The sequence below is a fragment of the Colossoma macropomum genome, unplaced genomic scaffold (genome assembly GCF_904425465.1).
Source record: "Colossoma macropomum unplaced genomic scaffold, Colossoma_macropomum, whole genome shotgun sequence".
In the NCBI taxonomy this organism is placed as follows: Eukaryota; Metazoa; Chordata; class Actinopteri; order Characiformes; family Serrasalmidae; genus Colossoma; species Colossoma macropomum.
In genome coordinates, this window is record NW_023495565.1 from 1,554,175 (window position 1) to 1,698,353 (window position 144,179).

Consider the following 144,179-nt stretch of genomic DNA (forward strand, 5'->3'; position numbering starts at 1 on the left):
AATTTAAAGGATTCAGTTCTGACAACAAATCAAAAAGCAGCTTTTGGCTACAAAAACATTTCAGTTCTGATGAGTTTAGAAACATCAAGTTTAGTGGAAAGGACAACACTACACAAAGGAACATATGTCATCCAAACTGTCCTCATTTGTTTTCAAATGAAATAAACACAATGGCATTATTATCAGCTGCCAAATACGCCTCCTAAAAAGTGTTGAAACTTCCGCGGTGAAGGTGCAGCCATTAACTGACGAGCTAACGAAGTCTCATGAAACAGGTATAGTTCTCTATTTTCTTCTTACTTTGTTGTTTTAAAATAAAATGGTGGATTTTTATTAAAAGTAAAAGCTATTGCATATGTCTTATTGCAAGAGCCTGTCTAGCTATTTTACTTCCCTGCAAACATGCCCATGTGGGTCCAGTGTGGGGCCACTGTGGGCTGAAAATTGAGCTCACTGTGGGCTGCCCGTTGTGTCTTGAAACCGGGGACACATGCAGGGCCCCACATTAGGGCCCGTATATTGGCGGCCCACACTAAGCCCTCATATGGCGCCGCAAGTGTTGGGCCCTAACATGGGGGCCCTGCAAATGCCCCTGGTTTCACAACAGATTAGAACCCTGCTACGGGCAGCCCATGCTTGCCTCCATAGGGGCCCTAAAATGGGGGCCCCCACATGCCCCTGATTTCACAACAGATTGGGGCCCCACTTCGGGAAGCCCACATTATGACCTAGTGCTGGGGGCCTGTATGCTGTCTGCACTATACACCAAGTTTACTGGCCCACACAGAGCTCTGACCTCAACCCCATCAAACACCTTTGGCATGAACTAAACAGAGATTGCAAGGCAGGCTCATCCAACATCAGTGTCAACATAAGTTTTTACCTTTAGCAATTTTTAAATTATATTTCACTATTTTATTTACAGTGTTTTACACTGAAATTATATTTATACACCAACATTGAAGACACACTTAGAATTAATTTCACAGCAACATTCAAATGACTTTAATATACCAACATTGAGGACAGACCTTAATGTCATAGTAAAGTTGAAATAATGTTGACATAGCAAAATTGAAGACAGGCTGACAACCTGTCATAATAACATTAAAATTATGTTGATATTTTGGATTATCTGTGAGCTAGATACTATGTACTGCTCATTCAAATCCATTAAGTGCCCACCATGGGCTAAATGATGTAGGCCTAATGTGGAGTGATGTGGACAGTTGTCTTGTGTCAGGTTGTCTGTGGGCTAGCCCAGGAGTGTACTGCTCACCCAAATCCAATAAGTGCCCACAGTGGGTTAATTGATCTGAGCCCAGTGTGGAGTGACCCACAGTGGGCCTGTGTCAGGTTATCTGTGGGCTAGCCCAGTGGTGTACCGCCCCAAACAGAAACGCTTCAGGGCCCACCGTGGGCTGACTCAGCAGATTACAGGGTTATCTTTTGGTAAGCTCTAGCCCACACAGCCCTCAGATAGCCCTCATCAGGTCCACACCGGCATGTTTGCAGGGTTTAGTTAACATAGGTATAAACCCATAGCCTACAGTTTACTCCTTTAAAAAAATGTGTCATAGTTTTGGAGCTAAACAGCAGATGCAGGAAATCTAGTCTGATAAAGTTTCCCTTTAAACAACAATTCTGTCTCTCAGATTGGTTTTTACTTTCTGTTTTTAAGACTTTATGGCCTAAACAGTAATCTGATCAGACTGCAAGTGGCAGGGTATGAAACTCTTTTGTCTTGAGTCACAGACAAAACCAGGGATGCGAGAAGTGGGGTGCTGGGGGTAAGGAAGACGATATTGCCACAAATAGAGAAAGTCTCCATTGAATTATAAGCCAGTTCCAAGCCCCAAAGCAGCATTATATTGTTTTTAAACTTAAAAAAATGTAATACTGAACTTTTTTATCAACTGTTATATCTCCCGCTCTGTGTGTATTCAGTGTTAAACCTCACTGTGTGACTGTGGGCACATTCCCGAATTAGAGGGACTGTCGTATATGTTGTTGTTGTTGTTGTATGTGGGTTAGTAATAGTGTCTAGATTTGTCAGTGTCTAGATTAGTGTAGCTGTGACTGAGGAAGGTGGGTCACAGTGTCTACCTTCCTCGGATGTCATGTCTTCCTGCATTACACCCTCCCCATATTCCGTGGGCTGGGCATTTCACTGCCTCTGTTGAAGTGCCTGTTCAAAAGAAAAGAGCATTTTCCTGTACACCCAATGTTTTCCATGTCTTATTCTGCACCGACGCTACAGTATATGTCATCTCTTGCCTGAATGACACTATCTGATATAAATTACCAAAAACATAAATGAATAAAAAAAATAAAAATAATAAAAAAGCAGATCATTTTGCATGATGTCGTTGTTCACGTGACATATAAGCTGCTTAAAATGTCACCCCCACCCCCCAACTTAAAAAATCTTCCCATGTCCCTGGACAAAATAACGAGCCATTAGAGACAGCGTCACTCAACAGAATTTAAAAAGTGTTGTGCTGTAATAATCAGATCATTGTTTGATGTAACTGTAAAAAACTGAAGTTGGAGCGTCTGGAATTTGGAGATACATTTGTCCCCCAATCTCACCTTAAAAATGATTCTTAATCATCAGAGATTTTTCTTTTGTCAGTTCATCACAGAACCCAGCCTGGCTCTGCTCTCTCTGATTCTGTAAGAAGTAATTACTATGATTCCAGAGTAATATAAAGCAGTAAAGAAAATCAAAGTGGGATAAATAGATGTTGTTGCTAATGAACAACGGTAGAAATGTACTATAGAACTATCAGTAAATTTTTAGTTTGAAGGCTGTGAATGTAATGTTTAGTGCTCTAGCAGTTGGCACCTATTAATGTAAGCTAACATTCAAGGAGGTAATGGGCAGTAAGGCTATGCCTAAAAATTGCGTTATTAATAGTAATGTACCTGTAATTTTGACTCAATCAAGTAATCTGTGTTTTTTACAGGCCAAACTAAAATATAGACTTAACTAAACACTGACAAACTATGCATAGCCTTTCAGGGATTCTAAACTATTTTATTGGAAACAGATAAACTAGGAAGCGTTATTTAATCATCTAACCATGCAGTGCATGTAGTTTAATGCAGATCTGTTGTCTTGCACAGTACACAGAAAGATGTGTAATTGTGAACTAGTAGAGCATACTAAGGTCTTTGGATTAATGTAATATCATGTTTGGCTTTAGTTTTGATTATACAGATTATGCAGTGGGTAGCGCTGTTGTCTCACAGCAAGAAGGGCTTGGGTTTGATTCCCTGGCCGGGCAACCATGGTCCTTTCTGTATGGAGATGGCATGCATCCCATGAGCATTATACCAAGGAATACCGTCTGGTCATTTAAAAAACTGTATTCATAATATTATTCATAAGGGAACAAAGAAATTGACATGAAAGAAAGCCAATGTTTTTGTGTCAGTGTGCGTTTAATTATGTAAGTACATGGTTAATAAAAGCCAATTTAAAAATGGTTAAAAAGCAAATTAAAATATTGTTAATTCTAACTATATATTAACAATATGGCACTTCCTGGTGAATATGAAGGGTCCCAAACAGCCACCACACTAATTTCACTGGCTTAAAAGTGACAGAACTGTCAAATGGAGGGGAAATTGCAAGATTTACTTTTGCAGATATGCCAAAATGAACACAGTCTTTATGAGAAAATTATTGAAAATAGTGGCCAGATATACTGTATATTTGGTCTCACCTCTGATACAATGATAAAAGCAGCCAGTGTTCAAAAAGCAGTCATAAACAAAACCAAGTTACCAGTGGTGAACAGTAACGAAGTAAATTCGTTACTGTACTTAAGTAGTTTTTTTGTGTATCTGTACTTTACTGAAGTATTTCCATTTTGGGCAACTTTTTACTTTCACTCCACTACATTCCAAAGTCAAATATTTTACTTTTTACTCCACAACATTATGTGAAATGCCGCTCCTTTTGGCTTATGTGTGCATAAAAACGTAACAGTTTTCAAAGTCAAAATGAAAGAAGCGCAAAGTAAGCACATCAATCAGGGTACAGCGCAAACTTTGTTTTGAGCTTGTTTTGACCTGTTGGACATACCGACCCAGTGCAAGCATACGGTTGTACGAAGGCATTTTAGGGCCACTGTTCATAAAAATAAAAATAGTAGACTTTGAGAATAAAGTCGTAATATTTAGAGAAAAAAGTCTTATATTAGTATAATTAGTTATTATACTAATAACAGTCTGGTGCTGAAGTGCCAGGAGAGACAGGGAGACTGAATATTTCTTTATGGGTGAAATCGATATGAAAGTTTAACTCCACCAACTCCTCACCGCCCCTCACTTTAACACAAGGAGGTGCTGCCTTCCCTTTGCAAAACCTTTGGCCACAATAATGCGACCTTTCCTTGTATTAATGACACTTTAATGTCGTAATTCTATGACTTTTTTCTCGAAATATTACGCCTTTATTCTTGAAGTGTACTATTTTTATTTTTATTAACAGTGGCCCTAAAACGCCGTCATACGGTTCAACGTCAGTGCAGCAGTGTAAAATTTTGGGAATGCCTATTCCTACATAAATGATGGAACTAACCTAACTTTGTGTAAATAGACCACAATATAGAAATATGTACACATATGCAGTTGTTTACTGGCATGTTTTCTTTTTTTTTCTGAATTTATACAAACACTATTTCATGTTATAGTAAATTCATTTGGGCTAGTTTATGTTTATGAACAGAGACCTATAGATGCAATATAGTAAAGGAAAACATATTTGTGAACCTGTGTTTAAAACAAGTTTTTGTTAATCTTAAACTTGTAACTAAGTTGCAAATAAATCTTAAACCGAAACTTTGCTTGTTTGCAAAAAGTTATTTCATAGCCACTTGGTTCTACCTAATCTACCTAAATAATATATTTTAGTACTTTTACTTTTGATACTTAAGTACATTTGAAGGCAAATACTTTTGTACTTTTACTTTTACCTTGGGTATGTCTACTTTAACTCAAGTACATGATTTGTGCACTTCATCCACAACTGGTGGCTACTTTTGGCTACCTTTTGAAAAGTAGTGCACTACTTTTTAGCTACTTTCAAAGTGCGATTGTCAGAATGTTTGTGAACCTCCACTTGACACACCAAACAAGCCCAACTGAAAGTGTGAACAAGACACTACACTTAATCATGTGCCAGAAAGAAACATACAATTGAAAAGCTGCAAATATACAAAAGGATCACGAGAAAGTGTAACCAACAATCAAACTTACACAACCAAAGGTGTGATATCCAACAAACATTCAGACTAAAGGCAAAGTTGATCATTCCAGGTTTTTCCTAACAAAAATCAACAAAAATAACCGTACACAAGGCAAACAACATTGTGCAAAGAACTGTCAACAGTTGAAATAAAACTGCTCCAATTTAAACATTTCAGCAAGATATGCTTAAACATGACAGTCCTCTGTAAAACTTCAGAAACACTTTAGCCTCAAAATTCTCATCAGTGACCCTGGGTCTGTTTGGGGTGAGAATCAGGCCTGAATAATCTCTCCACTGCTGCAGAGCTGTTGTGGCTCCACAGCAGAACTAGACTTATAGGTAAAATAAAATAATCCTCCTTTGCTGTAAAATCGCTATAACACACAGTTCTAACACAGTTTTCACAAGAAATGGTCTTAAACGCTGGAATTAACGCATAACTGCTAATTCACCAACCTTTAACGCTGAAGACTGACACACAGACTGCTGGTCACACAGCAATGCAGACAACGAAATGACAAAGAGAGAGATTTAAGACGAACATCGATAATTTGGAGATGGGCAAACTTATTTGCAGTTATAAGCACTCAGCTGGTTTCCTGATATGTTTAATTTGCAACAACTCGCGAAGATGAGGTCGCTTCTCGTCCGAATTGTCCCATTCCACCTTAAATGGCACAGCTGTACAATCTGGCGCCTCAGGCACCATTTAAGGTGGAACGAGAAGCTGGAGAATGAGAAGCGACTTCAGCCTTGTAAAAAGTCGAACATTGAGAGACATTTTACAAGAAACTCACAGAGAAGTTTCCTGAGATGTGAGAAAAGCGGCTATAGATGAGCTAAAGCTTAAAACAGAGCAAAGTAAGTCTGCGTTTGTGTTTGTTATATTTTTAGCCTGTACTATCAGCACATACTGAGATATACTTACAGCCAAGATGGTAAAACGGACATAAAATGTCATGCCTCCCAAGGTGGTTTCATTTTTGCTGAAAGGAAAAAAATGGCTCTTCTTAACATTTCGGTTGCCAACCCCTGAGCTAAGCTTACTATGGTAAGGAGTGATCAGCTCGTGACCGTTTGCTCGAGCTGTCCGCGGCTCAGTCAGGATTGCACAGTCGCCACCAACGGCCGCGTTCTATGGTTCAGATTTTGCACGGATTGCCTGAAGCCTGTAGCAAAATTGTAGCGAAAATCTTTGCTATAGCTACAGAAAAATTTGTAGGTGCTACAGCTATTAGCTACAATTCATAAAACTGTAGCAGCTACAGCTATTAGCTACAAAAATTGTAGCTAACTACAAAAATTGTAGCTAACTACAAAAAGTAGCATGCTACTTAGCTACTCCCCCATCCCTGGATACAGCCATGTGGCAGTCAGACATTTCATACATAGCAATATTAAAGGCAATTTCTGTTAAAGCTACCATAGCATTTTCCAATGTTATATAAGTGGCAAGCTAACAGTTTAACCCATTAAATGGCCAGGCTCCACCAGTGGGACCAAAGTTTTATTACACACTTCCATAATCTAACAATAACTTATTCAGTTTGCATTAAACAGGCACACACGTACACTTAAGATGAGAGACAGCTGAGAACACTGACTAAGAGCTAAGAACAAGAAACAGGTGTGGGCTGAACACATGGCAGAACAGGGGAGGAGCCAAAAACAAAAGCACATGTACTAGAAAACAAAGTCATGTCAGATGTAAGCAAACAATGACGGGGAAAACACGGCCAAAACAGAAAGACAAGAATAAGGCACGACAGGACATTACAGAAACCCCCCCGTCAAACACGCAGCTCCCGAGGCATGGAACCAAACTAACCAAGGGAACCGGCAAGGAGAGGGGGCGGAAGGATACAAGACAGACAATCAGACTAAGCACCAACAAGGATACCAAGAGGAGACTGAACTGGGGAACGAACACGAGACTAGACAGGGTGCATAGAAGAACCCACAGGATTCTGAACAGCTGACTGCATGTGAGACAGGACAGCAGACAAGACAGGAGACTGAGCAAAGGACTGGACAGGAGATGAAACAGGACAGAACTAGAGAAGAAACTGGAAACTGAACAGAAGACTGAATAAATGAAGAGGTTGGAGATTGAACATGATATAAGATGTGAGACAGGGCAAGAGACAAGACAGGAGGCAGGACACAAGATGGGACTAGGGGCTGGACAGGAGACAGAACATGAGACCAGACAGATGTGGTGAGACTGGACTGGAGAGGAGAATACAGGACTGGAGACTGGACAGGGGAACAGACAGTGAGCTGGACAAAAGACTGTGTAGAATGCTGTAAAAAAGACCAGACACAAGGCTGAACAAAAGATTGCATGGGAGACAAAATTAACAGACAGGGACAGACAAGGTTACTGGGGTAGGGATTGAGACATTGACAGGAACGGGTACAAAAAGACCAGAGCCGAAAACAGGAACTGTGATTGTGATCGGTATGGACACACACACTAACAGGGACTGAAACAAAACTAGGGATTACGGTCCGGGGCAGAGAAACTGGGCCAGCCCAGGGCACAGAACCAGGAGTGGCTCTGGGAGCTGGAGCTGTTCTGGGGACACAGACTAATGAGTTAGAAGAATCGAGACCACAGACAGGTCAGGAGACTTGGAGGCCACTGGCAGGACAGGAGACTCGGAGGCCAGCTGGTCAGGGAACTCTGAAGCTGCACCGACGTCCTCGGGTGCGGGCTGGGCCTTGCCGACGTCCACTGAGGCAGGCTGGGCCTGCTGGCTTAGCAGAGGCCTCAGAAGAAGTGTTCTGTATGACGCCTGAGAAGACCTTGCTTGCAGACATTTAAAAATCCGGTAACACTTTACTGTAGGGTGCTGTTCATAAGGCTACATGACACCTATATAAGGTTGTCATTACAAATGATATAACTCTACATAACTGTTTATGAATGCTTCTTACAACAGGCGTCATCTGTCATAAAGGCTACTTTAGCAGACTTTGATCAAAATTGGCAAATGTAACCTTTATAGCGAGTGACGCTTATTGGAGCAAGCATTTATAAACAGTTACGTAGGGTTATGTCAGTTGTAATGACAACCTTATGTAAGTGTCATGTAGCCTTATGAACAGTACCCTACAGTAAAGTGTTACCAAAAATCCCTTCACAGTACTTGCTCTTTTCTCAAGCACAATATTTGCCCAATCTAGAGCCTTGCCTCTGAGAAACGTCCTTAAAAACAAAACTTACACAATGTCTGGTGGGGTAGGACATTGTAAATATTGAAGGTAAAGTCTGCACTGCCTAATAAATCCTTCACAAGTGCCATCTTCACCATCATACTCACTAGGGGTATTAATCAATAAAGAAAAGAGAAGAGATTTCCCTGACTGGAGAGCAGGGAGTACTTATAGTATTTTACATCTCTCTCTCGGGAGAGAAGAACAGTCACTGCATCCTTGCTTGGCATGGCATTCTGTAATGTTGGCTAAGCAAGAGATGATGCTGGATGCAAGTGTGAGTTGGTTTATATATATATATATATATATATATGTACACACACAGTGGTGTGAAAAAGTGTTTGCCCCCTTCCTGATCTCTTATTCTTTTGCATGTTTGTCACACTTAAATGTTTCAGATCACCAAACAAATTTACATATTAGACAAAGATAACACAAGTAAACACAAAATGCAGTTTATAAATGAAGGTCTTTATCATTAAGGGAAAAAGAAATCCAAACCTACAAGGCCCTGTGTGAAAAAGTGATTGCCCCCTAAACCTACTAGCTGGTTGGGCCACCCTTAGCAGCAACAACTGCAATCAAGCGTTTGCGATAACTGGCAATGAGTCTGTGGAGGAATTTTGGCCCACTCATCTTTGCAGAATTGTTGTAATTCAGCCACATTGGAGGGTTTCCGAGCATGAACCACCTTCTTAAGGTCATGCCACAGCATCTCGATGGGATTCAGGTCAGGACTTTCACTAGGCCACTCCAAAGTCTTAATTTTGTTTTTCTTAAGCCATTCAGAGGTGGACTTGCTGGTGTGTTTTGGATCATTGTCCTGCTGCAGAACTCAAGTGCGCTTCAGCTTGAGGTTATGAACAGATGGCCAGACATTCTCCTTCAGGATTTTTTTGGTAGACAGCAGAATTCATGGTTCCATTTACCACAGCAAGTCTTCCAGGTCCTGAAGCAGCAAAACAGCTCCAGACCATCACACTACCACTACCATATTTTACTGTTGGTATGATGTTTCTTTTCTGAAATGCTGTATTACTTCTACGCCAGATGTAATGGGACATACACCTTCCAAAAAGTTCAAATTTTGTCTCGTCAGTCCACAGAGTATTCTCCCAAAAGTCTTGGGGATCATCAAGATGTTTTCTGGCAAAACTGAGACGAGCCTTTATGTTCTTTTTGCTCAGCAGTGGTTTTTGTCTTGGAACTCTGCCATGCAGGCCATTTTTGCCCAGTCTCTTTCTTATGGTGGAATCATGAACACTGGCATTAATTGAGGCAAGTGAGGCCTGCAGTTCTTTGGATGTCGTTGTGGGGTCTTTTGTGACCTCTTGGATGAGTTGTCGCTGCACTCTTGGGGTAATTTTGGTCGGCCGGCCACTCCTGGGAAGGTTCACCACTGTTCCAGGTTTTTGCCATTTGTGAATAATGGCTCTCACTGTGGTTCGCTGGAGTCCCAAAGCTTTAGAAATGGCTTTATAACCTTTTCCAGACTGATAGATCTCAATTACTTTGTTTCTCATTTGTTCCTGAATTTCTTTGGATCGCAGCATGATGTCTTGCTTTTGAGGATCTTTTGGTCTACTTCACTTTGTCAGGCAGGTCCTATTTAAGTGATTTCTTGATTGAGAACAGGTGTGGCAGTAATCAGGCCTGGGTGTTTCTAGGGAAATTGAACTCAACTTTCCAAAGATGTGATAAACCACAGGTAATTTCTGTTTTAATGCAATCACTTTTTCACACAGGGCCCTGTAGGTTTGGATTTCTTTTTCCCTTAATGATAAAGACCTTCATTTATAAACTGCATTTTGTGTTTACTTGTGTTATCTTTGTCTCATATTTACATTTGTTTGGTCATCTGAAACATTTAAGTGTGACTAACATGCAAAAGAATAAGAAATCAGGAAGGGGGCAAACACTTTTTCACACCACTACAACACTGGCAGGGGCGGAGCCAAGAACAAGAAACAGGTGTGAGCACATGGCAGAACAGGGGAGGAGATAACACAACAACAAAAGCACATGAACTAGAAAACAAAGGCACATGTCAGATGTAAATAAAAGCACATGACATAGGAAAACAAGGAAATCGAAACAGAGAAACAAACAAGGAAAGAGAGAAAGACAAAAACAAGGCACAACAGGACATTACATTCTGACAATGAGACATCCTAGAATGGAGCTGATTTCCTAAGCAGTGCCCTAAGTGCTAAATTAAGGAGCTTTATCAGAAAGAAAAGTTCATGAAATGACTGTAATGTACAATAACAGGCTAAAAGCTATCGTGCTTCAGCAGTTCATGGTTACTTGGCAACAATAGCATACTCTAAATGAACTGCATTTCTTGGTAGAAGAATTGTTTATTGCAACTATTAGCCCATTGATCATAACTTAAATAGTTTATTACATACTTTATCATATATCTGCATTATATAAGAGCAATAAGCAATTTGAGGTTGTTTGTTACAGTGATTTTACCATGGGTTAGGGGTACTCCAGTTCAAATCAGGAAATGCTATAAAAAAAAAGCTACATGCCTGTTAGGGCAATAATTAAGAAGTTTAACTTCTGGAGCTGTAGCGAACCTGTTTGGAACAGGACACATGTTTATATTACCCCCAAGCACAATTAGGAGCATGGGTAGAGGGGCAAAAATTTCTCCAAGTATCATGGCTTGAGATTTGTAGAAATTGGTGGCATTTTGGGGTCACCAAGTCTACAAAACTACAATTAAACACCACCTTCATTCCTAGAAACTGTTTGAAAGGCATACTAGACGAAAGCTTTGTCTTTCATTTAACAATGTAAACACTTGGAGTTCGTTAGATGCTTCTGGAACTTTGACTGAAACATTTGCTTTTTGGCAACAAACACTTACAGTGGATTTGGCATAAAAATAAACATGGTTATAGGGAAAATAACCTGGGAGATGTTCAAGTCAAGTCTTTGTCATTTCAGCTATATACAAGTACACAGTGAAACGAAACAACATTTCTCCAGGACCATGGTGCAATACAGGAACAAAAGTGCAAAACAATACAATATACAGAGTGCAGACAATACAGTACAGTAAATAAATATGAAAAACCTACAAGAAATGCAAAACAGAACACAGACAGTACACGGTACTGAGAGTATGTGTATATATGCAAAGGAGGATGTAACATACTATGACATATTAGCAGATTAGCAGATAGCCTAGCATGTATGAGCATAGCAGTCACTGAGGTAGCAACCAGAACAGCAATGGAATACAGTATTTGGTTGATACAGTATTCTAGCAGCTAATATTGTTAAAGTAAAATGTGCTAAAATGCAAGTAGTCAGATCTACAGTTATTTCAAATGAAATATTTCAGTGAAATGCAGTAATTATATTTAAATACAGTGTTCCAGACGTAATTTGGAACTGCAAGCAGTGGGGAATGAGTTAGTCTCATATTGTTATGTGTATGTGTGTGTGGGTCCTTGTGGGTGTCCTTCAGTTCAGTCCGTGAGTGTTGAGGAATCTGATGGCTTGTGGAAAGAAACTGTTGCACAGTCTGGCTGTGAGAGCCCTAATGCTACAGTACCTTCTTCCAGATGGCAGAAGAGAGAACAATTCATGTGAGGTGTGTGTGGGGTCAGTTACAATGCTAGTGGCTTTTCGGATGCAGCATGTTGTGTAAATGTCCGTGATGGAGGGAAGAGAGACCCCGTTGATCTTTTCAGCTGTCCTCACTATTCGCTGGAGGGTCTTATGGTTGGAGGCAGTGCAATTCTCAAACCAGGCAGTAATATAGCTGCTCAGGATGCTCTCTGTAGTACCTCTGTGGATGGTGGGTGGGAGATGAGCTTTCCTTAACTTCCGCAGGAAATAGAGACGCTGCTGGGCTTTCTGCTGAGGTTCTCTGCTAGGTAAACACTGAGGAACTTGGTGCTCCCAACGATTTCCGCAGGGGAGTTGTTGATGGTGAGCGGAGAGTGGTCACTCTGTGCTCTCCTGGAGTCAACAACCATCTCCTTTGTTTTATCCACATTTCGATATAGGTTGTTGACTTCGCACCAGTCTGTCAGTCGCCGCACCTCCTCTCTGTATGCTGACTCATCGTTCTTGCTGATGAGACCAACCACAGTAGTGTCATCAGTAAACTTTATGATGTGGTTAGAGCTGTGAACTGCCGCACAGTCCTGAGTCAGCAAAGTGAACAACAGTGGACTGAACTGTGCTCAGTATGATGGTGTTAGTGATGCTGCTCCCAATCTGGACTGACTGAGGTCTCTCAGTAAGAAAGTCCAGGATCCAGTTGGAGAGATTCTAACATAAGTATCCTTTTTCTCAAAATGAGTGTGGGGCCGGAAGAAGAGTGGTGGCTATGGCGTCCTCTGTAGAGTGGTTGGAGCGATATGCGAACTGCAGAGGGTCCAGTGAAGAAGGCAGCTGGGTCTTGATATGCCTCATTACGAGCCTCTCAAAGGACTTCATGATGATGGGTGTGAGTGCAGTGGGACAATAGTCATTGGGGCAAGACACTGGAGATTTCTTCGGCAAGGGGACAATGGTGGTGGCCTTAAAGCATGCTGGAACAATGGCACTGCTTAGCAAGATGTTGAAGATGTCCACAAGAACTTCAGCTAGCTGGTCTGCACATTCCCTGAGTGCTCTGGTCCAGCAGCCTTCTGCCGTACCTGGTTGCTAGATGGAGGGGTGGTATCTCTTGCTGCCACGTTATTCTGCACTTCAAACCGTGTGCAGAAGTAATTTAGTGCATCTGGAAGGGAGGCATCACTGTCACAGCAGAAAGATGTTTTCCTGTAGCTGCTGATGGCCTGAATGCCCTGCCACATGAGCAGTGTGTCATCTGTATTTTGGTGTCCATGGATTCTCTGAGCATGTGCACATTTCGCTTCTCTGATAGCTCTGATTGTGACTATTTGGCCCTCTCTGTTCTAAGAATAATGCTGTGTCACCCACTCTAAAGGCTGAGTCATGGGCCTTCAGCAGTCTGCGCACCTCAGCAGTTTATTTTAAATAAAGTCTAGCTGCCTCTGCCAGAAAGCTAAAATCAGGTTGTGGCTGGATCTTTCTTTAGGACAGTGATGAAAAACATACATAAAATCCACACAGAAATGGGTCTGTCACCACAGAATTAAGAATCATAATGGCCCCCTGACCTAAACCCTATTGAAAACCTGTGAGATGAGCAGGATCCTGGAGGATCTGGGGAGATTTTATATTGAGAAGACATCTCAGATTCTTTGCTCTATTCTCTCGTAATGCATTATAAGAGAAGATTCATAGCTGTTATGTTGACAAAGCGAGGTTAAACAAAGTGCTACAAGAAGGGGTGCCAATAATTGTGACGCATAGTCTTTTGTTAAAACAAAATCTGATAAATTCTTGATATGGATTTTAGGTTTCTTAGATAAAAAAAACTCTGGTTAATTTAAATTATGGAGTTGACTGCAGATCAACTTCTATAAGATGACTAGGAAATAGCAAAAGAATGGGAGTATTACTATGCAATAAATATATCCTCATATCTCCAAAATGGTAAATTTACAAGAAAAAGAAAAACCTTGAATGGAATGAGATTTCTTTCTAAGTAATTTTGGATTATTTCTATTGCTCCATTCATCATGGAATTTTAACGCTTTGGAAAGGGCAGCTGATATTTTTAAATCCTGTAATAAAAACCCATATATTTAGTCTAGTTAAGTTTGGTGTAGTATTTAGTTCAGTGTATTTATTGTATAATCTGCACTTGTTACTTGTTAACACTGTCATGTATCTGCACCTTATGTATACTTATGTAATGTGCTTCTGTTCTGTGTTGCATCATGAGGCCTGAAGAATGACATTTTGCTTCAATGTATACAAGTTATGTAGAGGAATAAAGACAACTTATCTTGACATCTAGGATATACTGCAAAAAAGGGGGCTTGGCAATGTGATTAATGTGTTGTGATAGTAACATTCGGGCACTACTTTTGCCAGCTTATCTAATTTTCTGTATGGTACAGTTATGGGGAGGAAACAGCATTCCTTCAGCTGTCCAGTGGAGGCTATATAATCCTACAGAGAACACATCCCTGTTTATCGCTTAGCCTGTGGCTCACAGAACAGGCTTTAACATTGACATCTTGTATGTTATTTTGTTTACGTAAAACTTTTCCCTCTTCCCTCTGAAGAAATCTACAGTTTTCTCTTTGATGAAATCCAAATTTATATAAAGATCTGGTACAATTTTTCTAAAGTATCAATTGCAATTGTCAGTGCAAGTCAAGGCAAGTAGATGAATAATTGTTTCATAGTTCTGATATGCATTTTATAGTGTAATTTGGAAAGTGCAAACTTGAGCAGCACTTTAAACCTATGCTTGCGCTTTCTGTAGAATTATCAAGATTTGTTACGTTGAATTTATGAAGTGTTTATTGTTAGTATTGTGGGTTTATGTGGCATAAACCTAATCACCCAAAATTATTAATTTAATCAGTAGTTAATTTAATTTCATGTTTTATTTAACATGGTTCAATGAACTGATCTATACTATTTGGATTACATTTTGTCTAGGAGAATAATGTGTTGTGATGCACAGTTATGTTGCATTCAGAGCTGTTTCAATGATATGAAGTGTTTCAAGAGTCCAGTCATAATCAGTCTTGCCCCAACCTTGCTTGACATAGCTGACATGTGTGTGACACCTCCCTGCAAAGTGTGGTCGAATTGAGACTCATGACGCATTTAATCTCCCTGTGGCCTGTAATTCAGTCCAGTAACTTTATCCTAGTCTTAAAAATACACACTATTAATATAACTGTTCCTGTGTCGCAGTTTACATAGTTTTACATGCACACCATGTTAAATGAATACTTTAATACCAAAAGGTAAAACATCTGAAACAGATGTTAATTGTTAAAATGAACAAAAAAAAATATATATTCTTCACTTTCTCACAAAGTTCAGAATTATTCAACCGCACAGAGTGTGCACTGTGTCTGCTGGTGTGCAGCAATAAAATAACTTATAATAGTATAGTATATATAATATAACATAATATAATATAATAATAGTTTTATTCTTGAGCACTTCAGTCAGAAAGCGAAAGTGTACAGGCCAGGCCAACAGAGTAACCAGATAAGATTCTGATTAGTCAATTTGGGCTTGGCAAAGTTGTGAACTTTAAGACGATGCCAATTCTGAGGCCAACAGCTTCGCATCTATCCATTACGTGTATTTATTGCTAGTTTAGAATAGTTTGAAGTTTGTAAGTGCTTTTGGATCAGCAGCTCATCAAGGCTTCCCCACAAACACAATTTATTACTGCCAGCTACCAAGCATTTCATCACTCACTGTACTAAATACATGTCATACATTTTGTCTCTGGTGAGTTGTTAAGCCCTGACAAGTAAATCAAACCGTTATACTTCATTTCATTGAAGTACTATTAGTAAGATTGTGTGTGTGTGTGTGTGTGTGTGTGTGTGTGTGTGTTACTAACAGTAGTAACAATAGTACTGTTTCTTGTTTAGTTTTTACATGCTAACTAGAAGCTGCAGACCTGAAGTATAGAATGATAATTGTGATATATTACAGTAATGTTAATAATTCTAAAGATATTTTCAAATATAAAATGCCCAACATTTTATATGATAATATCATGCCCTTGAGTTCTACATGATTTAGAAACTCTAAATAACAGAAAAAAAAACTTGCAAACATCTCAGTCATTAACAATGTACTGGACTAAAATTTTGTTAGCTGTAAAAACAGCTCTTGGCCAAAACATATCTGACACAAATAAAACATGTTCCATACAAGGCTGTATTTCGTGACGCTTGTGTCTAACAGTGTATTAGCATTCAGCGTTTATGAATGAGACAGGCAAAGAGATGAATAATTGCTTAATAGTTCTAATATGCATTTTCTTTGAAAAGTGTTAACTTGGGCAATGGAACACTATTAAGTATTGCTTCATTGAATGTATCTATGGTTTACATGGCATAAACTTAATCACTTAAAATTAATTAATTAATTTAATCAATAATTATTCAAAGCTGTTTCAATGAACTGATCCATACTATAAGGATTACATTTAGTGTCAAAACATGTGTTGTAATGCACAATTTTATGTTGCATTCAAAGCTGTTTCAGTGAACTGAAGTGTTTCAAGATTCCAGTCATAACCAGTTAAGCCCCAACCATGCTTGACATAGCTGACATGTGCATGATACCTTGTAAAGTGTGCTTAAATTCAGACTAATGATGCACTTGACAAACTCCCTGTGGTGTGTAATTCAATCCAGTAACTTCATCCCAGTCTTCAAAAGCACACACTATTAATATAACTGTTCCTGTGTCACAGTTGCACAGTTTTCCATGCACACTATATCAAAAGAAAACTTGAATTCCCCCTACGTAAAACAAGTGAAACAGAATTTATTCTTAAAAGGAAAAAAAAGTTAATTATTCCCTTTCTCCCAAAGTTTTATAAACCATTCAAACTTACAGAGTGTGCACTCTATCTTTCGGTGTGTACCAATCAAATACTACTCCACATTTTTTTTGTAATCATTCAGTGGGAGCTTTAGGTAAAGAAATTTCAGTTTAATAGTTAACAGCAGTGTGAATGATTTATCAATCATATATACAGGTTTGTGATTGGTGTGTAAATTTTGAGTTTTAAAACCTCACTTGCAAACCTAGGAAATATTTAATGTACACAAATATTTTGTTAGAGAAGCGTGCATGCTTATGTATAGACCTTTTGCTCTTAAAAATGCTTAAAAAATGACATTATATGGAAAGTACTGAGTTTTGGCTCCTGAGTGGCGCAACCACCTATGTGTTAGCCCCTCCATCAGGAGATTGTGAGTTAGATCCCCTGTGATGCTACAGCCATTTGTGGCTGGGAGTCCAAGTAAACACAACCGGTCTCACTTTCTCTGGGTGGGTGGGATGCCCTACGTCTCCGCTTATCACTCAGCATGATCACTCAGTTATCTGACATGACAGAACTGACGGTTAGCGTTCTCCTCCAAGCGCGTTCAGCTGTTTAATGACGTTGTGTTGGCTTCACATGACCCAGAGGAAGCTTGTGCTAGCCTGCACCTTTCTAACACTGGTGGTATCATGTGATTGGGAAGACAACTAGTGGGTGGAATTGGCCAAATTGAGGAGTAAATTGAAAAAACGCCAAAACAACAATAACAAAAAAAGTTAATGCAAAAAATCGTCTTAAATTCTTGTTCTTCAACACCATGCTCTATGAAATCCTTGTGTTAAATCAGAATCTGTAGTTTCATCCTTAAGCACTTGGGTCAGAAACATGAAGTGTCCAACAGAGTAACCAGATAAGATTCTGATTAGTCAATCTGGGCTTGGCAAAGTTGTGAACTTTAAGACGATGCCAATTCTGAGGTCAACAGCTTCACACCTTCTATCCATTACGTGTATTTATTGCTAGTTTAGAATAGCTTCAAGTTTGTAAATGCTTTTGGATCAGCAGATCATCAAGGCTTCCCCACAAACACAATTTATTACTGCCAGCTACCAAGCATTTCATCACTCACTGTACTAAATATGTGTCATGCATTTTGTCCCTGGTGAGTTGTTAAGTCCTGACAAGTAAATCAAATAGTTGTACTTCATTTCACTGAAGCACTTTAAGTAAGAGTGTGTGTTACTAACAGTTGTAATAGTACTATTATTTTATATGTAGTATTATTGTTGAGTGCTGTTTCTTGTTTAGTATTAACATGCTAACTATAGAAGCTCCAGACATGCAGTATAGCATAATATTTATGATAAATTACTGTAATGGTAGTAATTCTATATTTCTATAATAATATTTTTAAATATAAAAAGTAATGCCCCAATGTCTTATATGATTATATCATGCCCACTAACTCTACATAATTTGGAAGCTCTGAACACAGAAAAAATAAAATACTGTACACAAAATCAAAGTTATTAATGTATACTGCCCAACGTAACTGACCCAAATAAAACATGTTCCATACAAGGCTGTATTTTGGGACACTTGTTTCCAATAGTGTGCTAGCATTTAGCACTGACGAATAAAGGTCATGAATATGATCTCTCCTGCCAAGGCTGTCACATTCTTGCTGTCAAAGCTACATTTATTTCAGACCCTGTCACTGCTGGCTTTGAAACCAGACTCCTTAAAGACTGACGGTGGACAGCTGCTAGATCAGTTCACTCAATAAGAGTAGATCTACCCTACATAGCAATACCTAAATTTAGCTGGGACATTTAGGCTATCGAGTATCTGATTTAAAGCGTCAGTGTTCAATTACATATCCCTTTACAAACACAGATTTGTGAAAAGTTGTATGTAAATAATATGTATATTAAAAAAAAAACAGTTTTATTCACAGATGTTGAATGTGCCAGGTTTTGTTTTTAGAAAATTGTTAACATCATTCTTTTGGCTAGTTTTGACTACAACTTGGACTATTTCATTTAGTGCCAAATCTGTCAACAAATCTCAAAAACCTCACAAGAATTTGACAGTGCTGATTCCATAGAGTTCAGATATTGTTCACTAAAATTCTACAACGTGAAAGTATAGGCCTTTAAATCTCACCTAATGAGTGGCTGTGGCACAGTGGTGATTTTTGTTGTGGATTAATTTTAAGTATTCTATAGCTCAATGCTATATAAATGAAAAAAAAATGCTCTGCTATGAACATACTGACATATGTAGGCCTATCTTTGTCATGAAGCCAATACTTGTATTTTCCTAGAAATTTTATAGGCACATTCAACATTGATCAATTTATGCAGTACTCTGGTATTACTTTGTAGCATTAAAATCCATGACCATTGGCTGTTTTGTGTCAGTGTCACTGGCAGTTGTTTAAAGTTTGAATGCTGGTTGAAGGGTTGAATGGTTATGTTTGATTGTATACAGACTGTCTATATAGCAAATACTAATAAATCATATCTTTATGCTATCTAAACTTAGGATCATCTTTCCATTAATGCCCAGTCCTTGTCTCTCCACTGGCCCAGTGAGGTGACCTTTCACTCCACCTCAAAATCCATTCCATTATCTCCACTAATGTAACATTTAATAGAATATTTGCAAGGCACACAGAAAAGAGTCTAAAAGACTTAAACAGCTCTTGTATGAGTGGTTTTGCCTTCACAGGACATGGAACTGTAGATATTGAGTAATTCTGTACAACAGGGTCTAGTGGAAAATGCCATAATATAGTTTGGGTATACCTGCAAAATCAGCATCAAATAAATGGATTTTAATAAGTGACCTTCCCTGCCATTCCACGTTTACTCTCCCTCTTGGTGGTCCAGCTGTAGTAAAAGGCAAAACAGAGAAAATAGAGTATTTTTTTTTCTGAATAAATTAATCAGCTTTCTGTCCTAATGCAGTATTCCCTTCTGTAGTTTTACTGCTAATACTGTGCAGGAGGTCTATGATTCTGACAAAATGTTTCTGAAAGCATTTTTGTCAATTTACATTTGTGTCGTTGGAGAAAGTTTTCTCCGAGGTGAACATTACACATAATGCCCTTTCCACATTACTATTGTCGGTGTTTGCCTTGAAAAGTGTCGCCATCAAGTGGCCACAGAAGGAAACGCACAATCACGGGAGGGTTAAAGGTAAAATACTGTGCGTTAGATCTGAATTAAAAAATTCAAAATCAGCCCAGTATCCGATATCTTACACTACTGAGCAAAATATTGAAATAATTTCCCATAGTGCTTAACCTGGTCGGTCCGTGTACCTTTCGTTAATTGGTTTTCCGTTTCTAATCCTGCAATAGGAAAACGGAGAACGACCCATTTTAGCGCCACCCGGAAGTTTTTAACGCTGTTATGGTCAAACCATAGATATATCAAACCGCCATACATGAAACGGAGGAATAAGACAATTTTTACATTATGCTGGTAGATCAGAAGAACGGGGCAACATATGCTGAAATTTCTGTGCATATTGGTGACATGGGTGTCCGGAGAGGATGTTCTGAGGCTAGCATAAGGAGGTTCTGTGCAGATTATGGCTTGAGAAGAAACCGTACATCGGAGAGCAGTTTGGAGCTTGCCGTGGCAAGTGCAATATGCCACGTAAAGTCAGCCAACTAAATTTAATGAAAAAAAATGTAATGCTCTATTTAGCCTATACTTGTGGTTTGGTAGAGAAACTTTCTTCTTTAACCTAAGATAAATGCTGTTAATAATATGGTAGTTTGATAGTATACATGTTGCTAGATGAGACATCAAACTTATTGTTTTCTGAATTCTGCAAAGACTAATAAGTTTTGCTCCTGAATGTTGTTAGACAGGACCTACATATGGCTGTAAAATGTTAACTGGATTCCTGGCATCACAAGGTGTTCATGCAGCTGAACGTCGTGTTGGAAACGTTCTGAGGAATATTCACCTACCTTACCACAGAGAACGCTGTCAGGTGAGATTTTATGGTTTTTAGTTACCGATAGAAATCAACATTCTTGCACAACTGAAACTTTAAACTAGTATTAGTGAGGTGATTGTATATAAGACTTGATACCACGGTAAAGTTAGTTTTGTTTTCGATATTCGTCTTTTCGGCGCTAATAACATTTGATCGGACTACGGTGGTCAGTAAAGACTTAGATATTCATGACAGTCCGACCACAGAGAGTGATGCACACCTGTTCTTTTGCGGTTTTGGTGACATTTAACGTACCGCTACTTTGTGTTAACACCATAGAACTGAGACACGTTTTTCAGTCGGAAGGAAAATCATGCACTTCTGGACCACGCCTACATCCATGCGCACGCGTTTGTTTTCCCCCAAAGCGTTTCAGTGTATTTAAATACATGTTTTAATTGTTCGTGCTAACAATAGACACCGCCAAACAATAGAACGTCAATAGCTCCATAAACACTGTGTCCATGCACATCTGATTAATTGTGTTATTTACTGTAAATTATGGTTAGAAATACACACCACTTTAATTTAGAAAAAGGACTTTGAATAAACCTGTAACTAAAATGTACTTGCCAATACTTGTCCTAACAGTACTGAGCATACCTTACCTGTAAAACTGATATTACCTATATACTGATATAGCTAGTTAGCTTGATGACAGAGGTTCAGTAATTGACAGACATTAGCAGTCTTGAAGGTTTAATAGATCCTTAACCATCTAAAATATTAGTTTAAAAAATGAGTGTAGAAAAGAAAACGTCTTATTTAAGTGGATTAAATTGCAAATCAAAAGTTTAAATCAATCAAACACTATGTGAGTCAGATGTAAGTTTTAAATCTTGTACTTTTTTTCATTTTGAATTTAGATAACATTTTAGACATTGAAAATTTAAGTCAGCAGTGTTTGGTGCAGATAAGTTTCAGTGATGACACACAAACTTTGAATTTTACTTGAGGATGCAATGTAGGTAAAATACTGCTTAGATTCAAAATGCAGCATTCACTGCAATTAATGCAGCTGAAATGTTTTTGAAGGTTAAAATACAAATATTAATATAAAGTAATTATTACAGTACATTCAAAACTCAACAGTTGTGTATGATTGCTGAAACTTACCTGCACCATATACAATTGTTTGTAGTGTTGGGTGTAATACAGCTGAAATGCTACTGAAATTCAAAATTGATAAAAGTTAAAGCAATATATCCAAACTTTAAAGGTTGTGCAGCTGTAAATAATGCAGCTGAAATATTATTGAAATTCAAAATATATAAAAAATTAATAAAAAGTAGTTAAAGCAATTTATCCAAACTTTAAAGGCTGTGCATCATTGCTGACACCTCACTGCACCATACAAAGCTGTTTTAATGTTGTATATAATTTAGCTGAAATATTATTGAAATTCAAAATACATAAAAATTAATAAAAAGTAGTTACAGCAATATGTCCAAAATTTAAAGGTTGTGCATCATTGCTGACACCTCAGTGCACCATACACAGCTGTTTTTAATGTTGTAAATAATGCAGCTGAAATATTATTGAAATTCAAAATACATAAAAATTAATAAAAAGTAGTTACAGCAATATGTCCAAAATTTAAAGGGTGTGCATCATTGCTGACACCTTGGTGCACCATACACAGCTGTTTTTAATGTTGTAAATAATGCAGCTGAAATATTATTAAAATTCAAAATAAATAAAAATTAATAAAAAGTAGTTACAGCAATATGTCAAAAAAATTAAAGGGTGTGCATCATTGCTGACACCTCAGTGCACCATACACAGCTGTTTTTAATGTTGTATATAATTTAGCTGAAATATTATTGAAATTCAAAATACATAAAAATAAAAAGTAGTTACAGCAATATGTCCAAAATTTAAAGGTTGTGCATCATTGCTGACACCTCACTGCACCGTACACAGCTGTTTTTAATGTTGTAAATAATGCAGCTGAAATATTATTGAAATTCAAAATACATAAAAATTAATAAAAAGTAGTAACAGCAATATGTCCAAAATTTAAAGGGTGTGCATCATTGCTGACACCTTGGTGCACCATTCACAGCTGTTTTTAATGTTGTAAATAATGCAGCTGAAATATTATTGAAACTCAAAATAAATAAAAATTAATAAAAAGTAGTCACAGCAATATATTCAAAATCCAAAGGCTGTGCATCATTGCTGACACCTCACTGCACCATACACAGCTGTTTTTAATGTTGTAAATAATGCAGCTGAAATATTATTGAAATTCAAAATAAATAAAAATGAATAAAAAGTAGTCACAGCAATATATCCAAAATCCAAAGGCTGTGCATCATTGCTGACACCTCACTGCACCATACACAGCTGTTTTTAATGTTGTAAATAATGCAGCTGAAATATTATTGAAATTCAAAATAAATAAAAATTAATAAAAAGTAGTCACAGCAATATATCCAAAATATAAAGGCTGTGCATCATTGCTGACACCTCACTGCACCATACACAGCTATTTTTAGTTTTTAATGTTGCATATAATTTAGCTGAAATATTATTGAAATTCAAAATACATAAAAATTAACAAAAAGTAGTTACAGGAATATATCCAAAATCCAAAAGCTGTGAATCATGGCTGAAACTGCACTGCACCATACACAGCTATTTTTAGTGTTGTATGTAAGATGGCCAAAACATTATTGAAGTTCAAAATAAATAAAAATTAATATAAAGTAGTTATTGCATTATATCCAAAATCCAAAGGCTGTGCATCATTGCTGACACTGCACTGCACCATACACAGTAGTTTTTAGTGTTGTTTGTAAGATGGGCAAAATACTATTGTAGTTCAAATTAAATAAAAAAATTAACGTATTTATTGCATTATATCCAAAATCCAAACAGTGTGTATGACTTCTGACACTTCACTGCACTGTACACAATTCTTTGTAGTGCTGTATGTAATGTGACTGGAATATAATTGAAATTCAAAAAATATGAAAAATTATTTATATGAGATATTGCATTAGATCCAAAATCCAAAAAATTGTATGAATGGTGATACCTAGCTGCACCATACACAGTTATTTTTGGTGTTGTATGTAATGTGGCTGAAATATTATTGAAGTTCAAAATAAATAAAAATTTATATAAAGCAGTTATTGCATTACATTCAAAATCCAAAAATTGTGTATGATTGCTGACATCTTGCTGAACCATACACAATGGTTTTAGTGATGTATGTAATATGGTTGAAATGCTATTATTTCAAAATACATAAACATTAATATAAAGTATAAAGCTATTTCAGCTAAATTATATACAACATTAAAAACAGCTGTGTATGGTGCAGTGCAGTGTCAGCAATGATGCACAGCCTTTAAATTTTGGATATATTGCTGTAACTACTATTTATTATTTTTTATGTATTTTAAATTTCAATAATATTTCAGCTGTATTACTTACAACATTATAAACAGCTGTGTATGGTGCACCAAGGTGTCAGCAATGATGCACAGCCTTTGGATTTTGGATATATTGCTGTAACTACTATTTATTATTTTTTATATATTTTGAATTTTAATAATATTTCAGCTGCATTATTTACAACATTACAAACAGTTGTATATGGTGTACCAAGATGTCAGCAATGATGCATAGCCTTTGAATTTTGGATATACTGCTGTGACTACTTTTTATTAATTTTTATTTATTTTGAATTTCAATAATATTTCAGCTGCATTATTTACAACATTAAAACAGCTGTGTATGGTGCAGTGAGGTGTCAGCAATGATGCACAACCTTAGGATTTTGGGTATATTGCTGTAACTACTTTTTATAAATTTTTATGTTTTCAATTTCAATAATATTTCAGCTGCATTATTTACAACATTAAAAACAGCTGTGTATGGTGCATTGAGGTGTCAGCAATGATGCACAGCCTTTGGATTTTGGATATATTGCTGTGACTACTTTTTATTAATTTTTATGTATTTTAAATTTCAATAATATTTCAGGTGTATTACACCCAACACTAAAAACAATTGTGTATGGTGCAGTGAGGTGTCAGCAATCATACACAACTTTTGAATTTTGATTGTACTGCAATAATTACTTTATATTAATATTTGTATTTTAACCTTCAAAAGCATTTCAGCTGTATTAATTGCAGTGAATGCTGCATTTTGAATCTAAGCAGTATTTTAAATGTTCAATGTCTAAAATGTCAAAATTGAAAATGGAAAAAATAACTTAATTCTGACTCACTGAATTTTTGATGGATTTAAAAAAGTTTTGATTTTGTAATTTGATCCACTTAAATAAGACGTTTTCTTTTCTACACTCATTTTTTAAACTAATATAGATGGTTAAGGATCTATTAAACCTTCAAGACTGCTAATGTCTTAGGACAAGTATTGGCAAGTACATTTTAGTTACAGGTTTATTCAAAGTCCTTTTTCTAAATTAAAGTGGTGTGTATTTCTAACCATAATTTAGAGCAAATAACACAATTTATCAGACGTGCATGGACACAGTGTTTATGGCGCTATTGACATTCTATTGTTTGGCGGTGTCTATTGTTAGCACAAACAATTAAAATATGTATTTAAATACACTGAAACGCTTTGGAGGAAAACAGAGGCGTGTGCATGGATGTAGGCGTGGTCCAGAAGTGCATGATTTTTCTTCCGACTGAAAAACGTGTCTCAGTTCTATGGTATTAACACAAAACAGCGGTACGTTAAATGTCACCCAAACTGTAAAAGAACAGGTGTGGATCACTCTCTGTGGTCGGACTGTCATGAATATGTAAGTCTTTACTGACTACCATAGTCCGATCAAATGTTATTAGCGCCGAAAAGACGAATATCGAAAACAAAACTAACTTTACCGTGGTAGACTTGATCGCTGCGTCCCCAGAGTTTTCCTTCACCCTTTTGCCTCCATTTCATCTTATATGTAAGCATTAGTTCTTTCATTGTACTCTCTTTCCTAGGGGGCACGCAATTTGAACCCAACTCCATACATGTTGTAAATAATGCAGCTGAAATATTATTGAAATTCAAAATACATAAAAATTAATAAAAAGTAGTTACAGCAATATGTCCAAAATTTAAAGGGTGTGCATCATTGCTGACACCTTGGTGCACCATACACAGCTGTTTTTAATGTTGTAAATAATGCAGCTGAAATATTATTAAAATTCAAAATAAATAAAAATTAATAAAAAGTAGTTACAGCAATATGTCAAAAAAATTAAAGGGTGTGCATCATTGCTGACACCTCAGTGCATACAGTATATGTTGGCCACAAGATCCATATCGATCAAAATGAGAAGCTGGTCATGTTTGGTGCAGCACATGTAATGCAGGGTTGGAATAGCTACTGAAAAATTTGTAGTTAGCTACTTTGTAGCTACTTTCTCAAAATTTGTAGCTAGGTACAATTTAGCTACTTTTCCAGAAAAAGTAGTGGCTACTTTTTAGTTACTTTTTGAAAAGTAGTGCACTACTTTTTCGCTACTTTCAAAGCGCGATTGTCAGAATGTTTGTGTATCTCCACCTGACACACCAAACAAGCCCAACTGACAGTGTGAACAAGATACTGCATTTAATCATGTGCCAGAAAGAAACATACAAAAAAGCTGCAAATATACAAAAACATCACCAAAAAGTAAGTTTAAGTGTAACCAACAATCAAACTTACACAACCAAAGGCGTGACATCCAACAAAAATTTAGACTAAGTAAAGGCAAAGTCAATCATTCCAGGTTTTTCCTAACAAAAAGCAACAAAAATAACCGAATACAAACCACACAATTTTGTGCAAAGCATTGTCAATTGCTGAAATAAAACTGCTCCAATTTAAACATTTCAGCAAGATCTGTACATACATGAAACTCCTTTGTTAAACTTCAGCAACACTTCAGCCTCAAAATTTTTATCAGTGGCCCTGGCTCTATTAGTAATAGTCTATTATGAAAATGTTTTTTCCACTTTAGCTAAGGCAGGGGTCGGCAACACATGGCTCTTTTACTGCCCTGTTACGGCTGCACAGCAGAACTAGATTTTTAGATAAAATAACAATCAGCTCTGCTGATCGTTCTAACACAGTTTTAACAATAAATGGTCTTAAACGCTGGAGTTTACAGCCCTGGACTGCTAACAGGGCTGTAACTAGGATCAGAATTTTTGTGAGGTCCATTTTGCAGAAATGTTACTTACATCTGATTGTGATTAAAATAACTACCAAATATGAGTATTACAGCAACAATAAGTTTCTCCTTTTGTTTTTTTATTCAATCACTGCTCCTTTTTTACCCATCTATAACTGTTATGCACCTTTTTTCTTTTATTTGTTCCTTCTTTTTCCCTCTGTTCTTCCATAAACTGCTATTAATGTTCCATGAACTTATTTGATTTCAGTTGCCCTGTTTGTTTAATTAATCATTTAACTATTTATTTATGTGTTTATTTTCAGCTAAAATAATACATTAAACCTTCATTAAATCAGGCGATAGTTTCAATTTGATTTCGTTTTATTTATCTCTCTCCCTATCTTTGCTTGTCTCTTTTGTATCTCTGTACTCACTAATTATTGTAAAAGCACACATTAAACAGATGTTATAAAAAGGCTGTCTGTACCAAAGCCCAGCTAGAGGGAAAGGCAGCTACTCATATAGTTAATGAGACAAAGTGTAACGTACCTGTTGATTTCTTAATGTTTGCTACATGATACTATACCTTCAATATGCTGGGTAACAGTGAACTTTCACATTGCTTGTAGTATATTATGAGTAGGTAACACAATCTAACTTTAATTTCACATCTAAGCTCTAATATAGCCTACTATGGAGCCTGTAGCCTAAACTGAGCAGCTACTGGAGCTAGACTAAAGCATGCTGATTTGGCTAGCCACATTACGAACAGTCCAAGTAAAAAAAAATGAAATATAGGTTTTTCATTTTACAATCTTAATGTGTTAATTGTGCTCATAAACTCTCAGCTAACTACATTTTTGCCATAGTGATGTTATGTATTAGCTTATAGCATGTGTGCTGCATACCTGAACATCTCAAGAAGTTAGAAGAAGGTTCTCTGGGCTGTGTAATGTCTCGTACAGAGACAAACAGAACAGGCAGTTCAGTCTATGGCCGAGCCAGAGCTGAGAACCTCTCCCTGCTCGCTGTGTAGTTTCATCACTTTTTGAATCTCATAAAACCCTGAGATACTTCTGAGGAGCTCGGAATCCTGACGCTAGTTACGAACGTCACAGGCGTTGATTACTGAAGTAATTGCGGACAGCAACAATTAATAAGCGGGAAAATAACGCAGAGCTTGTTAGATTTTGATTGGCCATACTTCAGTGACAGCGCTCACAGAGAACAAATCAAATTTCATATTAAAAAAATGAGGCATAATATTCTGTCCCCAGATTTAAGACGAACATCAATAATTTGGAGACGAATGGACTTACTTGCATTTCCGGATACGTTCAGTCTGCAACGAGAAACTGTCAAACACTAAGTCGTGAAGTCAGCTTCTCGTTCGAATTCTCCCGTTCACCTTAAATGGTGCAGCAGTAACGTACATTCTGGTGCCTCATGCAACATTTAAGGTGAAACGGGACAATTCGAACAAGAAACTGGTAAATGAGAATCTGACTTCAGCCTCGGAAAAAGTTGAACGTTTAGAGACATTTTACATTTTAAAGTTTCCTGACTGATGTATGAGAGAAGCAGCTAAAGCTTAAAGCTGAGCACAGTAAGTTGTGCGTTTTCGTTTATATTATGTTTTTAGCTTATACTAGGACATTAGCACACACTGAGAATTATTTACAGCCAAGATGGTAAAACGGATATAAAATGCTTCGGTTGCCGACCCCTGAGCTAAGCCTACTAGTAAGGGGTGATCAGATCAGCGTGTGACCGTCCGCGGCTCAGTCAGGATTGCACAATCGCCACCAGCCCAGTTAACAACGTTCTATGGTTCAGATTTTGCACAGATTGCCTGAAGCTTGTAGCCAAATTTTAGCAAAAATTATCGCTATAGCGACACAAAAATTTGTAGGCGCTACAGCTATTAGCTACATTTCATAAAACTGTAGCGGCTACAGCTATTAGCTACAAACAATTGTAGCTAACTACAAAAAGTAGCGCGCTATTTAGCTACTCCCCCATCCCTGATGTAATGGCACTTGATGGCTACAGTAGCAAAGTAGTTGGATATGCAACCATGGCCATCAAGAATAATCTCACCATATATAATGAGATCTACAGGTTATTATTATTATAAATCATCTTTTGAAAGAAGACATTGTAGAAAAATGCTCACAACCTAATAATAATAATAATAAATATAGCCGCAGGCGGCAATTAGCGGGTCCAAGCACACATAAGCACAAGAAGCTCTCATGCACTTTGAGCCAAATAGGCCTAATCAGGCCTCATGTAGTTTGGGCCTTCGAGGCATAGAGGCTGAAATGAAGTCTGAGTTTATCAAAAGGCCTTCATTTGTCATGAACCATTTTACTTTCAACATATGTTTACATTTCTATGGACAGATCTACAAAGGTCTGTAGAACATGCAAAGGATTATCAACATAGATGTCAAAAATACATGAGTAATGGTAAAATATCTGTCATAGTTGTGTTTGCAAGGGGTTTTGTTTCTCCATGTTTAAGGCTTTGATAATCAGGCTATAATGAGACCCAGTGCACTCATAAGGGGCCCTTTTGGCACAGAGGAGCTCACTGAAAGTGGTTTAGAATTGGTCAAAAGGTCTCCACATGTTATGATAATTGATCAGGGAACTTGATCAAAGCTGTTCACTGAGTTATGTTCAGATTCACCTTTTGACCTTAGTATAATAAGCTGTAATTGTTAAAGGAATAATTCAAAATACTACAGAAGAAGTGAAATATTTGACATAACATGTAACTACAAAGTTATTCAGGTCAGTGAACTGAATCAAATGGCACCATGTGTTTATCTGTAAACTTTGTAATAACACTGTAATAGCATCTTTAATGATTTTTGAGGTTTTTGACAGCTAAGATGCCCTCTAAAGGTCATATCTGGACCAAATTTTGCACACCTTGTCTGAGTCTCAATATGTATAAGTACCCAAACTTTTGAGATGATACAACCAAAGACTGATGAGTTATAGTAAATCAAGCTGGCTATGCCATGGCCGCAGTGATGTATTGATGGAGCAACACCAGGTCGAGTGAAAAAGTCAATATTTTTTTGATAATTATTTACCTAGAGAGGCCACAGAGTATTTCTAGACCAAATTCGAGAAGTTTGGATCAAAACTCAGAGACTAGTTCGAAAAGCATGGTTTTCAAACAGTTAACGATTACAAAAAAACTATGCATTTTTATAATAAACATGCAATGGTAAAATTGTTTGGCATACTGTACTACATAAGATTCATACAGAGCATGGGTCAAAAATAGTAATAATATGTTCATATCATGTAATAATATATGATTTTTTATGAATAGCGCACCCCAGTGGCCAAATCTGTTGAAACTTCACTGGTTGTTAGAAAGGGGCTACATGTAGACACCATTCAAGTTTTGTCATGATTGGTCAATGTTAAGCCTGTCAAAAGCCTGCTGAATGCTGATTGGCTGATGGCGGCCATAAATTTCAATGAATCAAATTATCCTTCAAGATCCACTTATAGTCTTTCTACTAGATGCTACATGCCAAGTTTCAGCTCAATCGGATGCACAGAAGCTGAGAAACAGTTAATTGGCATTTGCCCCGCCCCCTAATGAAAAATGCCCACCAAAATTGATAGGCTACCACAGAATCTGGTCCTAAATGTGCCTGTCAAGTTTCAATGTCTAAGGCAGAAGCATTCTCCACTTATAGAGTTTTAAATGAATTATGAGCTATTTCAGAAGGGTTCATTAGCATATGGCAGCCATATTGTTTACAAAAGTCAACATTTTTTTGATAATTATTGAGGTTCAGACTCTTCTGAATTTTTTGATACCAGACACATGAGGATTGAGGGAAAACCCTAGAAATAGTTCGCAAAAGTAGGTTTTGCATATTATGCAAATTAGCAAAAAATCTAAGTGGGCGGAGCTAAATGGTCCAAATTGCAAAGTTGTTTGGCTTGACCCAAGGAATCAGGCAAAAAAAGAATTTTGTCTCTACACATCAAGGTGTAGAAGTTGTAAGGCAAAACGTGTTTTGATGCTCTATAGCGCCCCCCTTTGGCCAATCGGGGTCATTTTTGTTGCCTGGCGAGATGCACACAAACTACATCTACCCACCAAGTTTGGTGTCTCTAGGCCTTACGGTCTGTTCTCCACAACACGTTTTTCAGGAGAAAAAGAATAATAAATATAGCCGCAAGCGGCAATGAGCGGGTTCAAGCACGCAACAGCAGTACGGGCCCTCCTGCAGGTTTAGCTCATTAGGCCTAAAAAGGCCTCAAGCTTCTGGTTTAGGCCATTAGGCCTAAAAAGGTCTCAAGCTTTTGGTTTCGCCCATTAGGCCTAAAAAGGCCTCAAGCCTTTTATTATATTAGGCCTAAACAGGCCTCAAGCCTTTGTATAGTAAGTTTTTGTATAGTGAAATCTTTGAATGAATAAGTCAAAATAAAAAACAAGCAGTGCAATTTTTGACATAACATGTAATTAGAAAGTTGTTCATCTTAGTGGACTGAGTCACATGGCACCAATTGTTTATATGTGGACCATGTAATAACATTGTAATAGCATTTTATTGATTTTTCAGTGTTTTTGAGTGCTGAAGCACCCCCAAAGGCCAATCTGGACCAAACTTGGCATACTCCATTAGAATCCCAATATCTACAAATCCTCAAAGTTTGAACATGATCTGACCAATGACTGATGAGTTATAGCTAATCAAGCTAACAATGCCACGTATGCAGGAATGTAGTGATTAATCCACATGACCCTGAGTAGAAAAGTCAAAATGTTTTTGATAATTATTTACGTAGAGATGCCAAAGAATTGTTCTAGACCAACTTTGACAAAATTGGATCAAAATCCAGAGACTAGTTCGAAAAGTATGGTTTTCAAACATTTATCAATTACAAAAAAACTATGCAGATTTTTAATAAACATGTATAGGCAAAAATGTTTGTCCCAATGTAGAACAATTGGCTTTAGGCGAAAATTGTAATAGTATTGTAATAACATGTAATAATATGTAAATTTTTGAAATAGCGCCACCCAGTGGTCAAATCTTTTGAAACTCGACTGGTTGTTAGAAACTGGCTATATATAGACACCATTCAAGTTTTGTCATGATTGGTCAATGTTAAGCCTGTCAAATGGCCTGCTGAATGCTTATTGGCCGATGGCGATCACAAATTTTGATATATCCAAATGTCCTTAAAAGCCCAATTGTAGAATGTCGAGAGGATGCTGCATGCCAAGTTTCAGCTTGATAGGGTGTACGACTGCAGAGAAAATGCCCTGTTTTTGTTGCTCCGCCCCCTAATTACATATGCGCACAAAAATTTAATGGCTACCTCAGAATAGGCTACTGACATGGCCTGTCAAGTTTGAAATTTTTTGGCTGAAGGATTCTTGAGTTACAGATTTTTCAATTAATTCTGAATTATTTTGAATTTATCCAGAAGGGTTCATTTGCATATGGCAGCCATGTTGTATAGAAAACTCAAAATGTTTTTGATAATTATTGACCGTGAGGCTCTTCTGAATTTTTTGACACCAAATAGATGAGGATTGGGTAAAAATTGTAGGACTAGTTCGCAAAAGTAGGTTTCGCATATTTTGCAGTATTGCGAAAAATCTAAGTGGGCGGAGCTAAAAAATCAAAATAGCCAAAAGGTTTATTTGGACCCATAGAACCAGGAAAAAAATATGCCTTGTCTGGCAAAAATCTGGTTTAGGAGATATAGACCCAAACGCGTTGGCCTGCGCTGTAGCGCCCCCTTGTGGCCAACTAGGCTAATTCCTTGCGCCTGAGTAGCGGGAGGGACTACTACCTATTGACCAAGTTTGGTGTCTCTAGGACTTACGGTTTGGGCTGTGCGTTCCGTTTCAGGGCAGAAAAATAATAATAATAATAAATATAGCCGCAAGCGGCAATGAGCGGGTTCAAGCACGCAACAGCAGTACGGGCTCTTCTGCAGGTTTAGCCCATTAGGCCTAAAAAGGCCTCAAGCTTCTGGTTTAGGCCATTAGGCCTAAAAAGGCCTCAAGCTGTTGGTTTCGCCCATTAGGCCTAAAAAGGCCTCAAGCCTTTTATTATATTAGGCCTAAACAGGCCTCAAGCCTTTGTATAGTAAGTCTTTGTATAGTGAAATCTTTGAATGAATAAGTTAAAATAAAAAACAAGCAGTGCAATTTTTGACATAACATGTAATTAGAAAGTTGTTCATCTTAGTGGACTGAGTCACATGGCACCAATTGTTTATATGTGGACCATGTAATAACATTGTAATAGCATTTTTATTGATTTTTCAGTGTTTTTGAGTGCTGAAGCACCCCCAAAGGCCAAGCTGGACCAAACTTGGCATACTCCATTAGAATCTCAATATCTACAAGTCCTCAAAGTTTGAACATGATCTGACCAATAACTGATGAGTTATAGCTAATCAAGCTAACAATGCCACGTATGCAGGAATGTAGTGATTAATCCACATGACCCTGAGTAGAAAAGTCAAAATGTTTTTGATAATTATGTACCTAGAGATGCCAAATAATTGTTCTACACCAATTTTGAAAAGATTGGATCAAAATCCAGAGACTAGTTCAAAAAGTAGGGTTTTGAAACATTTATCTATTACAAAAAAACGATACAGATTTGTAATAAACATGTATTGGCAAAATTGTTTGTGCCACTGTAATACAATAGGCTGTAGGTGAAAATTGTAATAATATTGTAATAACATGTAATAATAGGTAATTTTTTGAAATAGCGCCCCCCAGTAGTCAAATCTTTTGAAACTCGACTGGTTGTTAGAAAGTGGCTATATATAGACACCAGTCAAGTTTCGTCATGATTGGTCAATGTTAAGCCTGTCAAATGGCCTGCTGAATGCTTATTGGCCGATGGCGACCACAAATTTTGATATATCCAAACGTCCTTAAACGCACACTTGTAGACTGGCCAGAGGATGCTGGATGCAAAGTTTCAGCTTGATTTGATGTTCAGAGGCAGAGAAAATGCCCTGTTTTTGTTGCTCCGCCCCCTAATTACTTATGCGCACAAAAATCGAATGGCTACCTCAGAATGGGCTACTGACATGGCCTGAGAAGTTTGAAATTTTTTAGCTGAAGAATTCTTGAGTTACAGATTTTTCAATTAATTCTGAATTATTTTGAATTTATCCAGAAGGGTTCATTTGCATATGGCAGCCATGCTGTATGGAAAACTTGAAATGTTTTTGATAATTATTGACCAGGACACTCTTCTGAATTTTTTGACACCAAATGAATGAGGATTGGGCAAAGATTGGAGGACTAGTACACAAAAGTAGGTTTTGCACATTTCGCAGTATTGCGAAAAATCTAAGTGGGCGGAGCTAAATAATCAAAATAGCCAAAAGGTTTATTTGGACCCATAGAATCAGGAAAAAAATATGGCTTGTCTGGCAAAAATCTGGTTTAGGAGATATAGACCCAAACGCGTTGACCTGCGCTATAGTGCCCCCTTGTGGCCGACTGGGCTGGTTTCTTGCGCCTGAGTAGCGGGAGGGACTACTACCTATTGACTAAGTTTGGTGTCTCTAGGACTTACGGTTTGGGCTGTGCGTTCCGTTTCAGGGCAGAAAAATAATAATAATAATAATAATAATAATAAATATAGCCGCGAGCGGCAATGAGCGGGTTCAAGCACGCAACAGCAGTATGGGCCCTTCTGCAGGTTTAGCCCATTAGGCCTAAAAAGGCCTCAAGCTTCTGGTTTAGGCCATTAGGCCTAAAAAGGCCTCAAGCTGTTGGTTTCGCCCATTAGGCCTAAAAAGGCCTCAAGCCTTTTATTATATTAGGCCTAAACAGGCCTCAAGCCTTTGTATAGTAAGTCTTTGTATAGTGAAATCTTTGAATGAATAAGTTAAAATAAAAAACAAGCAGTGCAATTTTTGACATAACATGTAATTAGAAAGTTGTTCATCTTAGTGGACTGAGTCACATGGCACCAATTGTTTATATGTGGACCATGTAATAACATTGTAATAGCATTTTTATTGATTTTTCAGTGTTTTTGAGTGCTGAAGCACCCCCAAAGGCCAAGCTGGACCAAACTTGGCATACTCCATTAGAATCTCAATATCTACAAGTCCTCAAAGTTTGAACATGATCTGACCAATAACTGATGAGTTATAGCTAATCAAGCTAACAATGCCACGTATGCAGGAATGTAGTGATTAATCCACATGACCCTGAGTAGAAAAGTCAAAATGTTTTTGATAATTATGTACCTAGAGATGCCAAATAATTGTTCTACACCAATTTTGAAAAGATTGGATCAAAATCCAGAGACTAGTTCAAAAAGTAGGGTTTTGAAACATTTATCTATTACAAAAAAACGATACAGATTTGTAATAAACATGTATTGGCAAAATTGTTTGTGCCACTGTAATACAATAGGCTGTAGGTGAAAATTGTAATAATATTGTAATAACATGTAATAATAGGTAATTTTTTGAAATAGCGCCCCCCAGTAGTCAAATCTTTTGAAACTCGACTGGTTGTTAGAAAGTGGCTATATATAGACACCAGTCAAGTTTCGTCATGATTGGTCAATGTTAAGCCTGTCAAATGGCCTGCTGAATGCTTATTGGCCGATGGCGATCACAAATTTCAATGTATCCAAATGTCCTTATAGTCGCACTTGTAATCTGGCCCAATGATGCTGCGTGCAAAGTTTGAGCTTGATAGGTTGTACGGCTGCAGAGAAAATGCCCTGTTTTTGTTGCTCCGCCCCCTAATTACTTATGCGCACAAAAATCGAATGGCTACCTCAGAATGGGCTACTGACATGGCCTGTGAAGTTTGAAATTTTTTGACTGAAGGATTCTTGAGTTACAGATTTTTCAATTAATTCTGAATTATTTTGAATTTATCCAGAAGGGTTCATTTGTATATGGCCGCCATGTTGTAAGGAAAACTTAAAATGTTTTTGATAATTATTGACCAGGACACTCTTCTGAATTTTTTGACACCAAACACATCAGGATTGGGCAAAGATTGTAGGACTAGTTCGCAAAAGTAGGTTTCGCACATTTTGCAGTATTGCGAAAAATCGAAGTGGGCGGAGCTAAATAATTAAAACAGCCAAAAGGTTTATTTGGACCCATAGAACCAGAAAAAAAATATGGCTTGTCTGGCAAAAATCTGGTTTAGGAGATATAGACCCAAACGCGTTGACCTGCGCTGTAGCGCCCCCTTGTGGCCGACTGGGCTGATTCCTTGCGCCTGAGTAGCGGGAGGGACTACTACCTATTGACCAAGTTTGGTGTCTCTAGGACTTACGGTTTGGGCTGTGCATTCCGTTTCAGGGCGGAAAAAGAATAATAATAATAAGAAGAAGAAAAATCTTGACAATTTCAATAGGGTTCAATGCATTGCATGCTTGAACCCTAATAATAAGAAAAATCCGCACAATTCCAATAGGGTTCTACGCACTTCGTGCTTGAACCCTAATAAGAAAAATCCTCACAATTCCAATAGGGTTCAATGCATTGCATGCTTGAACCCTAATAAGAAGAAGAATATAGCCGCAAGCGGCAATGAGCGGGTCCAAGCACTCATAAGCCCAAGAAGCTCTCATGCACTTTGAGCCAAAAGGCCTAATAAGGCCTAATGCAGTTTGGGACTTTGAGGCAGAGAGGCTGAAAAAAGGTCTGAGTTCCTCAACAGGCCTTCATTTGTCATGAATTAGGAGCAGGGGGCTTTAAACCTAATGTGTGTTTATATTTCAAGTTACTGATCTACAAAGGTTTGAAGAAATATTTGAGTAATGGTAAAAATTTCTGTCTTTGTTGTGTTTGCAAAGTATTTTGTTTCTCCATGATAAAGGCTTTGATAAGCAGGACATAAACAGACCCAATGGACCCATAAGGGCACTTTAAGCATAAAGGACCTCAGTGAAAGTGGGTCAAAATTGGTCCAAAGGTCTTCAAGTGTTATGAAAATTAATCAGGGACCTTTGTCAAAGATGTTCACTGAGTTTTATTCAGATTGACCTTTTGACCTTGGTATTACAAGCTGTAGTCTTTAAATGAATAATTCAAAATACCAGAGAAGGAGTACAATTTATGACATAACATGTAAATACAAAGTGATTCAGACCAGTGAACTGAATCAAATTTCACCTCTTATTTATCTGTAGACTTTGTAGTATTGTTGTAACAACATTTTTAAAGATGTTAGGTGTTTTTGAGTGCTAAAGCGCCCCCTATTGGCCAATCAGGATCAAATTTTGCAAGCTACATCAGAGTCTCAATTTATAAAAATACTTACAATTTTGAGATGATCGGACCAAGGACTGATGAGCTATAGCAATTAAAGCTAGCAATGCTATGGCTGCAATGATTTAGTGAAGGAGGGAGACCACAATGAGCAAAAAATGGAAAATGTGCTGGATAATTATTTACCTACAGAGGCTACAGAGTATTTCTAGACCAGTTTTGAGAAGTTAGCTTCAAATTCCACGGACTAGTTCAAAGAGTGCTAATTTCAAACAATTAATGATTGAAAAAAAAGTATGCACATTTTTAATAGACTTGTAATGACAAAAGTGTTTGGAGCACTGCACTGCATGAGGTCATCTAAGTTATTTGACCAAAAATGACAATCTGTACAAGATATACTTGATTTTCAGTTATAGCGCCCCCTAGTGGCCAAATGTTTTGAAACTTCGCAGGTTGTTAGAAGGTGGTGAGATAGAGATAGCTGTCAAGTATCATGAGGATTGGCCAATGTTAAGCCTGTCAAATGGCTGCTGAAAGCTTATTGGCCGATGGCAGCCATAAATTTCAATATATCAAAGTGTCCTTAAAGAATCACTTAAAGTCTTACTAGTAGATGGTACTTGCAAAGTTTCAACTTGATTGGATGTACAGATGCTGAGAAACAGCTATTAAGGCACATTAAGCATTTACAGCGCCCCCTAATGACCAATGTGCACAAAAATGGATAGGCTACCTCAGAGTCTCATTAGGAATAAGCCTGTCAAGTTTCAAATTTTTTGGGTGAAGGATTCTTGAGTTACAGATTTTTCAATTAAATAAGAATTATTTTGATTTTTCCAGAAGGATTAATTTGCATATGGCAGCCATTTTGGTGACAAAATTGAAAATGTGCTGGATAATCATTGAGTCTTAGGCTATGCTGAATTTTTTGACACCAAGAACATGAGGATTGGATGAAAACTGTAGGACTAGTTCGCAAAAGTAGTTTTTGCATATTATGCAAATTAGCTCAAAATCTAAGTGGGCGAAGCTTAATGGTCCAAATTACAAAGTTGTTTTGTTGGACCCAACGAATCAGGAAAAAAATATGTCATGTCTGGCAAAAATCTGCAGAAGGAATTATAGAGCCAAACGCGTTGTGTTGCGCAATAGCGCCACCTTTAGGCCGATTGGGCTCATTTCGCGAACCTGAGTAGCGGGAGGGACTACTACCTATTGACCAAGTTTCATGTCTCTAGGACTTACGGTTTGGTCTGGGCGATTCGTTTTATTCGAGAAAAAGAATAATAAGAATAATAATAAGAAGAAGAAGAATAATAAGAAAAACTCTAACAAAAACAATAGGGTCCTACGCACTTGCGTGCTTGGACCCTAATAATAATAATAATAATAAAAACTCTAACAAAAACAATAGGGTCCTACGCACTTGCGTACTTGGACCATAATAATAAAAAAAACTTTAACAAAAACAATAGGGTCCTACGCACTGCGTGCTTGGACCCTAATAAGAAAAACTCTAACAAAAACAATAGGGTCCTACGCACTTGCGTGCTTGGACCCTAATAATAAGAAGAAGAAGAATAATAAGAAAAACTCTAATAAAAACAATAGGGTCCTACGCACTTGCGTGCTTGGACCCTAAAAAAGAAGAAAAATCCGAGCAAAAACAATAGGGTTCTATGCACTGCGTGCTTGAACCCTAATAATAAGAAAAATTCTCACAATTCCAATAGGGTTCAATGCATTGCATGCTTGAACCCTAATAAGAAAAACTCTAACAAAAACAATAGGGTCCTACGCACTTGCGTGCTTGGACCCTAATAATAATAATAAGAAGAAAAACTCTAACAAAAACAATAGATAATCCTAAAAAAGAAGAAGAAGAAGAAAAATCCGAGCAAAAACAATAGGGTTCTACGCACTGCGTGCTTGGACCCTAATAATAAGAAAAATCCGCACAATTCCAATAGGGTTCTACGCACTTCATGCTTGAACCCTAAAAATCTTGACAATTTCAATAGGGTTCAATGCATTGCATGCTTGAACCCTAAAAATCTTGACAATTCCAATAGGGTTCAATGCATTGCATGCTTGAACCCTAATAATAAGAAAAATCTTGACAATTCCAATAGGGTTCTACGCACTTCGTGCTTGAACCCTAATAATAATAAGAAGAAAAATCCGCACAATTCCAATAGGATTCTACGCACTTCGTGCTTGAACCCTAATAATAATAAGAAAAATTCGCACAATTCCAATAGGGTTCAATGCATTGCATGCTTGAACCCTAATAAGAAGAAGAAGAAAAATCCTAGCAAAAGCAATAGGGTCCTACGCACTGCGTGCTTGGACCCTAAAAATCCGAGCAAAAACAATAGGGTCCTACGTGCTGCGTGCTTGGACCCTAATAATAACAAAAACATTTTGGAAATGTTCTTGCTATTTGTTGATATTAAATACCAGGGGTGTCCAATCTTTTCCACAAAAGACCGGTATGGCAGCTGGTTTTCACTCAAAAGAAGCTGGAGCACACCTGATTCCACTTATTTAATCAGTTGGTTTCAGTCTTGAAACTGCTGATCAGTTTTGTTGGAATGAAAACCTGCAGCCACACCGGCCCTCTGCAGATAGGATTGCAACCCCTGTCTTACGTGAAGAAGCTTACCTAGCTGTTACCAGATTTCAAGTTACATTTCTTCAGTTATAATGATCTATTTGTTTTATTTCAAGATAAAGATTTCAGAGTTAAGAAGTTTCTGTAATATGGCACCAGGAGTAGCCCAACCCTGCCTAGTTCAGTATCTTACTGATACTTCAGTATCTACACCTAGCCCAGGCTTGAAAATTAGTAGGTAAATTTAATCAAAGAAAATCATTTGTAAAGTTGGAGTACTCCAGAACAACAATTTAGAATGTTTTTAATGCATATGTGCTGCTGTTGAAGAAGACAACATTGTGCACATTTTAAAAGAAGCTCTCATTAAACTAACAGACCAAGATGTTCTCAACCTCGAGGACAAGTTGGTCAGATACTGCATGTCAAATTTGACATGCCAAGTTAGCAACCTTGGATTAAACAGAGTTGTAAATGCATGGAACGCTCACAGAATACCTGGTACGTTTTGCAAGTTTCATATTGTTGCAAATATTTATGCTCACCATTTTCCTGTAATGCACCTGTTTTCACTGTTTATCATTTTAGACAAAGGGATTCCAAATCTCTTAGCAAAACATGGCTGTATAAGGAAGATTGCAGCAGATCTCTAGCCCCGTGCTGAAGCAGCAGCAGACCTGTACCAAGAAGAGTTGGGGTCATCATTTACCAGGCATTCTGTATTTGGAATGGATCCATTCACTACAGAGGAAGACCGAGTGAGAGCAGAGGAAGCATTTGCAGAGGGGTTTCCAGATATGACTCTGTTGTTTGACATTGCTGTGAACAATAATTACGGACCTTTTCAAGAAGCAGTGATTGGCCTTGTTGATGTTTCTAGGAGATATGCATAAATAGGCCAACTCAAGCACTGGAAAGGACATTTCTTGGTCTTGTTTCTGTTTTAATCAAAAAATAAAGTAGCAACCCCTCTTTCTCCCAAAGCAGTAAAGCAAATAGCACAATATGGATTTCAAAAATTAATTTTATTTGATTCCACTTTTTCAGTTTACTTTTTCACATTCTTTCCACTTCAAGCAGGGGTCATCAATTCCAGTTGAGGTTTGAAGTCTAGCACAATTTGATGATTGTCCTACTCAAGCACATATTACATGTTTTAACCAGCTGTCAGGTGAAATCAGATGAGTTTCAGCAGATAAATTACCAAACTGGGCCAGACTTCAGCCCTCCACAACTGGAACTTTCCCTGAATATGTTTGTCACAATGTTAAAGAAAAAAATAAAAAGTAACCTTAAAACTGCAAGTCAAAATTCTGAATGCTTTTTTCCTTTCAAACATTTTATACACTCTTAAAGAACAAAATGTAACAATGTCTGACCTAAACACCTGGAAAGTCAGTTAAAAACTGTGAACATTTAAGTGCTTTAATTGCAACTAAAGCCTGAGAATCAAGTTGTTTTTTTTTTAAATGAACCATGGACAACAATGGCTTCCATTATATCCAAAACAATTTAGATTTTCAATCCAGAATTTTTTTTTAAACTGAAAAAGCATCGGACAGACCATTCACTTCCTTTATGCTATCTAAGGGACATGCTGCACGACATTTCATGCACTATGAGGAATTCTCTCCCCACCGTTCAACACAGGCTCTACAGCCCAACAGGCTCAGGCAGCATGCAGAATACTTAGGCTCGTCCATAGTTCCTACTGTATACAATGCAAACAAATCCACATTATTTTCAGTAGGAGCTTCATTATTAGACATACCTTAGCACAGGCAAAGAACAGCATCAACTACTTCCCCAAAGTTTCCCAAAAGTATGTACTGATTACTCACTGTCAAATTAAAAATGCACACACTGTTGAAGCAATGTCAAAATCATTTTCATATTTGTATGCTCTTAATGTGTTAGTGTGATCTGTTTCAGATAAATTTAGGTCCTAAATAACTTTAAATAACACAATTATAATACAACACGTACCTCTGCACACAGAGCATGAGAATGCCTCTTTCAGTTTGGTGGCTTGGTCTGCTGTTATAATTGAAGTGGTCCTGGATTTGGAAAGTTAAGTAAGCTCCCTTATTGCAGCTGTTATATCTTGCAGACCTTCAGAGACAAGTACTAGCTCCTCAATTTTACTGAGTACTCCCTGCGGGCATGTTGTGTCATCAGCCCTATGACTAAACACACAAAACTCTAGTTAGTGGGCTCAAGCTTTACCCTTCTTCAGTGGTCAGGATCCCCACAGGACCTCCAAAAACGTATTATTTGGATGGGGGGGTGGTGTCATTCTCAGCGCTACAGTGACACTGACGTGTTGCTGGCATGTTAGTTTGTGTTAGGCTGGTGTGAGTGGATCAGACAAAGCAGTGCTGCTGGAGTTTTTAAAACACTGTCCACTCCATTAAACACTCCTACCAGGTTGGACCACCTTGTAGATGTAAAGTCGAAGACGGTAGCTCATCTGTTGCTGCACAATTTGTGTTGACCATCCTCTAGTCCTCCATCAGTGGTCACAGGACACTGTCAGATGGTTATTTTTGGTTGGTGGACTATTCTCAGTCCAGCAGTGACACTGAGGTGTTTAAAAAATCCAGCAGCACTGCTGTCTCTGATTTACACTCATTATCTATTTTATCAGCTCCACTTACCGCATATGTGTACACTTTATAGTTCTACAATTACAGATTGCAGACCTTTTGTTTCTCTGGTATAAGTGGATCAGACAGAGCAGTGCTGCTAGAGTTTATAAACACCTCAGTGCCACTGCTGGACTGAGAATAGTCCACCAACTAAAAATATCCAGCCAACAGTGTCCTGTGACCACTGATGAAAGACTAAAGGATGACCAACACAAACTGTGCAGCAACAGATGAGCTATCGTCTCTGACTTTACTACAAGGTGGACCGACAAGGTAGGTGGGCAGTCAGTGGACACAGTGTTTAAAACTCCAGCAGCAAAAAGTATGCAGATCAACAGATGGACTCAAAACTGTAATGTTGTAAATATGCACCTATGGTAAACAGACTTCATAAAATGGACAGAATGTAGATATAAGGTTGGTCAACAGAAAACAAATAGAGGCACAGTGAAAAAGGTTTAAATTTTAAATGTTAATTTTGCAGTTAATGAATTTCCTCAAAAGTAATTCTTATTCCCCAGCAGGGTGAACTAAGAGCAATTTCCTTTTAAACTCATGCTTAACAGGAAATTTCTATTAGTTCTGGAGCACAGTGGCACAGTAACTGCTGGTACAGGCTTCACCCGCCCACTTCAACTTTAAACCTTCATCACTCTGCCACTACTTGTTTTCTATTAATCCCACTTATTGGGATGACTGTTTTTATAAGTATAATTAAGGATTATGCAAACTAAGCACTTCCTTGGTGACAGATGCACAACAAAGGAACCCAGCTGCTTCTCCAAAGTTTAAGAGATTAATCTGGGAAACATTCCCATCTTGCCTTGCCATTTCACAGCACCCAGATATCACCCTGACACTGCCAATAAAATAAAATACTAATTTGGTTTTCTACATGTGCAGTTAAACCGCAAGCCAAGTTGTGTAAGGAACCATTCCAGTCAGCCCAGTAAAAAAAAAAAAAGAAAAGAAAAAGCTGTGAAACACCTTTAGTGCATGTTATATCTCTCACTACATTTTTAAATACATTTTTTAAATCAGTTTCTATAAATTCACTATTGTTTCACCTAGAGTTAAAGTACATACATTATATTTAGCGGACAGTAATCGAAGTGTACTTTACCTTAGTTTCCTCTTCTTGCTCTGGTTCAGTTAATTAAGGGTGACTCCATCACAGCAAAAATCTTTCTGGAATTTTGTTTCCAGTAGACAGACCCTAAATTGGAGAAAAGAAAAAATACAACACCTTAGTGTGGTTAGCTATAAACTACCTATCCAATAGGAGGAACAAGATAAAAACTCAAGTGAAAGCATGAAGCACTGGATGCTCTCCCAAGACAGCAATACATGACAAAAGGCCATTTCAGTGACTGTGTGACTGTATTGCTGGTTATCACCTTATGCAGCTGTTTTAATAGCAAATTTCTCCACTAATAAGTAAGAAATTTAATCCAACTACAACACAGAAAATGAGACTGTCAAAGAAACTGAAATGATTTGGTGAGTAACTTTTGACGGTCATAGACAAATGAAGACAGACTTTACCTCTTGTCCCTTCAGTGTCAAGGATTTCATCGCCCTGTGCATCTGTCAGGACAAAGGAGTCTTCACTGCCCAGAGCTTCTCTAACTTTGTCAAGCATTGTTGGAACATTGGCTTCCACCTCTGTAAACTGCAGTATAATGACTCTGGTGGGAATCAACTTTCCCTCTTTCAGATCTGCAAGATGAACAGACCTACAACTACAATTAGAAACAGGTTTAAGTTAGGTTTTTATATTTGTAAAACTAGGTTTTAGATTTTTAAAGTGGAAACCACACTGAAAACAGAAGCATTATGACAACTAGAACAAAGTTTAACTAGATCAAGAGTTTTTGGAAAAACGTAGCTGCTAATAGCTGTAACTGTTAACTTACCATTGAAATGATCTTGCTATTGGTGTTCTTGGGGTGCCCATATATGCTGTTGGCCCAGATGTAGCTGAGGGTTGCTTGAGGTTGTTGGAGATGGTCCTGACTGTTCTACGCTCACCCCATGTACTTCATAACGTCCTCAAAGATGAAGGTCAATGACACTGAATCGCCCACTTTTAGGGAAAAGTGTCAAGCTGTTAATATCCGTGATATACAGAGTGCTGGTGTTGACCTACAACATGATTCAAAGAAGACAGAAAGGGTTTAAAATGAAATCTTTACTAATAGAGTCAAAGTACAACCTCAAAATACAGAGTAAAATATACACTGACCGGCAACATCAAGTACACCTCCTTGTATCTACAATCATTGTCTTCTTTACCAGCTCCACTTATCATATAAAATTCAAAATAGGGAAATGGGGTCAGTCTCTCTATTTTCCCATCGCTGGATTTGAAACGGAAAACCAATTAAGGAAGGGTACACGGACCTAACATAAAGTCGGTTGACAACAAACATACATTTAAACATGTAAACATTTAAACAAACATACAAAATAAATCTTCTTCCATGGTCCGTGTGCCTTCTGTTCATTTGATTTTCATGTTAAAAACCAGTACTGAAAAACGGCAAATGGGTCGAGTCTCGTTTCTGATTCTGGTACAGTCAGAGGAAAAATCAAGAAATAGCTTCTAATCAACTAACAACTTCTAACAAACTAATTAAATACTAAACTAAAATCTAAATAACAAACAACCAGCAACGGAATAAAGTATCGTATTCCAGTGATCCAAATTTACAATTTCCCATCATAAGCGGAAATAAACGTGCAAAGCACAGGTAAGGAAGCTCAGAAATCACAGAAATCAGGCCTGTGGATCTGGTGTATTGGTCGGCTATATTACTTTTTGTATAAGCGTTTGTATATTTGACGTGCACAAATTATATGTGAAAGAATACGGGTGATAGAATGGACACCAGCAGAAAAGGCACATACAGGGCAGCCCTTAGCACTAAAGCTCACCTCTGCTCCCTCCGCTTCATAGCAGCTAACTCCGCGCCAGATCCGCCTGCGTCTCCCAATCGCTCTGTGAATGCGCTCCGGATCTGAACCAGTGCCTCGCTGCGAGACTGTTGAAAAATTTGCGACGGTTTCCAACACTCTACCAGTTTTCGGCCAGGATGGAGCCATTAAAACTGTCTGGTCATATCTCATGTCTTATTAGCTAATACTTATATCAGAGTCACGATTAATGGTCATATTTTTTGATAAGAAGAAAACTTTGTGTTATTTTTCTCTTTCTTTGTATCCTTAGCTAGCTAGCTAGCTTGACGGCTGTATGTTAGCAGCTACGCTAACTAGCTTACCAGTGACACTAATGTTATTAAAGACGTGAAATAAATCTTAACTAAGAAAGTGTCTGGGCAACGTAGCTTTCCCAGCTGGCCACCAACGTCAAAAGACATTGATATCTGTTGAATGTTGGTCGTGACGTCGGATGACCAAAATTAAACATACACACAACGTCTAATTCCAATGTCAAATTGATGTAGAATAATGACGACAGCCGACGTTGATATTTTGTTGGATTTAAGGTGTGATGTTCACTAACCAAGATCCAACATCTTCCAAATGTCACATCCCAATGTCATACTGACGAAGAAAACTGACATGCAGTCGTAAGGTATGGTGACCAAAACCTGATGTCTATTTAATGTCATAACCTTAACGTCAGATTGATGTAACATTCTAACATCATTAGACGTTGATATTTTGTTGGATTTAAGGTGTGATGTTCACTAACCAAGATCCAACATCTTCCAAATGTCACATCCCAATGTCATACTGACGAAAAAAACTGACATGCGGTCGTGAGGTATGGTGACCAAAACCCAACGTCTATTTAACATCATTACCTTAACGCCAGATTGACGTAACATTGTAACATCATTAGACGTTGATATTTTGTTGGTTTTAAGTTGTGATGTAAAGTAACCCAAATCCAACGTCTTCCAAACGTCACATCCCAACGTCAGACTGATGTAGAAAACTGACATGCAGTAGTGAGGTATGGTGACCAAAACCCAACGTCTATTTAACGTCATTACCTTAACGTCAGATTGACGTAACATTCTAACATCATTAGACGTTGATATTTTGTTGGTTTTAAGTTGTGATGTAAAGTAACCAAAATCCAACATCTTCCAAACATCACATCACAACCTCATATTGACGTAGAAAACTGACATGCAGTCGTAAGATATGGTGACCAAAACCCAATGTCTATTTAACATCATAACCTTAATGTCAGATTGACGTAACATTCTAACATCGTTAGATGTTGATATTTTGTTGGTTTTAAGGTGTGATATTCACTAACCAAGATCCAACGTCTTCTAAACGTCACATCCCAACGTCATACCGACGTAGAATACTGACATGTAGTCATGAAGTATGGTAACTAAAACGTCTATTTAACGTCATAATCTTAATGTTAATTTGACGTGATATTCTAACATCATTAGACGTTAATATTTTGTTTGTTTAAAATTGTGGTGTCAGGTAACCAAAATCCAACATCTTTCAAACGTCACATGCCAACTTCATATTGACATAGAATACTGACATGCAGTCATGAGTATGGTGAATTCGACATGATATTCTAACATTATTAGAAGTGGATATTTTGTTGGTTTATAATTGCGGTGTCATGTAACCAAAATCCAACGTCTTCCACATGTCTTATGCCAATGTTGGTTTTAGGCCATGGTGTCAGGGTTTTAACCTTCATGAAACAAAATTCTAACATCAATAGACTATGACATGTTGTTGGCTCTAACTCAGACAGCAGACTGTTCCGGGCCGATTCTAGCTTACATCTGTGAGTGTTTGTTGACTTCCAGATAGATATTAGCCAGATGCTGGACAGCTGTGTATGGTTTTAAGTTACATTTACGTTTAAGGGCCAATTCTAGGGTGAATGTTATGGCCGATCAATGTGGATGAAGGAAGAGGGCCACAGCACAATTAAGTTGCAGCAGATTTGTGCTCAGTTGATTTACACCTCAGTACTTTTGACCTATGTCTGACATGTCATAAGTAGCTCACCCAAATAGCAGACAGTTCTGGGCCAATTCTGGCTTACATACCCAAGTGTGGGTCTTAACTTGTATCTACATTTAAGGGCCAATTCTGACATGAATGTTGTGGCCCAACAATGTGGATGAAGGAAGAGGGTCACACCTTTATGCTGCAGCAGATTGGGTGATTTACACCTCAGTACCTTTGACCCTAGTCTGGCATGTCATAAGTGCAACCAGAGTTCACCTTTTGATGGTTAAGACCCTCTTTTAATGAATTTTCCAGCACAAGTTCACCATTTTCATATGGACAAGCTGGCAGCTAGGTTTGAAAAGAAGGCAAATGGAAGAGTAATAATTGAATAATTTCAAATTATAAGGTTCCAGTATGGAAAATGAAAAGTTATAACTAAATTTCTAACAGTACCATTTTAGCATAACACTTGAAAAGCACAGGGTAGCTAGGTTAATGTAATGGCTATCAGCACAAGGTTTAGCTACATTACCCTGAATTGCTAATTCATCATGGCTAATGTTAACTTATTTCTTAGCTAACATTAGCTAACTACTCTGAGCATTTAAAAGGAATAGCCTGTGCTTTTTGAGTGTTTTGCCATACTGGTACAGCGCTTTAGTTTGCAGTTAGGACATTAGCTCAAAGTTAGCACATTAGCTTGGGTCTAGAGCGTTTACTCTGGGCTAGCACATTGTCTTGTGACAGCAGTTGCAGGTCCTCTCATCTGCACACACATCATCCTTCTGTGTAAGTCAGTAGAACTAGAAAACTGTTTAAAAATGCATGCTGTCATTGTTAAAATGAGGCAATATGTCCTGGTTCATATGAGAGTTCACTGCCAGGAGTGCTTTACATTAGTTCGACCTGTAAGTAGCTTAATTTTGATTATGAGTTCCTTAATGTTTGTTAGAACAAAGACTTTCTTGTTGTTACAGATCTTACAGTTGTGGAGTTCTTGCCTCATTATTCAGTTTCTAAAGTAAAACCCATGCCTTCCAGACAAGCTGTTATTGGAGCTCTGTGACTGCTTACAGTGAAACAACTACCAAAGTGACTGAGCATATTCAGTCTGTAGAGGGATCTGTTGGAAATGCTGATTGTGGTGTTATTTCAGATTACTAAGTAAAGGGATTTGTTGTACAGTTTGACACAAAAACTATGTTATCTGGAAATCAGTTAAATAAGTAAATAATAGTTGAATGCATTTCCTCTTTTCTTAGGCATCAGAAAGTGGACAGATTTTGATTTATCCAGCTTTATATTTGTTTACTGTGGGAAAAAAATCCTGTGAATATAATGACTAATGAATTATTGCAGACAGAATCAGAAAACATAGCTGTTTATCAAATTAAACCGCGAAACAGTGTCTCATACACAGTTGGCTTGATCTCATGTATGCATGTATTTTATGAAGGCACACTGAATGGGTTGACACCTATACTTCAGGGACATACACAAATGTTTTTATTCCACAGACCGCTTAAGTATGATATTTTTAGACATGTTTGCCATCTCTGATTTAAAATAAAATGTCTGTGAAATTACATTTGAACAGTGCTCCAAGGTAGATGTCAGATTTAGCCTGTATTTCAGTGGCCTCTCCACTTTGCTCAAGAACGACCTGTCACAAAGGTGAAGCCTTTGTTCCTTCATTCATTTACTGTTTTATTTATTTAACCAGAATCAACATGGAGTTTTCATTCTAAAATGGCTTTTGACACCTATTGATTATTAAGAAGAAATATTACTAATACTAATCACAGATATTACTAATATTTTGCATGATCTGCAATAAATGAATGTGGCATCCCGCAGGGCCACACCTGGCTGGGGACTAAAGTGGGTAGCCAAATGTGGCCCACACCTTTATATGTACTACAGTATACGGGCCAGATCTGGGCCACATTTATTAGTTCTACTCACTTTACAGTATATGGGCCAGAGTTGGGCTACATCTGTTAGTTGTACTAATTTTATAGTGTGTTGGCCTCATCTGGGCCACATCAATTACTACTTCTTGTTTTACAGTATATGGACCAGATCTGGGCTGAGGACCCAGCCAGAACTGGGCCAAAACAAAACTAAATTTGAAAAAAATTTTGCTAACTGGGAAGTCACAGTGTTAACTAACCAAAACCTAACATCTGCTAAACGTCACAGTGCTAAAGTCCTTCTAATGTGGGATACAGACAACTTTAGACCTTGGTATTTTGTGGGATGTCAGTTGTCGTGTTGGGTAAACAAAATCAGTCTGTCAAAATGTCTCATACCAACTTCATACACATACTGCTGTTCAAAAACTTAAATATATTTATACAAACATAAATATCGTTAAAATATGCCATACCAATAAACTGTGACATTACTGCTCTTTTAATAAATGTATCTAATGTATTTTCCTGCTGCATGACACGCACACAACCTCAGGATACGATTCGGTGACAGCACTACAGAGCGACAGAGTGGCATGATTTGACTGATTGGTCACTCAAAATTCAAGTCACAATAGTTGCAGGTGATTGGGTGAGGAGGAGAAGGGCGGGGCGCCGTTTGAAAAACCGCGGACGAGACTGAAGATTGGAACCGAGAGCGATGGGACAGACACACTGACACACTGATACACACACTGGGTAAGTATTCAGTAATTATAATTTATTTGGGTTCTACAGAAATATGTGCTTTACTAAGGTTTAGTCAAGCTAATAAGTTTAGATCGACTAACCTGAAGGTAGGTTTCTGTTACCAGCTAATGCTAGCGCCAAATTAGCCCGGCAGTGTTAGCTAGCATAACTACCACACTGCACTGAGTCAGTGGAGGTAAACTGAGTTTTTGAGGCTCAGGTGGGTTTGTAGTGTGAAGTCGGACCGTCTGAATGAAGCGCAGACAGGCAGGCGGTGCGGGTTGTTTGTGGCAGTGTAAGCTGAAGCTAGCTAGGTTTCCGTTAGCGGCTAATGCTAGCGCCATATCAGCTTGTCAGTGTGAGCCTAGCCAACATCCTGTATCGGAGCGCTGGAGAGAAAACTGGATTTGTGATGCGGGGTTTGTAGTGTGAAGCTGGTCCATTTGGATGGAGCGCAGCCAGACAGGCAGGCAGGTTGTTTGCGCCGTTTTTAAAAGTCACCGACGTGCCTGCAGCGTCTGACCCGTGTTTTACGGACTGGTTGGAAGCTGCTGTTTATTTCAGAGAGAGAGACCTCCGCTCTTTCTTGAGTAAGTTATTTTGAGAGAGAGAGAGAGAGAGAGAGAGACCTCCGCTCTTTCTTGAGTAAGTTATTTTGAGAGAGAGAGAGAGAGACTCGTTCAGAGAGAGAGACCTCCGCTCTTTCTTGAGTAAGTTATTTTGAGAGAGAGAGAGAGAGAGACTCGTTCAGAGAGAGAGACCTCCGCTCTTTCTTGAGTAAGTTATTTTGAGAGAGAGAGAGACTCGTTCAGAGAGAGACCTCCGCTCTTTCTTGAGTAAGTTATTTTGAGAGCATGTTTGCAAGGCGCGTTTATGTCTCAGGGAAAAGGGTTCGTGTATCTTTTGGTCATTCGATTTTCATCTCAAATCCAGTTTTGAAGAACAGGAAAATGGGTCAGCTGTTGTTTTTGGTTCTGTTATTGTCAGTGGAAAATAAAGAAATAGTTTTGATTGACAGTTTCACAAACGTATCATAAAATAATAATAAAAAAACAGAAGAGGAATAAGGGGTCGTATTTTATGTATTTAATTTTAACATTTTCTATCACTTAAACAATAAATAAATAAAATATATCCTATCAGGAAGAAATCTTAAGTGATCTGGGGAAGAGACTCTACAGAACCCCTGCCATTTAGCAGCGAAATCAAAGAGAAAAAATTAGTCATGCTGCCCAGTAATGATGAGAAAAATGAATACTGTGATGTCACATTGTGAGATGTAAACAGCTCTAGACTTACGAATTAAAGCTGTGAGCTGTCCTGTGTGCAGGTTGTTCTTATAATACTGTGGCAGCTGCCACTGGCTCTGGTTTTGGGAGGGAGCTTTAGAGGCGCGTTATGCAGAGCTGCACAGCGGCTCCGCACCAGTAAAAAGGGACGTTGTCGTGGTTTAATGATGTTAATGTTGTTCTGTTAGTCTAAAATGTATGTATGTGTTATTTGTGTTATTCTGTAGCCTCTCCTGTGTCTCCTTCTTTATCAAGACACCTTCATTACGACAGAAAGCCACTCAGTCCTCCGAGTGCAGCACCGACAACCAGCGCCTTCCTTACATTAAACTAAACACTCACTGAGAGAGGAGACTCTGTGTTGGGCTTTAGGTCCTGTTGTGCTGTTTGTTGTGAAGAATTGTTGTTGTGATTAGTTTGTGAAACTGTAAAACAAAGCTAATTTTTGGTGTTTGCACTGACAATAACAAAACCAAAAACGAGAATTGACCCATTTTCCCATTTTTCAATGCTGGTTTTGAAATGACAATCGAATAACCAAAAGATACACAGACTGAAAAGGTTTCTTTTCTTTTTTTATTTATTTTTATTTTTTTGTAGTAGTAATGGTAATGCAGCCCACTTGTGTGCATTTCTGTGATCTATCCCCCCAGGAGCGCCCCTCACGTGATGTCACGGGCAGGTGGGCTTGAAGTAAAAGCCACAGTAATGTTCCAGAGTGAACAGAACAGCACGAAAAAGATCAATAAGGTCAAGATTAATGAGTGCCTTCATTAGATTCTGATGTCGGTAAGTTTACTCTTACATTAACATTTTATCAGGTCCTTAAAACTTGTGGAAATTAAGCACATGGTTGCTTGAAAGTCAACAACACTCAACTTTCAGTTATGTTGTGCAAGCTGGCAGCACAACAATAACCCCTGCTGAATAAAGACCATTAGAACTATTAGGATTAAAACCTAATGGTTTTTGCCCCCTAATGGGAATTAGCTTAATGTTTACCAATAGAGACCAATATTTTCCAAGTGAAGAATTAGAAATGTATTTGGAATCTGTCACTAGATCACCTGTTAAACCGTTAGGATCCTTTACATTATCAACCCATCAAGAAAAGCCAAAACACATTACAAACCCCCAAGAACCAACAGAAACTCTTAATGGTTTTGATGTTTTGTCATCAGGGACATTATAATCCACATTATAATCCATTATTGCACATTAATTTAAATAATGCTTGGTGTGGAGCAGATTGTGTAGTACTGCTGAAAACGCTGCTGATAGCTACCATTAGCAATAATAGGCATTCAGACTGCAAGTTCAAGTCGGGGATCACAAAACCGCGAGACAGTACTCTATACAAATCATAAAAATCTGTACATTTGTGCATAATTTTAAATGCTCATTAAGTAAACATGTAAAAACAGTATTAATTTAGAATGCGTAACGTCTTTACAAATACTGGTGTATTTTCTCCATTGAGTCATATCGATCAATGAGAGAAGCCATTCTGCAGACATATCAGCCAATGAAAGTTAAGGGGGTGTTCCTGATGTGGGCGTTCTCATTTTATGGAAACGCCTTTCATTGCTGTTCGACACTATTGTTTGGATTAGCTTAGAAGTGAGCGGCGGCACTGACCTCCAAAAGTTGTGATTATCAGTATCAGCTGTATTTGTTTTCATTTGTAACATTACAGATATGGTTACAAGTTGCATGTTCCAAGTTCTTATGCACAGTGGGGTTTCTTATTATCATAAGGCATGAATTCTTGTTCTGTTTGATGGCTATTTAAGCAATAGAACACTCAAGGTTGTGTGTTATTGCATAATAACGTCACGGCTATGATTTGAAATACAATTAGATTATCACAGTCGTGATGTTATTCGCTATAACACACAACATTGACTGTTCTATTGCTTTTATACAACAGTTTCTACAAAATAAACAAAAAAAATAAATCAAAGAGTTTCATACTGAATATGCTTTAATACTGACAATACCTTCTGCCAAAAAGTAGTTCTACAACAAATGAGTTGTTGCTATGCAATGGCAATAATTCCCTAGACCAGGGGTTGGCAACGTGGCTCTTTTACTGCCCTGTTGCAACCCCACAGCAGAATTAGATTTGTAGGTAAAAAAAAATAATACTCATTTGCAGGAAAATAAAGCTCTGCTGATCATTCAACACAGTTTAACAATAAATGGTCTTAAACACTAGAGTTAATGTATAACTGCTAATTCACCCTTTCACTCTGAAGATTGGCGCGCATACTGCTGGTCACCATATCAACACAAACAACCTCACCTAGCTAGTAGCTAACGAAACGGCAGAGAGAGAGATTCAAGACGAACATTGATAATTTGGAGATGAATGGACTTGTTTGCAATTATAAACACTCCAGCTGGTTTCCTGATACGTTTAATCTGTAACAAGAAACTGCCAAACACTAAAGTTGCAAAGCTGAAGTCAGTTTCTAATTAAAATTTTCCCGTTCCACCTTAAATGATGCAGCAGTTACATTCTGGTACCTCAGGCATCATTTAAGGTGGAATATGAAAATTTGAACATGAAGCTGGCGAATGAGAAGCGACTTCAGCCTCATTAAAAAATCAAATATTTAGAGACATTTTTCAAAAACTATTCCTTTTGAGGAAAACTTTCCTGCTAGAGATGTGAGAAAAGCGGCTATAGCTGAGCTAAAGCTTAAAGCAGAGCAAATTAAGCATGTGTTTTCGTTTATATTATATTTTTTAGCCTATACTAGGACATTAGCACATACTGAGACATATTTACAGCCAAGATGGTAAAATTGACAAATTGTTGTGGCTCCCAAGGTGTTTTGATTTTTGTCGAAAGGCCAAATGTTGCATAATTGAGTATATGAAACAAATGAGACTGTCTAATATAGTCTAATACATAACCGGTGTATACTGATAAATCAGTGTAATGAGTCAGTTATTAATCTCAGTGTTACTAAACTGTTTTGAGGGATGATTAAACTGAACAGTCTTCTGAGTAGTTTAAATGTTCACAAGTATTAAGCGATAGTGTTGTACTGGACTTCTGCATGCATTTGGCCATGTTACATATAACATTATTAACTAAAAATCATACAGCTACCCACGTTACTGTCAAATTAGCAATACAATAGATTTTGTTATTAGGATATGGGAAATTTTTGGTGAAAGGGTAGTATGGTTATAGAAGCGATAGTGGACTGAAACAGGCCATGAGAGCCAAAATAATGTTGGGAATTTTGTAGTCATTTTTGCATTCATTTGAATAATTAAATTTTTTCATGAAACATTAACATAAGAATTACATTAACTGCCAACCAGTAAGAGTAAGGAACAGTGTGAAATAAAAATTACTGCAGAGATTTTCTCAGATACTCTAATGTATATGTATTCCAAATGTTTTCTGAATACATTACTTTCTTAAGTATTGTAATGCGGGGGTTCTCAACCTTGTCCACCTCAAGGCCCACCTGTTTATCACTAGAAAGCAGGAAGGCCCAAAAGATAACAAAACTGAACAGATTTGCTTAAAAATGTCATTTTTGGGAAATTTTCAGTACAGTGATATGTGGGGGGCTGCTCTTGCAATATGTGATGTATATCAGTGAACATGAAATATATAAACATATTTATATATTTTAGCTGGTGATATAAATATGTAAATTAGCTGGTAAAGGAGTGACATGCACAGTTGCACAGACATACACAGTCCATCTCTTGCTCAAATGTTAGGCGGTTGCACTCATATATGGAATTGTTAAACTTCAGGAAAAAGATGTCAAGTTATTTTCTTTTGCTTTTGTCATGAAAGTCTAACAAAAGCGAGAGCAAAATGGATGCTAACAGGCTAGCCTGCTACCTAGCATTTCGCCTCATCTATGTATTTGAAAGTAAAAAAAAAACCCTTAAAATAAAGCTTTCAGCAGTTAATGAATCATATTTCAGAAATGACAAGTTTCCCCACAGTTATTTCCCACCCAAGTAGTCTGTTTCACTCGGAAATATGTCACGTTAAGAAAAAAAATGTGTTTTGATTTCCAATTCAACTTTAAGAGCATCTGAGTGTGTAGTTACGAGTACCATCTTAATAGGCTGTTAATAATCCTAATTTTCTGCATTGCATATAAGCAGCCCTAGCTTAGGCTATTTACTTACCTGCACCCTATGTCATGGTCCATTACAATGTAATTGGCTCCTCTGATTGTAGTCTATAATCATCATTAGACAAAGACTGATTAGTTTTTCTTTGTCATTGCAGCTTCTGTCAAAAAGTGGTACAGCAAGGATCAGAACATATTTCCTGTGCCATGGCAGACCACCTTTAACAAGCCCCTGGACAGTTTGGCAGTGGAGGCTACACGTCCAATCCAAAACAGTTAGGAGCACAATATTTGTCCAATTTAACAATGTTTTTTTTTCTGTCTCTTTGAAAAAATGTTGTCTTTAGTTGTCTTACTAAAATAAATAAGCAAATGTTTCATTGGTACTTTTTTGTCAGCTGTCTTATTTTGAGAACAATTATGAATATATGATATAATGAATATAATATGTAAGCATGAATTCATGGTTGAAATTAGGTTGAATTCAAGTTGCTGAAGAACGCTGGGTTTTGATGTCAGTCCGCACAGCTTGAAAAAGACGTGTTTTCGAGGAGTCGTTGCTTTGTGTTTTTGTTGTTGTTATTGTTGTTGTTGGTGTTTGTGTGTGTGTTTAAATATTATTATTAATTTTAAAAGGTGACTTTCAGAAAGACGTTAAGGTGGCCACAGCTAGGATGGGGCAGCCATGGCACAGGTGGTAGAGCGGGTTGTTCACTAATCGCAGGGTTGGCAGTTCAATCCCAGACTCTTCCTGTTGGCAACTGTAGTGCACTTGAGCAAGGCACCCAAATGCTCTGTCTGACGTTGGAGGTTGATGTACAGCCAACGCTGGGTTTTGACGTCAGCCTGATTTTCATTTGCAACCAAAATTCAACCTCTGTCCAATGTCGGGGGTTGACGTCAGCCAACGTTGGGTTTTGGCGTCAGCCCGATTTTCATTTTCAACTAAAATTCAGCGTCGGAGGGTTGACGTCAAGCCAACGTTGGGTTTTGGCGTCAGCCCGATTTTCATTTTCAACCAAAATTCAACCTCTGTCCAACTTCAGGGGTTGACGTCAAGCCAACGTTGGGTTTTGGCGTCAGCCCGATTTTCATTTTCAACTAAAATTCAGCGTCGGAGGGTTGACATCAAGCCAACGTTGGGTTTTGGCGTCAGCCCGATTTTCATTTTCAACCAAAATTCAACCTCTGTCCAACTTCAGGGGTTGACGTCAAGCCAACGTTGGGTTTTGGCGTCAGCCCGATTTTCATTTTCAACTAAAATTCAACATCAGTCCAACGCTGGAGTCCAACGTCTGTCTGATGGCAAATTGACGTCCTGTGCCTGCAGGGTTTATAACGTAAGTTAAATTATCGGATGAATGTGAAATTGACATCTTATTAGCCTTATTACAGCTCACCAAACCACAGAGGGTTAATAATTCACTTTCGGAAAACAAAAAAGACGCTGAATGTTAGGTGCTCAATAAATATTGTAATTTACAGTTTTTGAATTGTTTCTGGTTTTACCTGTTTCGTAACTGTTCTTAACTGACTTTTTGTGTTGTGATTGAAGAGTTAATTTATGCAAGTAAAAGAATAATATTCAGTATTGATACAGATTACATGAAAAATTAATTTTACCTTTATCTGATTGTGTAATGCTTAGCATATTTAAAAATAATAATAATTATAATAATTATTATTATTAATATATATATATATTTCACATTGAAAGGATATCAGACATAAATATTCTTTGTAAAGCATCAAGCTTAAAAATTGTGGTTGCTAAGTAAAGTCCACCCTTTTTCCTGTATAATTAATTAAGATGTAAACAAAGTCATTAGAAGGTTTTGGTGTGAAACGCTTCATTCTGGAGAGTCTTATGACATCAACTCTTCACAGTGGTGGTGGATGGAACCAGATGTCTGAACCTCTAAAAGCTCCCTCACAGAAAGTTATTACACCAAATGTTTACACTCCCTGAGACACTGTTTCACCATAGTTTGGAGTAGATTTCAGGTCTAAAACATTTTTAGATCCATTAGAAGGATATGGCAATATGGTCCCAAAATAACCTTTTCAGGTTTCCCACTATTTTACATCAACATTCCATATAAAGAGGACACATGTAGGTTCACTGGTGGTTTTGGACAGTAAATAAAATGGCTATTTGTAGTATTTGAGTTGTAGTCACAGCCACCCATGGTTCCTGTCACCCCCATTGTAAGGAATATGTTTCAGCAAGAGTAAGTTTCTCTACAATTAATAATTTCATGTCAAACCACCAAAGTTTAATTTTATTTCCCAACTCTTCAATTAGACACTTATTAAGAAATACATTTTATTGGTGAAATAATTTTGTATTTCAGGTTCCCTGCTCTGGTCTTAGAGTACCCCTGCTCTGCATATTTTAGTGTTTTCCTTGACATGCATGATGCAGCTAATGTATTTAACAAGACCTGAGCAATGTAGGTGTGTGGGAGGAGAAAAACACTAAAATATACAGAACGGATAGTCCAGGACTATGGTAAATTTAACACAGAGAAACAAACTATCTAGTTATTTCTACTTATAAATAAAACAAAATAAGCATTATTTAGTTTGTAGTTGAATTAAATACTGTCTAGTGTTAGTATAAATTACTTAATTATGTCATGTTAGGAAAAACAAAAACTGCCGGAGGAGATGTGGATCCACGCCAGCAGGAGTGCGGATGCAGGCCGGAGGAGGAGGTGCAGATCTGGGCCGGAGGTGTACGCCTCCGGTCCGGAACTGATCCAAACGTAAAATGAGGATACGAATTTGGGCCATATGAGTAAAGAAATCACTGAGAACTGGGCCAGTGTTGGCCCAAATCCGCAAACCGGATCTGTACCAGTATTGGCCCCCTGTGCAAAAGGACACAGGGCCAGATCCGTTTTACGGACCTTGGCCGGAGCTTTTGGATGATTTATGCCGGATCCGGGCCAGATCATTTTTGCTATCTGGGCACTTAAAAGTTTCCTTCTTATCAAAAATATGACTATTAATCGTGACTCTGATAGCAGTATTAGCTAATAAGACATGAGATGTGACCAACCAGTTTTAATGGCTCCATCCTGGCCAAAATCTGGTAGACCGTTGGAAACCGTTGCGAATTTTTGAACGGTCTCGCGGCGAGGCTCTGGATCAGATCCGCAGCGCATTCACACAGCGATTGGCCATCCGTAACGTTCCCGGATGTGGAGCAAGCGCGCCCCTGTTCCGCAGAGTGACACAGTCGTTACGCTGACTCCGGTGCAGATGCGTAAATGCAGATAGCATAGTCTGCCGGATTTGCGGAGACGCAGGCGGATCAGGTGCGGAGTCAGCTGCTATGTGGGGACTTACGCTGGATCTTTCTTGCCCTGGTCATTTTTAACCGCGACAGCCTGATTTCTGAGCTCCTGCAACCATGGGTGCACTCTGCACGTTTATTTTTGCTTAATTTAATTTAGTAAAATCAACCCCTTATTCAAACGCTGTTTTGTTTGTTTTTTTATTTATTTTATTATTAGTCTGTGAAACTGTAAAATTAAGCTATTTCTTGTTTTTCGACTGACAATAACAATCAAAAACGAGAACTGGTGTTGGAGAATTGGTGTTCTGATGTTGTTCGAGTCTACCACGTCGGTCCAAAATTTCCCATATGTGTTGGTTTGAGATTTGGTAACTGTGAAGGCCATAGTGTATGAGATCAGTTTCTTACTCACCAAAGTATTCATTGACTCCTTGTGCCTTATTAATGGGAGTGTCATCCTGGAAGGGACCATTCACACCAAGATAAAAATGTTTTATCATAGGTAAAGGTGATCAGTCACAGAAGCTTTGTATTGATATGCATTGACCCAAACCATGCCAGCAAAATGCCCCCTACAGCAACAGAGCCATCAGATTCCCTTCCTGTTGGGGTCAGTCTTTGTATTGAGGGGTTTAAGCACTGCAATCCTACTACGAGATTCCTTTCTATGTAGCCTTGGACTGGACTGTTTTTGCTGACCCAGTTTAATCACATCCTCAGTCACCTGATCAGTTTTTCATATATCTAGTTGCAGATGTCTCTAGTCACTATTCCAATTAAAACACTAACCAGTTGAGCAGTCTTTGTGATTGAAGCCATCTGTACCCTAATAAAGAACACTCTTTCATCTTTCATTTCTTTTGCCATCTTGATCCAAAATCAAGATAAACTGGGCCTGCTAGGCATGCCACAGAGCATGGTAGGATGTTAATTGAGTCATGCAGTACAGCATCTTTATAAGTTCCTCCATTCAGTTTTCCATTAATTTGTCACCAACTCATGTATATTCAGGGATTTGGAGAAATAAAATACACCATGTGTTCAGTATATTCTGCCCTAATGCTACTACTATCAAAAATGCTTTTTTGTCAGTTAAGATCATCAAGTTCATCATACAAACAGAACATGTAAATGGATGGTTCTGAAAAGGAATATTCCAATGTCTTCACATTTCAAATACTCCAATGAATTAATTAATAATGGAATTACAACAATCTTGTTGTGAAGTTTTCCATATAAAAATGCTAACAATACAATGATCTCGCCTTTCTATGCAAACAGAAGCACCCCTTTAATGTGAGACAATTTGTTTAGCTCTATTCAGAATCTTTTTCTTATACTATGTATTTGATACTTCTAAATTAGGCAACAAATGAGCTTCCTGTGGCAAATTTTATGTTTGTAGTGTCAGTAGAAATGCATTTTTCCTTCTCACATCTTGTTTTTACACATTATACATACTCGAATCATCAACAGATTAACACCCCCAGGCCCCCAAGACGTCCTCATTAAGACAGATCCCATGCTGAAGGTGTATCCTCAAGATTTTTTCTGTCAACCATATGGACAATTTTGACTCTCTGTTCTCCACTGGCAGAACATATGTAGGTGTGCGCATGTAAGCATACACATTATTTAATTCCAGAAAAGAAAATGTGGTTCTACATAGTGATATTGGTTGGATACAAAATGTGTTCTATAGTGCAGTGTGGCATTTCTGTTTCTATCTCAGAATTTGTACTTCAAAATGCCATTTTCTATGGCTACACCAAGAGGTTTTCCCTTTAACTATATATTATTCATTATTAGGCCCTGTACATGGTTACTGTTTCACTCAGTTATGTATATTGTAAGTACTTGGCACTTTCAGGAGCTATTCATAACCTTGTCATAGCCTGCCATGCTGGAAAAGCGAAAAATACATACATACATACATACATACATAAAAAAATTATATTTGTATTTTCATCACGTATCATTAGCAACCCCAAAATTCATCGAGTTTATTAGTTAAAACATCAGTTCACTTGTGCAATGGCAGTTTCAACAATGGCTTTGTTTGAAAAGAGGCCTGTAATGACAGTCACAAAATACTCAACTGAATGGTGTCCCATAGTTTGAGTTAGAGAACATTTTATGTGCCAGGTATGCATAGTGTGATGTGAGTTTAAAAAAGATATGAATCTTTTTTTTTAGGGCTTAAAAAGATATGAATTGTCCCCACCCCATATAATCCTTTCTTAAAGATTAGAATTTTTTTGTAAAAGTGCCACTTTCGAGAAATTACTTTTAAATGGTTATTTTTCTTAAGTTGTTGCTCACTTAAATGCCAGCCAGCCAAGAATCCTGCCAGATGGCAATTCAGAGCCTCATCAGAGCACATTACATTGTCACATTACATTGTCAAATTATAAGTGAAACGGGCAATGTCCCTCCCTGTTTTGCTTAGAAAAATAGTTTCCCTTCTTATGTCTCCGCTGAATAAGACTTCACTATATTTCTGTTGGCAACGACTGACCAATACATATGTAAACCCCCTATTTAGGTTATCATATACAAATATTTATATAAAATTTTTACAACACAAATTGCACCATTTTTCGCTGTACAAGAGCAGTTAGAACTCTACATTGAATGAATCACAACTCAACAAACAATGATGTTGCCTAGGCAAAAGAAAATACATAAACAAACAAACAAACAAATAAATAATTCATCAACATAACAAAAGGCTTTTGGCAATTTTGGCAATTTTTCATATCAAAGATAAAGCTTATGTTCAGTATCAATAGCCATGAAAACAAAACTGCTATGGACCACTTTTATTTACAGACAGCTAAAATCTCTGATAGATCCATGCTCCACTTCACAACCTGAATTTGTCTTTTAAAGTGCATGCAATAATACCAGTAAGGAGTCTGACAGAATTGATTGATTGTAATAAATTCACACCCTGATAAAACTAATGCCAATTAATTTAGGATACTGAACAATGAATAAATTATATCATTTAGACTTTTTTTTTTTACCTTTTTCAAAAAAAAGGCGTTCTACCACGATATGAAGAAACCGAATGCTCTCAGTATATTCACTATATTTTAAAATCAGACATTGTTTCAAAACCTGCTTTTGCATACAGCTTTCGTCAACAGAATTCACATTCGCTGTGATAAACAAAGACAAAACAGCTAATAGCCACGGTGAAGACAGAGGACACATTCTACAGTCGCAATGTCCTTTGATAACACCAAAGGCATTTTTTGCACAATATGTTCACTTTACATGTTGGGTTCATACTTAAACATATCAAAGTGCTTACTTGTACTAAAATATCCTGAATTACTGATTTTATACCAAAAGTGGGTCAACGGCATGGAGAAAAGGTCAGTTTGTCTAGATTGATCCCTTTTGCTTTTTGCGCTCCAAAGTCACTCTTGTTGGTAGCTGGTTACTTTCTTAACAATTTCAGAGAGCTTCCCCCAGCCAGTAAGACTGATCCAGCATAGTCACTGTAAAGGTGATCTTGGTTAAATCCAACAGTCAGGGACAGAACAGGCACAATGCATCCACAGACATCAGCACTGTATGGTCACGTCAGCCTGGGTTCGATCATCTGTCGTCCTCCTTGGGAAAGTCAAACGAGGCTAAGCTTCCAAATCCTAGTCGGGCACTCTCTGCGTCAAATGTCTCCAATTCCCGCTCTTGGCGCTCAAATAAATGCTTGATTTTTTCTGTCCGTTCTTTCTGAAGTGAAGCCAGCTCCTCTTCAATCTGCAATTAAAATAAAGTGGATTTTTCAATCACATCTTTTTTTTTTATGAAAATTTTCTTAGCTAGGGGCAAAGCCCACAGTAAGCCCATGTAAATCTAAATCTAAATAAACATATTTCTCATATATACTTTTGAGATTTTAGCGACATATAATGACATGAAAGACAAACCTCTCTTTTAACATAAGCAAGTTTTATATGATTTATTTAACAAACTATTAACATACTAACACTTTCCTTGTTTCTCCCACAGAATACTAAAAAAAAAAATCCTGATGACTTGACCATGTGTTCAGGACAGTTCTCATTGAAACAAATGTCACACTAAAAGAATTAAACTGAGATGGAATGAGATGTGCAGTATTTTTTTTCTATTATATTTTCTACTCTAAATTTTATGTCAACCTGAAATAAAAACCGAGCATTTTTTACCTTTTAGTTCTTGTCCTGGTCATATTTACTTCAATTTGTCACATCAAAAAGACAAAATATCCTCACTGATACCATGTTTAACTCATAATACACAGTCAGGTCCATAAATATTTAGACAGCAATAATTTTTGTAATTTTGCCTGTTTACCACCACAATTGATTTGAAATGAAACAGTCAAGATGTGATTGAAGTGTAGACTTTCAGCTTTAATTCCAGGGGTTTAACAAAAACATTGCATTTACTGTTTAGGAATTACAGCCATTTTTCAGACAGTCTCTTCATTTTCACACGTTCAAAATTAATTGGACAAACAAACAGTTATAAATAGAAGGATTATTTTCAATGCTTGGATGCAAATTCTTTGCGGTCAATGACTGCCTGAAGTCTGTAACCTATTGACATCACCAAATGCTGAGTTTCCTCCCTTGGATGCTTTGCCAGACCTTTACTGCGGCCGTCTTGCTGCTTGTTTGTGGGGCTTTTGCCTTCAGTTTCGTCCTCAGTAAGTGAAAAGCATGCTCAATTGGGCTGAGGTCACTTGACTGACTCTGCCATTTAAGAACATTCCATTTCTTTGCCTTAAGAAGTTTTCTGGGTGCTTTCACACCATGTTTTGGCTCATGATATATCTGTACTGTGAAGCGTTATCTTGTCAGTTTTGCAGCATTTGACTGAATCTGAGCAAAGTATAGCTCTATACACTTTAGAATTCATTCTGTTACTTCTGTCAGCAGTCACATCATCAATAAACACCAGTGACCCAGTTCAATTAGCAGCCATACACGCCCACACCATAATACTGCCTCTACTATGTTTGACAGATGATGTAGTATGCTTTTAACCATGAGTCCTTCCTTTCTTTCTCAATATTCTTCTTTTCCCATCATTCCCACTCTGTCCAAAGAATCTTGTTCCAGAACAGGGCAGGATTTTAGACGTTTCTAGCAAAGTCTAATCTGGTCTTTCTGTTCATGAGTGTTACAAGTGGTGCAATCACGCACTTTAGTTGTCTTCTGTGGTCTTCTAGGCCTTTTGGTGTTGCTGAGCTTGCCAGTGCATTCTTTCTTTTAAAGAATCTTTCAAATTGTTGGTGTAGCCACTCCTAAAGTTTCTGCTATCTCTCTGAAAGGTTTGTTTTGGTTTTTCAATCTAATGATGGCCCCCCTTCACTTGCATCAACACCTCGTTAAACAAATGGGTTGTCCTACAACAGTTTCAGCTTCTGATCTGAGATGTCAGCCAATGTAGTAAGAAATCTTGTTCTTCATTCATAAAACCAGGGTTGTAGGACAGCTGATCCATTTTACTTCATTTTGAACTTGAGTTCTTACCATGCTAAATTGTATACCATCAACCTTGCTGATCACAAGGACAGGACCGATCACAGCCTTACTGATCAAAGAGGCAACAAAAAAAGTTTCTATAGATCATACTTTACATTCACTACTTAAAGTTATAAACTCACAAGAATGCCCCACCACTCTGAATTTATACTCGCAACTGACTGGCTGCTTCAAGAACCATGTACGAAAAAGACGAGGCCTTCATGTTATAAAAAAAAACAGTAGCACACGAAGGCATTAGGTGAGGCCCAAAATGCTGTCACTTAAATCTCCTGTGTGGAGATCCCATGAAGCAGACCCCAACATGTTGAGACACCTCCAGTACAGTGGGCTTTTAGACCCTTTGGGGGAGCCTTTCCAGCAGAGATTTAAGCTAAAGAAATAGCCTCGACTATTCAATGAGACAACTTCTCTGTGGACACCGCCTTCCCCTGGACTTTCTTACCAAAACAGACGAACAGTTGGTCACAATTAGTGTGTCGCCAGGCACGGGTCCTTTCTGCATAAGCAAGGAGCATCTGGAACAGGCAGTTTATGCAAGCGCACCTCTTCTGAATGAAAAGAGGGGAATGAAAAGTCAGTTAAATCATCATGTAGCATGATGCATCTCATGTCAGCAGGGAATTATAGGCATGACACATGAACAGATAAAGCAACTCCTTTTATGGAAATGAGAGCCAAGAGCAAAGCAGTTTTAGGTGAAAGGTGCTTTTTTGTTGGTCGAATCTATAGGTACCAAAGGCGGGACAGATAGAACAGACTGATGACCAAGCTGTGCCCGTGCGCTGCATGCACGTGAATAAAACTTGGAATCTGCAGATCCAGTCTACTGATTCTTTCTGCCAAATTTCTCATATAGTGAAACCAAGGGGAAAGCATATTGGAGCATCCTGGGCCATAGATGGGCCAGGGCATCATGACCCAGAAGAGAGCGGTCATTCTGAATCAAATACCATAAAAGGTAATGCCCTGCATGTTGCAAGGTGAAGAGATTGATGTGCGCACGCCTGAACTGGGCCCAAATCTGCTCCATGACATGTGGGTTAACACACCGCCCCTTGACATTAGATGAGCCCCTCCATTTAGTTGACCTGGGATATGTGCAGCACTCAGAGAGATGGTACCTTGCACCAGCAAGTGAATGCTGACTTGGCAATTGATACAGGCTAATGTAAGAGCATGGCTGGGTTGCCTGTGTGAAGTAGAAAATTGTGCCCTGTTATCCAGTAGGTGATGCTTTAGAGAGAAGCAAAGGGCTTCCAGCTCTAGTACATTTAAGTGTTGCACCTCACGCACTTCCAACCTCCCTTTCGCTATGCAACCCTCACATACTGTGTCTTCTAAAATAAATAAATAAAATAAAATCTTCTGACTCATCCATGACACCACACTGGAACAGCACTGTGCCGTGACCCCAAGGTTGGGGTTGTCGGTCCACCTTCGAGTACACACACTGGCTGATGAACCACCTTTGGAAAGATCTTATGCGAAATAAGCCCAGAGGCACTACTGCTGTTGCTGCTGCCATCAGACCAAGCTGTACCATTACTTTGCAAGCACTGATGGTCCGACTTTGATATATCAGGTGGCCTGTTTCCATAATGCGTTTCTGCCTGGCAACAGAAAGGCATGCACGCAAACAGAATTTAGATTGAGACCCAAGAAACTCATTGTAGACGAGCAACAAGGCAATGCTTTTCCCAATGTATTAAAAACCCCAATGTGCGTAAATGCTTGATCGCTGTTTATGTATGCACTCTGGCCAATTCCTTTAATATACAGGGTAATTCAAAAAGATTCATCCAATTTCAAAATGATTTATTTCACTTGTGAATCATTACAGAACAATGCAGTGAATTGTAAATGGTTTAAGTGAGCATAAAGTTTAATATGTAATTTTACAATTATGACAAATTTTGCAAAGTATGACCCCGTCCAGCTGTACGGACAACATCAGCACCATCATCAAATTCATCCCATACTCGATTTAGCATGTTGGGTGTCACGGTACTCATGGCTCTTTCAATGCGATTTCGGAAATCACCCAGTGTTGTGGAACCAACAACGAACGCTCTGAGCTGTTGGAGGTTCACTGCCGATGAAAATCATGTTGCACAGTTATCACGGATTCACTCTTTTTGAAGTGGAGAACGCAAACCCCTTTCTGCTCAGGGGTCGCCATCTCCTCATAGACTGAAGGAAGCCATCTTGAGACAGAAACTCTATGACTCCCTCTTTCAACGGGTATGTGATTGGTTCCTAGGCATCTCACGGTAGGAAGAATATGGTGCTTTGAAATCGGATTAATCTTTTTGAATCACCCTGTAATATTCATTTCTGTATTTAATATAATACAGTCGTCAAGGTAGCATAGTATGTATGCATACTGTAAAAAAGGCTTAATGCAAGGCCAATCAGAAGATCGCAAAATTCAAAAACTTCTCCCTGAAAAGCAAACCTGAGATACTTTGGGTGACTCCCTACCATGGTAATGTGAAAAAACGCATCCTTCACATTTACAGTGGTGAAATAATCCACTTGTCTGATTGATCTGAAGAGACGACAATGTGTCAGCATTCAAAAGGCAGAACAGCATTTTGCTCTGCATCCTGAGATCTTGGACTGGCCTCAGATGTCCCTCTTTTTTGAGAATTAGAAAGTATCGCTGGTAAACCCTGTCTGCCTTTTTCTGACAGGGGGCATGTCTTCTGCTTTAGATAAGGCTAGAGTTGGTACATTTGTTTGTGTGACACCAGCAAACCCTTGAGGGCTGCTGGTGAACTGCAGGACATAGGCTTTTTGAATGATACGTAGAATCCAGGGAGAAAGGGGAGGGAGCACACAAGCATTTCCACACTTTCCACTTTTGAGATAGGCTTACTCTCATTTCTGAGTTGGTAAAGACTGTATGCTTATTCGGGTGAATTATTGATGCTACTGAATGCTTTGATGCTTCTGCAGCTATTTGCTTGGGACTGACTGAATGGGTTGCATGTTGGTGTACAACAGAAGCAGATTCCTGGACACCATGGCTCTGTCCCAGCCTTATAAGTGGCAAAACTGTACTGTAAACTGTCTGTACTGGTCATGGAGCTGAATGGACAAAGGAATTGCAGGGCACTGTGACATTTTGAAAAGCCTAGTTTTGCCAACATTATGGGAATAATAAAATGTGTGCTTGGTGTGTACATGAGCTTTCCAGCTTTCTCTGGCAAGGGACGCTGTAACACTGATATGGTGTCTGCATAAGCTTTATAAGCTTCAAGTATTCAGAAGCGCTGCCTTCCCTCTTCACTGTGTGTCTCATTTTTGCCCCTGCTCATGCATGCAACATGTTGGGGCTGCAGACAGAAGAGGTAGCAATGGCAACTTCTGCCTCATGTAGGTGGGGGCGACGGCTGCCTCCTCTTTGGCTGCTGGGGGGCTCTCTTGCTCCCTTGTCACACTTAACGAGCAATAGTGGGGTTTAGGTGCGGGTGCTGGATGGCCGGAGGCTAGGGAAAGGAGGATTGAGTGCAGGACCGACAGTCCTTCTGCTGCATCTAGACATTTATGGGTGATGTTTTGTACAACAGGCCCAAACAAGCCAAAGACCATTAAGGGACCACTGTGGAGAAGGTTTTTCTCCCTCTCATTCATTGCATTAGCATAAGCCGTAAGTGTCATTGAGTGATGACTGAAAACCCTATGATCCTGCCTGCATCCGGGCCATGCAGCTAAGCATGTGCAGGGAAAAATCAGTAGCCTTCCACAGCTCTGTGTAAGTTTCTGAGTTGGCTTGACCTTTTAGGTCCTGAAGCAGGCAGGTCTGATATGCTCTGAGCTTAGCTATGTTGTTCAACATGGTTGCTGAAAGCCCAGCTGTTTTATAAGATTTTCAGTTAACGTGGCCGTAAGCCTGCATGCCTTGGTTGAAAGCTGAGGCAGACAGGTACCGAGCTTCAAAGATAACCAGGTAACCAAGATCCAGTTCTGTGTCAGTGGTAGACCATGCCTGAAAGGCTTGGATGGGTGAGAATTTACACCAACGAACTCTGAAGAGGTTTCTCCCATGATTGTCTCAACTCCATGGCGATGTCCGGACAGCAAAGGAGAGGTCTAAGAGGCAAGGGGTTGGTAATAGCCGGTACCCGCTAACATGGATATGGGAACAGATGGAGGATTTAGCCATGCCAGGCCCAGCTTTTCCACCATCCTAGCCAAAATGTCCTTAAGTTCCTTATTGTATTGGTCTTGTATGGTATAACACTCTGCATTCCTATTTCAGCATCCTCTAACTTCTTCATCCTCCTTTCCACTCTCTCACTGACGAGTGGAACTGAACCAACTTAATGTGTCCTTCAGGGAGTCCTTCAAGCTGCATGCCCAAAGGCTGTAGGGGAGGAAAATCGCAGGCCGATTTTCCAACAGTAGGCTCCAGTGGTGCTGTACTGCATGGCCTGGACTGGAGGATTTCATCCTGTCAAAGACTTTTGGCGGAGGGCTGTGGGCAGGAAGCTGGAACAGTAAAATGAGTCGACTAACGTGTTCCAAACCCAAACATTCGACAAATTCCTTGTGCTGATCCACTTTCGGCAAGTGCTTACTATAGGTGGAGCAAGTCTTTGTAAATTTCTCCTCAGCTGACGAAGAGATGTTACCGTGTTCACCTACGACAGAGCTTGCAAGCTAGCGTGTGTGGTGAGTGGCAGAGCTGACCCAGGCCACACGATGCCAGATGAAAATGAGTAAAAATTAGTAAAAACTTAGTAAAAAAAAATAGCATGAATAGTATTCTGTACTACTGGAGAAGCACTGAGTAGAAAAACCTAAAAAGAAATGCTGAATTACAGTAACAGGTGGCAAATAACGCTGTGCAGTGGTACAGTTGAATAAGCAAGAATGCTGTTGTTAGGTAATGCAGGGATTATTAGAGACCTTAAAAGGGGAGGGCCCAACGCCACTGCCATGGGCCAATCCCTGTCTGCCTAAGGCCAAGAAGTCACTTGGGTGGTGGAAAAGTTTAAACTTACTCAGTGGTGCTGCCTGAAGACAGCGTTATAGCATAAGAACTTGAGTTCAAAATTAAGTAAAACTGCATATTGAGAGTTCCCATGAGCAGCTACCAAATGCATATTTAACGCATGGAATCACCTCCAGACCTTCAATCTCCTTAAGTTGTCATGAAATAACAAGGAAACAGGCAATGAAACTGCTTATCAGCCAACTGTCCAATCACTTTTAAGCCTGTGAAAATAGACAGGCTAAATAAAAATGCCTGTAATTCCCAAACAGTTAATGCAATATTTCTGTTAAACCCCTTAAATTAAAACTGAAAGCCTACACTTCAATCACATCTTGACTGCTTCATTGTGGTGGTGTACAGATGCAAAATTACAAAAATTGTGTCACAGTCTAAATACTTATGGCCTGACTATATATCATGGTACAAAAGGAAAATGTATTAGGATTTTCAATACATGTGACAATAAAATACTTCATGAAGTGCAAGGGTATGTGGATTTACTGGGTACTTTTCTCTATATATTGTCTAAAAAATGTCAACTCTATGATAATTGACACGCTTGGTAAGGATGATTAAAAAATGTCATCAGAAAATGCCTTAGGTTACCTAGGTCTCATACTGAAGACGTGAGAAAAAAACCTATTGACTTTTGGTCTGAATTTAGTCCCATGTGTCAAACACGAGGCATGCGGGCCAAGTCAGGCCCCTGGCGCAATCCTATTCGGCCCGCAAAATTATTTTAATTTTCTATTAACATTAGCCCATTTCACCATGAACTGCACTACAGTTCCCAGCATGCACTGCAACCTTTTTTGAGTTACCACGTCACCCTTGCACAAAAGTACTACATGCAATCTTCAATTGTCAACAGAACAGTGGGGAAAGCTCCTATAATGCTTTATGAGATTGGAGAATATAGAGAAAGGAATCAAAGACCACTCATCAATACAGAATTTCTCCAGGTCCTCTAGGGTCCTTTCGTTTGGACTCTCCTTTTTAGCTCACCCCTCAGGGGTTTAAATCAGCGGACTGGGATGGCCCGATCAAAAGCTTAATTCTGTGGTCACTGATCTGGGTGGTATGTTCTGAATCAATGTCTTGCTGAAAGACCCCCCCCCCTTAAATGTTTGTTGCCAAAAAGCTCTGTTTGTCCCATCTGACCATAGAACCTGGATCCAAAAGCATCTAGTAAATTCCAGGCTTTTTTATGTTTACAGTTAGATGAAAGAAAAGGTTTTCTTCTGTCACACCTTCCAAATTGTTTGCTGGCATGAAGTGGCATCTAAATGCTTCTTAGTGACACCAAAATGCACCATCTGCGACTGTCTAAACATCCTTGGAGAATTTTTTGCCTACCAAATCTTCTCACCGTGTTCGTGTTTGGGGGTAAAATATAGGTGTCCACTTCCAAGCTGGTTCTCTATAGCCCTGGTTGTTTTAAACTTCTCAATTATTGCCCTAACAGTGGACATGGGCCTTTTCAGGCATGCAGCTATGTTTTCATAGCCACTGCCTGATTCATTTTCAGGCAGTGGCTATAAATGCATTGCCTGAAAATGAATAGTCAGCGGCAATGGCTTTACTCAGGTGGACTTAAAAATATTTTTTTGATAAAGATCTTTCTCATATTTTCAGGCAGAGTTTGTGATAATTAACCATTAAATTTTTTCATGACCTTGTTTTTGCCCATCTTTACAAAGGGTGGCAATAATTTTGGTGCTGACTGTAACAACATAGTAGCCTTCAAAAGGTAGGACATCTTTTAGCTCAGTTCAAACTCAACAGGAGTAATGCAGTCTTGGTTCATGGAATGGTACAATTAAAAATAGGAAAAAGTGGTGAGTCCCTGGGAAAAAAATATTCAACACCTACCATAAGCAATAAAATGTCATTGCTCCCCCTACCACCCATTGTGGTTATCTAGTGTGCTATACTAACTCACTGCCCTGCACACAGCAGACTTGGGTTCAGATCCCCAGCCAGGCAAGTACACCACACTATACCAGTAAGAGTCCTTGAGCATAACTTCTGACACTATGTTTTCATGGTTAAATGAGAAGGATCTGGCTGCAGACATGCACTGCCAACCTATTAATGACGTCAGTGCACTCTCTGCCACGACAGCTGTTGTTGCCCAACTACGTACTGTTGGGCAACAAGAGTTACACTGAACATATATTAACATTGTCATACCGATAATAAGGTAATTAAATGGAAAAACTGGAAACTTTTAAAATAAAACGATAAGACACGAATGTCCGGTTTATTCACAGAAAAAAAAAAACAAACAGGCTACTGCTGACCCTAATAAAAGCCATGCTGAAGACAATTAGAACCGTTAGGAATAAAACCTGATGGTTTTGCTTCCTAACGGAAATTGGCTTGATGGTTACCATTAGAGTCTTTACGAAAAGAACAAATGTATCTAGACTCAGTCCCAGAACACCTGATTAAATGATTCAAATCCTTTACACTGTGATATCAACCCATCAGGAAAACACAGAATACCATTAGCGGCTATTGAAAACCAGCAAGAACCAACAGACACTTTTAATGGGTTCTACGACTTTTTCAACAGGGAGGTACAAGTAAATGGAATTTTCTGGCTATGTTATGGACGAAAATGGATTAAGTGAAGATACTGCTAAGCAGAAGCAGCGAAAAGGTAACGTGCCGTTGGGCCGCTTCTGCCTTTGTGGCAGAGTGTACATGTGTACGTAACGTCACTGGACAGAGAGTGCATCTCTGCAGCCAGACTCTGTTGATTAGATGTTAGATGAATCTGAACCTACATATTTCAGCACTCAACATAAAACAATCAGCCTCACTTTCTGTTCCAAGTGAGCCCTGCGCAAGGACACCTTCTGCTCCAACTTCTGCACCTCCCGCTCGTGCTGGGCCTCAGTCTGCGCCTTCGTCTTGCTTTGGTAGGCGTCCAGAAGCTCCATCTCTTGCTGCAACTGCCGCTTCAAGGCCTGGCACTCTGCCTCCTGCTCAGCATCCAGACGTAGCTACGAGGTAACCACACAGTGATTATTAAGCACAATACAGTCCTTAGGCTGACAGGATATTAGCATTTTTTACTGCCATCAGTCACTGGTGTAAAACATATTTTTATGCTTTATTTTTTTGGGACCAGAAGACAATTCTGCTGGTTAAATTAAAAATAAAACATTAAGTATAAGTAAAGCATACTTCCAGATTTCCTACAGAAAACCTTAATCAAAAGTTAAGATGGAGACAAATTCGTACTCCACATCGAAAGTCAATGTGAGATTTGTGTTTACAGATAGTGCTGGGGTATAATTAACACCAGTTACATGTGACATGCTTGTGGCCTTTAACCACTACAGCACTACCTCATCTTCGTCAGTATGTAAAGAGCACAAGTCTCTTACCGACTGTGAGGCCATCATTTCATTAATGCTCTGCTCATACTGTTCTGCCAACACTGCAAGTTTTCGGGTCTGCTCTTCTTTCAGAGATTTCAGCAGGGCTTTGTGGTCACTCTTGGGCGAGACCTCAAGCTGATGGTTCCTCAGAGCTTTATACTGCTTATTCTGAACCTTACAAGTATCCTGGAATTGTTTTTTGATCTGCATCTCCAATGCCTGTTTTTGTGGCAAAAACATACAATAAACAACATAAAACATGGAAGTTTAACACAGAAGAAATAATATTTACAACTAGGCACACAAACTCAATTACAGTATGTATTAATGTCAATTTTATTCAAACAAGTGTTGGCCAAATGTATATACACTTTGTGATGTATGTATGATGTATGTCAAACTGTGTTTGTTATCAGTTCTGTTGTCCTTTAGCCCTTCATTATCTCTTTCCGATCACAGAACCACTTTCCACTGGATATTTTTGGTTGACGGAATTAGACTGATCTTAGTACATTAATGAAAAATTCAAATCTTACATCTTAAATATAAAAACAAAATAAAAGAGAAAGAGAGAACATATAATGGACTTCACAAATATGGAGGACAGCTGAATTCCCAATTCACATTATAAGGGAATAGTCTTTGCAAAATGAATCTTTTGGCTTTCTACAGTACAAAATAAGTTCCTAATTTGGTTTTCCCAAAGGTACCCTTACTTTCCAGGCCTTGATCTTTGCCAGGTATCTTTCTCATTTAACCATTTTATGAAGCTGTAACATTTACCTTGAGGTTTCTGGGCTGCTGCCGGCGCTCCAGAGCGTGTTTCCTGTGCAGCTCCCTCTGGCGGCGGTTGTTGTACTCCTCCTGGTTCTCCAGCTCAGTCTGGTGCTGCAGACGGATCAGCTCCATGCGCAACCTCTGCAGGCTCTCCAGCTGCCGACGTTCCAGGTCCTGGGTGGACTCGTCCTGCCGAATCATCAAAGCGTGCTCCATCTCCTTCTGGTTTTTCTTTTTGTTCAGTTCCTGGGACACAAAGGGCAAGGGCAAGGGCTGAATCAACATTTCGAATGATTATGAACAGCCTGTGGGAGAGAATCAGGGTTTCAACTGAAAATAAAAATACTGTCAACATACTGTTTTTTTGTAATTAAAAGTATGCTGCTTTTGCACTGAAAGAGCGGACAGATGACAACAAACAGATTTCTCAACCCTTAAAAGAATCTGTAGCAGGGGTGACAACATGTGGTCCTACATCTGATTTCTTTGGTGATTTTTCGCTCTTTGCACACCAACTAAACCTGGCAATCAGCTGCTGAGTTGAATCAAGTGTGTTTGAGTAAGAAAATCAGCGAACTGTTCTGGACTCCAGCCCTTTAGGACTAGAGTTCACCACCCCGACCCACAGTCATATCACAAACATTTCTATACATTCCTATAAGAATTACAGTAAATTCAGAATATTAGTATTATAAATTTCCACAATACAGTACTACAGTAATAACATAAGGACATGAAAATATTACACAAATTATGAAAGCATTACACAGCACTAATTAAAGAACTTTATAGTATAGTATAAAGTACTGTATGGTATAGTACTATTTACACTATTCCTAATACACTGTTTTTGGTAAATTACGGCGCAGTCACAGAAAATCGGTCAGCAGCAATGGCCGCATATGAAAACATTCCATAAACAATTCAGTTTACCAATTTCTGCCATCATGTCACAGTGCTGGAACAAAGAGGATACTGATTTTCTTGCAGATGGGTATTACTGAAACTGAACGTTCCAAGTCATATAAACTTTGTAGTTCTGCATTGTTCTTACTTTCTTTTGCTAATTTTATTGACATAACTAGACATTGTCACCAGTGGAAACTAAACGTTTACTTGAACTGAACAATGTGTATTTATTGAGTCATTTCAATTTGATTTACATGATCTAACAACAGATGTCACAAAATAGCTTTGCATAATTGCAGGTCCAGCCCCATAATGAGCAAGCAGAGGGTGACAGTGGTAGGAAAAACGCCCGAAGAGCATGAGAAAGATAATGCTGAAAAGAACAAACACTCAGAGAAACTTAACTTAAACTTAACATCTGATCAATAGCAGAAAGCAGAACTATAATAAACAAATGACAACTAAAAAAAAACAAAAAAAACACAAGATTAACAGATGCTTTCGCTTCCAGCAGAAGAGAGACCTGCGTGATAACCAACGACTGACGTTAGAAGTATCTTAAAGAATTCCGGCCACAGACAATATGACTTGCCTCCCTCATTTGCTCCTGCTCTAACTCATGCTTTTTGATGAGGCTTCGTCTCTTTAGAGCACGACAACTCCTCTCGTAGACCACCCTCTGCTGGTTCAGCAGCTGTGCTTCCTCCTCGGCCTGGGAGCGTTGCACCGTCTCCTTGTGGCGGGACAAGCGCTCTTGCTTCTCCTCCTTTGGTGTACTGGAGTCCTCATTCATTTCCTGTAAAAACAGGAGTTCAAGCGAATGCCCGTTCAAGTTCAAGCTTGTTTCTTCTGTGTGTTTCTGAATGAAGCATGGAGCAAATCAACACTGTCATGTCAAAACCTCATAACTATACTTTTTTTGTTGTTGCAAAAAAATACCACCTGCTCTTTACATTCTGTGCACATTTCATGACTGACTGGTCTAAAAATATGTAGTTGATATAATCAGTTTGCTCTGTGAAAAAAAAAAGTGCTGGAACAAGTGGATCAGTCACAGTAGTGCTGCTGGAGTTTTTAAAGGACTCAGAGGCACTGCTGGATTGATAATAGTCCACCAACTAAAAATATCCAGCCAACAGCAACCTGAGCAGCGCCCTGTGGCCACTGATGAAGGACTAAAGAATGACTAACACAAACTGTGCATGAGCTATTGTCTCTGACTTTACATCTACAAGGTAGACTAATAGAATGGATAGTAAGTGAACACAGTGCTGAAAAACTCCAGCAGCACTGCTGTGTCTGATCCACCCCTACCAGCACAACACACACTAACACTCCATCATCACATCAGTGCTACCGCACTGCAGAGAATGATCCACAACCCAAATAATACCTGCTATGTGGGGGACCTGACTATAAAAGAACAGGGTGAAAGGGGGCTAACAAATTTTGCACAGAAACATATGGACTACAGTCTGCAAGCAATTGGTCCTACCTGAACATTGGCTTTTTTTCTTGTGTAATTTGTTCTATTCAACAAAAAATGCTAGTAGAGCTGGGCGATATGGCCAAAAATGTTATCACGATGAACAAAATTCATATCAGTCAATATTAACATGTATCGCAATAAATGTCACATCATTATTTCTTTCAAGTTTGAAGGCTGATTTTTGCTCCTGAGTGGTTAATTGCTGTTTTAAAATATCCTTTGTGGTCAGAACATGACAAACACTTGCCAAACAGTGGAACATTTCACTAATCTGTCTTGGGAAAGTGGGAGTTTCTGGTTAGCTTTCACTAGCTGGAAAAGCACAGCCACATTTTTTGTAATAGTCATAATTTAAGAAAGAAAACAGATTATTTTTAGCTGTCTGGTAACGAGTGCTAGGCTATCCCATTACAAATGCTAAACAAGTGGCCAATAACAGTGCTAAACTGTTTAGTTTCTAAACAACGTCAGCTTAGTACGAACAGCAAACATTAGCTGGCTTGGTAGGTCAGTGATGGATCACACCGTCTTACTGCCATCACTCTTACCACATCCATGTCAGAGTATGTCACAGTATTCAAACACAAGCTAGCAGATGTCTAGATTTCTCTATAGTAGTTTGAGGGGTGAACCGCAATATATCTAACACCAGACAAACAGAGTCCTCCTTTTAAGTACATTTAAACTGAAATCGGTGTTTTTGTGTCTTTGTTGATGTACAGTAACATCAACTTGCTGTGTTGTGCGAGTGACAGAGCGCTGCTTCAAGTTAGCCAGCTGCTAAAAACAGCTAGCCTGGAAAGATAGTGTTCTCCCACTCACCAATGGCACCTCAGTTTACTTTCGTTTAAATTAGGGCTGTAACTTGCATGAACCCACTTCTTTCTTTCACTTTCGTTGCTTGGGAATGTACTAATACTTAATGTGACTTTTTGAGCACTGTAACAGCGCTGTAGTTGTGAGGAGCAGACGTGATTTAACGCTGCTAAAGCTTATTAGGATGTTAGGAAAGAGGTGAGTTCACTTTAAGCCAGATTATGGCCTACAGCCAATGAATACCCAAAAGTCAGTATCTCAGAAAATTAGAATATTATATAAGACCAATTTAAAAAATGATTTTTAATAGGTAAATGTTGGCCTACTGAAAAGTATGTACAGTATATGCACTCAATACTTGGTTGGGGCACTTTCTGCATGAATTACCGCATCAATGCGGCATGGCATGGAGGCGATCAGCCTGTGGCACTGTTGAGGTGTTATGGAAGCCCAGGTTGCTTTGATAGCGGCCTTCAGCTCATCTGCATTGTTGGGTCTGGTGTCTCTCATCTTCCTCTTGACAATACCCCATAGATTCTCTATGGGGTTTAGGTCAGGTGAGTTTGCTGGCCAATCAAGCACAGTGATAGTGTGGTTATTAAACCAGGTTTTGGTACTTTTGGCTGTGTGGGCAGGTGCCAAGTCCTGCTGAAAAATGAAATCCGCATCTCCATAAAGCTTGTCAGCAGAGGGAAGCATGAAGTGCTCTAAAATGTCCTGGTAGACAGCTGCGCTGACTTTGGACTTGATATAACATAGTGGACCAACACCAGCAGATGACATGGCTCCCCAAACCATCACTGATTGTGGAAACTTCACACTAGACCTCAAGCAGCTTGGATTGTGTGCCTCTGCGAAATTTACTTTCATCTGAAAACAGGACTTTGGACCACTGAGCAACAGTCCAGTCCTTTTTCTCCTTGGCCGAGGTAAGACGCTTCTGACATTGTCTCTGGGTCATGAGTGGCTTGACACAAGGAATGTGACAGTTGTAGCCCATGTCCTGAATACGTCTGTGTGTGGTGGCTCTTGAAGCACTGACTCCAGCAGCAGTCCACTCCTTGTGAATCTCCCCCAAATTCTTGAATCGTCTTTTCTTGACAATCCTTTCAAGGCTGTGATTATCCCTGTTGCTTGTGCACTTTTTTCTACCACACTTTTTCCTTCCACTCAACTTTCCATTTATATGCTTGGATACAGCACTCTGTGAACAGCCAGCTTCTTTAGCAATGAACTTTTGTGGCTTACCCTCCTTGTGGAGGGTTACAATGACTGCCTTCTGGACAACTGTTAAGTCAGCAGTCTTCCCCATGATTGTGTAGCCTACTGAACCAGACTGAGGGACCATTTAAAGGCTTAGGAAACCTTTGCAGGTGTTTTGTGTTGATTAGCTGATTAGAGTGTGACACCATGAGTCTACAATATTGAACTTTTTCACAATATTCTAATTTTCTGAGATACTGACTTTTGGGTTTTCATTGGCTGTAGGCAATAATCATCAACATTAAAAGAAATAAACGCTTGAAATAGATCACTCTGTGTGTAATGAATCTATTTAATATACGAGTTTCACTTTTTGAATTGAATTACTGAAATAAATTAACTTTTAGATGATATTCTAATTTATTGAGATGCACCTGTATAACTCCACGTTTCAGACGTTGCTAAAGAATATTTGGCGACTCACCCCTCCCTCTCTAATCATGTCGAAAAACTCAGCAGTGCACCATCTCCTGGCAACAGCAGGGTAGTGTCGCTTTCCTTACAGTAGAAAACGCCACCAAGGCTGTTGCTAGAACGTGGAAGAGTGAGAATGGTCCATATAATCGAAAATTTATCTAACATTTCTTATAGTTCTATCGAGGAAAGTTATACCGCGATAAGTATCGTTATCGTTTTATTGCCCAGCCCTAAATGCTATCCTACCAAATTGTAAAATTATAACAACATACTCACAATGTAGTTAGTTATGCAAGCCAGAGTACTAATGCTAGTTAGCACAGTAATGTTAGATGTGGAATTGTACTTAAGCCAGGTCTACTTCTTATTATCTCAAGGTATGTTAACAAAGTAGTTTGCAGTTTGCTTGGACATATTGTAGGTTACAAAAGTGCCATTTGCACACCTTCGGAATTCTAAAGATTCAATCAGTGTAGACATTGTTACATTTTTTATTTGAACATAGTGTGTAACTGCTTGTGGGGAACAAAATCGCACAGCCACACCAGTACTTTCTGGATCAAGACGTTCACCAGCCTCTTACACTCCTCCCCGCCCCACCATTTGCCTTTAGTGAAGGGGAGGTTTTTTCATAAAAAGTTCAACTGCAGGACTCCTTTAGTGGCTAAGTCGGGTGGACATTACCAAGAACTGTTAAAAACATTGTTTTGAGCAGCTTTAACTACATCTTTAACTACATTTTACACCATACAAGTATATGAAAATGCTGATTTCTACAATGTCAAATTGTTCTTTTCTTTCTCACTTATATGGTGCTAGTTAAATGTTTGTGAAGGTCCCCTTAATATAAGGAAGAGTCATATTAATTTTGCAGAGTACTTGGTTTCTCTTTATATTGTAGCTGATGGTTGCTTAATTTCAGGAAGGACCCAACACACTTTCATTGCCCATGTGTACTGCACCCACCTCTTTCATCCTCTCTCTGCACAACCTGTACTGCTTCTTCTGTGTGTCCAAGAAGGTGGTCAGTTCCTTCTTCTGTTGGACCAAGATTTGTTGCTGGATTCTCTTCTCCTCTGCGGCTGATGCCTTCATCTGCGGTGGGGTATAATGTCTGATTATTCAAAATTGACTTTAATTGGGTTAAGGTTTCACATCATATTACACTGTAGTCATTAGTTGTTACACTGTAAATGAATTGTCAATGCAGAATATACCCTGCATTTTTCAAAATATAAAATAGTTACAGCTAAATAACTAAAAAATGTAATATGAATAGTAGTATTAAACAGTCTTTATATCTATTTTAATGGTACTTTCAGGGCACTAGTTGCCATAGAAGTAGTAGAATTTAATTTGGCTGCCTGAATGTTTGACAAATTGTTATCCATGAGTCAAACCTCATGAACAATGTAACTTTGTGTTGAAGATTGCTAACTCACTGCTCTACCTAAACCAGGACTTTTTCTACCTCCTTCTCCATCTGGATAGTCTGTTTCTTGGCCAGACGCTCCAGTTCAATGTAGGTGTTGTTGGCCTGGGTCTCCACTTCCTTCTGCAGCCGGAGCTTATGCTCATCCATCTCGGCCTTCAGCCTGTTCTCCAAGGCAATCAGCTGCTTCTGGTGCTGCCGCCGCATGCGCTTGTACCCTGACATCTGCTCTCGCCACACAGAGTCCTGCTCATGCTCCTGGATCTCCTCACTGACCTGCAGGACACCACCAAGCAAAACATATAATTTATTTACAAGTACAGCAATGTCAGAAAGTTACATTACTCACATAGTCTATTAGCTTCTATTATTTTGTCTAGTGTGAATAAGCAGTTATTTGCCAACTTACTAGGTGACTGTAGTAATAGGTACAAGGTTAATGTTAACACATCATTTGCTATTAACACATTTATTTACATGTGTAGCAATATCATACAAGTGCAGCAATATCATAAAGTTATATAGAGCCATCGTCTGTTAACTATGCTGCCCATTGTAACTATAGGTGTAGTACTTTTTGGTAGTCTGCAAACTAATAGCACCAAATCATTAATCAGTGGTTGCTGAAATATTCACTTTAAAAATGTATGACTGTAGCAGTCCACATCCAGAACCTGTGCATGGAGTGAAGAATTATTTTTTTTATACGGCCCCAAAAACTGCCATACTTACGTTTCTTGTGTTATGAAACAAAATTTCAAATTCTGTGGCATTTATTTTAAACAAAGCATTTCAAGACTGTAATTAAGTTTCTGGCAAACATTCTTTTAAAAGGGAAGCTTGTGCTTCAGATTGTTATTGTTTGAGCAGTTTCTTCGCAGACTTCTGCAGGTTTGCATCCAAAATCCCAGAACTGGGCACAAGTTTACCCCCATTACTGTAAGAAAAACAACCCCAGACTTTGACTTTGACAATTCCATTTCTGTGCTTTGCAGTACCCCTAGTGCAATCTGGTTGAAAGTCTTCCCCAGGCTTTCTCCACACAAATAAATCTACCATCGGTTTGATGTTGTGCAAAAAGTTTTTCTTTTCTCTGAAACAGATATCATTTTGTTAAACTTTTAATCAAGTAACCTAAAGAACCTCACTAAAGTTCATCAATGGTTAAATGACTATTGTCCAAATACATCTGGGGGCAACTCTATGTTCTACTATGATGGGCAGGAGAATCCAGTATGAAAAGAAATGCTCATTAACTTAAACATTATGGCCATAGCTCATGGTCCAGTATCCTGGCTTCAGTTCCTGAAGTACATGGTCAGTGTGAATTTAAACTGTTTTTAAGGCCAGGAGCAAAAGCATTGTGAAAATATTTGAACAGCATACAGCATGTCAAGCTAATTCATATAGGCATGAGCAACACACACACACAAACACACACACAGTGTAGAGTAAAAGTAATGCCATCTAAACCATGTGAAAGGAAGGTACATAATATACACTTTCCTGTTGTATATCAACACCACTGCTAATGCGATAATGCTGCAAATGCATGAATGCCTCAAATCTTTTCATTACAGAAAAAACTAAGCAACTGCTGACAATAAATCAACCTTACAATATTAATGACAACTATGAAAAACTGAATATTAATGTCTTTTCTCAATGATTACCCATTCTCCAAACAAGCGTAGCCCTGTAAGGCAAAAAAAAATAATTCAACTGACATATACTATACTTCAGTCCGGCAAAGATAAATAAATAAATAAATAAAAGAAAAGAAAAAAGACATTACATCATGCAGGAGGAAAAGAAAAGAAAGGAAAGCCACTCAGTCACAGTGAACAGAGTGGGGGAAAGGGGGTGTAAGAAATATGGCCACACATCTTCAAGATATGTTGATTTACACTGTGAGAGAAGAAAATGAGAGGTAGAGAAAGAGACGAGGTGATGGTGGTGGTGGAGCGGGCGGGAGGGGGTTATTAACAGGATGTGGTTGCCATGGCTACGGACGGGGGGGGGTGAGAGAATGGCCATGACAGGCCTGTATTTCTCATGCAGAAAGGGCGAGAGAGGGAGAAGGAGAAAGAAAAGACAGGACAGGAGAGGGCGAGAGACACAGAGAGAGAAAATGCCCCTACCAAAGATGCCGATGTGATAGTGGCAAAGCGTTGGCGGATGCTGCTCTTGCTCTAGCGGTGGTGAGCCCGGCTAAGGGAAGGAGATGTAGGCCGCGGCTCTGGCCTGGCGTGCCTCTCTCCAGCCTCATCCCTCACGCGAGCATTGCTTTTTCCGCGAGGGGGGTAACGAAAAAAAGCGAGGTGGTTGTGGAGAGAGTGGTGGTGCTAGTGGTGGTAGTAACTTAGTAGTACTGAGGATTGGGAGTTGGAGGGAGAGGTTAGCCTAGCGCCCCGTTGATACTGATGCTAATGCTGCTGATATCATCTCCCGGTTCCCTTCGCAGTTCGCAGCCTGAACGCATCCTCTCTCGCCCCCACCGCGGATCTCGCCTGGTGACGGGACTGGAGCGGCGAGGGCCAGCGGGAAAAGGCGAAAGTCTGGCTTCTATCTCCACAAGCGGCGGTGTTTCCTCAGACGGTATTACTGTTTTTTTTTTTTCTTTCCCCCCATCCGTATTCCGACAAAATCCCGCCTCCTACACTGGGATTCGCTAGTACTGACCAGCCTTCTGCGCCTGGATTGGGTAGTAGTGTCCGGCCTCCTATACTAGGATTGGCAAGCAGTGTCTTGCGTCTGGTACTAGGATTGGCAAGCAGTTCATACTCACTTGCCTGTTAACCAATTCCAGCTCAGGACGCTGGTCATTACTCACCACTCCAAGCGCAGGAGGCAGGGTATTCCCAGCCAATCGTGACGCAGGAGGCAAGATGGCCTAATACCAACCAATCCCAGCGCAGGACGTTGGCCACTGCGGACAACTCACAGTGCGGGAGGCTGGTCAATATTAGCCAATTCTGGTGCGGAAGGCTAGTCACTGGTCGCCAATCCCAGGGTAAGGGGAGGTGTGTGTGTGTGTGTGTGTGTGTGTGTGTGTGTGTGTGTGTGTGTGTGTGTGTGTGTGTGTGTGTGTGTATCCAGTGGGAAAGGGCGAATTATGCAACAACCAGCAGAGGAAGACGTGGTACTGCCGAGGGGGGCGGTGGGGGGCGTTGTTGGGGGGGTTCATTCTGCTGCTCTGAGTCTCTTAAGTCTAAACTTGACATGAGTACAAACATTTAACGTGGAAAGGGGATTTCCGCTGAATTTTTAAAAATGTCTGCATGATTAGAAAATAAGATGCAAACACATACATTTCAAGAACCAGACGTCCTAAGAGTATAATGCCTCTAAAATCTACCTCACCAAAGTTGTTACACCAAATATCCTGGAGCCATTGGTTTATGATCATTTTGAGATTTTTGAATTTGAGAATTTATTTTTTAAAATAATAGGTATATGAAGAGGTATATGCAGAGTGTAGTACTCAAACATATGACAGATTTATCAGTGTTACCATTATCAACTTTACATATAAAAACTCAGAAGACACGTAGGTTTTTGATAATTTGCTACTGTAAATAAAATGTCTATATTTTTGTTGTAGACATCACAACCCCTGGTACCTATTAGTAACACTGTAAAGAAATCTGACATAAGTTTCTCTACAATATACCATTTTACATCAAATCACTTACATCTCAATGACTGAATTATGCAGAAACAAAAATCACCCAGGTTCTGGAAAAAATTTTCTCTTTCTAGCACTCTCTGTGTTTGCTTTTACATTGAACTATCAATAGTTTGCAACTTTCTGTAGCCCAAACGTAAGCAAATGCAAATAATATGGCCTGACCGACCTACTCTGTTCTAGACACCTCTTTTCATGGTTAGGCCAACTAATTTCAGCTTGATCCAAGTATCCTATATTTTGAACATTTTATGTACTTAATGAATTCACATACATTCTCCAGCTTTTATGTGGCAATGCAGTCACTGATGCATACTGACCTGTAGTCTTGCTCCACGTAAGTTTCCAAAATTCAAGCACATGTCTGAGGCTTGCTGTCACCTATGTTTCATCAATTAGCATTTAACTCTGCATGTACTTTTGCTCTTCAGAACACGCTCCATTTTAGCAATGCACAGTGTGGTCACACAAGTGGCATAGGCAGAAATAAATTTTTGAGTAGGCCTGTAAAAAAGTGAGTAGGCTAACTTCTACAATTCCCAAATGCGCCACAATGCCGCAACATCTCCCTACCCATTCCAGTGCTTCTGATCTGTGGTGAAACAAAACAATGACAAGGAAACCGAATATAGGATTCACATAAACACAGCCAACACTTTATTTCACTAACCAACAGCACCCTTCCCTGTAAAACACAGGCACAACATCTGCCCAATGAAGACAACATAATTGTGTTAACTTCCTGAGGTCATGTTTTGCATAGCTTTTTAAATTCGTCTTTAAAAACACCTGCATAAAACATGATATCCATATGTTTCATGTCAAAATACTCCATAATCTTCATCACTACTTTCCAAAACCGCTACGGCAATTTCAGTGACTGTAAACTTTTTGCTTGCCATTCAACATATATCTCAAATGTTGACTGAATATGACTGACTGAAAAATATGAAGGGTTTCGCATGTGATAGATAAGTCCTTAGTAATTTCCTGAGTGACCACTGGCCAGTTTCACACAAAATGTAGACATGGTGATGTTGCATGGATTGAGACAATGCCTCCTCTGTGTGGTCCCCCCGCAGTCTTGTACAGCCCCATAAGCTTATATGCCAGCCTGTTACAGTGGAGCACTACTTTGTACCAATGGTGGGGGGGGCAGCACTCTATACACAACTTCTCCTGACCTCTAAAAGATCTGACATGGGCCCACGCAATGACTGTCCAATTTAGGGGACTGGCCTTTCTTTCTTTTTAGGCTGCAGACCCCATAGAAGCTCCCCTATTGTAAAGTGCCATCTAAGTTTGTGGAGGTTGTAGTTCTTTTTTGTTGCATGCCAGAACTCAGCAGCTGCTTCCTAGCATATGCATGTGCTGAGTCTATGTGGTCCTGCTGATTCTGACAGGGTGTCCAAAAGGCAGTTCAGTGGGGGTCCTGATTTCCCTCCCCAGCATTACTAGGGCTGGGGTGCGAGGTTGAATCTTGGACTGTGGAGCGGCATGCAATAAGAGGTCAGCCCTAAAAAGCTTTTCAATTATTTCATTATTACATCACCACAGGAGATGCCCAGTGGCTTTCTGATGGGTCTATGGTACCTGTGCACTGTATCTTTTCCAAAACCTGTTCTGCAGCATCCTGTGGACTTAGGGGAAGGCCTGGCCACTGCTGTATAGGCGTAGTATGGCCTGTATCAATGTTGTGCTGCACTAGGTGAGTCTGCTCTAGTTCCTCCTCATCAAATGCAAAGCAGTCCTGAAACTCTACCAAGACCTGACACAGCATCTCTTGCTGCTATTCGTCCATTTCACAGGCACTCTTTTGCTACATTTCCCTCATGGCTGCCATTCTGCTCTTCTCTCTGCTTGGTGAAGCCTGGTTCAATGGTACATGGGATGCTGGGTTGTGTTCCAGGGTGGTGACATCTCTTCTGGATGAAGGAACGAGCACTTTGCTGACCACCATATTTCCCCCATGGCTGCCATTCTGCTCTTCTCTCTGCTTGGTGAAGCCTTGTTCATTGGTACATGGGATGCTGGACTGTGTTCCAGGGAGGTGACATCTCTTCTGGGTGAAGGAATGAGCACTTTGCTGACCACCATGTTTGCCAAGTCATGTTGGGGGCTGGAAGCAGCATCTGGTGAGGACGCCATGGAGGACATAGGTTTAACGCCTAATTGTGCTATTGACCGCTGCAGGTCAGCAGTGTGGAAATACCCTGTGTATGGGAAAGGGACATCACACCCACCCAGCATGCCATAGCTCTTCAGGACAGTGTACGCTTTCTCAGGGCCAGGGGAATGGGCTATCAGCTGGTCACCTGTGCTTCACGGTGGTTTGCTGCTTTCTTTCACTGTCTTTGGGAGAGCATATTCTTTTTACAAGCTTTTCAGCATGGTTCTTTGCAGCATCTTCTCGTTGTCTGCCAGCCTTGCCTCCCTCTGCTGCCTGCAAGTTCTCCTGGTGCCACTGCACCCTGCCAGAGCTTTGCATAGGGCATCAGGTAGTTTCATTATCCTCCGTTAAAGCTCAACGAGGCACTCTCTAGGTTCAATTGGCATCCATGATGCAACTGGCACCCAAACATCCAGGCCCAGAATGCATGTCAGCTTGCACCTCAGCTATCCAGACTAAACAGTGCATATTCTTGCCCCTGACTGATTAGTCTGCATTAGCCATCCCTTTCCTTCATGAGCGCTAGCTTATTGGTCACAATGTAGAGATGGATTGCCATGTCTCCAACCTTGAACCCTGCATGTACCATCTCTGGCTGGGCTACCATGACTGTCGACCACATGTCTACCAGTGCAGTGAATCTTCAGTGTTGATGGAAACGTGGCAACAGTCTGATGTGGACATCCGCCCTACCACGGCCACTGTCTGTTTGCTGCCTGTGCTGCTCTGTTTGGCTGGGACAGTATTAATCTGGGACATGTAGGACATGGGTGGCATGTTTCCTGCTGACTTTACCCAAAAGAGAAGTTAAAGATAAGCCTTAGTCAGATGCCTCACTGGCTGTGTGGCAGTGGATATGGCCAAACTTCAGATATGTTCAGTCATCTCCTCCACCCTTGCCGGTTTTGGTGACACACAGCTCTGAGTGCAGGACTGGTAACATCCATGCACCATGCAGCTGCTGACAACATCATTTCTCTCTCCAGTGCCAACTTCAGGGCCTCCGGCATTTTGTGTGGGTGGGCCAGCCATGTGTGGACATGCTGCTCATTTGGATACAGCGCCGTAATGAACTGGTCTTGGGCTAGCTTGCTCTGTACAGGAGTTAAGCCTAAACCCATCTAGCTAAAGTTTTATGTTGTTAGCTAGGGCTCTTCAGGGTCTTCAGTGGTTACACAGCTCAGACCAGAGCATCAGAAGTTTGATGTAGGTGTTTGGATTGCCTTTTAACATGGATTACTTTCACTTCTGATGCAAATTTAGACTTTAATTCTCAAGAAGTGTATCTGCCAATTGTTTTTCGCTAGAGATCAAGCAATGCCAGAAAGAACAAAGTAATGAAGGTTTTGCTTTTTAGTTTTGCCACTTTTTTTGCATAAAAAGCAAAAATGCATTTCATATTATTCATATTAAAGTCATCCTGAAAGCAAAATGAACCTTTTTTACCTTGTAACTTTATGCCCCTAGTCAGATTAAACATTATTCATTAAGTCATATTATTTAAAGGACGTTTTACTGGTCTCTAAAAAGCTAAGTTTAGATTTCCCTACCGTGCACCAGTAGGTGGGAAAAAATAATATTAACCGATAATATCATGATTCACCACCAACCTCCTCTAACCTCACCTATCATAGAGTTAAACATTTAGCTAGCTCAGAGAATCATGTTTCACACAGAAATACACCATAATATGGAACAAAATTGCATTCTAATTTATTCCTCTCTATACTAAGCCTCTTAGCATGCAGGCTGCTGTTATTTGTTTAAGTACTTTTTTTATTTTTTTATCTTCCAGGTTCTTTGTAAAACCCTTGACCTTGGCTCTGTGCAGTACTCTTAGTAATCTCCACAGCAGAACTAGATTTTTAGGTAAAATAACATAATTCTTCTTTGCTGTGAAATAAAACTCTGCTGATTGTTATAACACACAGTTCTAACACAGTTTTAACAATAAATGGTCTTAAACGCTGGAGTTAATGTATAACTGCTAATTCACCAACCTTTAACCCTGAAGGTTGGCATGCAGACTGCTGGTCATAGCAATGTAGAAAAGTCTTGCCTAGCTAGTAGCTAATGAAATGGCAAAGAGAAAGATTTAAGATGAACATCAATAATTTGAAGACGAACGGACTTACTTGCGTTTATAAGCACTCAGTTGGTTTCCTTATTCCTTTAATCTGCAGCCAGAAACTGTCAAACACTAAGTCGCGAAACTGAAGTCTTCTTATCTGGTGGCTTCTCGTTCGAATTTTCCCATTCCACCTTAAATGGCACAGCAGTACATTTTGGGGCCTCAGGGACCATTAAAGGTGGAACGGGACAATTCGAACAAATAGCTGCCAAATAAGAAGCTGACTTCTACCTTGTAAAAAGTCAAACGTTAAGAGACAAGAAACTTAACTTTCGCAGAAAAGTTTTCTGACTGAGGTGCGAGAAAAGCGGCTACAACTGACCTAAAAGTTAAAGCAGAGCAAAGTACATCTGCGTTTTTGTTAATATTATATTTTTAGCTTGTACTAGAACATCAGCACATACTGAGGCATATTTACAGCCATGATGGTAAAACGGACATACAATGTTGTGGCTCCCAAGGTGGTTTAATTTTTGTTAAAAGGACAAAATGGCTCTTCTTAACATTTCGGTTGCCAACCCCTGAGCTAAGCCTACTAGTAAGGGATGATCTGCACGTAATTGTTTGCTCGAACTGTCCGCAGCTCAGTCAGGATTGCATAGTCGCCACTAGCCCAGTTAACGACCATGTTCCGTGGTTCAAATTTTGCATGGATTGTCTGAAGCCAGTAGCGAAACTGTAATGAAAATTGTCGCTATAGCTACACAAAACTTTTTAGGCGCTACAGCTATTAGCTACATTTCATAAAACTGTAGTGGCTACAGCTATTAGCTACAAAAAATTCGTAGTTAGCTACAAAAAGTAGTGCGCTACTTAGCTACTCCCCCAACCCTGCAAATAGCACAGACTCTTTCTCGAAGCTACCGTCTTTTCTCTTGAAGGACAGTTTATGGTTTACAAAAGTGTATTCCAGCTCCAGTCACCCACATTATATGATATGATATATTGCATCCAGAGCTGAAATTTCCCTCTTATGCTCTGACAGGATTGAATTTTCTTCTGTGTTTGGATTATCAAGTTGAATTTTTTCAACCTGGCACTGATTAGCTAGTTTAATTATCAGTTTTCTTTCTCTGATAGCCTAGTTAAAAAAAATTACATTACCGAATAGTTAATTTGGTAATTTACCTTAAGGTCACAATTTGAATGCATTTTACATCTTAAGAAACAATTTTACTAGGAATAATTATTTGCTTAATATTTTGCTAATAATTGTTGAATCAATATGTCATCTTCAGTAATAATCACTGTCTGCTGTCACAGGATGCACACTCACTTCACTTTATTGTGTTGTGAAAGACTCTGGGACTCCCACAAATGGAAAATGACTTGGAACCATGGGCGTTGCTCGGCTAATTTTAGCCCCAAATTTAGTGGGAAATTTAAAATTTAATGGGTTATTTAGCCTCCCTTTCCTAAGTAAATGTACATTACTAGTCCAAATCATCTGTAGTTTATTCTCAGTCACAATGTATAGCAAGGCGCGACCTGGGGGAGGCGCTGCTGCTCTAATACAGCGCTGCCTTTGCTGTACTACTAGAGACTGACTAACGTAACTTTCAGCCAGTCTAGAAACCTCATACATTGTAAGCCAATTATATCAGACCTGGGGAAGAGGCTCTGTTAATGCATTGCAAAGTACTCGGTAACTGAGCTGAAGAAAGGATTTTGGCTAAAAGCTCACTAAAATAAACGTTAGACCTTATTCAAATCTATAATTTACAAAGTGAAACTGTGTGAAATAGAGTGAATACATCATCCACGTATAATATATATTTGTGGCAAATTATGTTTAGTATAGCTGGATATCTCTTTTTATTTTGTTGCTTGTTAACTTTAGTTGACTTTGAGTTTAAGTGAGGTAAAGAAAAGAGGTTAGGCTAACACTAACATTAGCTGACTAGCTGACAAGCCAACTAGTTTAACCTCACTTCACAGTGGCTCTATTTACATGCAAAGATTTTTGTTAATTCAAATGAATACATTCCGATTATAGATTAAAATTAAGGTATTTGTTCACTCTACTTAACAATCTGATAGAAAATATTCATCTTCAAGTAATCTACTTATTGTAGACGTTACCATGACAACAAGCATCACATGAGTCCAGTCAGAGTGAGATGAGCTGCAGTGAGTTACCCGAGTTTTCAGTTGGCGTGCTTGTGTTTTGAATTACTTTAAAATTATGTCAGACTCAGGAAAACATACTTCATATGTACTTATTAAAGACTTGATTGGGGATGTAATCAGATACAGGCATTTACATGGCAATTATTTTTCTACTTAACGGATTATTTACAGGACTACCCACCTTGTTCAAATGGATAGAAATTGTGTTCTGAATGGCCTCAGTAGGACTAGGCTGCATGTAAACATGGCTAGTGAGTGAGAGAGTGTGAACTAACAAGAGCGATAAAAATAACGTTATTGACAGCTCTTTACATTCTTTGTTTTTAGATTCTCTTCAGTATTTGGAAACAATGATACCAGTATTGCCATGCATTGTTGTTTACAGTACTCAATTCCTAAACCTGTAGATGGAAATTAAGAGCCAGCAGCCCTGTTGAAGGGCAGTCCGATGAGAAGACTTTTACCAGTTAAATAAACAAATAAATTAAAAATCAATTGATTGATCATTATTTCTTGTAAATCTTTGTTAAAAAAATATTTTATTACTAAACCCAGAAAAAAAGGCAGAGAAAGAAGCTGAAGGAGACTGACAGGACTAAAGGAGCAGATCTGATGGAGGTTAGTGATCAAGAAAAAAGCATAGGACAGTTATATAAGCTTTCAGTTCAAATTTATACTCAAATTGATTTAACTGAGAAAATACAATATTTGTCACCATGACCATGAAATTCTGTTACCCAGCTTGTTAAACATAACTACAGAGCAAAGTCACACTCTTTCTGACTGAACAAACTGAGACTGAACTGATCTATAATGTGTATGTTTGAATAATATATTAAGGACCTTGCAGCTTATCTAAGAAAGAGAAGATATCTGACATTTTCTAGCTGTTGCTACTCTAAGAGTGCATTATAAACATTTTGGGGTCATTATAAAAATTATTTTTGGAGACCATGCCCCAGACCCCCCCAGTATAGGCTTAGCCCCCCTATCCATAAACCTCTAGTGACACCCCTGCTTGGAACAGTGGTGAACCTTCCCAGAAGCGGCTGGCCTACCAAAATTTCTCCAGAAGTACAGCTAAGGTCAATACATGTGATTTCACGATAAGAAAGACACTGGGCTAAAATGGCATCCATGGTAGGGCTGCAAGGCACAAACCATTGCTGACCAAAAAGAATACAAAGCTCCTCTTGCATTTGCCAAAAAGCATCTAGATGACCCACAAGACTTATGCGATAATATTCTGTGGACTGCTGAGTCAAAGGTGGAACGTTTTGGAAGACATGGGCCCTGTTACATTTGGTGTAAAGCCAACACCGCATTCCACCATAAGCACATCATACCAACAGTCAAACATGGTGGTGGTAGTGTGATGATCTGGGGCTGCTTTGCTTCTGCAGGACAAACCATGAATTCTGCTCTCTATCAGAAAATTCTGAAGGAGAATGGCCGTCCGTCAGTTTGTGACTTAAAGCTCAAGTGCAGTTAATTGATGCAGCAGGACAATGATCCAAAGCACCCAAGCAAGTCCACCTCTGAATGGCTCAAAAATATGAAATGGTCGGGTCCTGACTTAAACAGGCAGTTCATGCTCAAAAACCCTGCAATGTAGCTGAATCAAAAGAATTTTGCAAAAAAAGTGGGCCAGAATTCCTCCACGGTGAAGTAAAAGACTTATCGCAAATGTTTGATTGCGGTTGTTGCTGCCAAGGGTAGCACAACCAGTTATTATGTTTGGGAGGCGATTAGTTTTTCACATGGTTGATATAGGTTTGAAATACATTATTATCCAATAAATGGAATGGTCATTTAAAAGTTGCATTTTGTGTTTATTGTGTTGTCTTTGTCTTATATTAAAATTTGTTGGATGATCTGAAACATTTAAATGTGCCAAATTAGCAAAAATAGAAGAAATCAGGTGAGGGGCAAATACTTTTTCACTGCACTGTACCAATGTCAAATTAACCTCATATAAAATATTTCCTGTTCATATAGTCTGCCAAAATATACGGTTGTTTGGTCTATTGATGGTCACCAACACCATGTATGTTTGGTAGCTGTCATGTTATCTGCAGTAGCCTCCAGGTTAGCCCATACATTGATCTGCCCATGCTTTTTTGCACATGTATACTGTTTCCTTCTTGGCCTTAGAAAAAAATAAAGTGTATGATAAAGTTATTCACTGGGTCTGTCTGTCAACCTCCATGGTAAAAAGTATTAAACTGAAAAAAAATCTTGGTTAGTCTCGCAATTATGAGAAAGGTATATTTACTCTGAAAGGCTGGGGAATTTCCTTAGCTGAGCATTTCCTTTGTGGTGAAGACGTTAAGAGAAAGTTTCTTTGAACTTTTTGCTTGGCAAAGATACAGCTGTCTATACCCTAATCTATGCATACCAGGGTAGCTGATTTAGCAAAATTGGGCTACTGATTACATTTCCAAAGATGCTTATATCATTCAACTGAAATTTAACACTTTGTCAGCATGTGGGAGCTGCTAAAGATTATCTTTTAAAGCTCATCTACGAGCTTCTCTTACTTAATCTCTTGCTCAAATTAGTCATTAGTCAATTGGATACATTATGTCTATTTTTCTCTGATAGAGCTAGTGGCTTGTCAGTGAAAGACACTGTAACTCATGTCTTACAGCAGTGCAATTTTCCACTTGCCCCAAATGTAGACAATCAGCCAAGACATGTTTGATGTTTAAAGTTTACATCTTCAGGTTTGCACTGGAGCTACAAGGCTAATGTAGCTAACAAGTAATTTAAGTTTATACCCTTCCAATTAGCATCAGGCAAATTGCATTCCTAGTTTGTACGATGTTTATTGTGGAAATGGTCAAATGGTTTAAGTACCTTGAAACTTACTTAGATGATAAGCTCAGTTTTATTGAGAACAGACAATATTTCCAAGCAAGCTAATTATAGATTAAATTTTAAGATTTAATTAGGAGACATAAGGGCTTTGGAGTGAGTAAAAACACACTAAAAACCTCCAGTAGTTTAGTTAAAAGTATTGTTGTTTTTAATATTATAGCTTTGTTTGAGAACTGTCATAGATACAAGCAAGCTTGCTAGGACCATTAGAATGGCTGGCAAACTTGTATTTAGGCAGCATAAGAAGCCAGATGACCTGTAAAAGGCTGCTGTACATAGGAACGCTCTTACTGTAGTGCATGACTTTAGGGTGCCCATAACTGAGAAAAATCTTTATAAGAAATCTTTTATTCTCACCACCATTGGCCTCCTTAATCATTTTATTGATGTTTTATGTTTGCATGCTGTTTGTTGAGAATATTTGCACCTATTTTATGTGGCACTATGATAGAGGAAGAACAAAAAATAGTTCTATTTTATTCTATTCTATTCTATTCTATTCAGTTCTAATTCATCACGCACATACCTCAAATGGCGTTGAGTTGTTCTACAATAGACTGCTTAGTCAGTGATTGCTCATTAGAAAATGCTGTTCTGACAGCAGGTAGAATGGTTAATTGTAATTCCAATTCAGAGGAAGAAAAAATCTTTACTTAACTGATTAGACCTGGAATTCCCAAAAACATTTTATCACTAAGATGATTCTTGTAGAGTGAGCATCACACTGAACACTCTCTCTCCCAGCTAAGATTATCCTAACACTAAAATGGTTTTAAGAAACTGAGCCTAGAATGATTTTGTTTTCTCAAAACTAACTTTTTGCAGTATGCCTGACACTAACCTAGTTTAGACACAACTGACTTAATATAATAATGAAACACCATTAAGCAGACATAAGGTATGTTCACTGTTCACTTTGATACCCTCCCCGTAAAAATAAAGAAACAAAACTGGCCACCAAGCAATCCTTTTCATAAATGGCTCTTAGAACCAGAATGAAGGGCTTGATAATCATAGGTCTTATGTCCCATTATTAGCACCAATCTACAGTATTAGCCCTAATCCCTAATCTTTAGGACACAGACTCTGAGACTCTGAGACTCGAGAAATTTTAGAACTGGATAGTCTTAGAACTGGAGTCTTAGTCTTAGGGCTCAGTGAATGACTCATCCACAGCCCCAGCCAAAACATTAGCTCTAGTTGTTGCGTCTTGGGATGGAGGTCCAGGGCGTTGGGCCACAACTTCAACCTCTTAATGTAAAAACATCATCTTCACTGAAAATTTACTTTTCTTCCTTAAAAAGGTGTATAATGTAAGAACAGTGAACTAATACCATATTTCAATGAGAAAATATCAAAAAGAGTAACTTGGGTGAATGAATCTGTACTTGATGTTGAAAACATTTCAAACTGAAAAAGCCTCCAGAACTTCACTCCAGAAGTGTCTGAGTGTTATAGAACAGCCAGAAATGTTATGATGCATTCAGTTATCTTAAAAACAAACAGCTAAGCCTAGATAGGGGGTGCACAATTCCAGTCCTGGAAGGCTTTTGCTCAGTACAGTATGGTGATTTTCCAGCTCGAAACCATCTGATTCAACTGTTATTTGCCAGGTTTATTGGATCTGTTTGTCTAGAGAGTAATTAGACTCAAATCACCATGAAAATCTAGTAATATCTAAGATAGGGGAATTAATATGACCTGCTCTTTCCCTGACGCCGCAGTTTACTTCTTGCCTAACAAGTTCTTGAACAAACCTGGAAAGTACCAGGGTCTGGAGTTGTACCGCTGTTGTTGGTTTCACCTGTGAGTGGCTGAGAAGACACAAGAGTTCCCCTCCATCTACTGCATTTGGCCACTGACCACAGGAACCTCAGACTTAGGTCTTTTATTTTGGTACTGAGAGCATGTTGGCATGAAATGAGGTCTTTTAGTGTAAGTATGGTGCTTCTACCAAAATAGTATGAAAACAGCTTTTTCCATTTAAAATCTAAACATGCTTACTGCTTAACACTTTTTTTGAATGTTTTAGGTAGTGATGTATCTATATGTCATTGCTTTCTGCTTTGCTCCATTTCAGACAAAGGAACACAGATAACTGAAGTACAACCAGAAAACTAGCCTTTAGATATATTTTTTTCTGTAAATACACCGAAACAGTCAATATTCATGTTTCAAACAATAACCCAAGGACATCATAATGTTCAACTGTTTTTATGCTTGCAGTTGTACAAGACCATTTTGAACCCCAAACTGGTAGCAGTTTAATGCCCCAAGGAAGCCTATAAGACTGAATCTTTGTGTCTTACCTTACTTTAGAAGCACATATTTCATGACAAAACTTTGAAAAACAGAAAAAATTGTTACTTTGAACATTGTACTATTCCTTTGAATTATGTAAGACCTCACTCACAATAATACATGTGTGAATTTTAATTCACTCTTACCACTCTGCATTAGTTATAAAAGGCATAAAAAATGGTGCACGTTAAAGAAAAACATTTTTGCTTCCATGTTGAATCATTTCAAAGTCAATCAAAGGTCTGAAAAACAAATATAAAGCAAGATTGCCGTCAACTTCCTTCCAAAGAATTTCTGTGATGACGACCGTTTTAAAGGCTTATCTGCGTCATATTTTGCTAAAATAACTGTGACTTAATGAAAGTCTGATATTGAGAAACATATTTCCTGTTGTTAGACAGCTTCCTGTGGATGAACACACAGAGTGAAGGAGTGAAGGATTTGGATTTCAGAGAATGGAGTTTGAAGGAACTAACTGGCGTTCCTTAGTAAGTCTTTCCACAGTTTAAGCACACTGTAAATGTATTGCATGTTGTCCATTTGTTGTGCCAGTGTATCAATGCAAAGATTCAATGCCAATTAAAGGTTGCCCTGTAACCTTACACTCAAGGCAAAATCCATTTAAGAGCGTTTATTTTACTTAAAATTTTAAAAATGTTCTTAGTTTCCTTTACAAAAATATTACTCACTAAGAATCATCCATGTAAAAGGGTTCTTTAGGGTGGTTCTTCTGTGACATCATTTTTAGAAATCCTTTTTTTTAAGACTGTTCGTTGTATTATTCCATTCAGAGAAAAGGTTACTCATGCTGGACCCTTCAGGAACTACATGGCTGATCGTGGAGGACATAGTACAATAGGGTGAAGAGAGATGCAACAGCATGCTCAGCTATTTGTGCAAATGACTTCCTACACATGTGATCACTCCTACACATATAATTTCAGAGTTATGCAGATATAACACTAAAAGGTAAAAGGTACCTAATAAACTGTCAAATTAGTGCATGTAAATCGTGAATTGCAGTGAACGATTATTGCTTCTGTATCAAATCTGCTGTGCTTTTTGTCATTTTGACAATCAGTGCTAGAAGTTGAATGAGCTGCATTGTACATGAGATTATATAATGAGCTCTGGTGGAAAATCGTATGTGTTAAAACAGGTGAATATATAGTGTACAAATGAAAAATGTGGGCTTGATAACATTTGAGTAACATGCTAATTTTATGACTAGCATATGGGGTAGGACTACAGATGAAAACACAATTGTAGATGTTTTCTGTCAGTGAACTATTTTTGTGTAGTATAATGCAGTCGAAGTAGTGTAAAATGTTTACTGCGAATATTTAGGCGGTGACCAAAATGGGCGGTGGTTTCAGGCAGCTGTAGCATTACACATAGCACATGTGATGTGAAGACAAGAAGAAGAAAAAAAATTCTGGGAAATCTTGTTGCCTCACAAGGCCAGCCACGTCATTTCCTTCAATGACAAATGTGTGGTTTCAAGTCTTTAAAACCTTTTGCCGGGCTGCCGATCATGACTAGTTTCAACCTCTGTGCATGAAGAAATGAATGGTCATGATAGGAACATGCAGGCCCACAGATCACATTCAACATCCAGTAAGTACAACAACTACACAACAGCACATACAGCTAGTGCGCGCACACACACACATACACACACACACACACACACACACACACACACACACACACACACACACACAGTCATGGACACATGGACAATTGAATACTTTTTGATCTAATGAAATTAAGAGCTGTTATGATACCAATGTTTAAAACTTGTCTTGAGTACATAGCATGCACTCTACATCCATAGAAAGCAGGTACTCTGGTACTGACACCAAATGATGACTTCCATTGATTTTACTGTACTTGGCTTACTATAGCCAACAATTCAGCTATTAATATACTAAGGATGTAAGAGGCAATGATCTAAACACCAGAATTAAAAAGACAATCATTTTTGAACTGGTGATACAATAGCAATGCAATTGAAAATGATGCAAAAACTTTATTTTGATAACTTTGCATGTACTCATGAGATGCAGGTGCTCTGGTAGTGATATCAAGTTATGACTTCTATTGACTTTACAGTAATTTGGTTTATTAATGCCAACAATAAAGCTACCAAGAAGATGAGGCAATGAATGCCTTACAACACTTCCATGTTTTGATCTATTTACATGCATGATAAAACATAACAACCGTTTAATCCAATGCATTCTGCTCTTCCCAGTGCTCTTCCTGTTAGGTGTTGCCCTGTTGACCATAATTCACTTGGTGAACACAACAGTTCCATGCACCGAAAACAAATCCAAGATTCTTCAGAAGGGAGTGAAGCTTGCCAGGTTAATGAATAGGACCACTGCAGATATCATAAAGACATATGTAAGTAGTTCATCATCCTGATGGTTTACACGCATTCACGTTAACACATTTATTCTGAACAGTAATGTTTTGAACATAGCATGGTAATTAGCATTTGAATCCTAATATGGTAAATTGCTGTCAGGTAGGGTACTATATGCAATATGGTAATCCCTCCCATTCACAAATCTGATGTACAGTGTCTGTGGGCATGTAGGAGGTACATAAATAGCTCTGATGATATGCAGTACTAGAGCTATAAGAATTTCTTTCCAAAACCCAGATTAAGTCTAGACTAAATAAAACTCTTTAATGGGAAATCACCACTCCCACCACTATTTTGTCCAGTATTAGCTGTAAAATAGTGTGGGCTAATGTAATGTGGAAGTGGGTGTTAGTATTTTAGTATATCCTGTGTATTCATAGTGGAAATTTTGAAATCAAAACCAGAGCTTAGAAATGCTGGAAAGTCTCTTGCTACTCATGCTGACCGCTGGTTAAGGTAACTTTAAAGCCAACATTAATCAGAAATCATAACGCAGTTTCCTTCCACATTGTGACCATATTTCTGAGTGAAATATATTATTATTGAGGGTTTCCGTGCTACCTGAGCATTTTCAGCATGGTGGAAGAGGGAGATGAAACATGAAATTATTGGTTAGTTACTTTTACTAGCTTAGTGCACACTAACGTAACCAAAAGTCAGAAGACGTTCAAATGTAGAAAAAAGTCATTGCATTTTGATAGAAGATTACAGGAAAACAAGACTTTTGTCTTTTAAATGACATGATATAATGAATTTGCTTAATAAGACCAGGAACAAAATGGAAAAGGTCCATTTTGATTTCAGAAACAACTTTAATACTGCTCCAATACAATGATTTCAACTAACAGTTAAAGTGATGGTTCAGCTAAAAATCAAATTCCCCACTTACCTGCAACATAGTTGATCACAAGCAAGACATGTTTAGTGTTAGAAGTTTCCATCTTTTATTTAGCACTAGAGTTACAAAGCTAATGTTGCAAACAAGTAATGGAAGCTTATATCCTTCAGATAACATGCTGCAAACTGTATGCCTGAATTAACAATATCACACCAAGTGAAGTCATATCAAATAGAATTTGTTTTTGTGGCTTCTGACAGGCTTTAAGGTGACTGCTACACAATTTACTAAATGTACTATTTGTATATAGAATATATGTAATACATTTCACTTTTACCTACCCATTTACTCATTCATTGGATAAATCTAATCAGAATGGGTAACCAAATCCTACAAAATGTTACAGGGTCAGTGAAAACACTTCAGATGGTCATTAACACACAGCTGTTGACACAGGCTGAAATTAACTTCTGAAACTCGAAGTTACTGTATGTTGGCCCACATTTAAATTCCTTTAAATACCTTACACATTAGTTAAGTAATCTCAAACAGATTTGCTTATGTGTTCTTTTCATATTGGATGACATACCATGTACAGAAATGGCCAAAAACAGCCATAGCAGCCATCATGAGGTCAGAATTTTGTCTGGGGAAATAATCTAAATTAGTTCTTCACTTTTTCACATAAAAGTATTGCATGAATGCTATTAACTGAATAATAAGTATCCTAGATTTTAGAGGCTTAATGAGGTGTTGATGTTTTTCTCTTGTCCAGCAAGCCTATCAAGGGGACTTTGCAGAGCAGTTCTGCAAAATGTCAATGGACAATGTGCCGGCCTCCACGCTTTCTGGCCAGACTTCATCTGAACGCGTGCTTAGCATTTACACTCGTCTAAAGGAGTTCCTGCCACATGTGAAGAAGGTGCTGGAGCAACAGAGTGACCTGCAGCCCCCCTCTAGCCCTCTGCTCCCTGTCTTGTCTCAGATCAAGGAGCAAATCATCCACCTTGCCCAGAGGGTGAACTGCATTTTCCAAATCCTGCAGCCCAACATCCTCGTGCCAGAGCCACCAGCATGGCCCACCAGAATTCCTCCTGCTCAAAACATCTTTCAGCAGAAGGTCTACGGCTGTGTGGTTCTGACTAGGCTCAGTGAATTCCTCTCCACAACACTTGATGAACTGAAGTCACTCAAGGGCAGTATGGGCAAAAAAAGGACTGGAGAACTACTGAGCAATAGTTGGAATTAATTAGGGTTTGTCTGTTTTATTTATTATTTATTTATTTTTGCACATACTTTCTGTAAATATTAAGAATGGGACTACACGTTTAAGGCAATTGCCACCAAATATATTTATTACATTAATTTATTATAATATGTAACAATTGATTAAAATGTATAAATTGTCCTAGATCACTGTAAGTCTCTTTTAATATTGTATCATACCCTTTTGGGCAATGATGTAAAACAATATCTGCTTATCAAAGGGCTACTGTGGAACTAAGGGCCAGTTTTCTAGACCCAGATTAAGCTTAAACTGAGATTTTAAAGATATTTTAATGGGGAATCAACATTGACATTACAATTGAGTCCAAGACCTGTGATGTTATGTACTTTATTGGTCCTACAAGGGAAAAATTGTCATTTTGCTGCCTAACTACACTCAATTTGGGAGCATCACCAGCAGAGCAGCACCGCCTGGGGCGTGAGGGGTTAAGGGCCAAGCGCACTTCCTGGTCAGTCATGGGATTTTAACCCACAACCTTCTGGTTGATGGCTTACCTCTCCTACCACTAAGCTACCAGCCACCCCATCTGGCTTAATCCATGTCCAGAAAATTATCTCTGAATGTTTATCTCATCCAGTGATTGACAAACCTGCTTGCTTAAGTTTTCTATAAAAGTTTGCTATAAAACATGACTTAAGTTATTCCTCAGATGGATGGCTCTGACCCACAATTGCACTTTGATCAATTCCATCGAAGGTCATGTATGTTGTCACAGATGACGTGGATGTTTATGCAACAGTTCACAGACATTGTGATGTAAGCCATATTGGCTTTTGTGGTCTGTGCTTACAAGTCACTTGCCCTGAAAAATAAACTGGTGTAGCTAGTGGACTGTTGTCTGAGGCAGAGCCTTGTGTTGAGACGAGTTTAGAAGACAGGAAGCGAAAGAGACTGTGATATCAGCCCATAATGACGCATTCAGCTCAACACATCAGATAGGAAAAAAAATACTGACTAGCCGTCTCCCCTGTCACAAGGTGGGTGTGTGAGAGTGTGTGTGTATGTGTGTTAATGCATTTGAATGTTTTAAGCCATTTACTGTTTGTTCAGTAGATCAAATTACCATCCTGGCTACTGTGAAAATTTTTGCTTCATTGTGATATTAGAAAGTTTTCTCATGTAAAATATTTCAGTTTAAAACCCCATCTGAGCATTTCATTTTTGCATCTGGATATCTTCTGGACATCTGTATATATCTGTACATACGTACATAAGTTTTATCAGCACACAACAATACCATAACTGTTTAAAAGTCAGTAGCTTCTGGATACAAAGCATGAATCTGGAAAACGCATGCAGTGGGGACAGTGGCTTTAGGAAAAACTTCATAATGCCCTTTCCCCCAGTCACATGTTTCTACAAAAATGGAAGCAGGGAGATCTACACTCCGGCAAGTCAGAAGTTCCGCGTTTAGGCGACACTGGGGCTTTGAGAGAGGCAGCAATGCTGACAACAGTTTACCAGAACTCTGTGGCAAATAGAGTCCATATTTTCTGTGTATTTAATAAACTCAAGCCTAGATTTCAAGGGAGTATATGGTCACTTTCCATTTTTAAATTATGCTGTTGCTTGTCCCCAGCATCATGATTTTGACTTTTGGGAAGATGAACGCACTCTTTAGCAGGTTTGTGCATTTATATGCCATGACGTCCACTTGATCTTATTTATGCATCAATTACAGATGCATACTTTCGCAGCAAATGTCTAATGCAGTGTTTCCAACCCTGGTCCTGGAGGCCCCCCAGCCCCCCCCCCTTGCATTGTAGTCTTTTCCCTGCTCCCAACACACTTGATAAATCCATTAATCTCATTTACAGCTCCTTACTTAGTTGAGCTGGGTGATTTAGAGTAGGGACAGCACTAAAACATGTTAGGCAGGGGACCAGGGTTGGGAAATAATGTGCTAATATTTATTTTATATATGTGTAGTAGGTCACACTATTACTGTTCATTTTTTGTCATGTTATCAAAGTTTTCAGTAATAAACATCTGACTGATAGTAATAAACATTTTAACGATGCTAGCTAGTTGTGCTTTATGAACATTACAACAAAAGGAGAACATAGGAAAATGCTGTTTTGAGCTACAGTACTGTGCAGAAGTCAGATATCATGCTTTATTTGTTTGATTATCAGTGAAAATGGCAATTAAGGAGAAGTTATTTACTTTTCATGAAATACTTCTGAGGAGAATAGATGTATGACACTTGCATGAAAGTCACTTGCAAATCACTTGCAAAACTGGAAATAAAAAAAAAAATCACTAAAAGATATAGAGAAAATGGGACTCCTAACAACTGTGTAAGACCTGGTAGACCAAATGATGCTACCAAAACTGTCACCATTAGATGAGCATTATTTACAGCTTTTATCTTTAAGGATAGGAGAAAATCAAGGTCCACTCTTGCTTCAAACTGGAAAAAATTGTGTTTCTGCACCTCCTTCCACTGTGAGAAAACAACTGTACGTTATGGGTCTGAAACAAAGTATGTCTGTCAAGACTTTGTTACTGGGAATAGGAAAAAGACAATAAGGACAAAAATTTGAACTAGAACATTGACAGGATATCTGATTGGACATCTGATATGTAGAGTTTTATGGACTGATGAGTCAAAATTTGTAATTGAGGTCACTTGGATTGTGAAAAGCAGAAAACGCAAAAAAAAGCAAGTCTCCCTAAGAAAATTAAAGCTAAAACCTAACCTTCGTACAGTACCTCTAAGTAGAGGTGGAAATCTTTAGATAAGTCACCAAGAATTTCTATAAAGTTGGGATATGACTCGGTAATGGATGCTTGCTGTAGTTAAAAAATCACCCAGTCTATCCTGTGGTGTCACATGCAAACAAAATAAATATCATTTGAAATTAACTTTCTTTAATTTACCAGCTTTCTCTAAATTACGGTATTTTGATAAAAATGAATTTGAGTTTCTCATTAAGTTGAATGAATTTCTCCTCTAACATAACAAAACTATAATGTTTAGGTGCTTATGAAATCTTCAGTAATTGAATTACAGGGGTTAGGTTTTTTAAAGAACTTGCATGAAAGAAATCTACCTGAGATCCAAGTTAAAAAAAAAAAGATATGTCATTAAGTTTCACTAAAGTAATAGTCTTTCAAGACACATACTGTTTAGAACTGATTGCAGAGCTAAATAGCACATTTCCAAGAGCACCTGGTGATATGAGAATGTGCTTTACATCAAACTTGTGTCTGTCTCTACATGGGATATTCTTTATTTCTGTAGAAATAAAGGTGGGGATTTATGGTACCGTGGCATGCTGCTTACTCTCAAAGAGAGAGAGAAACGAGAAAAGACTGTGTTACGGTGAAACAGAAAGGAGGGCACTGGGTCTGCCAGTGGCTGAGAGATAACGTGGTTAGGGGACCCCCCTGCCCCTCAAAAAAAAAAGAAAACAAAAAACTGTAAAAGATCAAACCAGGTGCCTGTGTGAGAACAGCACTTCATTTCTTCAAAGTGCGTACTGTTTTCTACTTCACAGCAGCTAACAAGAAGTGTTTCATATAAAACAACATCAAAGGCCTGATGAACATTTTCTAAGTATTACAGGAATTAGTTGTGAAATGAGGGCATGGTGTTCACATCACAACTCAGGTTGAGCTTCAGTTCCTGTGTTTCACAGTGTGTTGAAAGTGACTGAAGACAAAAGAGAAATTCTAACTGTTATTCTGTATATACAGTGCTGTGAAAAAGTATTTGCCCCTTTCTAATTTCTTCTATTTTCTGCACATTTGTCACACCTGAATGCTTCAGATCATTAGACTACTTTTAATATTAATGTTAACTCAAGTAAACACAAAATGCTGTTTTTTTTAATGATGATTTCATTTACTGCAGGGAAAACGCTGTTCAGCCCTACCTGGCCCTATGTAAAAAAGTAAATGCCTTTCTCCTACTAAATCAGCCAGTTAACATTGATGACTCCCAGACAAACATCTAAAGAACTACAGGCCTCACTTGCCTCAGTAAAGGTCAACATACACAATTACACAATAAGAAAGACACTGGATAAAAATGGCATCCATGGGAGGGCTGCAAGGAGCAAACCACTGCCAACCAAAAAGAACACAAATGCTTGTCTCACACTTGCCAAAAAACATCTTGATGACCCCCAAGACTTTTGGGATAAGATTGTATGGACTGAGTCAAAGGTGGAATTTTTTGGAAGACATTGGTCCCGTTACATCTAGCTAAGTAGCGCGCTACTTTTTGTAGTTAGCTACAAATGTTTGTTGCTAATAGCTGTAGCCACTACAGTTTTATGAAAGGTAGATAATATCTGTAGTGCCTACATATTTTCGTGTAGCTATAGCGATAATTTTCGCTAAAATTACGCTACAAGCTTCAGGCAATCTGCGCAAAATCTGAACCACAGAACACGGTCGTTAACTGGGCTGGTGGCGATTGTGCAATCTACATTTTTGTTGGATATTACACTTTTGGTTGTGTAAGTTTGATTGTTGGTTACACTTTTTGGTGATCTTTTTGTATATTTGCAGCTTTTCAATTGTATGTTTCTTTCTGGCACATGATTAAATGCAATGTCTTGTTCACAGTATCAGTTGGGCTTGTTTGGTGTATCAGGTGGAGATTCACAAACATTCTGACAGTCACGCTTTGAAAGTAGCTAAAAAGTAGAGCACTACTTTTCAAAAAGTAGCTAAAAAGTAGCCACTACTTTTTCTGGTTAGCTACAAATTTTGGTAAAGTAGCTACAAAGTAGCTAACTACAAATTTTTCAGTAGCTATTCCAACCCTGTCTAGCATCAAGCTAAAACCATATTCCACCATAAGAACATCATACCAACAGTCAAACGTGGTGGTGGTAGTGTCATGGTCTGGGGCTGCTTCGCTTCTGCAGGACCTGGACAACTTATCATAACTGACGGAACCATGAATGCTGCTCTCTTATAGAAAATCCTGAAGGAGGATGGCCGCCTGTCATGTCGTGACCTAAAGCTTGAGCGCAGTTGGGTTATGCAGGGCAATGATCCGAAGCACACAAGCAAGTCCACCTCTGAATGGCTCAAAAGAAACAAAATTAAGGTTTTGGAGTGGCCGAGTCAAAGGCCTGACTTGAAACCAATTGAGACGCTGTGGCAAGACGTTAAATGGGCAGTTTACGGTCAAAAACCCTCCAATGTAGCCAAATTAAAACAATTTTGCAAAAAAGTGTGGGCCGAAATTCCTCCACAGTGATGTAAAAGGCTCATCTTGAATTATCGCAAACATGTGATTGCAGTTGTTACCGCCAAGCGCGGCACAAGCAGTTATTAGTTTACAGAGGGCAATTACTTTTTTACCTGGGTGATAAAGGTTTTGAATGATTCTTTGTCTTCAATAAATCATTTAAAACCTGCATTTTGTGTTTAGTTGTGTTGTTGTTATCTTATATTAAAATTAGTTGGATGATTTGAATTATTCTGTTATTATTTTGGTATATGATTTTAGATGCATTTGAATTGCTTGATTCCATTATACAGGTAGCCTTTACAATAAATGGCTGTCTGTATGTCTGTGTTCCAAATGAACAGAAATCACCAGCATTTTTCAACCCAATCTCTATCTGTCCTATGCTCTGTTACCACAGAGAAAAACTTTATGTGTTCCCTGCACTTAGAAAAGAACAAAAATCCAGCTGACTCAAAACTAATAAAAGAAGCCACTGGGCAATTGCTAAATTCCACCAATGTTAAAAAATTTTACTAAACACGTGAATTTAAAACAGCTATTTAAGTTTTATGCAACTTCTGAACACTGGAGCAACAACAAAAAGCAGTTCCAGTTACCTTTGCTTTCCCTAAGGTTCTCTTATATCCATGCATGATCAGGAATTAACTTAAAAAACTCTGTAACTCTGTAAATGAAAAAAAAAAAGCTAAATTTACAATTATGACCCAAACAATTCATGAGGCTTTATATGTCTCTCAAAAACATTCACTAATAGCATTCAGCAACCACCCGGTGGCTTCTACTGTAGATGTATTTTGAGCCAAGAGGTGTTCAGTTCTTTTCTAAGAACAGGGAGGCCTTTTGAAACTACTGTCCATAGTAATCAACCATATTTATGCAGATGCAGCAAATTCTAGATTCGGTTAAAATGCTGGAGTATTCCTTTAAACTATTTAAATAGTCTTCTTACTGTACAACTATGAAATTTGTTTAATTTATTGTTAACATCACCAATATGCACTTGTACTTCATGTTTCTCTCTCTCTCTCTCACACACACACACATACACACACACAAATTGTAAAAGCACCATTTGCATTAGAATACATGCAAATAAACATAAATACAGTAAAAAAAAAGGAAGAAGAATTTCTTGTTTTCATAAAAAAGTACTTTAGATTTTGTGTGCAAGTTTCAAGAACAAAGTTTGGTTCCAGATTTCTCAAGCCATCACAGGTATTTGTTAAATTTTTTTACAAGTGCACCCGATTCAACATAATTAATTATTAATTAAGCCAAGTATTAGACGATAACAGTGAGACTGCTGTGAGGCAAAGTTGTAAAGGGTTAAGCGAACACATTTACATATACAAAAAAATCAAATGAGCACATGAACAAATAAACACTTACTGACTAGATAATTATAAATTTATTATAAAAATATTTTAAAATATAATTTTACTTTTTGCATCATAGTACTATATACACATACGGTATGTAAATATGTATATATGTCTGTAAATACGTATGTACGCATACACCGTTTGTAAATAATTATACAGGGTGTCCCAAAAATTGACATCAGTTCACAGTCTAATAACATAGCCAATTCTCCCTCAAATGATCTCAAATTTTAACAAAATGTGTAAAAACTAACCAAGTTTAATTTTTAATGTTTTTTTTTCAGGTTGAAGAATGGTGTTCACTAGAAATGAAAAGGCATTTTGTGTGTTAGAATATGCTCAAACACAGTCAAACAAGAGTGTGCATTTTCGAGAAAATTCTATAAAAATGCACCAACTGGAAAGCAGATTTGGACATGGCACAAAAAAAAATTCAAACAGGAAGGCTGTCTGTGCAGGGCAAAGGGATCTGGACGACCACCAGTATCGGAAGATATTACATTTGTGAAGCTTTGTGAAATCGGTTATAAAATCTACATCCCTCTGAATTTCTTGTTCAAATTTTGATCAATAAATCTTGTATTGTTCAACACGAAGCCTATTTAATTTTGTTTGTTTTAATTTTGTTTTTGGGACACCCTGTATAATTATTTACAAACGGTGTATGCGTACATACGTATTTACAGACATATATAGGCAACAGGACACACAGGATATGTTAACATATGTTAACAAAACATGTCACATATATATATATATATATATATATATATATATATATATATATATATATAATGACTATAAAGTTGAATTGACTTCTCACCCACGTCCTTATTCTGTAAGCAGTTATTTGATATTACTGACCTCTGCTGGTCATCAGAAACAAAAACAGCTGAAACTCACCAAAGAAATGAAGACTCATGAATTTGTAAAGAGGTTTTTGAAATTATATATTAATATGAGAATGTAAAGTGCATACAGCATACATCAGAACAATAATGGCATTCAGCTCTTCAGCATTTAAAGCATATCTTGTTATACTTCATATGAACACATGGATGATTCTTTATTGCTATTCTACACCTGACATGCCCCTGAATGAAGTACCTGTGTTTGCATCAAGAGAAATTGAACTATTAAAGGCAGTGAACACACATTCAAATGAGTTCAAATAAATCTACTCATATTGCTTAAAAGTGCGAGGATTGACAGCATCAGATAAGTTACCAGTATGAGTTGAGTGAACTTTGGTGGTATACAGTGGTGCACATGCAAAGTCTACACAAGTCTAAATATCAACAGACATAATGGTCCGTGGACTTAAACATGCCAAACTCATAGTGTTGTGAATACAAACTCTGTGACTGCACATTAGTTCATAGAACTACAGCTGCACAACAGTTCTTTGCCAATTTAATGCTACAGATATAGTGCAGATAAAAGTTATGTACCTTTGAATTAAACTTTAGTTCAGCTGTCCACCATCACTTGCAGAGAATCGTTGTATCCATGTTTAAGAAGCGAATGTGCATTCTTGTTTCAATTTCTATCCCTTTCAGAATCTGTTTAAAAGACATTTATTATCAGATTTGACATGACCAGTGACATCTCATGTCATCCAGTATGTTTGAACTAGTGCAGGTTTTGACTACATAATCTCTTCAAGAAATAATTCATAAATAATTACATTCATGAGTAATTACAAATTAATATGGATCATTCTACGAAGCTGCTTCAAAGTGAGAGTTATTACCTATTTCTGACTTTTTTCAGACTCAAAAAGGTTACTTAATTGCAAAAAATGTGTGTTTTGGTAGTGACAATTCTTCATGTTACACACTGACTGTCAGATTTACTTCAAAACAATAGCATCTAACTGCTCACCATGTGGCCATGAGGCACAGGGATATAGTCTCACTTCTTGCTCTAAGATGCATGGGTGTGGCTAAAATAAGATTCTGCCTATAGACTACAACTTTTTAATGAACTAATGATAAATCTAAAACTTTCAATTTTGCTTTAAAAGAAATCAAAAACATTTCAAAAACACTGAAAAAATAAGTCCCTCATAAATGGTGATTTTGTATATATTTAGCTTAATACTATCTCAATAAATGCCTTGGGTTTAAATAAAGCATCATTCTTGTTTTACTGTGGGACAACAGTTTGAACTAATTCAGTACAATGGTTCATACAGGAAAAGCCTACACAAGTAGCATATCATTGCTGTCACACCAACAACTTGACCTCTGAAAGGGCAATTTACTAGGAGAAGCAACCAATGTAAAGAGATTTTATTCCAAGTCATTTTGGACCATTTCTATTGGTCAATTCATGATGAAATGGCATTTTAAAATGGTGTAAAATATTAACAACTGAAAGAAAAAGAGTTACAAAGTTTTGATGTAACAGCAATGATTTAAAAATAAACAATAAATATAAAATGAGAATGAACAGACAACAAAAATGTACACACCTTCAAAAAATGCTCAAATGTGATCCCTGCATAAAATTCATCTGGACCCTGCAGAAGAACATATTTTAAGAATGCTGTGTACAGTCATGATGTTTTGTAAATTACAAACCAGATGTTTCAGGTCCTTCTCATGACAAATAAGAGCAAAACCTCCAGATGGCCAGATGAACCACATTCTACCTAGGCCTGTCACAATTATTGTCAGCTTGCAATTGTTTGGGCTGACTGCAATTATTTACACTGACCACAATTATTTTCAACAGTCGTGAGATTTCGCACTCATGCTTGTGTCGCAACAAAAAGAATGTAGATTGGGTGTTTTTATATGTTGGGTTGAGGCAAAAGCATATAAAAAAAGAAAATAGAAATCACTTTAATTGAGACCCAAGAGTCTTACGAAAATAAAAGTTCTAACTTCTGACTGGTGCCATAACACCTTTAGAGGGCAGCGGTGAGTAATATTTGTTTATTTGATGTATGTTATTAACAACTTTAGAGTGCATCAGTGAATAATGTTTGTTCTTTTGATATTTGTTAATTACACCTTTAGAGAGTAGCGATGCATAATATTTATTTATTTGATGTTTTTTAATAATACCTTTATAGAACAGTAGTGAGTAATATTTGTTTATTGGATGGTTGCTCACAGCTTTAGAGGGAAGTGATAAGTAATGTTTATTTACTTGATGTTTATCTGATGCTTTCAGATCTGTATGAAAGCAAAACTCCACTCTTTTCAAATCAAATGCGAACCACTTACATGTGTGGTCATACATATTGTGGCCATTTGACCCTAAAGAGAATGGTTAGAATTTGTGTGTTTTTTTCCTCGACAGTGCACATATAACTGTCATCCTTCAGTCCCGACAGTGTGTCAGCAGTGGCTAAATTGAAGTTTGAGCCAGTAATAGCTGTGTTTGTAGAGTCATCGTGATTTAAATTCTGTTATGAAATAACCTATGAGCGTTACAGAGCCTTACCCTATACCTTGGATTTTCCTTAATGAAAAAATAATTGCCATGTAACTATCATCTGGTCTAGCCTCCAATATTACTTGATAATATATAACGTATCACTATTTGGCAATATTTTGGTTTCCAATCAAACTAACGGAGAGAACCACCATATGCCAACAGTGTAACATGTTGTCTGTGCAGAAAACAGGTTATTAGTAAGAGTAATGCTACCTGTTTGTATGTACTGGATGCACTGTCCAGCTAAGTACAGTGTTGTGAAAAAGTATTTGATTTCTTTCAATTTTTGCACATTTGTCACACATGATTTCAGATCATTAAATTGCTTCTAATATTAAACAAAGATAACCCAAGTTTTGTCCAAAGACCTAACACTTGACAATTTCACAAACTTGCTTGAATTTAATTAGTGACCTAGAATATTTTAATAGTGACCTTGAATATTTCTTATTTATTTTATTTGTCGTAACTTTTTTTTGTTTTATTTTTACAAATTCAAAAACCTTTTGTGTTTAGTTGCAGGTTTAAATGAAGAAACCCCAGATTTTCTTAGACCTTTGGGCCCCACTATGCCTTTTTTAACAAACCATAGTACAGAATGTTTGTATAAAGCTGATGGCTAAAAAGAGGCAAAACAATCAATAAAAAATATATTTTGCATAATTTCTGCACATATTTAACTACAATATTTAATATTTGAGGCTCAAGTCTAGTTCAGAGCAAAGGGTCTTTGTGATGAAATTTGTGCTGCTAGTTCATTTTGATATGTACATCTGGCCATCAACGCCTATGACATCCCTGTGTTCCATTTTCTGTGTAATGTGAACACCTACCTGGGAAAAAAAACTTTAATTGGTACAAAGCCTTTCCATTAGTACAGAAGATTCTTCACACTCACACACACACATCTCACTTATAGAAATGATCCTTTAAAGAACCCTCCATCAAATAGTTTTTAAGAAAAACTAAAAATGGCTCTCCTATGGTATGGCTCCAAAGAAACTTTTCTGACACCTTTATTTTTAAGTGACCTTGAATATTTCTTAGTTATTTTACTTGTCGTAACTTTTCTTTTTTTTATATTTACAAATTCAAAAACCTTTTGTTGTTTAGTTGCAGGTTTAAATGAAGAAACCCCAGATTTTCTTAGACCTTTGGACCCCACTATGCCTTTTTTAACAAACCATAGCACAGAATGTTTGTACAAAGTTGATGGCTAAAAAGAGCTAAAACAATCAATAAAAATATATTTTGCATAGTTTCTGCACATATTTAACTACAATATTTCATATTTGAGGCTCAAGTCTAGTTCAGAGCAAAGGGTCTTTGTGATGAAATTTGTGCTGCTAGTTCATTTTGATATGTACATCTGGCCATCAACGCCTATGACATCCCTGTGTTCCATTTTCTGTGTAATGTGAACACCTACCTGGGAAAAAAAACTTTAATTGGTACAAAGCCTTTCCATTATTTATTTTTTTTTTTACAGAAGATTCTTCACACTCACACACACACATCTCACTTATAGAAATGATCCTTTAAAGAACCCTCCATCAAATAGTTTTTAAGAAAAACTAAAAATGGCTCTCCTATGGTATGGCTCCAAAGAAACTTTTCTGACACCTTTATTTTTAAGTGACCTTGAATATTTCTTAGTTATTTTACTTGTCGTAACTTTTCTTTTTTTTATATTTACAAATTCAAAAACCTTTTGTTGTTTAGTTGCAGGTTTAAATGAAGAAACCCCAGATTTTCTTAGACCTTTGGACCCCACTATGCCTTTTTTAACAAACCATAGCACAGAATGTTTGTACAAAGTTGATGGCTAAAAAGAGCTAAAACAATCAATAAAAATATATTTTGCATAGTTTCTGCACATATTTAACTACAATATTTCATATTTGAGGCTCAAGTCTAGTTCAGAGCAAAGGGTCTTTGTGATGAAATTTGTGCTGCTAGTTCATTCAGTTGTTGATATAATGACATGCATAGATCATTGATGTGACGTTATTGATTAAGATGTACACATGTGAGGCGTGTTCACACTTGGTTCAACAGTGAATCATCATGGTAGAAGCAACCACTGAGCATGTCGCATTTTGATATGTACATCTGGCCATCAATGCCTATGACATCCAATTTTGGATAAAAAAAAAGATGATCTACTGCTGTTCTGTTCTGCAAAGCAAGTTTGTAAATGTAAATGTAAGCAGTGATGTATGCCAGAATTGAGGACCAATGAGTTTAGAGATGTCATATATGTTAATATTAGCATGTATGTATGACTATACTAAGCTTACTAAGTAATATTTCTATGAACAATATATGCATTTTAATTGAAATCTCCTGCTCCCTTATACTTTCCTTCCTTTTGCTCTTGCATGGGCAATTAATCAATTTCTCTTCAGCATTCTGAAGTGTAGATACCATACCATGCGACCCATTGACATGCTGGCAACCTCCAGCATTGCAGCATCTGCAATGCCCTTGGCCGTCTCCCTCCCGAGCGATCCACTCCGAGAGAGTAGCTCCTCTACCACCTGCAGGGAACAATAATACACATTTAGATGCCAAAACATTAAGTGGTAACATAGAGATTAACTGCTTCCTTTCCAAATAAAATAATCAATAAGCTGTTATTGATTCAGTTGTTAAGTTTAAGATTTAAGTATAACGATATTGTATATTACAGGCAGTCACATGTACACTGCTATACACATCCCATCTGGATTCAAAAGTTTTAAACCACTGTTTTTAATAATATAATACCAATTTGTTGAATGTACATGTTTATAATGATATATATATATATATATATATATATATATATATATATATATATATATATATATATATTATGCCACATTAATGTGGATACAAGCAATTAAGGAGTCTTACATGTCTGTATTCTTCCAGTGTTATGGTCCCATCATTATCAGTATCATGCATGTTAAACAGGACTGTTGGAAAAGAAGAAAAAAGAACATAAAACATTAATGTGCTGTGGGGGCAGAGTCAAATGTCCACTGCAGAGAAGAGACACTCACAAAGAAAGGCCTTGGACAACACTGTTTGAAGTTTTAATTCAGCACTCCCTGTGTTCCATTTTCTGTGTAATGTGAACACCTACCTGGGAAAAAAATTTAATTGGTACAAAGCCTTCCCATTAGTTTTTTTTTTTTTTACAGAAGATTCTTCACACTCACACACACACGCATCTCACTTATAGAAATGATCCTTTAAAGAACACTCCATCAAATAGTTCTTAAGAAAAACTAAAAATGGTTCTCCTATGGTATTGCTCCAAAGAAACTTTTTTGACACCTTTATTTTTAAGAGCATAATTCTGTTGAAAGTGCAGTGCATAGGATTTAGGGAGATCTATTAGCAGAAATGGAATATAGTATACAAAACCATGCTTTCATTAATGTCCAATCACCTGTAACTATGAATTGCTGTGTTTTCTCCCCCTGTATTTCGCACCTTGGCTATAGCACCGGAAGATGTAGAAAGAAGAAGAATCAGTGGTTGCTGCAGGTGCTGGCCAACCATTTCCAGTTGTGAGAAGTTTGAGAACCCAATTTTTGACAAATAAAGGATCATACTTATTATTTGGCACAAGAACAAACAAGAGAGGGTGAATCCTCATTGTCAAAGAAGCAAAAATATAAAGAAGCAAAACAAAATCAGGACAGGCGACAGCAGAAAACCACACAGCCTCTGTAGATTATACTACATGCTTGCAAAGGGAGGGGTGAGGGAGGGGTTTTCAGTTGGTTGTAATCTGTAACATCATTGCTAGATGCCACTAAATGTTACACACTGCCCCTTTAAGTACTGTAGATGCATTCTTACACCGCAGTTTCGCCCTCCTTAGTTCTTCTCTCTGCTCCTCCGTCATATGCGCTGATGGTGGTCTAAAGTAGGACATGACAATGAGGAACTCCTCAAAGCCAATCTCTTGCACTGGGCCTTCACCATCTTTCTGGAAATTTCTGTAGAGGCAGAGCACAACAGTCCAGATTATAAATGGCTCAAGGTTTAAATATATGTAAATAATTTGCCTTTGTTCATCTAAACTAAAAGTTAACTGATTTTTTTATTCAAAGTGTTTATCTGAGTTAAAAAAATCCAGTTAAACAAATTGTTACCACATAAAGTAGTGTTATTAGGTTGGACTGACAAATCATTTTTACAATGTAGTAATTGAGCAGTCATGATCAATCGAGTAATCAGTGTTTTTTTTAAGCCAAACTATACAAATGGACTTAAATGAACGATAACAAAACAAACAGCCTTTGAATTTGAATAGCCTCTGAATTTCCAAACACCTTCATGTAAAAAGGTAAACTAGAAAGCCTTTAAAGAGACATCATTAAAAATTAGGGCTGTAAAGGGCTCCCGACTGGCGCGACCGTCTAAGCGTTGGCCCTCGAGTTCGATCCCTGGTCATGCTACAGCCATCCGTAGCCGGGAGTTTAAGAGAACACAATTGGCCTCACTCTCTCTGGGTGGGTAGGATGGCCCCTCCTTCTCCCCCCAACACCTAACGCGATGCTAGTCAGTGCAGGCGTCTGTTAGCTGACATAACAAAACTGGCGGTTGGCGCTTTCCTCCGAGCGCGTTCAGCTGTCCAATGACGTTGCGTGAGCGGCAGTTCGAAAAGAAGCGTTCAGCTGTCCAATGACGTTGCGTGAGCGGCAGTTCGAAAAGAAGCGGTGGTTGGCTTCACAGGTCTCGGAGGAAGCCTGTGTTAGCCTTCGCCCTCCTAGCGCTGGTAGTATCGTGTGATTGGTGGAATTGGCGATGACTAAATTGAGGAGATAATTGGGTAAAAATTAAAAAAAAAAAATAGGGCTGTCAAGTGACAAAAAATGTAACTACAATCAATCATGACTTGTGTAGTTTATTGTGATTAATTGCTAATTTTTTGGTTACATACAGATGAAAAAATAATCTAACTGGAACAAGAGAAAAGAAAAAAGTTTTATACTCTCACCAGTACGTGCAACAGTCCTCCAACTCCTTGGCTAGATTTGCCCTCTCTCATGTGTCCTGGTGATGACTCATTTTATGAGTCCAACAATCCACATTATGTTTTTCAGACTTTCGGCCTTTACTATGTAAATCGGCCTGCGTGCTGTGGCTATCCATTTAGCAATTGCTACCGTTAATTTGCTGGAGGTTGACGCATCCATTGTTTTCTGCCAAACACTGTGGAGTGTGGTTTGCATTTGCATATTACAGGGCTAACGCTGTTGGCTTGCATAAGATATTGTAGGCTGGATGTGATAACTAAGCTAAGCCTGACAGTAACTACTCACAACCTTAGTTTTATCAAGCAAGCTGCCTAGCTAAGTTTTGAAATGAAACTTCCCATTCAAGGGGCATTTCTCCATCATTCACCAATTTAAAAAGTATAGAGCGACTTCTAATACAATCTGATTCACTTAATTAAGTGGCAGACATTCTATTTCAACATGATTTATATGGTCAAAAAGAGCCTGCGTTATTGGGACTAATTCTTTAAACTGCATTAAAGTGAGACTGTGTTAATGTATTATTATCACATTAACTTCAACAGCCCTATTGAAAATATATAAAACATAAAGTGGCAGAATCATATTTCATACACTCTCAGAAATGTATGAAACTGTCACTGGGGCAGTGCCTTTCGTCAGGGAACATAATTATACCACAATCCACTGAAATTACATTTTGTAAGTTGTTTTGACTCCACACACACCCCGTCTACTGTAACAGTGTAATGCCAATTGGTAAATTAATCATTCACATTTTCAAATGATGAAAATTTACAGAGGGGCACTAATTTTTAAAAAAAACACTTGTCTTACAAACCTAGTTCTGTTTCTTAGTAAAAAAAATGCTAAATACTGTCATGCAAATAACTTTTAGGCTGACTCATTTCAAGTTGTAGCACTTCTGAAATAAGGAACAAGGAAACATCACAATTTGTCAGCAAGAAAACCACAGTTTGAACCATCACTGACCTTCTGTCAAAGAAAGCCTCTACAATCTGGGATCGAATGGGGTTGCATGCTAGGTCTGGAATTGTGCTGAGATCATCCCGCCTTCAAAATAAAAAAAAAAAAAAACCAACCAGGTATCCTTCAGATAAAGCTTCAGTGCTTCAATGTTAAAAAGTCATAATATCATAACAAAATATACAGTGTTGCTAGAATGTTTGTAAACTCTGTAGAATTCTCTGAATTTCTACATAAATTGGACCTAATGTGATCAGATCTATCTTCTTAAATTACTTAAATTAAGATCTAATCCCATTTTATGTCAACCTTATGCAGCGTTCACAAACTTTCTAGTACCACTGTATTATGACATGTACGTCCAAATTTTGATAGTGTACATAGTTATATTATAGAGATATTTTGGGCCTTTCTTATAAACTGAGTGAAGCCATATACTTAAGTAATACAGAGTAAGATTTTGTAGTTAAATGAATGCAGGACTGGTTTGCCCTATGACAAAAAAAGTCAGAACACCAAAATAAGGAATAGTTTGTACAATACACTTTCACGAAAGTGGAGAGACTACTTAGGGTTTGCCTGTGGGAAATGTTCTACAGAGACAAAAAAAAGCAAAAGAAGAGTTGGGCATTTGGCATTGGGTAAAATTATCCTACCGTAGAACATCACTGTTGTGGCTTAACTGCTTGAAGCGATTATGAAGAATCTCAATCTGCTCCAGTGAAACTGGTAGATGAACGACAGAAGAATTACAGCATTATTTTGTGTGGCCATTGTCATTAGGTGGCAACCTTCACAACAGAGCATGCTTTAACAAAAAGTTTGCTGGTTTAACAGCCTTATCCATAACCACTCTTCTCACAATTCTCCTAATCTACTATTATTGAACTCATACATATTTTACAGTATTACAGTACTTACATAAACCTGGTCTTGGTGAGAAGTAGATTTGTTGTCCATTTGCATAATGATAATACACATGTTAAATTCTCATACCTGATGAACACACCCCTTTATCTATATAATATATGATTATTTTGTAATTATGTTATTTTGTAAGCCATGCTTTTTTTCACAATTATTACTGAATGTGGTGTGATGTGTGGCCTTGGAAGTTGTATAAGCAGCAAATTATACTTTTTGTTGAACGTTATCTGTTCTCTGACCTTTTAAAGACTATACATGGATTGTTATTTTCCAAAGTACATTTTTGCTGTTGTCCTTTTGAAACTATAATTACTCGATATAATCGATAACGACAGTCCTAGTTTATAAAGAAATCCCATCAACTGCGTTATTCAGAGTTCTGCTATACCCTTCTGTAATAAGAAAAAAGGTTCAAAGGCCAATAATCCGAGCACGATTACAAAGCTCCTGTTACGTGAAGGATGAAAATGGAAACACTAGCACCTTATCTTTGTCATTTGTTCCACACAGCTGCCTGTTATAAATATAACTAATGCTTCCTGGCTGAGTTTCAAAGGAAGCATTCACCATTGCCAACAACGGTTACAAATGACTGCAGCCTGCATCCTGACTGAAACCAGTCGAACTGAGCTTCCCCAAACACCCAGCGGTGTTTGTGATACGCTTATTTCATCGCGCTAAATCGTTCTTACGTCATTTTTCCCGAGAAACTATAGTACTTACAGCCTGTCTTTTCAGACAAAATGCGATACTGATGATCGTCCGGGACAGAATGAAATGCCCCCATTGCCACTGAGCTCTTCCTCCGTCTTCGGCTGTCAGATTACCATCCGGTGTTTTCAGTTTCGTGGACAAGCGCCGCCTGGTTTGGTTTTGCATGCACATGCAAATTGTAGATTACTGTCTCTCTGAGCGAGTTAAAATCATTTCCCCGAGGTCCTAGTGCAGCGCTGTCTTAACGCCGTTTTTTGGCTATAGACGAAGTATGTGAGCCGCCCTGGACTGGGCGGAGCTATGTAGCAACGGGCATCAGTGGTGGAGGTGTCAGACCACCCGCCTGAGCATATGCAGAGGTGACACTGAGTTGCCACCAGCCTGTGAGGCTGTGGAGGGGATGGAGCTGTGTAACCCCAACTCTATGAAGTTGAGCAGGGGGCAGAACTCAGTATACTCTAGTTCCATTATCTCAGTAACATGTTCTCAAGTACAGGTCTCACTGAGTTGTTCCTTCCTGTGCATTTTCAAATGTCAATACTTTTATTTCTGCTCAAGTACATTAATGCAGAAAGCAGATGAAAATAAAAATCTTCCCCAGAATGGTGTTCCAACTGGACATCTCTGCCGATGGTTTAAGCTAATCAGAGAAGCCAGGCAAATACAACAAAATGCTGGAGAAGATTTTTTTAAAGGACGGTAATACATATTTCCTTACAGTTTAGTCCTTAACATTTACTGCCTAATTCCCCTTTTGGGTTTAATTCCACACCTCTTCCAAAGCTCTTGCATTATTTTAGAATAAAATGGTCTCAAAAACAGAAGAATAGAAACTAACAAACTTTAGTTCCCATGGTGATGTACTCAGAAGTTCCATGGCAGTTCAACAAGTCACTCAGTACTTTTTTTGGCCAGGTACTTTTGTGCTTCTACTCAAGTTGTTTGTTTTGGAAAGGTACTTTTACTTGAGTCAATATTTCACCAAAGAAAGAATATTTTTGCTGGTGGTTGGGTTTAAGCTATTCCACATACCAGTCACTCTGAGAGAGTTAAATCATCTCCCCGAAAGCCTAGTGCAACGTATGTATGCTGCACTAGGACCTTGGGGGAAATGATTTTATGAAGCTGTGAAGGGAACAGATATGTGACAGGATGTTAAGCTACCAGGGGGTAGAACTTTCTAACCACAGGCCTGAGAGGCTGAACAATGAAGAGCTTTAGAACCACCAGCCTCTGAGACTGTGCAGGAAGCAGGACTTTATAACCACAAACCTGGGGGGTTGAGCAGGGAGTGGACCCGTAACCAGGATGCTGTGAGGCTATGTAGGAGGCAGAGCTTAGCAAGAAGGCGGTGCTATATAACCAGCAGCCTGCGAGGCTGTGCAGGGAGGCAAGCTGTATAACCGCAGGCCTGTAAGCAAGGTTGGGCAGAATACTTTGGAAAAGAAGTGATGGCTGAGTACTGAATACACTGTCCTAAATGGATTCAGTAATGTATTCTGTTACAACACATAAAAAGTAACATATTCAGAATACATTTAGAATATATCTTGGTAAGCAATGTTTCACTTTACTAATTCACTGTTCTTTGCTGTCACTGATAGGCAGTTTCCTTCAAGTAACCATTCTGTTAACATGTTTCATAATTAGCTTATTATTTAAATGAAGATGTTATTAAAACATTTTTCTTTTCAATTCACTGCAGCTCCCACAACCCCCTGAATCCAGTGCAACACCAATGTTAAACATATCAATTGCAAACATCTCCACTACTGAGGAGATTATTAGCTTGATCATCCCTCAAAAGAGCTCAGTAAAGCTGAAATTAATAATTGGCTCATTACCTTGTTTCATTAGTCTACTCAGGCAACAATTCGTCTAACAAGCATGTTTGCTGTGTGCTATACACATAATGATTAAACAACCATTGATCATGTTTATTTTGAAGATTTTAAAATTTAGTATTAAAGTATTAAAGTATTAAAAAAAAAATCTCCTAAAAATGTAAAAAAAAAAAACTGTATTCTGAATACTGCCTGTACAAAATGTAACTTGGACAGAAAACAGATGCTTAATTTCTGTATTCTGAATATGTATTCTCAATAATTGTATTCCATTACATCCCAACCCTGCTTGTGAGCCAGTGCAAGAAGTGGAATTGTGTAGCCACTAGAACGTGAGACAGAAGCCTGTGTGACAGCACAGTGGCTAGAGCTTTATAACCAGGCTGTGCAGGGTGATGGAGGTGTGAAACTACCCAACTGTGAGGCTGCGCAGTATAACCACAAGCTTCATAACTACAATCCTGTGAGGATGTGCAGGAGGAAGACTTTTTACCCATAAGCCTTTGAGGCTAAGCAAGGAGCAGAGCTGTATAACACCTAGTCTATAAGTCTGACCAAGGAGTCGAGCTGTGTCCAAAACCGCATTCTACAGTACTACACATACTGAACTAATGAATGAACTCCTAATGGTGGAACAATATTTTTGACATGCTATTTAGTATGGTAATTTGCGGTTTGCCCAGGTCTTTTTAACCATAAGCCTGTGAGGTGGAGCAAGGGCTCAGAGCTGTATGACCCCCAGCCTGTGAGGCTGTGCAGGGTGTTGGTCTGTGCAAGGGGTTGGGGCTTTATGATCCCAAGCCTGTGAGGCTGAACAGGGCAAGTGTATCTGCAAAGTGTGTACTGGCCTGCGGCATTCATTTATAATGAATGCCTCAACAAATGTATTGAGTAGCTCAGCTCTCAAATAATTCATGAAACAACAGTATGGCCTCCTGGCAATTTGGCCATGACTTAAAATAAGTTTTGCATTAACAGATTGCTTACTGAGTAGACCATGTTCTTTGTCTACGATGCTATATAGCGCTAATCATCTTAATTAGCCTCCATGGGAGACCAAAATAAATATTAAATGGATAATTCAAAATTTAATTAATCTCCGTCTCATGTCTCATCACACTGGGCCATGTTGGTAAAAACAACCTTAAAATTTTAATAGTGCCTTGGACAAGCCAACACACCATGCATACACTACTGGTCCAAAAGTATTACTTAGTTAATTTAATTACTGTAAAGTGTGCCCATTGCTGACACAGGTGTCCAGTTGCGCACACACAGCTTGTAGCATCTCCATTGAAAAGCACTGCTAAAATAGTGTGACACTCTGGAGCAGTCACAAATGAGCATTGAAATATTTCTAACATTTAGCAGACACTTTTTTCCAGAGCAGCTTCAAAGTGTTTTGTTGTCCACTCAAAAAATACCTCTAGCTAGTGCAAATAGGCCAAGTTCGCCTAAGATAGTATCAGAACCAAGAGTCAGTGCTGACGCCCAGACACAAAATAACACAATACAAGCAGATGGGAACAGATCTCTGTGAAATCATCATGCTTGTTGCATTTAAAAAAAAGCCTGCACACAAAAATTTGTGTTTTTAAATGCTTAAACTTAATGCTTAATCTCCTCTTGGATGGCTTATTATGATTAGTAAGACTGATATTTGTATCAATTTTCAACATTGTTATCATTTTATTCCACTGAAAACAAAAAAGCCTTTCTCAGTACATCCAAAAGAGGCAATTCGTGGGACACTTCGTAGCATCTTACCTTTGTATGTCACAAATGAACTTGAATATGGTGACCATTTACAATAGGTTGCATGAGCCTTTGCTGCCAAACCAGTGTCAGCTCTCATTAAGGGCAGCAGGAGCAGCTGAGCCAACAGGAAGAAACAGAATTTGTTGCTTCTCCCCTGTTGCCTCAACCCTCATGTCCCACTGCAATGTCACTGGTTGAATGTGAGGCGTGGTGCGGCCTGTGTTGCTAGATGTTAGCACTAGAAACTAGCATTAGCATAGCAAGAAGGCCTAAACAGCACAACCACACAGGTTCATTCTGGATCACTGAAATGTCACAGACGCAAGTTCAGAGAACAAAGACTTAAATCTCTGAGGATAAGGCAGTGTTTTTGTATGTGGAATTGTAAGATTAAGCTAATTTAAAATCATATCCTTATTAGCACCAGAGGCTATCATAAGCTTAATGAAAAGGCTAAATCATCAGCAATTCTGACACACTAATGCTGCACTGAAGCAACTGACAGTGGGAGCTTTTTTTCTGCTACATCACCTGTTCAAACATACAGACAGTGTGCAGGGTAGTGGTAGAAGGTGCAGGGCTTAGAAATGGGTCAACAAGGGGGCTTTATAATTTGCTTTGTCCATAGATCTTTACACTCTTAGTGAATGTTAAGATTTAGGCATGCTCCTATGCCATTTCAGTAGTTTCTTGCACATAGCAATAATACATAAAAATGTAACAATTTATTAGAATAAAAATATTTTTGATGATTTCAATGACTTTAGGGGTCTGAAAGCCTAACAATAAACAAGACAAACTGAAAAACTGAGTGAATCGACCAGTGGAACTAACAATGAAATCAATCAATAACAGTATGATTACAATAGGTGGAACCAATTTAGCATGAATAAACATCACTGTAGGTCTTCTGGAATTCCTAGATACTATGATACTAGATACTAGTCACTGACTATGACTAGATTTCAGTCACTTGTTAGAAATGGAAAACAGAGGCAGCTTTATGCCAGGCATCTTTACTGAAAAAGTCATTGTAAAACAGTTACATGCAAAGTAAAATATATTAATACGTCTGTTGCAAGCTTCAGTTGTTGATGTTTATTCTATAATGTTTAATCTAAAACACCTAAAAGACGTTAATATGAATTGTTATATTAGTGCTAAAATACCACTAGAATCCCATAGGGGCACAAGCAGAAATGAGCATTGTCAGAGATTTTTTGTTTTCCTCAAACTAAACCCCAGTACAAATATTAACAGTTTTCTACTGCAATGCAATTGCAATGACAAGACATTTTAGTTAGTGCAGTTACAAGACTTTTTAATAAATGCATGAGTAGTGCTTATTTAAAAGCATTTCAAAGAGATGAGCCTTCAGTCGGCATTTGAAGGCAGTGTGGCACTCAGCTGTTTGGACATTCAGGGGATGTTTGTTCAATCATCTGGATACTAGGACAGAGAAGAGCCTTAATGCTTGTCCTCCATGCGTCTTAAAGTATGGAGGGTCAAGTTGGGCTGTACTTGAACTTGATTGCCATCATGTAGGGAAGGGCTGGTCTTCTAGCTCTCTGTTAATATTCTTTATTTTAGAAGAAATATTGGACGAGCAGGTGTCGACAAACTTTTGGATATGTAGTGTATATTTGTTTATTTAATAGTTAATTAGCTATATTTTGACACCTGGCAAAACTGTCAAGTGTCATTCCCAAGACTATCACAGATCATTATCACAAGAAGACTTGAAGACCTTTATTTAGAATTGTGTGCCAAACTGACTAAATTCCTGATGTGGCTTTTTAAGATTACCAGTCCAGCTGAACATGCTCTTATGTAGACTTCATTATTTAATGGTACAACAGGCTGAAATCAGACACATAATCACAAGCATGCAATCAAGTAGTGTTAGGCAGTTGGTTAATCCAGAGATCTATATCAGAGGTTATTTTCTGAAATTCTACCTTTCTAAGCATCATGTGTCATGATCATGCACCTCCTGAAAAACTCCACATGGTGGCAGCAAGTTTATGAAGCAGCAATCAACACACAAGCTTGAAGTACTTCCAAATAGCCAGCATCTTTGTAGGACTTCAAACCACAGGCACAGTTTGGGTGCCATGGGGGGGGGGAATAAATAAGTCAAATCAAACTTTTAAGATGTGTGCACATTCGTTGACAGGGTGGCATATTTTACTGAGAAGAAACATGATTATATATATATATATATATATATATATATATATATATATATATATATACAACAATTTAAATGTATATATACAACAACATTTAAATTAAGTGTAACTGAAATTAAACTAATATCAATAAAACTGAAGTTAAATAAACAAGTATTTTACCCCACAAAGGCGAGTGTTCATGGTTCAATATAAAATCATTTTCATTACTAAAGAACCCTTGAAAACTGCCTTTTTTAAGACTGTGGTGACATGAGAAAAATCACCCAAAATCACCCATTTGCAGTGTTGAAGAAAAGTGCAGCTACAACATTTTGCTTCACCTCCTGGCACTCTAGGTAGTAATATTAATTTCCAGAAGTAAGGAGGAAAGTACAAATACCAAAATTCATAACTAGCAGTCCCTATATGATATTTACATAAACAGTAAAGAAAATATATGCTGGCTGTAACAGAACGTGTTGAATGGAAATTTGTAAGATTTGGTATTTTGATGGATAAGTAACCGTAGGGGTATTTCAGCTGACAATACCCTAGCTGTGGTAACCTCTGACATTAATAACTGCAGTGTTTCATGGATATATTGAGTTATTTTAATCTCATTTTGAGTATACCAATGCTCCTTACACAAGAATACAGAGATTAACTTGGGATCAAATGATGAAACTGAAGGGGAGATGCCCTCAGGCCGGTCAACTGATGTGTCCTCTATTGAAAAAGGACTATCATTTGTTTGATGTCTGCCATCTCAACTTGGTTTTGTTTGTATAATTTTATCTTTGAAATAGCCAGTTTTGAAATGTATTTCTTTTTTGATAATATTGATAAGTGTTTTCATTATGACAATACCTTTAATATTACTTAATAGTCATTATGATAAACTCTATAATGATTATAATAAACTCATTAAACCCGGCAACTATTATGGTAAAGTCATTATGATACACACTATAGCTATTACATTAACACCCAAATGCTATGTTATATGGGTATAATAAGACCTTATTATTATGTTCTTGTGGTGAACCAGGGTCCTTTCTGTGTGCAGTTTGCATGTTCTCCTTGTGTCTGCGTGGGTTTCCTCCCACAGTCCAAAGACATGCAGTCAGGCCAATTGGATATGCTAAATTACCCCTAGGTGTGAATGTGTATGTCTGTCTGCCCTGTGATGGACTGGCGACCTGTCCAGGGTGTATCCTGCTTTCCGCCCAATGACTGCTGGAACAGGCTCCAGCTCCCCCCGTGACCCAGAAGGATAAGTGGTTTAGAAGATGTGTGTGTGTATTATGTTATTGTGTTAAGACAAAACATATAGTCATTATAATAAAGCCCTGTAGTATAAATATGGTTTATTATGATCAAACCCTGTAGTTACTGTGATTACACCCTATAATCATTATGATACTCTTTAATATTTAATGTTGAATATTAATATTCAATAGTAATTATGATGAACACTGTAGATATTATGATAAATCCAATAATTGTTTAATAAACCTTGTAGTTATTGTGATAATCCCTATAGTCTTTAAGATACAGCTCTTTTGTTATTATGATAAACCCTATAGTTATTATGATACAGCTCTATAGTCATTATTGTAAACCTATAGTCAATATAATAAATCATATAATCACTGTGATAAACACTATAATTATTATAATGCACCGTACAGTTATAAAAAATACTCTTCAGTCATTATGAAGAACCCTGTAGTCCCTATGATAAACCAAATTGTCATTATGATAAAGTTTCTTTGTTATTATAATAAACCCCATAGTTATGGTGACAAACCCTATAGTTATTTATGACATTATTATGATAAAGCATGTAATCATTATAATAAAGCCCTGTAGGTATTATGATAAACCATACAGTTGTTATGATTACATCCTAAAGCCTTTATGATAAACCTTATAGTTATTACAATAAAATTCTAAAGCTATGTTATATATGTATATTAAAACCTTACAGTGATTATGTTAAGGCTATAAAGTCGTTATGATACTCTTTAATATGTCATATTTAATAATAATATTTATTAATCACTGTGATGAACCCTGTAGGCATTATGATAAATCCAATAACTGTTATGATAAACCATATTGTTGTTATGATAAACCTTGTTATTATAAAACTCTATAGTCATTATTATAAACTATAGTCAATATGATAAACCAAATAGTCACTATGAGAAACCCTACAGATTTCTTACGATAAAGCTCTGTTGTTGTTATGATAAACCCTATAGTTGTTACGATAAACCTTACAGTTATTATGATAAAACTCTATAGCTATTATTATAAATCTGTAGTCAATATGATAAACCATGTTGTCTTTAAGATAAAGCTCTGTTGTTGTTATGATAAACCCTATACTTGTTACGAAGAACCTTACAGTTATTATAATTAAACTCTATAGTCATTATTATAAATCTATAGTCAATATGATAAACCATATATTTACTATGATAAACCCTATAGTCACCCTAGATAAACCCTATTGTTGTAATGATAAACTCCATAGTTATTTATATTGTTATTATGATAAAACATATAGTCATTATAATAAAGCCCTTTAGTTATTATGATAAACCATACAGTTATTATGATTAAACCCTAAAGCCATAAACACTATGGTTATTATTGTAAAACCGTATAGTCAAGTTCAAAGTGCTGAAGTACAAAACAACAAAAAAATAAAACACAATAGCAAACAAAGAAGTGTTTTGTCCAGCTCTATATACCACACATACTGAGTGTATGATCTGAGTATAAAAAATAGTTTGTTAATCCTGAGATATCCCTATAATTTATAGTTCTGCTTTGGCATAAACGTGTGTTTCTGGTTTCCATAAGACTTAAATTATGTGAGTAATTAAAACTTATATTTGCACAATACTGTGAAGTAATGGGCTGCATAGCGATTTGTTGATTTCCTGACAGAATGTCAGCATTTGCAACCTGGATGTTGTGGCGGAGCACTTTATAAAGGCATTTGATGTAAGGAGTCAATCGAGAGATCCTATTTTAAATTCTAGATAAACAGTACTTGAGGCAATAATAGCCAAAGCAGCTTGTATAGCTTCTAACCTAGATTCTCACTCTGGCCCTTAGCCAGCTTGCAATGCTCCTCACGCCTCAGCTGCCCTCACCAGTGGAGAAAGTCATTGTCTGTGTCTCAGTAGCCCCAGGACACCCTCTCATTCATAGCAGCTGTTGTTGGAGAGCTGACGGTGACTCTCTGACATTCTGTCAGACCAGAGTGTGAGAATCCTCTCCATGCATGCCAAACGACTGGCTTCCTTGTCCTTTTGTTAACGTTAGCAGTCATATTGACGTCTCAGATCGATTCTAGATGGGAGCTTCATCACACTAATGGTGCCAAATAGTCCAGGTTTTGGAAGTGCCAGTGTTGATTTTTTTGTTTTTCGCCAAGCCAGAGTGTTGGTCAAAGGAAGCGTCGCGTCACCGCAAATGTCTTTTCCCTTTGATCTGTGTCAACTCGAATCAAGTGTTTAGCTACAAATTTCCAAATTGTTTTCAGTCTACACACAGAGCTTTGTTAATATTCAGGAGAAGCAGAGAGCTGTTTTCTTTCACTGTCACTTACATCAGCTGTCACCAGATTGGAGTGGACATCATGTCCTTGAGCCTAAGCCCATGTCACAGAGTCCAAAAATGGAAGATTTGCTACACTTCAGAGCACATTGGCTATTCCTTAGACAAACAACAAAACATTATGAAAAAGGAACACTTGATGACGCACATTTAGACCCAATGCAATTGTAACATTAAGGCCTGTCTATGTTCAAAATGATCAAACCCTTAGATTGCTGATGTACCTGTAATTTTAGGAAACATGAAGTGTGGAAATACATTCAATGTTTCTAATAAATAATTCCATTACAGTGAGCCTAGGCCTGCACCATATGGACAGAATAGTATATTGTGATTATACTGCCAGATAATTTCCCACTTTTTATAGATATTTATTTTTTCTCCAATATTTTCTTTTTTGTTGTTTTTCATGTTTTATTTTAACTCTGTAAATAAATAGAAATTGTGCTCTAAAATTTGCAGAAAAAAATGCTTGCCTATTTAAGTTTGTCTCCGTAGAGGAAAATCAATAAAACATGTTATTTGACTAGGGGTTTTCAAACATTTGTGTATGAATGTACTTATTTATGTTTTCTTGGTCATGTGATTACTTGGCAGTCTAAACTGGAACATCAGAATGTTCATTACACACCAGAAAACATTGTGTGATTTTTAAGCACACTAATTCCTATATCAATATTGCAAAGGCCCATGTTTATGAAAAAATGTATGAACAATATATTGTGCAATCTCTGGTGGTACCATATGCTTGTTAGTAATGTTTTCTACCTTATTCTTATTTTAACATAACACCAACTAATTTGCAATGGCTAAGCATTTTTAGGTTGAATAGAGACCAGAGACTTATTATATCACAACTGTTAGAGAGTTGGTCATCAATGCCAGGACTTTTCCAGTATTCCTGCAGAAAGGACTGTAGAGGCCAATGAAGGCGCTCACCAATGTAATGTGTAGACAGAACACAGACATTAACCATGTCCCAGTGCAGGAATTATCATGGAAAATTTAATTAAATTGATGAATAGTAAGTAGAGTACATAGCTCAGAAATTTTAATTAACTCTCAAAGAACAGAAGACATTTATTTCCATTAGGAGGGCACATTTTCAATCCACCATTGTTTTTACAATGACAATTTTTGACAGGAAACTGACTGAGGAGCCAGTTACCAAATGAGCTGCTATGGACAATCCAGTGACTGCTTCATCCAAAACAGTTCCTGCTTTATTCAAAACTTGGTGATTATAGATATTTGAGTTAATGCAACCTCACCTGTTATAAATGAGGAGTCAAAAATACGTTCAGGTTCTAAGTCTGACATTTTACTGAGACTCCTATGTAACATTTGCATTTTATTCACAGCACACTTAAGAAACTTTGTGGGAATATCTGACTGCAGAACCATACTAATAAGCTGTTGGGTCTACAGGGACTGTCTGGGGCCACTTAGAGAGCCATTATAGGTCAGACTTAAATGAATGAGTGTGGTGTCTTAGAGATTTCTCAGGGTAATATAGCTCATGGCTAAAATAAAATGTAACCTGACTCACTAAGTAGAAAGTGCATGGCTATCTCATTGGACTACTGGCATTAGCTGGACAAACACTCATCATTAAAGCACTCCCAGATATTTTCCAGTAACTTTTGCGTTATTAGTTTTAATCTGACACCAACTTGAGATACTTATGACAAGATTACATAAATTTGCATGCTGGAGCTCCTTTTAATCATTTAAACTGCAGGCTTAATATCCAGTTATTACACCTAAGGCATTTTATCCAGTAACCGCTGTCAAGACAAGTCAAGTTAAAGTTTATTTATATAGTGCTTTTTACATCAGGTGTTGTCACAAAGCACCTTTATGGAAAAATCCAGGTCAAAGCTCCCATGAGCAAGCCAATGGCAAAAAAGGCAAGGAAAAAATTCCCAAGAGCAAGACAAAGAAATCTTGAGAGGAACCAAAACTCAAAAGAGGAGCCTATCCTTCTCTGGTTGACACTGGATAGCAAAACAATAATGCAGGAGCAATATGAACAGAGAATAAGCGTTTACCATTAGTATAAAATGTTAAAATACACAAAAGTGGAAAAGCAGTTATAAGCATTGTAAATGGTTACAGTTTTTGTTGGAAAATGAAAAAAATTAAATGAGGTGTGGGAGTGTAAAAAACATTTTTAAAATTTAAAGAACCTTGCACCTAGTAAAATTCATTGTTGAGCAATGCAGAGGTGCCTTCAGCTGCACAGTGTGCTGTGTGTCCCAGAGGATACATCTGGCACACAATCAGAGTGTGCATGATTGCATGGCACAGCCAACTGCTTGAGATTATCTAGCGATGTAGTACTAAGCAATACAGTACTAAAAGTCCTTATATCTTTGAAATTCACCTTCCAAAGTAGCTGTCAAGCAGCAAATATGTTCACTGTTATACAAAAATGTTGCATCTCAGAAAGAAAAAAAAAGCTCAATTTTAATGTACTGTGATGTCATAGGATTTTGTTCCAAGCAATTTTTAACTATTTCTGTTGGTTCATCATAAATCACAAATTGTTTACACTATGTGAAAAGCAGTTGTCCTTTGTAAATGATGTAAAAAAGTAACAAGGTTTTGGTATGACAACAATGATAAAATGTCCAGAAATATCCAGATACCCACATAATTTGTAAATTGCTTTAAAGTACATTGATTGCTGACATAGGCATCAGTTGTGAACATACAGCTTGGTATAATCTCTGTAGAGAAGTATTACTAATAGAATAGGATGCCCTGAAGCAGCCACATATGTACCACTGGTGTACAGCCCCCCAGCATTGGGCTGAGGAGCAGTGGAATTGTGTTTTGGAAGCAGTGGAGCAGTGGAATTGAGACTACCTTTAGGAGGAGTTGTAATGCCTTTTGTGAAACATAACTAAACATCCAACATAAGTACATGACTTCACTAACTTGCAATCAAATCCTTACAGCAATCCCAACAGCTACTGTAAAGCTCTCCCCGACAATCTTCCTATTAATAGCCTAGATTTCAGAAGAAATGTTGAATGAGCAAGTGTCTACAAAAAAGTCAGAAACCATAAACATACTTAATTTCCAATCAAAACGGCCATTAAGTGCAAGTTATTCACCTTTTTGTGTGTGAAAAATAGCAGAAAACATGTATTTAACAGAAGTCTCAACAACTAAACATAACATTTTTTCTGTATTTTATGTGTCCAACCTTTCGCTTTATTACAGCTTACATTCTATTTAGGACAAATGTAATAATGTTGAGGTCTCTGGGGTGGCCAGTCCATTGTTCTGAGACCTCTGGCAGTTTCTTTGTTTGATTTGCAAATTGTTTTATTTTTTGTGTATTTCATTTTCTTATATCCTCCAGTGAATGCATCCGACAATGGAATGAACAGAAACCTGTAGGAAACACTCGATTCCACTCATAGGTTAATTTCCGGGTTTGGTTGGTGTATTAAAGCAGGAAATCACCAAACTGTGTCAGACTCTGGCCCTCAGTTCCCCACCCTTGCTACTGTCACAGTTTCCCCATTGTCCCCCTGAGTGTGCCTGTTTCTTCCTTTGTGTTGTGGCCATGTGCTTTTTAGCCATAGGCTCGTTTTTGTTTTGTTTCCTTTACTTTGCCCTTTTCCCCTGCCTTCCCTATTAGGATTCTTATCTGTTTGTAGTCTCCTCCCTCTCCCAGGTATTCTATTGTTTGTAGCCTATATCAAGCCCTCAGTTTCAGTTCATGGTTGTCTTGTCTACATGTCACTTTGTTACATGTAGTGGTTATGTGCCTGCCCTGTGTTTTGCTTGCTCACTCAATGTGTTTCTTATTTAAAACCTTGTAGTTTGTTATTTTGTACTCAGTGTCTCTACTAGTTTGTTTAATAAAATTTGCTCAAGCTTATATCCAGCCTCATTACACATCATACATGACAGCTATATATCTTTTCATTTTTTTTAAATTGGTGGTTTATTTTATATCTAATGTCCTGGGAAATATCTGAGGACTAAAACATAAATAAATTGTACCTACTAGCTATTCTGACTGGAATTAAATAAATTAAGGGTGGTCTCTGACTGACACAGCACTGTAATGTATATGCTACTTGAAAGGAACTTCTGAATTTGTTTGAAAGAGAGAGTTACACTGCGCATCTAGCAATTAATGCATGACTTATACTGTTAATGTGATATTACATTAAAAAAAAGAAACAGAGCCATGAGGCACGAAAATACATAAGGATTACATATTTACTACTCCCTGACTGTGGTCTGAAGAATGGTTGTTGTTGTTTAGCCACGATGACTTTAGATGCCAAAGGAGTAAGGCAGGCAAGTCTATTGTAGAGGCTTGGAACTCTTCAGAAGCGTGCCGTTGTCCAAGTAAGATGGATGACTTGAAAGGCTGCCAGTCAGCAAAGCAATAAATAATCTTAAAAAAAAAATTCAGTGTGGTATCCTGCAGGTCCAGCTGGCTCTTCTCAAAGGGGTTGGGTGCCAAGGGAAGAGCCACTCCAAGACAGAAGGTGAAATTTCAATAGCAGCACCTGATCTATCATGTAAATGGTGCCCATTCTTTGCAGTGATGCCATAAAGGAACCACTTTTGGTTCCCTAAAGAACTTTTCAATTGTGTGAAGTTAATTGAGTTTTTAAAAGAACTATTAACTCCTTAAAATTACAGGCTTATTACATACTAAGGTTTATTATTCGGTGACTACAAACAGACTTCATTGTAAACTGGTTGAGCACTTCTTAGGTTATAGAATTGTGTAAAAAAAACAGGTAACAGGTAATCACTCTACAGAAAGTAAATAAGTAAAAAATAAATTTGAACAAGAAGCTGGAGAATGAGAAGCGACTTCAGCCTCATAAAACAGTCGAACGTTGAGAGACATTTAACTGATCTACTTCTGAGGAAAAGTTTTCTGGCAGAGATTGGAGGAAAGCGGCTATAGCGAAGTAAATCTGCATTTTCGTTTATATTGTTTAGCCTATACTAGGACATTAACACACACTGAGACATATTGGACATTAAATGTTGCGGCTCCCAAGGTGGTTTGATTTTTGTTGAAAGGACAAAATGGCTCTTCTTAACATTTGGGTTGTCACTCCTGACCTAACCTGGCTTTTAATGCAGAGGGTTGGGTTTCTTGCTCATCCAGTAGTGTTTTTGTTATGTGCCACCACAGACTGTCCGGGCGCTGCACTTCCGCACTACCAAGTTTCGCCTTTTGCGTTCCGTCAACATTACGTTATAAATTAAATATTTAGAAAATCGATTTTTGACATTTGTGAATCGATTCAGTATCGTTCACGTCCGTATCGCGATGCATCAAAGAATCTATTTTTTTCCCGCACCCCTACTAAATACTTAAGATTTTAATATTATATTTAGTCCTTTGTGTATGTATACATATAGACACATATACACACGTCACAGGCTGTAGTCCATCTGTTTCTCTGCATACTTTGCTAGCTTTACTTTGTTGTTCTTCAGTGATCAGGACCCCCATGGACCCTCACAGAGCAGGCACTATTTGGGTGGTGGATCATTCTCAGCACTGCAGTAACACTGATGTGGTGGTGGTGTGTTAGCATGTGTTGCGCTGGACTGAGTGGATCAGACACAGCAGTGCTGCTGGAGTTTTTAAACACCTCAGTCTCACTGCTGGACTGAGAATAGTCCACCAACCAAAAATATCCAGCCAACAGCGTCCTGTGACCACTGATGAAGGACTAGAGGATGACCAACACAAACTGTGTAACAGCAGATGAGCTATCGTCTCTGACTTTACATCTACAAGGTGCACTGACAAGGTAGGAGTGTCTAATAGAGTGGACAGTGAGTGGACAGTGTTTACAGACTCCAGCAGCACTGCTGCGTCTGATTCACTCGCACCAGCGCAACTAACACACCACCACCACGTCAGTGTTACTGCAGTGCTGAGAATGATCCACCACCCAAACAGTACTTGCTCTGTGAGGGTCCATGGGGGTCCTGACCACTGAAGAACAACAAAGTAAAGCTAGCAAAGAAACAGATGGACTACACTCTGCAATTGTAGGACTACAAAGTGCACCTATATAGTAGTGGAACTGATAAAATGGACAAGGAGTGTAGAAACAAGGAGGGGGTCATAATATTATACCTGATCGGTGTGTATATGTGTGTGTATATATATATATATATATATATATATATATATAGCTACATGCAACAACATCCATAAAACACCTCCACTCACATCACATATTCATGATGACAACCCCAGAACATCCATACTCCTCAACCTGAGGATGTTAGCATTCATTGCTTGACACACTGCCCAATTAAAACAGGACAATATTTTACTGCTGGAATAAGATTTATTGCTCAACGACAGCTTCCTGAATTGGATATATTGAGGATGGTAAAATACTCCTTCCAGACTGGTCTTTCCTGAGGATTGCCTTATTAATCTCCATCCCACAACCACTCTTTCCATTCTTCGGCAGGGAGCTCATTGGCACCATCCTTGCACCCCATGAATCAAGCATTTGTGAGTTGCATACAGAGATAGAACATTCTTTCTGTGGCTGCTCGTTCATGTTAATCCTTGACTAACATGCTTTTGGGAGGAGGTAATATTTAGTCTGGTTTTAGCTGCTGTGAAACTGGCTCAACAGGCAGACGAAAAGCGAGTATTGTGCATGCTCTCAGATGGTGGCTGCTCTTCTGAAGCACTAGAATTTGACTTTGGGGGAACCATTAGCTCCTCTGAAGGGGAAACTTTTAAACTCAAAGACCCCATTAATGACCTCTCAGGGAAGCGCAGAGTTTCTTTAAAAACGCCCGTGGGGCCTTGCTTACATGCATTTATTTACATCAAAGCGCCCCAAAAGGCAACTTATGAAATGATGGATGTAATAATGACACTACAGGAAGACAGCTGCAGGCAGGCAGCTTCAGTAATTAGTGAACCCCTGCTGATTCAAAAGAACAACAGAGAAGTGTATCAAAACATGCCGAATAGTGAATTAGTCTCACAAATAACAAAAAAAATGCTAAATACTGTAGATATTTAAAATGTGTCATAGATGCATTGGTATTCTAAAATAACAGTAGTGACAAAAACAAAACTAGTAACAACACAAATAATAATAAACAACACAAATAATAAATAATAATAATTTCAATTATAATTAAACGGAATGCAATTGGGTTAAATTAAATTATTAATTAAATAATATCTACATGACCAGTTATAGCTATACAGAAATATGTACCCATTATTATTGCTATTATACATTTTTTAAATACATTTCTTGTTGCTGCTATTGATGCTTTGTATGCATCACTTCAAACACTGTTGCCACACAACCTTGAATGTCTTAAAACTTTTACACACATCAAATGCATATGTGACAAGGTCACTGTGATGATGTTCCATCTGAAGAATCACTAGGCAACATTACAGCAAATTACACTAGCTTGTCAGGAGAGCTTTTTTAAGGGCGTGACTGCTACTAGTATAATTGCCGAGCCAGTGTCTTCATCCAGAGTGCTCCATCCAGCTCCTTGTGAATAAATCATGAGGTATCTCCCCAGGGTCACCTTGCTGAAAACAATAGCGGTCAGACTGCATGTATAAATTCCAGGCTGGAGGTGAAGTGTGGTGAATCTATTTGAACAACGAGTCACGTGGTGAATCCTTGCAGACAATGACTGATTGGCCAAGCGATGCAAAGCCACATAATGCAATACTGCAGGGTAATTGACTTTAGTGGCAGACACAAGTACCAAGGACTTGCTTTTGTAACCACAAGGTCAAGGTTTAAGGATGCAGCACACTGTGAACAAGGATATCCCAAGCCCTGCAAAAAGCTAGCCAGAAAAGGCATCAGAAACAAATCATTCTATTAGTTGTAACCTTCTGAGTCAATAATAATAGGCACACTGCATGTGGATGTGGATTTTATAATAAGTATTTTTTTGTCTGAAATAGATTTAGATTTTCACTGAAATATAAACATTAAAAAAAGGCATTACTCTTTTATTCTGCCTTCCACACAAAGCCTGCTAGGCACATAAAGTAAGACTGCTGAGGTAAACACCCATGGAATGAAATGTGCATTTGGTCCTGAGCACTCAAAATTTGCACATACTCTTTCAAAGTTGAAAAAAGAAATATGAAAGCTACTTTATGGCCATCACGTCACCTTCAGTTAATGCCATATTAACTGAATGTGACCTTGATATTGGCCTGAGAGCCACGTGAAGTCCAACAAATCCACTTATCAGAAGGAGCTGCCCTTAACAGTATGAAAAAGTCACCCTGAATCTTCTTTAAAATTGGCCCCTAAATGAGTTTAGCAAAAAGGTCATGTGCATTGTGGCATGTAGAGTCAACAAACAGGCCCATACAACATCAATGTTTATTTCTCATGGGAGACTATTACACAACCAGTTTAGAACATGTGCTTGTGTATTTCAAGCATTTGTTTCCAAGAACCGGCCAATTAACAGAAGAAAAGTGTCACATTGTGTCCAGTAGAATCTGTTTATGACTCAAATAAACAATATTATGAAGATTTTATCAGTTCAACAAAGCCTGTTACTGAGGTTGCCATTGTAATCGGAAAAAGAGAAATCTGATAATTACATGGCTCTGCAACTACATGTTTAAAAAATACTCCAATTACAATTGATCAATTTCCACAAGACATTAATCTGGCTCATATAAGCACTTATTGTAAGATAATTATCATTTTAGTTTGAAAAAAAATATGCAGAACATGTAATTAAGTCTATTTTACAGGCACAAGGTAATTATGTGTTGAGCAGAATATTATACACATAGGGCATCTTGATGAAAATATAAATATATCTTCCAGATTTATATCATATTAAAATATGATAAAACATAATAAAGTGTCCTCCTACATTGGCATAATAGCTATTCATTGCATGTCAATGTATCATTTGCATAAGTTACTTGCACTATATTGCCAAAAGTATTCACTCACCCATCCAAATCATTGAATTCAGGTGTTCCAATCACTTCAATGTCCACAGGTGTGCAAAACCAAGCACCCAGGCATGCAGACTGCTGCTACAAACATTTGTGAAAGAACTGGTCACTCTCAGGAGCTCAGTGAATTCCAGCGTGGTACCGTGATAGGATGCCACCTGTGCATCAAGTCCAGTAGTAAAATTTCCTCGCTACTAAATATTCCACAGTCAACTGTCAGTGGTATTATAACAAGGTGGAAGTGACTGGGAATGACAGCAGCTCAGCCACGAAGTGGTAGGCCACCTAAAATGACAGAGTTGGGTCAATGGATGCTGAGGCACATAGTGCGCAGAGGTCGCAAACATTCTGCAGAGTCAATCGCTGCAGACCTCCAAACTTCATGTGGCCTTCAGATTATCTCAAGAACAGTGCCTAGAGAGCTTCATGGAATGGACATCACCAAGCGCAATGCAAAGTGTCGAATGCAGTGGTGTAAAGCATGCCACCACTGGACTCTGGAGCAGTGGAGACGTGTTCTCTGGAGTGACGAATCACGCTTCTCCGTCTGGCAATCCGATGGACGAGTCTGGGTTTGACGGTTGCCAGGAGAACGGTTCTTGTCTGACTGCATTGTGCCAAGTGTAAAGTTTGGTGGAGGGGGGGATTATGGTGTGGGGTTGTTTTTCAGGAGTTGGGCTCGGCCCCTTAGTTCCAGTGAAAGAAACGCTTCAGCAGACCAAGAGATTTTGGACAATTTCATGCTCCCAACTTTGTGGGAACAGTTTGGGAATGGCCCCTTCCTGTTCCGACATGACTGCATCATGTGTCTGCAACATCAGTGTCTGACCTCAAAAATGCACTTCTGGAAGAATGGTCAAAAATTCCCATAAACACACTCCTAAATCTTGTGGAAAGCCTTCACAGAAGAGTTGAAGCTGTTATAGCTGCAAAGGGTTGGCCGACATCATATTAAACCCTATGGATTAAGAATGGCTTGTCACTCAAGTTCAAATCCGTGTCAAAGCAGACGAGTGAATACTTTTGGCAATATAGTGTACGTCCTGCATGCATTAAAAGGGTGCCCCATGTGAATAGGTAAGGTGTCACCTTGCTCACCTGCTGGATCAAAAGGAAATTGACAAGGACGTCTGTTTGTGTCAGGCCTGTTACGCAATAGCCATAAGAGCAGAGATATCAGCATGCTTACTGCATAAGCAGGCAGGCGAGAGAAACTCCCATCAGACCGTAGAGGTCTCAGGCAAGAGCGGGAGGAGAATTTCAATGACTCCTTTACCGTGACAGGTGAGGATTTTCCATTAAGCTTTAATTACAGTGGTGGTCAATAGAAAAGCGGCCTTTTTCAGCTTCGTTTGCATGAGGGCTGGTCAAAGCCTTTTGGAAGCATTGAGCTGCGCCTGTGCCAGAACATGCTGGGAAAGATATCAGCAGGTGGGAATTTAAGTCACAATACCGAGTCACCTCAAGTCACAGAGAACTTTAAATAAAGCAAACAAAATCAAGTTGGATTTTCAAGTGCACAATTTACACATTTTGCCAACTGTCAAAAGGTTTAGCTGATTTAATTTTGTGTTTTAAATTACAGTTTTCGCTTGATAATGATGCCAACACTTAAAATAGTGATCGTTTTGGCCATTTTCCCCCCATATGTGATGTGCTCATAATACTACAGTAGTGCAATGCGGTCACATGATCTACTTTATCACACAATTTTTCTGATAGTTTATAAGCACTTTGTTAGTAAACTACAAAAAACTAATCAAAGTTGACTAAAATTTACTGAATGAAAAAAAAAAAATCCTGTTACCAAAGCTGATCCCTGAAGCCGTCAATCCCTCAGGTCCTTTCTGAGAGAGTGAACACTGAGGGAGACAGGCTAAACAAAAAACGGTGCTTTTTAGCCATAGCTGAGCCTGAATTCATGTGTGCAAGTTCAATGTGTGGTCTCTACCCCATATGCAGTGTAACAAGGGGTGGTGGAGAGACGCTGTGACTGTATGACCTTTAAGAAATACAGGGAGATGCGCTCGAAAGAGGCGAATATTCTGCAATAACGCTCTCTAGGATGAAGCAATCTGAACGAAACAATGTGCAATGTGCTCCTCAGTATATGTAGCTTCGAACAAGCCGGGATGCCCCTGCATCGGAGCGATGAGGTAGGTGCCGGACAGTCGTCGCGACGATTAACCTCCGTTTGCAACTTCTGGGTGCATACCCCCGTACCCCTTCATGTGTGTGGCGAAAAACTGAGACCACGTTCAGCATCGCATGTAATGCAATCGATTACACATATGTCAATGTATGTAGCATATTTTTTGGTTTAGATTGCTTCATCCTAACGGGAGTTGCAACAGAATATTCGGGGCCTCTTTCAAGTGAATCTCCCTGTACAAAACATTTAAAAAAAAAAGATATGATAAAAACAAAATGAATGGTTAAAACTTTATTCACCCACAATTCCTGCTCTTATGCCCACATTTCTGCCCCAAATTAAATGTCTATCAATGGGAAGATAAGTTTTTTTTCCCCTCCCCCACCTCTAAACGCCAATGCACATATCACCACCTAATGACATGAATTAGGTGTAAGAAATCTTTTCTGATAATGTTAGAAGGAAGAACAGAAGGGCATGATGATTTTATCAAATTACCTCAAAGATTTATCATCAGTATCAGAAAAATCTTTGATTTATATAAAATCAAGTAATTTTCAAGGGGTTTTATTTTTGCTTCACTTTTGGGTAACTAAAACTTACAGAAGGCCCTCCTAAGCTCTTTAGTTAGTTCAGTCAAATTCTCAAAACACAGTGAAAACTAAAACAACATGTTGTGCAATCTTCTTTCATGTGTTTTTGTGTGTGTGTGTGTTTTTTTCACCAGAGCGATTAGGGCAACTCTCCAGCCTGTCCGTCTGCTGTGACATTCTTCCACATGTGACAGATATGTATCAATACTCAGATCCCCAGTCTTACAAAACAGCGCCGCTTTCCTTAAGTGCTGTTATCTTACGAAAGACAGCACAAGATAAGGGGGACTGATAGAATTACTGTGTACAAATCAACCTCCTGAAGATCCTAATGCCTTTGAGTATTTAGAGGCCAAATAAAATTTTACCTTAGTTTGCACCCCTCAACCACCTCCCCAAACAAACACAAGTTTTCATTGTTAAAGCTAATCATATAATGCACATATCACAGACAATAGGCAAACACAACAGTGAAGCAAAAAGCAATCAACTAAACCTTAAACATCTCTGCAATACAATGCTGCAATAGGACTGTGACCCCAGAAAATCAACATTAACCAAACATAAGGTCTATATGGCTCCAATCAACAGCCAGCCAATAGCAGTATACAGCCAGGTCCATAAATATTTAAATATCAAAAAAATCCCTTCACAACAGTTGGACAGATCAAGAACACAGTCCAGGAGGCAGGCATTTCTGTGTCAAAGTTCAAAAATCAAGAGAAGACTTCACAAGAGTAAATATAGAGTAAAAGGTTTTACCACAAAATTCACACTATTTGTAAGCCTCAAAACAGAAAAAGGCAGATTAGGGTGTGCCAAAACCAACTTCAAAAGCCTGTACAGTTCTGGAACAGGTCCGTAACTAGGATGAAAATTTTAGTGAGGTCCATTTTGCAGAAATGTGACCTACATCTCAGTGAATAAACTAACTGCTCAAATACGAGTGTTAAACTAACCGCAAGTTTCTCATTTTTTGCCAAATCATTGCTCCTTTTTTTTACCCATCCATAATTGTTATGCATCTTTTCCTTTCATTTGTTCCTTTCCCACCATTCCATTCTTATTATTACTGTTCCATAAACTGATTTGACTCCAGCTGTGTGATGTGGTAAGGCGAGGCCTACCTCATCACCAACGAATATCATCCCTTGAACTATAAAATACATGTGTGTGTATAGGAAGGTACTTACCTGTGTCTGCCTGTGAAAGGAAAAATAGTAAAAGGGGGACAGCAGGGAGACCTACTTACCTTATCCTTATCGGGAGGATCCACGAATGGGGAGAAAAGGGGGGGGGTCTATGCCTCATATAATATGCGGTGGGGGGAAAAGAAAATAGTTAAGTTGTTATAAGTTAATGGCCAAAAAAATGTATACACCGGTAATGAATTGTTTAACCTAGGTTGATTGTATATAGTGCTATCGTTTGTTTCATGTGTAAACCACACTGTTCTGACCTCATGGTGGGTGTACTGGCCTTACTGAATGTAGCTGTACTCAGTTATCCAGTCAGCTAAACAAGTCATCCAGTGAAAACAATATGATGTTTTGCTTGAGACTTTGCTCAGATGTTTCTTGTGAAACTGTTAAATACAAAAGAAAACAGAAATATGAAAATACAATGAGCTTCATACAACTACACCAATTCGACACAAAAACAGTATGGACAAAGCTGCAACTGAAAGTACATGTTAAGCAGCATGGTTTGTGATCTGTAGATACTGCAAACATCTATCAAGATATACATTCACCATGTCTAAATAACAAAGCAGAAACAAAGATATAGCTGTCCGTAACAAAATTACTCACAGATATTGCCTCTTTTAAGAGCTGTTGTACATGGATGGCAAAGGATTACCTATTCACACAGCCATTTCCAAGGACTATATGCAGGCAGCACTGAATTTACTTCCTGTTTCCTGTATTAAACCGAAGTTCTTGTGCTGCACTTCCTATGCTGTACACTAGGGGTGCTGCTAACCATGCTGCTATTACACTGGCACGGCCAGAACAGTGGGGAATGGGATCTCCAAGGGCGGGGCTTTAAACTTAAAACCCGAGGGTTCCTCGGAGAGGTAGGCTACTTCTCCCTATGACTCTGTTTGCCACCAGAAACCACTAGCAGCTTATAGTGTCCGAAGTAATAGTGTGGGGGGGGAAAAAGGGAGGTTGTAAAGGGAGTTGGGACCCAGCCCCGCAGCTGCTTCCCATGCCATGACTAAGCCCGACGCTTAGTGCACACTGTAAATACTTTATTTTCCTTTTATTTTTCCTTTTGTACAGTTTTTGTTTCCTGTTTTCACATCGTGTAAATAAACTACTTGCTCGTGCACTCTAATTTTGGTCCTGCCCATCCTATTGGTCATCTCACCCTCGCAGACCTTACCAGTAAGCCACACGTAAAACCCAAAATCCTCTTCTCAGGGTTTAACATCTTCACAAATGGCAGCAGCGACAGTGGCAGTACCAAACGCTCGTTTTAACGCTATCCAAAGGCGGCGACAAGCGTGTTTGAAGTGGCTAATGGTGTCAACAAGAGGACGCCGAACTCAAACAACAGCAGCATGAAGTCAACCCAAAGCGGACGAGTACTGCAGAGACTAAGGATGGCTCCTAAAAGACAAGTGCCAACACAAGAGCTACACAACGGAAGAGACGGTGACGAACAAGAGAATCTACCTTCGGCATCCGATGAGGCGGTGTGCTCGATGGCTGGAAGCATGGACAAGGTGTGTGAGATGCTTCAAACTTTCATGCGTGAGCAACGTTCGAAGGACAAGCTATGGCGGCGTGAGGCGGAGAAGCAGGAGCAACACGCAGAACGGAGAACGATTATAGCGAGGCTTCACCAGACACAGATTTTGCGGCACACGACGCGACAACAAGGCAGGTGGTTCAAATGCCAGCTACCCCTATGTAACGGTAAGTGTTACCGGAAAGCTCATATTAAAAGGATGGACGCACAGAAAATGGCTGACTCAATGGCTTCCCTCTCTGCCTGTGTCTTTATTGTTCCTGCATACACACATACACAATCCGTTTCAACATTATGTTTGCTGCAACTGCCCATAGCTCTATAAAAGTGAGAAAAGAACAAATTTAAGCACATTTTCTAGCTCATTCCCCAAATGGTGCCAAAAACCGATGCCGTCTGCATAGAACATCGCCGGTAGTTCCATCGGGAATTAAAGTATTAAATTCGGTTAAGTATGCACTAATACTTGTCCAAAACACAGCACATTAAAGCTATGACTGTTATTACAGATGATGCTTGCAAACATTAATCTCAGAAGTACATATAACTTCATTAAATATGAGATTATTCACAGAGCTTTTTTCTACACAACTTACCTCCAGCATAGTGTAAAGCGCTGCTGGGGGTAAGGGAAGCGCGAAGGGACAAAATTAACAGAAAACGTGAGCTTTGACAGTTGCGCGCATGTCAGCAGGGAATTGTAGTCCAAACTAGCACATTGAACTTGTATGTAGTATTAACATAGCAAGAATCAGTATTTTTTTGAAAAATGAAATATAAAACAACAATTTAGCTCAAAGTAACAAGAAATATATAACAAAAATGCTTTCTTACGAACAATAATTTTGGAAGAATTCACACAACTAAGGACTACAATTATTATTATTAATTCTTTTCTTTTTGTTTTAGCTCTGTTACACCCACCCCCATTGAATTTTGACAAAATTATGTACACACCGCGACAATCAGTATATAAAATTTCACACCGTTTGGGTTTCCGCAATCGGGAAGACCGACTTCCTCAAGTATCCAATAAGGATGGAGTGGAAAGAGAGTCACGTCAAGCTCTCTAACCAACTACCGGTTGCAGGATGCCTTTTACACCCCACACTAACCCATAACTTCCATAACCCCTAAACATTACAAATCACTAAATGTACATATATGTGTCCATCGTGCACAGTAAAGCAAAAGAATAAAAAAAACACTCAGAAATAAACTATGTACATCAATAGAAACATAAATAAACCCCCCAAAAACTTTCCTTTTTTTTTTTTATCAAGCCCTAAGAGCCTGAAGAAATGACCTGTAAACTGACTGAACATTCTGCTGTAAATTTTTAGCAACATTCTGTCTTGACATAGTGTAAAGGAGTCTGTTAACAGGTCGAATAGAACGACCCCCCCTTGTCCTGAAACGTACGACAGGATCAGAAAGTTCTATGTGATTGTCTGTGTGTGTCCTGTCAGTATGCTGGACCCCACTAACACAGTCAGTCTGAACTGATGCAACATTAGGACAGTCAGATCCAGGTAAACTGGCATAGTCATGAACAGTCTCATTGTCATGTCTAGGGTAGGGAATTTCAGAGCTAGTGTTGTCTACTGCTCTGATATCATCAGTCAAGTGAGTCAGTGGACTGGTGAGGTTTCCTTCACAAGGAATTGAGTGTTGCCCGTCAGTAGGAAGCTGTAAAATCCACTCCTTTGTTCTCGCTTCTGGATCTGATTTGGCAGGGGTAGGTAAAACATTCGCATCATTGCTGTCTTGGCCACAAAACACATCTACTACATGCAGTGATTCATCAGGGACTAATGCTTGGTCATCCGAATTGTGGCTGACTTCAACCTGTCCATCACTTTGAGATAAGCAGGTTTCCAGCTCTATTTGTGGTGATCCATCTGCCATTACATCACTATCACCAGAGTCAGCAGAGAGCTCAGTGGATACAAAAGATGCGGGATGTGAGGTTGCTTGTGCACCTTTAATAGGTAAGAAATTAACCAACATGAGAAGGTTCCGATGGACTGTTCTCTCTAAGACAGTAAGAGTGTTGCGAATTTTATATGTATGTGTTCCAGCATTCTTGTCAATGACCGTGTAGACTGCTGATTCCCACCTGTCAGCTACTTTCCTTTTTCCTCTTTCTTTTTTATTGGCAACAAGCACACGGTCACCAATTTCGATTGTTGTTCCCTTTACTCTCCTGTTATATAGTTTGGCCTGTCTGTTCTGCTCTTTGTTTGCATGTTCCTGAGCAATCAGAATTGCCCTTCAGACAGCCCTGCCACATATTTGTCATAGCTGGTTACGTCAGGATCATTCAGAATGTTCCTAAACAAGATGTCTACTGGAAGACGGGGGATTCTGCCATACATCAAGTAAAAAGGGGCATAACCCGTTGTTTCATGAACTGTACAATTGTACATGAACGTGAGCGTTTGTAAATGCCTAGGCCAATTCATTGTCGCCTCCAGAGACAGAGCCCTTATCATGTTGCCGAGTGTTCTATTGAAACGCTCAACAGAGCCATTCCCCATCGGATGATACGGGGTTGTATGTGATTTCCTGATACCAGCTGTTCTGAGGAGCTCAGCAATCAGTTCACTCTCAAAACTTGGTCCCTGATCACTGTGGATCCTCTCAGGGAATCCATAGACACAAAAATACTTGTCCCAGAGAACTTTTGCCACTTGTTTTGCAGATTGGTCTTTACAAGT

The 144,179-nt window shown here is 38.4% G+C and overlaps 3 protein-coding genes and 2 long non-coding RNA genes across 6 annotated transcripts; 3 read left to right on the forward strand and 2 right to left on the reverse strand.

Moving 5' to 3' along the window:
- Positions 1-50,192: 50,192 nt before the first annotated feature.
- On the forward strand, positions 50,193-55,907 carry LOC118802449. The gene is made up of 3 exons (XR_005006672.1): positions 50,193-50,237; positions 52,171-52,306; positions 55,794-55,907. It is a non-coding gene; the product is annotated as an uncharacterized LOC118802449 (long non-coding RNA).
- Positions 55,908-60,929: 5,022 nt separating this feature from the next.
- taok3b (TAO kinase 3b) lies at positions 60,930-82,605 on the reverse strand. Its single transcript, XM_036562991.1, has 8 exons — positions 82,127-82,605; positions 80,025-80,261; positions 79,520-79,648; positions 75,161-75,364; positions 73,666-73,905; positions 72,889-73,101; positions 72,319-72,501; positions 60,930-62,710 (listed from the first exon to the last, which is right to left on the reverse strand). Exons 2-8 carry the CDS (start codon positions 80,208-80,210, stop codon positions 62,549-62,551), a joined length of 1,317 nt encoding a protein of 438 aa, XP_036418884.1. The 5' UTR covers positions 80,211-80,261; positions 82,127-82,605; the 3' UTR covers positions 60,930-62,548.
- Positions 82,606-95,681: 13,076 nt separating this feature from the next.
- On the forward strand, positions 95,682-100,238 carry m17 (IL-6 subfamily cytokine M17). Its single transcript, XM_036562982.1, has 4 exons — positions 95,682-95,773; positions 96,077-96,902; positions 97,543-97,694; positions 99,333-100,238. Exons 2-4 carry the CDS (start codon positions 96,851-96,853, stop codon positions 99,804-99,806), a joined length of 678 nt encoding a protein of 225 aa, XP_036418875.1. The 5' UTR covers positions 95,682-95,773; positions 96,077-96,850; the 3' UTR covers positions 99,807-100,238.
- tescb (tescalcin b) lies at positions 97,564-117,810 on the reverse strand. 2 transcript variants are annotated; one of them, XM_036562984.1, is made up of 9 exons: positions 117,548-117,810; positions 116,554-116,623; positions 115,904-115,984; positions 113,748-113,887; positions 112,791-112,852; positions 112,325-112,432; positions 108,919-108,966; positions 107,894-108,004; positions 97,564-97,671 (listed from the first exon to the last, which is right to left on the reverse strand). In XM_036562984.1, exons 1-8 carry the CDS (start codon positions 117,609-117,611, stop codon positions 107,927-107,929), a joined length of 651 nt encoding a protein of 216 aa, XP_036418877.1. In that variant the 5' UTR covers positions 117,612-117,810; the 3' UTR covers positions 97,564-97,671; positions 107,894-107,926. The 2 variants fall into 2 exon arrangements, with proteins under 2 accessions (XP_036418877.1, XP_036418876.1); XM_036562983.1 differs by lacking the exon at positions 97,564-97,671 and having other exon boundaries at positions 107,376-108,004.
- LOC118802436 lies at positions 100,630-105,226 on the forward strand. The gene is made up of 2 exons (XR_005006670.1): positions 100,630-100,822; positions 104,782-105,226. It is a non-coding gene; the product is annotated as an uncharacterized LOC118802436 (long non-coding RNA).
- Positions 117,811-144,179: the final 26,369 nt, after the last annotated feature.

Bases quoted from the DNA above. Each gene is read 5' to 3' on its own strand.
- m17 (XM_036562982.1), top strand. From the start codon at position 96,851: ATGAATGGTCATGATAGGAACATGCAGGCCCACAGATCACATTCAACA. The intron at 96,903-97,542 runs GTAAGTACAACA...TGCTCTTCCCAG, and splicing joins CAGATCACATTCAACATCCA to TGCTCTTCCTGTTAGGTGTT. The intron at 97,695-99,332 runs GTAAGTAGTTCA...TCTCTTGTCCAG, and splicing joins CAGATATCATAAAGACATAT to CAAGCCTATCAAGGGGACTT.
- taok3b (XM_036562991.1), bottom strand. From the start codon at position 80,210: ATGTCAGGGTACAAGCGCATGCGGCGGCAGCACCAGAAGCAGCTGATT. The intron at 79,649-80,024 runs GTAGAAAAAGTC...ACCCCACCGCAG, and splicing joins CTATCCAGATGGAGAAGGAG to ATGAAGGCATCAGCCGCAGA. The intron at 73,102-73,665 runs GTAAATGTTACA...CCACAAAAACAG, and splicing joins AGCAGCCCAGAAACCTCAAG to GCATTGGAGATGCAGATCAA.
- tescb (XM_036562984.1), bottom strand. From the start codon at position 117,611: ATGGGGGCATTTCATTCTGTCCCGGACGATCATCAGTATCGCATTTTG. The intron at 116,624-117,547 runs GTAAGTACTATA...TTCATCTACCAG, and splicing joins TTTGTCTGAAAAGACAGGCT to TTTCACTGGAGCAGATTGAG. The intron at 113,888-115,903 runs GTCAGTGATGGT...CTGCCTCTACAG, and splicing joins GAGGCTTTCTTTGACAGAAG to AAATTTCCAGAAAGATGGTG.